At 46.9% G+C, this 125,121-nt stretch overlaps 4 protein-coding genes across 7 annotated transcripts; 1 reads left to right on the top strand and 3 right to left on the bottom strand.

Annotated features, from left to right (window-relative positions):
• The first annotated feature begins 17,878 nt into the window (after nt 1-17,878).
• On the top strand, nt 17,879-36,254 carry LOC114602814 (F-box only protein 6-like). 2 transcript variants are annotated; one of them, XM_028741489.2, is made up of 6 exons: nt 17,879-18,045; nt 22,450-22,733; nt 24,616-24,742; nt 28,958-29,053; nt 31,235-31,370; nt 33,912-36,254. In XM_028741489.2, exons 2-6 carry the CDS (start codon nt 22,475-22,477, stop codon nt 34,056-34,058), a joined length of 765 nt encoding a protein of 254 aa, XP_028597322.2. In that variant the 5' UTR covers nt 17,879-18,045; nt 22,450-22,474; the 3' UTR covers nt 34,059-36,254. The 2 variants fall into 2 exon arrangements, with proteins under 2 accessions (XP_028597322.2, XP_028597323.2); XM_028741490.2 differs by lacking the exon at nt 17,879-18,045 and adding an exon at nt 21,210-21,232.
• A 6,466-nt stretch (nt 36,255-42,720) lies between these two features.
• LOC114602873 (transmembrane and coiled-coil domain-containing protein 4) lies at nt 42,721-79,444 on the bottom strand. Of its 3 annotated transcripts, none has more exons than XM_028741603.2 (10): nt 79,297-79,444; nt 68,637-68,824; nt 66,409-66,583; nt 64,267-64,294; nt 62,395-62,530; nt 60,199-60,296; nt 50,537-50,680; nt 47,341-47,460; nt 45,362-45,427; nt 42,721-43,572 (listed from the first exon to the last, which is right to left on the bottom strand). In XM_028741603.2, exons 2-10 carry the CDS (start codon nt 68,810-68,812, stop codon nt 43,358-43,360), a joined length of 1,158 nt encoding a protein of 385 aa, XP_028597436.2. In that variant the 5' UTR covers nt 68,813-68,824; nt 79,297-79,444; the 3' UTR covers nt 42,721-43,357. The 3 variants fall into 3 exon arrangements, with proteins under 3 accessions (XP_028597436.2, XP_028597435.2, XP_028597434.2); XM_028741602.2 differs by having other exon boundaries at nt 42,725-43,572; nt 45,263-45,427; nt 68,637-68,821; XM_028741601.2 differs by having other exon boundaries at nt 42,727-43,572; nt 45,263-45,427.
• Nucleotides 79,445-84,002: 4,558 nt separating this feature from the next.
• Nucleotides 84,003-88,991, bottom strand: LOC114602875 (E3 ubiquitin-protein ligase RNF186). Its single transcript, XM_028741604.2, has one exon. The coding sequence runs from the start codon at nt 87,789-87,791 to the stop codon at nt 86,733-86,735; it is 1,059 nt and encodes a 352-aa protein (XP_028597437.2). The 5' UTR covers nt 87,792-88,991; the 3' UTR covers nt 84,003-86,732.
• A 2,196-nt stretch (nt 88,992-91,187) lies between these two features.
• TNFRSF8 (TNF receptor superfamily member 8) lies at nt 91,188-119,239 on the bottom strand. The gene is made up of 11 exons (XM_077930927.1): nt 119,211-119,239; nt 117,774-117,978; nt 107,302-107,383; nt 104,552-104,680; nt 103,852-104,007; nt 102,244-102,337; nt 99,669-99,912; nt 98,050-98,326; nt 94,936-94,961; nt 93,693-93,903; nt 91,188-92,264 (listed from the first exon to the last, which is right to left on the bottom strand). The coding sequence occupies exons 1-11, from the start codon at nt 119,237-119,239 to the stop codon at nt 92,017-92,019; spliced, it is 1,701 nt and encodes a 566-aa protein (XP_077787053.1). The 3' UTR covers nt 91,188-92,016.
• Nucleotides 119,240-125,121: the final 5,882 nt, after the last annotated feature.

Here is a 125,121-nt window from a genome sequence, read left to right as displayed (position 1 = left end):
GACAGATTCTTAGTATTGGGTTCTAGCAGTTCTGTTTCTAATTTTGACCTCTCCTTCTGGAATCCTAGTTTCCTGTCCTGCTTAAAAGTCTCGTTAATCTGGTGGTAATGTAACCAATCTCGGACTTTAGGCTTTAACTTCTCAAAGCTCTTTAGTTTCAACTTTTCACCATCGTATTCTATAATTTCACAATATTTTGGCCACACTGAATCCATATTAAGTTTTTTTACCTCCTTGGCTTCCACTGGTGATAACCACCTGGGAGTTTTACTTTCCAACAGATCTTTATACCGATTCCATACATTATACAATGCTTTCCTGACAATATGGTTTTTGAAATTTCTATGAACCTTTACCTTGTCATACCATAGATATGCATGCCAACCGAAGTTGTTATCGTAACCTTCTAGATCTAAGATATCTGTATTCTCAAGAAGTAGCCATTGTTTCAACCAGCAAAAAGCTGCTGCTTCATAGTAGAGTCTGAGGTCCGGCAGGGCAAAACCCCCCCTATCCTTTGCATCAGTCAAGATCTTAAATTTTATTCTGGGTTTTTTGCCCTGCCAGACAAATTTAGATATATCTTTCTGCCACTTCTTGAAACATTCCGTCTTATCTATAATTTGCAATGTCTGAAACAAAAACAACATTCTCGGCAGTACATTCATCTTGATAACAGCAATTCGGCCTAACAAGGAGAGTCTCAGCCTAGACCATATGTCAAGATCTTTCTTTACCTCCAACCAACACTTCTCATAATTATCTTTAAATAGGTTCACATTTTTAGATGTTAAGTTCACCCCCAGGTATTTCACCCTTTTTGCTATTTCCAGCCCAGTTTCCCTTTGAAAACTATCTTTTTCCACCATAGTCAAATTTTTCTCCAGCACCTTTGTCTTATATTTATTTAATTTGAAACCTGCTACTTGCCCAAATATTTCAATTAATTCTAAGACTCTTTTTGTGCTGGCTTCTGGTTCTTGCAATGTCAACACTAGATCGTCTGCAAATGCTCTTAACTTATAATGTTTCGTTCCGACCTGTACTCCTTTAACCAACTGATCCCTTCTGATCATGTTCAGCAAAACCTCCAGTACTGTTATAAACAGTAGAGGGGATATTGGGCACCCCTGTCGTGTCCCTTTCTCAATTGGAATCTCGTCCATAATCACCCCATTCACAATTAGTTTAGCTTTTTGTTCAAAGTATATTGCACCTATACCGTTTTCAAAGTTTCGGCCTACCCCCATCCCTTGAAGATTTTTCTTCATAAAGCTCCAACAAATGTTATCAAAGGCTTTCTCTGCGTCCACAAAAATCAACACCGCTTTTCTGTTTATATCAGTCTCCAACAGTTCCAAGATATCGATAATATTCCTTACATTATCTGCCATATGCCTTCCTGGGAGAAAGCCTGTTTGATCCTTATGGATCTCCTCTAGTAGAACTTTCTTAAATCTTTTTGCCAAAATATCTGCAAAAATTTTATAATCCGTATTCAGGAGTGATATAGGGCGGTAGTTCTTAACTTGATGTTTCTCAGTTTCTGTCTTCGGTATAAGTGAAATAAATGCTTCTTTCCACGATTCGGGAGCCTTTCTCCCCTCCAAAATTTGGTTGCAAACTTCTTTCAATGGTTGTATTAACCATTCTTTCAATGCTTTGTAGTATCTTGCAGTCAAACCATCTGGTCCTGGTGATTTTCCCAGTTGCATGTCCTGAATGGCACGCTCTATTTCTTGCTCTGTGATTTCCTCATTTAGAATTCTTTGGTTTCTTTCAGAAATTTTTGACAATCCATATTTTTTAATGAATTCTTCTATCTCTTGTTCATTTTTTGGCCCCTGTGCATACAGCTTCTTAAAAAAACTTTGAAAGCAATTACTTATCTCATTTGGTTTGTTGATAAGTTTCCCATCTACTTCGAGGGATATCACAGTATTCAATTTTTGTCTCTTTTTCAGCTGCCACGACAGTAGCTTCCCACATTTATCTGCTGATTCAAACGTCTTTTGCCTCATTTGTTTTATTTTCCATTCTATCTCTTGATTCATCAGCTCCATGTATTGTGTTTGGTAGAGCTTTATTTCTCTTAAAATCTCATGGGACTTAGGTTTAAACCTAAGTTTCTTCTCCCCTTCTTTTATTAGGTTCCAAATTTTCTCTTTCTTCTCATTCTGTTTTTTCTTCTTTATAGAATTTTGTTGTATTAGGAAGCCACGCATCACAGCTTTACTTGCGTCCCAAATTATCCTCTTTTCAACATCCGAATTCAAATTTATCTCGAAGTAATCTTTCAGCGTCTTTTGGGCCTTTTTACAAAATGCTTCATCTCCAAATAGAGCGTCATTCATTCTCCATCTAAAGGTTCCAGCTGTTGTCAGTTTCATTTCCATCTTTACTGGATTGTGGTCAGAACAGGTTTTTGGACAGATTTCTATTTTTTTAATCCTTGATGCCAGATTACTGGAAATCCATATTTGATCGATTCGAGTCCATGTCATTTTTGCCTCAGAGAAAAAAGTCCCCTCCCTTTCCAGAGGGTTCCTAGTTCTCCAAATGTCAATCAGGTCCAGGGTATCAGTCAATTCAAAGAAAGTCTTTGGTAATCTCCCATCTTTAGATATTACTTGTCTTTGGGCCTTATCCATGTTTGTAGAAACAACTCCATTCATGTCGCCCATCATTATAATTTTCAGGTCCAGAAAGTCCATTAAAGTCTCATGCAACTTCTTGAAGAACTCGGCCTTCCCCTCATTAGGTGCGTAAACTCCTACAATCAGAATCTTTTCTCCTTGGATTTGAATTTCCACTGCCAGATATCTTCCTTGTTCATCTTTAAAAATCATTTTTGGTTCAAATTTCTCCTTAACATAAATCACTACTCCTCTTTTCTTGACTTTATCTGAGGAAATAAATTCCAGTCCTAATCTTCTGTTTGTTAAAAGCTTCCTGTTTATCCTGGCAATGTGGGTTTCTTGTAGGCAGATTATATCTAATTGTTCTTTCTTCAATATGTGAAACACTTGACCCCTTTTTCGGGGATGGTTCAGACCATTGCAGTTCCAACTCAGAAGTTGCAGAGACATTTTTGTTATTGGGTAGCTTTACCACCAACTGCACCAAGTTCCTGCTCCTCTTCAGTCGGCGCTGGATTCAATCCGAATGATAGATTTGCAATATCTGGTATGTCTGGTATGTCTCTCTCACCTACGTTTCCTTTCTGGAGATCCTCTAAGTTTCTGTCCAGGAATTGTTCTTTGTCCTGGTATGTTTTAATTTTGAATTTCTTCCCTTTAAAGATGAAGGACAACCCTTGTGGAAATTCCCACCTAAATGGGATGTTGTTCTTTTTAAGTAAGTCCACCAATTCTTTAAATTGTGTTCTCACCTCCAAAAAGTGCTTGGGTATGTCCTTAAAGATCTGTATTTGGGAGTTTTTAATGACCAAAGCCTTCTGGAAATGTAGATTTAGTATTTTGTCTCTTTCTTCCTTTGATCTCAGAGTGATTAAACAATCTCTTGGTTTTTTGCCTTGCTTCCTGCCAATCCGGAAGGCAGTGATTATTGCAAATTCGTCCTCCTCTCCTTCTAACTCGTCATTCCAGAACTCTTGAAATTTGTCTGTGAGAAATTCCCCAAGTTTATCCTGTTCCTCCTCTGGTACCAGTCGTAGTTTCAAATTCTTATTTTTCCTCTCCAGCTCCAAAAGGGCCAAAGCTGCATCATGTTCTTGTACTTTCTTGACAATGGGCGCCACTTTTCCTCTAGTTTCCTCGGCAGTGCTCTTCGCGCTCTCCGCAATTTTCCGTGTCTCTGTGCTTTCTTGAATTAATCGGTTTATAGAGTCTGTATTAGATGATATTGTCGTTGTGTTGAGGTCCAATCTTGTTGTCAGTTCTGTTAGTTTCTTAGAGTTCTCTGTAGATTGCTTAGTGAGCTCTGCAGACTGCTTAGTGAGTACTTCTAGAGATTGGTTTATTCTGAGCAGAGCCTGTGTCATAGAATCCATTGATGCTGTCGTTCCTTTTTCCTGTGCAGCTGCTGCTCCTGATAAAGAACCTCTTTTTTGAGTTTGCTTTTGAGCCTGTTTTGTCTTGCTTCTTGTTGATATTTCATCCAGTGGGTTGCTCATAACTCAAGGTCGTTCTCACAGGAAAGCTGCAAGTGGAAAATCCCCCTTTGTCCACCGTAATGCAGTTAGAGTCCTCTAGAGGGAGAAATTGTATCCACACCAGTGTGCCAGGGAAACAAAGAAACAGAAAGTCCCAAATACAAGAGTTCAACCAAAGTCCTTACTTTGTAGCAATTTAAAATATCCCAATTCTTGTCCACCACCGTCCCATTAATTTGTATCAAGTAAGTCTTACTTTGTAGCCACCAGTATTATTTTGACAGCTCATTTGACAGCTCAGTCTCTAGGTAACTGCTGCTCCGGCAGTCTGGCCAGAGTTGTCGACAGTGGAGGGTCCCCCGTTCAAAACTCTATCCTTTTACAGGCAAGGTTAGTTCAATTTTTCTCTCCCCCTTCTCCTGCTCCAGGGGGGGAGACTCTTTCGATGTCAGGTTTAACAAGTTTCCAGAATTAAAAGAACTTTCCCTTTAAATGCAGCTCAGTCTTTTCATTGCTCCGTTAATCATGCAGCTCCGGGAGGCAGACTTCCTTATTTTTTGCCTTTCCCGTTTTCAGCCAAATCTTCTTAAATTTAAAGTCCCCTTTACTTTTCAGTTCTTACTCACGGGGTTTGTAGTCAATCAGTTGTTTCAGGAAGGAATCGGCGCTCTCCGTCAATGGCGACGCGGCTTCACTCCGCAGGCTGGGTAGCGATCCTCAGCACCGCACTCACTCCCGATGCCGCTCCGGAGCCTTTAAAAAGGCTCTTTCGCGATACCGGGGGGTGCAAAGGTGCCCGCCGGATCTCCTTGTCCACAGGCTTCAGCGCCTGTGATTCTAGGGGTCCCCCGCTCGCCGTAGCGGGTCAGACCCGAACCCGCGGAGCAGTCCTGCCTCGGAGCTCGAGGCAAAGGCAGCCATTAGACGCTGGCGCCGACCGGAAGTCCCATTTCCAAAGAATTCTAAAATGTATCGCTCAGCTCATTTCTAAACTGAAGTCACATCTGATCAGGAGTCACACCTTTTGGTCAAACATGACAGAAGTTCAGAAAAAGGAAGTCTTCATTCAGTAGATTTTTAAACAGGAAATATCTTCATTGTTACCCATCTACAGTAGTCCAAACCACTGCAACACAGAAGTGACAGTTAAAGAATCCCTGACTGGTGGCCATCCAACCTCTGCAGAAATCAAGCTTGCTCCATCTTCTACGTGACAGCCCTTAAGATGCCTCTCTCCTCTTTCACAGGATAAACATCCCCAACTCTCTCAAACGTTCCTCATAAGGCTTGGTTTCCAGACCCTTGATAATCTGAGTCACCCTCCTCTGCACACATTCCAACTTGTTAATATCCTTCTTAATTTGTGGCGCCCAGAACAGGACACAGAATTCCAGGTGTGGTCTGACCAAGGCAGAATAGAGCAGTGCTGTTATTTCCCTTGCTCTGGACACTAGACCTCTGTTGACGCAGCCTAGAATCGCATTAGCATTATTTGCTGCTGCGTGGCCTTTTGACTCATGTTAAGCAGGGGCCTACTAAGACCCCTAGATCCTTTTCATCCTTTTCTTTTCTGTTTAATTTATGCCCAACAGGAATGTTTCATTTATTGCCCAATGGGCAAGAAGGAAAGTATCCCTTCTTGCCCATAAGGATGATGACTCTAGTCATCCAAAGGGAAATCAAATGGCAAGTATCTGAGGAGGATGGAATTCTGAGCATATGCAGAGTTGCATACATCTGCGTATGGCTGGGGTTGTAGATCAGACCACCGATTCATTCATTTTCAGCATAAGAATATGAGAAGAGCCCCAGAATAAACTTCATTTATTCTTGAGATTTCGCAAAAAAAAAAAAAAAAAAAAAAAAAAAAAAAAAAAAAAAGCTGAACAACTTTTGTCTCTGGAATTTGTGTGCGGATGAATTTTCATGAGGAAAACAAACACATACTGTATCCTGATCTTGAAATGTGGAGAACTGAACTTTGGTCGTGGATTTCAATGGGTCTACTCTGTGTAGGACCAGTATTGGCTACTACCCAAAGGTTTGCCCATTCTTTTCACCTGCATGCCTCCCAACTGAGCATAATTCAAAAAGTGGACTGACTCTGGCCCACAAAAACTTGTCACACACAGTGAGCTTCATGGCTGTGTGGGGATTTTAGCCCTGGGACTCACCTACATTGGCAAAGAAAAAGCGCTTTATATGCGTTGTTTATAACACTGTGACACCAGATGGCACCGTGGAGTTCCACTTTTCCCATACAAAGTTTAAAAGGTAAAGGTACCCCTGCCCGTACGGGCCAGTCTTGACAGACTCTAGGGTTGTGCGCCCATCTCACTCTATAGGCCGGGGGGCCAGCGCTGTCCGGAGACACTTCCGGGTCACGTGGCCAGCGTGACAAGCTGCATCTGGCGAGCCAGCGCAGCACACGGAACGCCGTTTACCTTCCCGCTAGTAAGCGGTCCCTATTTATCTACTTGCACCCGGGGGTGCTTTCGAACTGCTAGGTTGGCAGGCGCTGGGACCGAGCAGCGGGAGCGCACCCCGCCGCGGGGATTCGAACTGCCGACCTTTCGATCGGCAAGTCCTAGGTGCTGAGGCTTTAACCCACAGCGCCACCCGCGTTCCTGTACAAAGTTTAGAATGCGTTTAACTGAAATGCTTCTTTGGTGTGTCCAGATCCAGCCCTGGTCTCCCAGGTCCTAATCCAACACCAACCAGTCCACCACGCTGTCTCTCAGAATACGGCATATGTGTGTCTGTGTACATATTCATAGTTTTACATAACTTACTTTTCTATGACTGTGGCTTGATGCCTTGACGTCGTAGATAACGGTTAATAGGGGTATGTTATCTAGTCCCATTAAGAGGCTGGCAGCATTGAACCCTTTGCAATATTGATCCCAAAGCAAGGAGACCTTTCTGCTCTCGGGGCATAGACAGGCAGTATTTCCAATGCAGATTTTATTGCCATTCTATTATATTTCCTCTGTGCTTGCATTCTCCTGGTCTTGTGACTCCGGCCCTAAATTGCAAGGCAAATCCATGGGAGATGGGCACGTGTGTGGAGTCTGCCAGCCTCCAGTCCCTGATTAGATGACATCCTCATCTCCATAGATGACTCCATCGTCCTTAGAGCAGGATGCTGGGCAACCCTTGGTCATTTGTCACAGATGCCAACTCTCCTGAGCCAGGGAAAGGCTTGGGATGAGGTGTGTATGGTCCACGCTCGCCACTAACCCTTATCCATTTGCAATGGTTTTGTTTTACTGGATGGAGCCTCCGGCCACGCCGCTCTTGCCTTTGCAAAGCTGGGTTTGAGATGCGCGTTGGCTAGATATTTTTTTAAAAGTAATTTTTATTACGTTTTGCAATTTTCTATTCAACACAATCATCATTATCATGAAAAGAATATATAAATCCCAATCTCTCCCCACCCCCTCCCGTGACTACCCTCAGCCCCCTTTCCTGGTTCTTTAAGTATTTGCTTCTCCTGCCTGTTTTATTCTACCTTAGTTTTGTAATCATTTAGCTAAATATTGTATTCTTATCAATTTTTTACCATATGTTTTCAAATTACCATATTTTTCGCCCCATAGGACGCACCGGTCCATAGGACACACCTAATTTTTTTGGGGGGGGGGAATAAAGGGGGAAAAATTTATTTCCCCCCCAGGTGCGCTGTGCTAAGCCCGAAGCTTGGGGTGTGCAGAGATCAGCGCGCCCCAAGCTTTTGGGTGCTGGCAAGGTCTCCACTAGCCGTGGGAGAGCCGCATGGCTCTCCCTGGGCTAGCGGAGCGCTGCGCTAATCCCGAAGCTTGGGGCGTGCAGAGCTCAGCGCGCCCCAAGCTTCTGGGTGCCAGCAAGGTCTCCGCTAGCCATTGTCGCCTTTCACTGGACTTAACCATCCAGGGGTCCTTTTGCCCACAGCTTTTGGACCAAGTGTTCTAAAAGGCTCAGCAGCTGGCTATTGTGGGCCACCTCCAGCTCCCTGGAAAGAAAGTTTGCCCCCTCCTATGCAGAGGCAATAAATGATGGGCTGCTAGCAACCCATTGTAGGGAAAGCCATTGGGGTGACAGAGACCTGGTTGGATGAAGCAGATGGGCCTGTCCTTGCCGCTGCTTGTCCACCAGGTTTCTCTTATGCACAGCAACCCAGGTCATGTGGGCGGGGAGGGGGGGTTGCAGTGATTTTTAGGAAGTCATTAGTTTGCACCAGGCGTCCTATTGGGAAGACCCAGTTTTCTGAGTGCATGTTCTGGAAGTTGGGTAATAGGGGCAGTACAGGATTCCTACTGGTGTACCGACCTCCCCGGTGCACCAAGGGTTCCCTGCCTGAGTTGCTTCAGGTCATGGCAGATATGCTCCTGGAGACACCCAGTTTGGTTGTCCTGGGGGATTTTAACATCCATGGCGACACAACCTTACAAGGGGCCACTAGGGACTTCGTAGAAAGCATGGCCTCCATGGGGCTGTCCCTGAATAAGTTTGGCCCAACCAATAGCCGCGGACATGCCTTGGACCTGGTGTTTACCTCTACGGATGTTGGTGATCTGACAATAGGTAAAAGTGAAACAAAAGAAGGGCCATGGTCAGATCACTTCCTGGTGCAACTGGACTTCTCCGTGACCCTTCCCCTCTGCAGGGAGGTGGGACCGATTCGGATGGTCCGCCCCCACCACTTAATGGATCCAAATGGTTTCCAGAGAGTGGTAGGGGATGTTTTATTCCAAGTAGATGGCCTTTCAGCTGATTCCTTGGTGGCCCGCTGGAATGCGGAGTTAACACGGCTATTGACTGTCTGGCTCCGAAGTGCCCTCTCCGATTGCATGGAACCTGGACAGCCCCGTGGTTTTCCCCGGACCTGAGGGCGAAGAGGGCCTTCTTCACCATTGCATCTGCAGAAAACAGCAGCAGGAGACTCTTTCAGGTGGTTCGCAATCTATCGGAACCACCTGCGTCACCAGGGCCTGGTAGGGACCCCAAGATCTCCTGCAATGCTTTTGCAAAGCTTTTTGCAGATAAAGTCGCTCAGATTCAGAAGGAGGTAGACTCCACTGTGGGAGCAGGGCCAGGGCGGGAGAGTGCTAGAGTCCTGTCTAGTCTTGTTACATGGGATCAATTCCAGTCCCTTGGTGCTGACCTTTAAAGCCCTAAACGGCCTCCCGGACACTGAGGTCCAGCGCTGAGGGCCTTCTGGCACTTCCCTCATTGTGAGGTTACAGGGAACCAGACAGGGGGCCTTCTCGGTAGTGGCGCCCTCCCTGTGGAACGCCCTCCCTTGAATGTGAAGGAAATAAGCAGCTATCCTATCTTTAAAAGACATCTGAAGGCAGCCCTCTTTAGGGAAGTTTTTAATATTTAATGCTGTATTGTTTTTAACACTCGATTGGGAGCTGCCCAGAGTGGCTGGAAACTCAGCCAGATGGGAGGGGTATAAATAATAAATTATCATCATCATCATCATCATTATTATTATTATCATTATTATTATCATCATCATCATTATTACAGTACTATTCCAAACAAAAATGCCTCCTGCCTTTTTTTGCAAAGTTGTTTTAAACATTTTTTCCATCTCATTGTAAATCATTTCCCAATATTATTGAACTTTTTTGAATGCCCGCCACATACGAAAAAAGGTTCCCTCCATTTCATTTCTTTTCATTTCATTTCCAACACAGATCTCCTTCCTGTGGGGGGGGGAGTGAGGGACCCTGTTGCAACAGTTTAGGAGAAAGCAGAGAACCTACATAAGGACTCTTGTTGTAAACAAAATCTGCCTTTTCCCCTTATGGGGTATCCAAGAGCCCATATAGAGTCCTTACATAGGTTCCCTATTGGTAGGAGAAAATAACAGAGGCCAACCAGAGAATATTGAGAAGCAAAGCAGCTAGTAAGCTTATCTTTATTGATCTCTTGCAACAGGGTACTCCCTCACACGCAGGAGAGGAGGAGGACCCAGAAAGATGGTGTGCCCGTCCTTATATAGACATTTTAAATTGCCCACCCTGGAGTCCAAGACCACCCCCACATACATCACAGAAGGGGTGTAACCTAAGACCACCCCCCAGATACACCATACCTACATCAGAGAAAAGGCAGTCTACAGCAGAAATCTGAGTGTGTTGTGTTGGATACAATAAAGGAACTGGAGGCCCCTCGACTGTCCTCGGGTCCAGTATTGGACCACTTTGACCAGATATCCCCAGCCGATGTGGACAGACTCCTCCGAGCTGGAAAGCCCACCAACTGTCCTCTTGACCCGTGCCCGTCTTGGCTGATTAGAGCGTGTCCAGACAAGGTGCAGGCCCCCCTAGGGGATATCATCAATTTGTCCCTTGGCACCGGGACATTCCCAGGGGAACTGAAGGAGGCAGTGGTGCACCCGCTCTTAAAGAAAACATCATTAGATCCCTTAGATCTATCCAATTACCGCCCGGTTTCGAATCTTCCGTTCCTGGGTAAGGTGATTGAGAGAGCGGTTGCTGAACAGCTTGGTGGGTTTCTGGATGAAACATCAACTCTGGATCCATTCCAGTCCAGCTTCCGCGCTGGTCATGGGACCGAGATGGCTCTGGTCGCCCTAACAGATGATCTCCGCAGGCAACTGGATCGAGGTGGGTGGGGGCTGCTGATTCTTCTAGACCTGTCAGCAGCCTTCGACATGGTCGATCACAAACTCCTGGACCACCGCCTTGCCAACGTGGGGATCCAGGACACAGTCCTTCAATGGCTGTGCTCGTTTTTCTCTGGTCAGGGACAGAGGGTGGCGCTTGGGGGGGAATTGTCATCGTGCCACTCCTTGGTGTGTGGAGTGCCACAGGGTGCGATACTCTCCCCGATGCTTTTCAACATCTTTATGCGCCCCCTCGCCCAGCTTGTCCGGAGTTTTGGGCTGGGCTGCCATCAGCATGCTGATGACACCCAACTCTATCTGTTGATGGATGGCCATCCTGACTCGGCCCCAGACACACTGATCAGGTGTTTGGAAGCTGTGGCTGGATGGTTACGTGGGAGCCGGTTGAAGTTGAATCCTTCGAAGACAGAGGTCCTGTGGCTGGGAAGGGACAATATGGGATTGGGAGGGCAACTCACATCTCTTGCAGGGGCGCAATTAGTGCCAGCACCGTCCATTAAGAGTTTGGGTGTAATCTTTGACACCTCCCTTTCCATGGAGGCGCAGGTTGCAGCTATAACAAAGGCGGCATTTTTTCATCTCCGCCAAGCTAAGCAGTTGGCTCCTTACGTCCAGACTGGATTATTGTAACTCGCTCTATGTGGGGCTGTGGCTCTGATCTGGTGGAACACTCTGTCACAAGAGACTGCAAGACTTGACATCTTTCCGCAGGGCCTGCAAGACAGAGCTGTTCCATCAGGCCTTTGACCAAGGCACAGCCTCACAGAACTCTAGTCCAATGGTTGCCATTAATCTGATTTGAACTGATTTTACAATGAAATGATTTTAGAATGTTGTATCATTTGATTGTTGTTAGCCGCCCTCAGCCCGGCTTCGGCTGGGGAGGGTGGGATATAAATAAATTTTATTATTATTATTATTATTATTATTATTATTATTATTATTATTATTATTATTATTATCTCGTCTGACAGGTTTACCTGTTAATGCTCACTTGATTGGATACCCTGGGGAGCCTGGCCAGTCTTTTGTAATAATAAATACTTACGGTAGTTCCTGAGCCAGGTCACAGGCTCACCCTATTCAAAGACAGACAGACATACCCTTAAGACAGGATTTGTGAAGGAAAAGACAATGGGGAGGCTTTTCCATTTTCCTTTGACCTTGCAGAGAAAACATTTGGTCAGTTTGGGAATCAAAGATGGTTTCAGGTCAGTCTTCCTGTGCTGATCTATGTATGTACTTGGTTGGTACATTTATGAACATTTAATATATAACTAAGACCTTAAAATTCTTATCATACTCTATATGGGCTCTTCAGTACCCCATAAGGGGAAAGGGGCAGATTTTTTCTTAAAACAGTACAGTCGGAAATTCTCAGGTCGCGTTCTGTTAGCCCACAAATTGGAAAGAGAGAGTGGTCCTGAACAAGGAGAATTGGGAACTTAAGCTGGAAATGTAGCCTTATGAGGCTTTGCCCTCGGGTGGGAAAAATATTGCGCCTGGGAAAGGGAAGTGGGAGTCAACAGACACTCAAGGAATAGTTTCGGAGAAAAAGGTTTTATTTCTACCATCCATGAACTGGTAGAAGGAGCAAGTGTGATAAGTCACAAAAAGCATGCACAAGTTCACAATCATGTGCACAAGCATATATACCCTTTCCAGTTCCCTCCTCCTTCTTTCAGAGTCCTGCCCCTGAGTTCCTCTGAGCATGAACAGAAAGCTGTCTTGGGACTATTGTGGACTCTTGGCAGGAAAGGGGGTGAGGGGGTTTTCAGAGTGTTCCCGTTGTTTCCTTCTTGTGCTTTGGCATGGTTCCCGGAGAGAAAGCAAGTTGCAATGTGGTTCTGAGAAAGGCCTGAGAAGACAATGGGCTCTGTTCTCTACCTTGTTGCAATCTTTTTAGTTACAGCAAGCGGAATGTTTCTGATGCTTAGCTGCTGAGAAAATGATTTTGAAAAGCTTTGAGAAGCTTTGAGCCTGCTTTGGGGGGGGGTGACTTCGGGCCTAGGTGAGGTCACCTGTCCTCACCTTCCTTCATTCCCCCCCTCTTAATCTTCGGACAGCCTTTTTCTTAAAAAGGCTCGTCCCAGGAAGGCACAGGCTGCTCGTCCCAAGAAGGTACAGGCTGGTATACTTGGGCCAGCGCTATAATCTGGGGGCGAAGCATGCGTGCAGATACCCCCCCCCCTCTGAAGCCCACATTGCAGCCAGAAAAAGTTCCTGGCGTGGACTCAGGTGTAACGGTTTGGGCTGGGAAGGTACGATTGCAGATTGTCACTGGCGCTCTTTGATTTATTGACACAAAGCCAGCCAGTAATTCGGTGATGGAATGATCGAGGCTGTAACTGATGATTCATTCCAAGGCACAGGGAGGAGCAGCAGTCCCCTCAGAGCATCTACAGGTGCCAGAGTGCAGACGGTGCTAATCTGTGCCATTCGTGCACAGGGTTATTACCAAGTTGGTGCTGTAGTTCAAAGGGGGGCTTCTGGAGGCTCTGGGTGGAGCTCTACCAGGTGGCAAGATAATGAAAGGAGGCTGGGGCATCATTTCCCTGATTGAACAACCCACACAAATACCCTCCTCTGCAGGGGTGGTGTAAGGCTATCCAGGGGCCCTGCAACCTTCTATAAAGTTCAGTTATGCAAAAGGAAAGGAAAGAAAATGTGAAAATGTCCTCTTTTAATCCATGCTGGATTCTGGAGCCGTGCCAAGTGTCAGCGTCCGGAGTGACGTAGGCAGGGCTGTAGTCTGGTGGGCGTCGGGTCATCTGGTGGGTGTTGGGCGTCTTGGGTCTCTTCCAACAAGGCTAGAGCGATGTCTGGGCGTCTGGGTCCTCATCACCTGGTTCATAGGGATGCACAAGGTATTCTGGCAAAAGTCCACCTGTTAAGAGAAGAGAAAACAAAACACGGCAGAACGACTGCATAAATAACAAAAAAATATTCCTTCCAGTAGCACCTTAAAGACCAACTAAGTTAGTTCTTGGTATGAGCTTTCGTGTGCATGCACACTTCTTCAGATACACTGAAACAGAAGTTGCCAGATCCTTCTATATAGTGAGAAGGTGGGGAGGGGTATTACTCAGAAGGGTGGTGGGAATGGGTGATTGGCAGATGGCTGTGATGAGCTTGTTGACGACTCTTAACGACGGCAATAGGTCTTACAGGAAAAAGCAAGGGGTGAGAAGGTGAAAAATGGCTTTGTCATGTATAATGAGATAAGAATCCAATGTCTTTGTTCAGGCCAGGTTTTTCCATGGTTTTAAGTTTTGTAATGAGTTGCAATTCAGCAGCTTCTCTTTCCAGTCTATTTCTGAAATTCCTTTGTAGTAAAACAGCTACTTTGAGATCTTGTATAGAATGTCCTGGGAGATTGAAGTGTTCTCCTACTGGTTTCTCTGTCTTGTGATTCTTGATGTCAGATTTATGTCCGTTTATTCTTTGGCATAAGGTTTGGCCTGTTTGTCCAATATAGAGAGCTGAAGGACACTGTTGGCATTTGATGGCATACACAATGTTAGACGATGAGCAATTAAATAGTCCCGAGAAGAGTCGTCAAGAAGCTCATCACAGCCATCTGCCAATCACCCATTCCCACCACCCTTCTGAGTAATACCCCTCCCCACCTTCTCACTATATAGAAGGATCTGGCAACTTCTGTTTCAGTGTATCTGAAGAAGTGTGCATGCACACGAAAGCTCATACCAAGAACTAACTTAGTTGGTCTTTAAGGTGCTACTGGAAGGAATATTTTTTTGTTTTGACTATGGCAGACCAACATGGCTACCTATCTGTAACTGCATAAATAACATTTGCACATAAGGAATATTAACTCAAAAGGGAATGCTTGGCAGGAAACTTCGCAAGGGGTTAACAGTTCTGTTCCTTGGGTTAAGTTTTGCCAGCTGAGATTTTTAAAAGTCTCATTCGTGTGCTCTAAGTTTCAGAGCTTTAAGCCATATTGCAAATTCCAGTTCATTTGCCAGTGTCTGTAGAAAGAACAATGCGCTCCTTGCTTCTGGCAAAGTTTCAAATTCCTCAAAGTATCAATTCCTATGTTATTCTGCGGCTCCTTTTTCAGAGTAAAATTGCACCTTAAAAAGAAAAATTATTTGACAAAATTCACAGAAAGCATTCACTTGCTTTTTGAAGAAAGTCATTTCTTCAGGTTAGTGCTTGGGGCAAGGGAGGTGGGTAACCTTTGGCCTTCGGGTTTTTGTCGCTTGACTGTAAATCCAGACAGTGTGAGGTTCAGGGTAGCTGGTTGGTGAGAATGCAGCATTTTCCTCTTGGGATAGCAGCCAAGAGATAAGCTACTCCAAGCGCCTGGCACAAGGGTGGGGGAGCTAATGTCCTGTTACTTGCGCGAATGAGAAACAGTCTGTTTACTTGCTTTCCACTGCAACAGTCTTTTAGCAAGAACAGAGATGAGAAGAAATCATTTTTGAGAAATCTTATTGTTCCCAGCCTGTTGGGGTGGGGTATGTCATGGGCATTCCATTTCCCAAGGACCCTCTTGCCTGCAGATGGCGCACTGGCTTCTTCCCTAGGCGTCTTCTGCCCCTCCCGTGGACACCCTCCGGGACTGCATTTTTGGCTTTCTGGCTGTTTGAAGACAAACCCCTAATTATTTTAGCTGGGTCCTCTTCGAAAGAAGGATTCTGATTTAAGGTGCTTGGAGGTCTGTGGTCCTGGGCGTCGGATGACTCCAGGGGGTCGTACACTTGGTGGGGTGGGGCCATCAAAGTGGAGTTTTAGCTGCCTCAATGGCAACATCAGTATTGTCCGCTGCCCTGAGGACATTTATCTTGCAGATTTCCTCAATGGTCAGTATTGTAATCCTAGGGCTCTTTGATCCCTCGGGTTTAATTGTCTCTCTCTCTCTTTTTTTAACAGTTCTGTCCCATGCGGCTCTCAAAGCCTTCCCTTCTGTTTCTTTCTGTCTGCCAATTCACATCCTTGCATTGTGCTGCTTCTAGAACCAAGAAGCCACATCCAGCTCACTCTTTTGGATTGCTTACTGGCTCTATCTCACGCTGCTCTTTAAAATCTTCTGCTCTTTTCTTTCTGCCAATTCACATACTGAAATACTCTTTTGGACTGTCTGCTTGCCCATTTCACCTGACAAATAGATTAAGAGAGCAACGGGAATATACATTTCAAGAGGAGTGGAAAAAATTTGCTGATTATATGGAAAATCAACTGTACACATTTGAAAACACTGGTAGCATTAAGATAAATCCAACAATTTAACTAATAAATGAAATGTAAAATTGGAGAGCTGACAAAAAAGGACATAGCAGAATATGCAGGAAAAATAGTTAAATAAATGAGTCAGGGAAGTGGAAGAAGGGAAATCATGGATTATATGGTAATGTGTAAATGTTTATTTCGAGATGTTAAAATGAAAACTTAAGAAAAAATATTTATTTTAAAAAGACAATTGAACTTTGGAACATGGAATATCCAGACTGTGTGGGTAGCACAGAAAATAAGCATCCTGGACGCAGGATTGCAAGAGAGTTTTGTTTTCCAAATTTCTGTTTCAGAGCTGCCTTGGGTTTGAAAGAAGCGGGGCAACACAGCCCAAGCAGAGAACAATAGTGTTACTGGAATATCAAGTATAGTTTTGTTGTAAATAAAATATGCCCTTTTTCCCTTATGGGGTATCCAAGAGCCCATATAGAGTCCTTACATAGGTTCCCTATTGGTAGGAGAAAATAGCAGAGGCCAACCAGAGAATATTGAGAAGCAAAGCAGCTAGTAAGCCTGATCTTTATTGATCTGTTGCAACAGGGTACTTACTCCCTCACACGCAGGAGGAGGAGGACCCCCACAAAAATGCTGTGCAAGGGCTTATAAAGACTTTTGAAATTCCCATTCTCTAGATCAAGACCACCCCCAGAAACATTATGCATACATCACAGAAGGGGTGTATCCTAAGACCACCCCTCAGATACATCCCACCTACATCACAGAAATTTAAATGTTGTTTTTCTCCTGTCACAGTTTATCTCCTGTCTGGCAAGTTACTTGATTGGATTGCCTGGCCATTCTTTTGTAGTGGTAAAATACTTATTTCCTGGGCCAGGTCACAGGCTCACACCTTATTCAAACAGACATATCCTTGAGACAGGATTTGTGAGGAAAGAGACAATGGGGAGGCTTTTCCAGTTTAACCTTGCAGAGAAAGGATTTGGTCAGTTTAGGAATCAAAATGGTTCCAGGTTGGTCTTCCTGTGTTGATCTATGTATGTGCAGTTATGAACATTACCATATATCTAAGACCATAAAATTCCTCCCAGTAGCACCTTAAAGACCAACTAAGTTAGTTCTTGGTATGAGCTTTCGTGTGCATGCACACTTCTTCAGATACCAAAGGCACCACATTGAGCTGCATGAAATGGAAGTCCGGGTATCTGAAGAAGTGTGCATGCACACGAAAGCTCATACCAAGAACTAACTTAGTTGGTCTTTAAGGTGCTACTGGAAGGATTTTTTTTTGTTTTGACTATGGCAGACCAACACGGCTACCTATCTGTAACATAAAATTCCTATCACAGTTTCAGATTTGCAGGGCTTGTGCTGAGGGCTGTCTCAAAAATGAAGGGGTGCTAATCATATAAAAAAATTCCGTTGGTTCCAGTCCTTGTCGAAACCTCAAATTTCGTTCCTTGGGCTTAGGGTGAAGTAATAGACTAATAGGAATAATAATATTTTCTCAGTTATAACTACATTCCAGAGTGAGTGGAACCAAGCACCCAGTGTCTATAAATTCTCATGATAATAAATCGTTACACAAAGTTTAAAGCATGATTAAAATCTGCCTAAATAGAAACACTGTCAAAATAAAGATCCGTAGCTGAAATGCGCAACGAAGCATTCCTATTTTAAAACGTTAACATAAAGACCACCTTAAAAAATTATTTTAAAATAGCAACGACAGGAGGCTCGGGTTGAGACAGCAAACGGAACTGATGAATGGCTTCCTGGAAGAGAACCTGGAAATCCCCAACTGGTGACTGACGACAGTGGCACTACTCTAGACTTTTCTCAGCTCTGTGTGGCGCCTGGGATTTCCCTTCTTCTGGGAGCAGAAGCAGAGGCCGCCTGGTTGGTGGAGGAGGAGCACCGGGCGGGACTTCCCCCGGCTTGTCATTTTAATATTTCCTCCTGGATACTTTCTGTTTCTCCCTTTCTCCCCGCCCCACATTTTTTGCATTCTCTCCGTTTTGCAACTGGGTGCTGCTCGGGGCAGAGACTCGTTTTCCATTGCTCCGCTGGAAAGGTAAAAATCCAGTTGTTGTTGTTGTTTTTTAAGGGATGGGGACCTCGTGCAAGGCAGACAAGGGGTAGGTTGGTTGTTGTTGCGCGTGTGTGTTTCGCGAGAGTTTTTTGCACGTGAGAACGCAAGAGGGGTCTGTAGGATTGAGTCGGTGGACAACCCCCTCTCCCGGGTGCATTCCGCAAGAAAAAAAAAATCTCCCCTTAAGCCATGCAAAGCTTACCGATACCAGCATAGAGGCAGTGCTACAAGCGGGGGGGGGGGGGGGGATCTTGATGCTTCTGTGTGTAGTTTTGGGGCAGGGGTCGGGGGGGGGGGAATTGTTGCTGCTTTGGGGGGTCTTGCTTTTGAGCAGCCGGTTGGGGCAGCTGGTTGACCACAGTGAGAACAGGATACTGGGCTGATCCCATGTTTTTACATTAAATAACCAAGCGAAATATTATTATTATTGTTTCACTTATGATGTATCTAAAACAGAACAGTTGCAGACGGGTTAAAACAACAAGTCCGGGTAAAGAATATGAGCGTTATCCGATTATAAAGTATACTTCCAGATTTGTGATGATAAGCTTTTTTTTTTTTTTTTTTAAAGTGTTGAATAATAAACAGCGGTGCTGAAAAGTGGCCGTCTTTTGGTTCTCTTCGCCGCGTAAAAAGGTCAGGTCTGCACCGCAAGGCTGTGGCGAGTTTCGTTTGCTCAGAAATCGGAAATGGGAACTGGACCAGGCCTCAAGAGTTGCCCCAAGGCATTCTCTCTCTGGCTTTGCCTTGATTTGATTGCAAAAAGAGATTGGACAAAATGGGCTGGTTTGCTTGCAGGGAGGTGATACAGTGGTACCTCGGGTTACATACACTTCAGGTTACAGACTCCGCTAACCCAGAAATAGTGCTTCAGGTTAAGAACTTTGCTTCAGGATGAGCACAGACATCGTGCTCCGGCGGCACGGCAGCAGGAGGAGGCCCCATTAGCTAAAGTGGTGCTTCAGGTTAAGAACAGTTTCAGGTTAAGAACGGACCTCCGGAATGAATTAAGTGCTTAACCCGAGGTACCACTGTATTGATGTTGCGTCAAAGCAAGTGTTGCGTCCACACATTCAATTTTATTTTCTTATCGCTTTCCTCCTTGAAAAAAAAACCCCGATCTTTTTGGGAAGCGGGTTTGTTGCTCAAGAGACCATTCAAATAATTTAGAATGGCACAAACAGTTGTCATATTTCGAAAAGGACGCTATGATGACTCTCATTTTAAATACCCCCTACTATATGTAGGCTATAAAGGTAAAGGGACCCCTGACCATTAGGTCCAGTCGCGGCCGACTCTGGGGTTGCGGCGCTCATCTCGCTTTTTTGGCCGAGGGAGCCAGCGTTCAGCTTCCGGGTCATGTGGCCAGCATGACTAAGCCGCTTCTGGCGAACCAGAGCAGGACACGGAAATGCCATTTACCTTCCCGCCGGAGTGGTACCTATTTATCTACTTGCACTTTGACGTGCTTTCGAACTGCTAGGCTTGCAGGAGAAGGGACTGAGCAATGGGAGCTCACTCCGTCGCGGGGATTCAAACCGTTGACCTTCTGATCGGCAAGTTCTAGGCTCTGTGGTTTAACCCCCGGGGTTCGAAGTGCAAGTAGATAAATAGGTACCGCTCTGGTGGGAAGGTAAACAGTGTTCCCGTGCGCTGCTCTGGTTCGCCAGAAGCAGCTTAGTCCTGCTGGCCACATGACCCGGAAGCTGTACGCCGGCTCCCTTGGCCATTAAAGCGAGATGAGCCTCAACCCTAGAGTCGGTCACGACTGGACCTAATGGTCAGGGGTCCCTTTACCTTTACATGACAGGGTTGTTGCATAGGCATCTTCATGTTAATAGTGGGGTACACACTACAGGGTTGTTGTATAAACCTGCTCTTCTTCTCTTCTCTCTCTCTCTCTCTGTCGTACACAAACACCAAACGCTGTTGAAGTCTGTAGTTTATTAACAATGAATTAAATTGCTGAACTGGAATAACACTCCCTCTCCCTGCCACCGCCCAAACCGTGTGGCTGTCATGGCATTGGGATGCTTTTAACCTTTAAAGCCACACCCAAAATGAAAAATGAGTTACATAAATCAGGAACTGAAACTCCTGTTGTTAGTCCTTTCTGTTTTGTTGGGGCAGAAGTTATAGGCGCTGCTTTCACAGCTCTGATAACAGTCTTCATATGCATAGAGATAGATAGGTATTAAAACCGCTAAATAAAGACTGGTTTATTCCAACAGGCCTTTGGGAACTGATATTTTTATTTTTAAAGAAAGGGCTTTTGAATACTGCAGGGGTGTATTTATTATCTGTATATTAATATTTTTTAAAATATTGTTTCAATTCTATTAGTGGCTTAATGACTATGATTACCTTTTATATGTTCTCAGCTTTTAGGTTTTTAATCTCTGTTATTATAATTTTTGTAAGCAGCTTTCAGTCCTGGTCTGGAAAGAAGGCAGGTTATAAAATATAACGATAACAATGAATTCATATTACAAATATTGCTGTTATTATTTATATCCCACTTTTCTTCCAAGGTTCCCTGCCAATCCCATCATTTTTTCCTCACAACATCCCTGTGAGGGAGGTTAGGGCTGAGTTTAATGACTGAATTGCGATTTGAACCCTGGTCTCTTCCAGGCCCTCTAACCACTATGCCAGACTTTTTGTGTGAATAGCCATCAGTTTTATCCTTCAAGCAGGTGGTGAGGGTGGCAAAATGGTGTCAAGAACGAACCAGGAAATTCCATTTTTATGCCATGAAATTTTGTCAGAACTGTTGGGGAACTGCCAGGCATAGTAGGAGAGCAGGCACTGCCCCCCCCCCAGCAGATTTCCCACAGATTTTGACACTCAGATAGACACTCTCGGTTTGCGGAGGCTCCAAAAATCCATTTAGCCCATAATTCCGTTTCCAGTGACAACCGGGTAGAAGCTTCTAAGGAAGTTCACAAGAAAGCAGGGCCTTCCCTGCTGTTCCTACTCCACCCCCATATGATCCTCTGAGGTATACTGCCTTGACAAATGGAGGTTCAGATCAGCTATAATAAGAGCCAGTGGGGGACGGGACACTTATCTCTAGTTTCGACAATCTGCTTTCCACAGAAGCCTTCATCAAGGCATGAAGGCATGAAGGAGATGGCCCTGCTTCCCTCTTGACCGAACACAGTGTCAGGTATATTGCCTTGGAGTATGGAGGTTCTGTTCAGGTGCTGAGACCAATACACTTCTGAAACGCCAGGGATGGGGGGAGCAGTCTATAAATTATTTCATGCTAACCCTATGCCAGGATTTACCGTATTTACTTTTTGCAATGTTTTATTGTTTGCTTAAAATTATTATTGTACAATATGGGTTGTATTCAACTCACTTTTACTCATAGAGTAGACCCATTGGACCTCAGGCATATCCAGTAATTTCAATGGGTCTACTCTGAGTAGGGGGGCGTGGGTGGCGCTGTGGGTTAAACCAAGAGCCTAGGACTTGCCGATCAGAAAGTCGGTGGTTCGAATCCCCATGACGGGGTGAGCTCCCATTGCTCAGTCCCTCCTCCTGCCAACCTAGCAGTTCAAAAGCACATCAAAGTGCAAGTAGATAAATAGGTACCAGTCCAGCGGGAAGTTAAATGGCATTTCCGTGCGCTGCTCTGGTTCGCCAGAAGCGGCTTAGTCATGCTGGCCACATGACCCGGAAGCTGTACGCCGGCTCCCTCAGCCAATAAAACGAGATGAGCGCTGCAACCCCAGAGTCTGCCACGACTGGACCTAATGTTCAGGGGTCTCTTTACCTTTACTCTGAGTAGGAGTAGTAGGGGATAGCTGTTTAAATTAACTTTAATTTTTAAAAAGCCAGAGGCTTTTCTATTAGGATTTGTAGGTGCTGATATCCCAAGGGAGCAGAAAATACTCTTTATGTATGCAACGACAGACGCACAGATGCTATCAGCCCAGGGATGGCTAATAGAGAAGAATGGCAAATTAAACTGTTGTTGGACTATGCCGAAATGGCAACGCTTGACCAGAAAGCTCAGGAACCAAGAAGACCAAAACTTCAACAAAGAATGGGGGAAACGTATAATTTATCTTGGAGTCCACTCCAAGCAGGTGAAAACATTAGCAGAATTGCGATAACACTTGTAACCTAGCAAGTACTATGGAGTTCTTTAAAACATGGGACTATTGAAAAAGATGCAGTAGGGAAGGTTTAATAATAGGGCCCATGGAGGTGAAGTCCAGAGATTCAGAGGAATATTTTAATCGTTGATGTGTATGGTTGTATGTGTATGTTATGATTTTATATTCAAAGAAAAATTATTTCAAAAATAAATAAATAAATGTGGCCCTTCCCTCAACAGCCCTTTTACCGATTTATTATTTTTTTCCTTTTTTGCAGACAGCTGAGAACACCCCAGAGTAAGATGGTGAACATCGGAGATTTGCCGGAAGACATCCTGATCGACGTGCTGTGCCTGGTCCCCGCCAGGGAGCTGGTTCTCCGCTGCCGCCTCGTTTGCTTGCTGTGGCGCAACTTGGTGGACCTCCCTTCGCTGTGGAAGCGAAAGTGTCACCTTGAAGGGTTCCACCCCCGTGCGCCGGATAGGAACGTTCCCGACTGGAGGATATTCTACTTCCTCTCCACCCTGCGGAAGAACTTAATTCAGAACCCTTGTGCCGAAGGTTTGTTCTTGTCTTGTCAAGACAGAAGTACTGTTTTGGGGGGACAGGAGGCGGGTGGGTGTGGAGGACTCCCTGGTCCTGAATGGGGTAACTGTGCCCCTGAAGGACCAGGTGCGCAGCCTGGGAGTCATTTTGGACTCACAGCTGTCCATGGAGGCGCAGGTCAATTCTGTGTCCAGGGCAGCTGTTTACCAGCTCCATCCGGTACGCAGGCTGAGACCCTCCCTGTCCACAGACTGTCTCGCCAGAGTAGTGCATGCTCTGTTTATCGCCCACTTGAACTACTGCAATGCGTTCTATGTGGGGCTACATTTGAAGGTGACCCGGAAACTACAACTGCAGAATACGGCAGCAAGACTGGTGACTGGGAGTGGCCACCGGTCTTGAAAGACCTACACTGGCTCCCAGTATGTTTCCGAGCACAATTCAAAGTGTTGGTGCTGACCTTTAAAGCCCTAAACGGCCTCGGTCCAGTATATCTGAAGGAGCGTCTCCACCTCCATCGTTCAGCCCGGACACTGAGGTCCAGCTCTGAGGGCCTTCTGCCGGTTCCCTTACTACAAGAAGCTAAGTTACAGAGAACCAGGCAGAGGGCCTTCTCGGTAGTGGCACCCTCCCTGTGAAACACCCTCCCGCCAGATGTCAAAGAGAAAAAAAACTACCAAACTTTTAGAAGGCATCTGAAGGCAGCCCTGTTTAGGGAAGCTTTTAATGTTTAACAGGTTATTGTATTTTAGTGTTTTGTTGGAAGCCACCCAGAGTGGCTGGGGAAACCCAGCCAGATGGGTGGGGTATAAATAAATTATTATTATTATTATTATTATTATTAGGCGCAGATTTTGAGCTGATTTGGAGCACCCTTCCTTCAAACGTTGGTGGGGTGCGGGTGGCGTTGAGCTGGGCCTCAAAAGTCTGGAGGATGGGATGCGGCCCTCGAGTCCTTTCTGTCTGGCCCTCAGGAATTTTGTGAGCCACGCCCCCTTCTCCACAAGCCACACCCTTCGCCCTCCCTGCTTCCCGACCTGAGCGCTTGTCCCTGGATGGGATGTAAAAAGGAGGCGGGTGGCGCTGTGGTCTAAACCACCGAGCCTCTTGGGCTTGCTGAACAGAAGATCGGCGGTTCGAATCCCCACGACGGAGCGAGCTCCTGTTGCTTTGTTCCAGCTCCTGCCAACCTAGCAGTTCGAAAGCACGCCAGTGCAAGTAGATAAATAGGTACCGCTTTGGTGGGAAGGTAAACAGCGTTTCCGTGCGCTCTGGTTTCTGTCACGGTGTCAGATTGTTGAAAACCTTTGAAACTCAATAAAAAACAATGGGCGAAAAATAAAGAGAAAAGAACAGCCATTGTGATCACTGTCATGGAATCATAGAATGGTAGACTTGGAAGGGACCACGACATAGCTGTCAACATTCCCTTTTTCTGTGGGAAATTCCCTTATTCCAGCGCTGCTTCCCACTGCTATCCCGGATTGTTAGATATCCCATAGACTGTCCCCGGGACACGTGAGGCTGCTGATCCCTTATTTTCAAATCTGAAAGTTGACAGCTATGGACCACAAGGGTTATCTAGTTAAACCCGCTGCAATGAGGGAATCTTTCGCCCCATGTGGGGCTCGAACCCACAACCCTGAGGTTAAAGAGTCTCATGCTCTGCCGACTGAGCTATGGAAGGATCTGGTAAAATGCCAAGAGCCGTCAGAGCAATTCAGAGCCTTGAAAAGCACATCTAGCTGAAAGAGGAAGTAGAAATGAATGCCTCTCTTTCAGTTTCCTCCTTCAGCTCTGTGTACTTGTCAAGGGACTTGGAAAAGGTCACTGCCAATTGGACAGTGACGGTGTCCTCTGCTTTCATTATATCTTCTCTTTCTGCTTTCCCCTACAGCGGGCTTCAACTCCTGGAAAATTGAACAGAATGGAGGGGACGAGTGGAAGATTGAGGACCTTCCTGGAAACCATGGGAGGGAATTTCCTGACCCGCACGTCCGCAAATACTTCGTGACATCTTACGGGTGAGGATTACGTGAAAGATCTTAGCGTTGTACCTGACAAACTTCTTCCTTTTCGGGTATGCCAGTTTGCACCCAGATGCCACCCTTTGGGTTGTCTCCAGCCAAGTCCTACTGAGAGACAGGCCAGCTGAAATTCCTGGACCTAAATCAGTCTTGAGGACTAGTAACTTCCATTTTTTATTTATTTTTAAAATGAAATGAGATTCCTAGGGTGCACCAGTTTTCATCCAGATACCGACAATGTTCCATTCGAGAATTGACCCATTGAGGGGGGAAATGGACCATAGTCAGTCATGTCCCTTGACTGCAGTGGGTCTACTCTGAGTAGGACTAGTATTGGAAGTAACCCATGCTGAAAGGTGAGATCAGATTGGCCTCATTGTCTGGTTGCCAAAGAGAGCAGGAGGTAGGGTCATCGTGGCTGCCTGTCAGATGTTGGTGGGGAATCTGTGGCTTTGAGAAGTTGTTGGGTTTCTAGTAGCCATGCTCCAGGATGATGGGAGTTGGAGTCCAGCAACACCTAGAGGGCCACAGGTCCCTCATCTCTGTGTTATGTAATAAACGAAAATCTGCCCTTATTCCCTTACATAATAGCCCTTATAGAGTCCTTTGTAGGTTCTCCATCGGTCAGAGGAAAGAACAGAGGCCAACCAGAGAATATTGAGAAGCAAAGCGGCTTGTAAGCCTGATCTTTATTGAACATTTGCAACAGGGTGCCCCCCTCTCACGCAGGAAAGGAGGAGGACCCAGAACCAAGGTGTGTCCCCCCTTATATAGACATTTTAAATTGCCAGCCCTGGAGTCCAAGACCACCCCCAGAAACATCATGCATACATCACAGAAGGGGTGTAGCTTAAGACCACACCCCAGATACATCATACCTACATCACAGAAAGGGAGGTCTACAGCAGAAATCTGAGTGCTTTGTTTACCTCCTGTCGTTGTTTATCTCCTGTCTGGCAGATTACCTGTTAATGCTTACTGGATTGATTCCCTGGGGAGCCTGGCCAATCTTTTGTAATGATAAATACTTAGTTCCTGAGCCAGATCACAGGCTCACCCTATTCATATACAGATAAGACAGGATTTGTGAAGGAGAAGACAACGGGGAGGCTTTTCCATTTGACTTTGCAGAAAAAACACCTGGCCAGTTTGGGAGTCAAAATGGCAACATGGCTGTTCTCCTGTGCAGCTTCAGACATGTGGTTTATATATTTATGTACGTGTTTGCTTGGCACATTTATGAACCTTTATTATCTACATAAGACCTTAATTTTTTATTTCAGTTAAAAGAAGGCAGAGTGGTTATTGTCATGGAATTCTACTCAATATTGATCCAGAGCAGAACTCCGACATAGTTAGCAAAGTAAAAACTTAAACGTTGCAAGATTCCCAAAAAATAGACCAGAGGCAATTGTATTTCATCCAGCGGAGCTTTACTGCTACTGAAGGCAAATGAGCATAATGGTCACAACTAAAATACATACAGGATTGGCCCTGTCCATAAGAAATCCAGTTGCAGCAGAAGTAACTTAAACTTACAATAACTTAGAATAAGTCTAAGCCTTAACACTAAGCATACTATGTGCAGAACACCACACCAGAAGGAAAAGAGATAGGAATAGGAAGTGAAACCCAGACTCCTTCTGGCCCTACTTTTATAGACAGCATGACCTTGACTGAAAGTGATAACAGAACCAGTTTAAGCCAGCTGTACTCAGCTTCTCTGAAGGAATAACCCAAAGTTCATGAACCTTCTGCTTGTTTCTGTCACACGGAGAAGCTTGAGGCGTTCCCAAAGCAAAGGAAGGATTGAACTCTGGTTAATAAGAATACACACAGAGGCTTGAACCAGCAAGACGTATAATAATCACTGTCTCCACCCTCTAGCCCAGGTCGTTTTATTCACAAAAGAACTTTTTTCAGAGTGTTCGTAAGAACCAATCAGATATCTTCTGAGCATTTCAACAAACCCCAAGTGGGGACAAAGTTAAACTACCAAAACTAATTAAGCACACATATCTCTGGGGTAAACAAAACAGAACTACAAAGGAGTGCATTTGGCAACCCCTGAGGTCATGAACAAGCAATGCACTTGATAAGAAGGATGGCCAGGAAGACAGCGATCATTATCACCTTCCCTAAGATTAACATCCTAAGATTAACATATCAGAAAAGCTGCATCAAAGAAACTTGCCCACTTTCTTTATGGCCCAGGAGGCATGCCTGGCGAAGCAACTGGCAGGGTATGTGACTGGTCAAGAAAGAGAAATGGAAGAGGGATGCAGAGGTGTGGATTGATCAAGAATCATATCAAAATAGTTTAAACCCAGTCAACGCAATGCTTTCATTGCTGACACAGATGGTTTACTCTATATTTGTTATAATTCCTCATAGCAATCCCACCTGTTCACTACAAAGCTTCCAGAATAAGTAGAATAGGAAAGATCTCTACATATCAGAGCAATGCTTTTTGCACTAAGAAATGCAAACTGACAGTTACGGTGGTAGCCAGGGGCAGTAAAGGCAAGTGATGGAGTTCAGGGATGAGGAACCTGTAGCCATCCAGGACTCCCATCAGCCCCAGTCAGCATGGGATAATGGGAGATGTCATACAACATCTGGAGCTTCTCCAGCTCAGCATTAAAAGGAAGCGGAGTTCTGACGGTGTTAGCTAGGGGCAGCAAAGGCAAGTAACGGTTCAAATATGGTGAACCTGTGGCCTTCAGGATATTTTAGACCTCCCCCCTCAGCCAGCAGAGCCGATGACTGGAGATGATGAGAATTGTGTCCCAGAGCGACGCAGCATCCTCATTCCTCCCGTAAAATTGGGTTGACGCATTCGTTTGCCCCATTAGTCCTTCCGTCCCCCCTTAAATTTAATTTGAATTCAGCCTGATCTTTTATTTCCCTTTTCTTCCCTCCCCCTCCCCTTTTATGAAGATCACCCGCTCTGAGACCCCACAGCTAATTCTCCTCCGGCCTCCTCGCTGGCCCAAGTAGGGCCCAGCTAGCCCTGGGGATTATCTAATGCTTATTTCCCCTAAATTGATTTCTGAATTTGGAATTTTATTGTTATTCATGTTTTTATAGTGTATTTTATGCTGTTTTTACAATTAAGTGTTTTAAATTTGTTGTTAGCTGCCCTGAGCCCGGTTTTTGAACTGGGAAGGGCGGGGCATAAATAAAAAATGTATTATTATTATTAAATTTGCGCGGAGACTTTCCAGCCCCGAAGGCTGTTTCCAGTGCTTCGGCTCAGCTCCGGAAGACACCATGCAGAGAAAATCCTTAGCGGTTTCCTAGAGCTTTTTCTCTGGCGGTGTGCAGTACTGCCACCTTTTGCAGGGGAGACTGGAGGGCTCCAAATTCCTGTCAGAGTATTATGCATACTTCTCCAAGCCTGGGGAAGCGCTTGCCCACCTTGGGGAAGGAAGCAGGGTGCTCTGACAGGATTTTAGAGCCCTGCTGCCTCCTTCCCAAAGCCAGGCAGGGGAGGCCTCTTCACGTGGGCAGGAGCACCAAGCAGCTAACCCGCCCTCACTGTCCAGCTTTGGCGTCAGGCTACGCCCCTCCCCCAGGCTCTGCCCCACTTGCTGGTGAATACCGGCACTTTTCCCCCCTACAAGAAAAGCATTGGCATACGGCCTCAGCCCAGTATACCTGAAGGAGCGTCTCTACCCCCATCGTTCTGCCCAGACACTGAGGGCCTCCTGGCAGTTCCCTCCCTGAGATAAGTGAGGTTACAGGGAACCAGGCAGAGGGTCTTCTCGGTGGTGGCACCCGCCCTGTAGAACGCCCTCCCGTCAGATGTCAAAGAGATACAACTACCTGACATTTAGAAGACACCTGAAGGCAGCCCCGTTCAAGGAAGTTTTTAATGTGTGACATTTTGATGTATTTTTAATCTTTGCTGGAAGCCACCCAGAGTGGCTGGGGAAACCCAGCCAGATGAATAATGAATAATAATGAATAATATCTTTATTGTCATGGGCAGGGTACAAATATTATTATTATTATTATTATGGCCCCATGGAGAAGAGATCAAAATGTCCCAACGGGAATCTCAGTGGTGTGGTCTCCCTCCCTCTCAAGAAAGTGACTCTGAAGGTGTTTGTTTGCTTGTTGCAACCTCTCCTCCCTGCCACACGCACTCCCTGCCCCCCCCCCCTTGAACCACTGGTACTTTTGAACACCTCCAATGTGCCTTTGCAGGCTCTGCCTCAAAAACCAGCTTGTTACCTTAAAGAATCACGGCTACTGGGATGAGCTGATGGACGAGGTCAAGCCAGCTATTGTGGTGAAGGATTGGTAAGTAAATTGGGGTGGGAGAGAACTCAGAGAAAGGAGGGCACAAAAACGGGAGGAAGGGGTAACAGCACTGAAAGCCCACTTTATTTGCTATAGAATGAGGCACACTTAATTCCTTGCAGGGGTAGCTATTTGCAAAGGTACCGGTATGTTCACCATTAATCTCCTCCAATGGGGTAGTGGCCCTGGGTCTAGATACTATTTCTGCAGTGGGGTCTCTGACTCCAGCATCCCAGAGCTGACCAATCTGCACAAAAGTGAAGCTTTTTAGCCAATGAGAAGGAGTCTTCTAATTCTTTGTGCCAACGGGAGTGAAAAGAGGCAAGTCGGCCACTGAGAACGGGCTCCTAGAGTCCCTCTGGAGAAGGCATGTGGAAAGCGAGTTGTTCTGTGTGCTTCAAAGCTATAAACAAGCTATAAACTGTAAACAGGTTGATACAGTGGCAGGGTTTTAAGTGAACACTTGCAACTAATAGAAGATTAGATAAAATTAAGGGAAATAATAATTGGATAAGTGTAAGTATGGAAATGGGATGCGGGTGGCGCTGTAGGTTAAACCACAGAGCCTAGGACTTACTAAACGGGTGAGCTCCCGTTGCTCGGTCCCTGCTCCTGCCCACTTAGCAGTTTGAAAGCACCTCAAAGTGCAAGTAGATAAATAGGTACCGCTCCGGCGGGAAGGTAAACGGCGTTTCCATGCGCTGCTCTGGTTCACCAGAAGCAGCTTAGTCCTGCTGGCCACATGACCCGGAAGCTGTACGCCGGCTCCCTCGGCCAATAAAGCGAGATGAGCGCCGCAACCCCAGATTCGGCCACGACTGGACCTAATGGTCAGGAGTCCCTTTACCTTTACCTAAGTATGGAAATGCAGCAGAATTTTGTTTATAGAAGGAGCCAGAAGAGGGTATGCAGGGAAGTCTAGAGATTCAAAGAATCTCAAAGAGAAGGTTCGTGAAAATGTATCTGTATAAATCCAGATCTGGTAGAAACGTGAGTTAACTTTTGTTTTTAATTGTGGAAATGTAACTGTGGAAAATAAATAAATTTACAAAAGAAAAAAAGCTCAGCATTTAGGAGCACTGAAATGCAAGTTTTCAAGGGTATGGTGTGCAAGCTTTTATTGAGTACAGTGGAACTTCTAAAGTCACCTTGAAAATTGATAGTGCAGCACTCCAAATCATTTGCCCGTGAAAGTAGTAGATCCAGGCAACTTGTGGAGATCTGCACTGATAGTTGCAATGCATCCCTCGTTATTAAAGGTAAAGGTAAAGATAAAGGGACCCCTGACCATTAGGTCCAGTCATGGCCGACTCTGGGGTTGCGGTGCTCATCTCGCTTTATTGGCCGAGGGAGCCGGCGTACAGCTTCTGGGTCATGTGGCCAGCAGGACTAAGCCGCTTCTGGCGAACCAGAGCAGCGCACGGAAACGCCGTTTACCTTCCCGCCGGAGCGGTACCTGTTTATCTACTTGCACCCGGGGGTGCTTTCGAACTGCTAGGTTGGCAGGCGCTGGGACCGAGCGACGGGAGCGCACCCCACCGCGGGGATTCAAACCGCCGGCCTTCTGATCGGCAAGTCTTAGGCTCTGTGGTTTAACCCACAGCGCCACCTGCGTCCCATTCCCTTGTTATTAGTATTATATAATTATAAGATAATTGCAGGTGTGTGGCTGTGAGCAGGTAGGGTGGCCTTGGAGGAAGGGCCCCAGAACTTCCAAATTTGACACCGCACTACCGACCTCCAGTGCCAGATTTACGTATAAGCTAAACAAGCTCTAGCTTAGGACCCCACTCTCTTGGGGGCCCCAAAAAAATTTAAAGGAAAAAAACCTGGATGTACATTTCCAAAATATAAGATAAAAAACAAATAAAATAAAACCTACATACACCAACAGTGTTTTGTGTTGTGTAGGCTCCTATGATGTACATCTTTTGTTATGTGCAAATGGCTTTAGGTCCATAAATTACCATATAGCATATATTCAACACAAAAAAACAGTGGCAATTTGTTGTTGACAAAGGACAGCTGGACATAGAAAGGGCCCCATTACCTTCAGTAGCTTAGGGCCTCATCAAACCTAAATCCGGCTCCGGATGCCGCAAAGACGCAAGGTTAGGGCTGGGGTCTGCGCCCACCTGTCCAGTTGTGACATCCTTTTATTCCTCGTGTTCCGTATCCCAGGTATGCTGCCCGATACGACTGCGGCTGTCGCTACCAGCTCCGGGTGGAGCTTCTTTCCGCAGACTACATCGTCCTGCAAGAATTTCACCCCGAAGACGTGGTCATTGAACCGTGGAGCGATGCAACATGGCACGAGGTGAAGGCATCAGGGTGGGGCGGGGCAGTGGGGTGGGCCTGGCATGGCTCTGCCTTCCCCCAGAGCACAACTGCAAGCTGGGCATTTGTTTTTTTTTCCGGTTTCTGGTCCTCGTGGGGCTCTTGTAGTCCAGCATCCTACAAAGTGGCCAGTTTGAGGGCAGAAACAGCGATCTCAATACCTATGATTTCCATTAACTGATATTCAAGTACACCAGTTGATTTATTTATAGAAATATATTTGTAGACCACTATTCGTTTAAAATAAAAAACCCCACCAGAGTGGCTTACAACATATAGAAAACCATATACAGTGGTACCTCGTGTTGTGTAACCTGCAGATTATGGAATCTTCGGGTTATGGCTGTGGCAAACCTGGAAACACTTCAAGGTTTCGCTGCTCGTGTATGCGTAGAAGCGCTCTATCGCACCACGTGTGTGCACAGAAGCTGTGCCTCTAGTTACGGATTTTTTGGGGTGCGCATGGCACCTTGAAATGAATTACCGTATTTTTCGCTCTATAAGATGCACTCTTTCCCTCCTAAAAAGTAAGGGAAAATGTGGCGAATGCAGGCTGCTCGGCTAAGCCGGAAGCCAGAACAGGGAGAGGGAGCACTGTGCAGCACTCCCACTAGCTGTTCTGGCTTTGGGATAGCCGCGCGAAGCCTCCACAGGGCAGCGGGATGAAGGCTCCCCACTCCCCTGCAGAGGCTTCGCACAGCTCTTGCGGGAAGTGGGGGGAAGGGACAGAGCACGGGGCTCTGTCCCTTCCCCCATCTCCCAGAAGAGCCCCCAAGAGCCGTGCTCCCTTTAAAGAGCGCACGGCTCTTGGCTGGCTTTTGCGGAAGGTGGGGGAAGGGACAAAGGGCAGCTTAGCCACGCACAGCCTCTTCCGGGCAGGGGGAACCTTCATCCCACTGCCCAGGAGAGGCTTCAGCGGGTATCCCAGAAGCCAGATCCCTCTTGCTGTTCTGGCTTCTGGGATTCAGAATATTTTTTCTTGCTTTTCTCCTCCAAAAACTAGGTGCATCTTATCATCTGGTGCGTCTTGTAGAGCGAAAAATACGTTAAATCTGTAACCAGAGGTACCACTGTAGTTAAAATCAGAAACTCTGGGAAAATGTATTCTTAAAAGTCTGCATAGGCCTGGAGGAATAGAAAAGTTCAGCAGGCATTTAAACGTCGGCACAAAAGGCGCACCTGCTGAACCTCTAGTGGCAGAGAGTTCCACAGGACTGGGAACTAAAACACTAAAAGCTTGTTTTCTTGTTGTCAAGTGAGTTGTGAAATAACACTCCTGCAGAGGATGTCAGTGCTTGAGCTGGGAGATAAGGGTTCAGGGGACGCTTGAGGTAGCCTGGACCTAAAGTTGTTCAAGGCTTTGTAAAGTAGTGCAAGGAACTTGAACCTGGCTTGGCAGTAGACAGGCAGGCAGGGGAGACGCTTTAACAATGGTGTCAAGTGGTCTCGACCCATCAGCAATCTGCACTGGCTGGAGTTTCCGAACCACTCCCAAGGGCAACCCCACGTAGAGCGCATTGCAGTAATCTTGCCCATGGACTGCAGTGGTCAGGTAACTTCGGTAGGTCTACTATGAGCAGGTATACAGCCTTAAAAGATCAGCAGAGGGCTGCTGCCTCTGTGCCTCGCGAGGTTCTTGATGTTGCGACATCCGATTGGCTACCTGGAGAACAGGATGCTGGGATGTTCGGACCTTTTGCTTCTTTATCCCGCGAAGGTGGCCTTACGAGGCGATCAGGCCGAGAAACTTCGCAGCATCCAAACCTCTTCCTCTGCACAGCCTGGGAGTCTCTCCATGGAGGGGCAGGTTAATTCTGTGTCCAGGCCGGCTGTCTACCAGCTCCACCTGGTACGCAGGCTAAGACCCTACCTGCCCACAGACTGTCTCGCCAGAGTGGCGCATGCTCTAGTTATCTCCCGCTTGGACTACTGCAATGCGCTCTACGTGGGGCTACCTTTGAAGGTGACCCGGAAACTGCAATTAATCCAGAATGCGGCAGCTAGACTGGTGACTCGGAGTGGCCGCCGGGACCACATAACACCGGTCCTGAAAGACCTACACTGGCTCCCAGTACGTTTCCGAGCACCATTCAAAGTGTTGGTGCTGAGCTTTAAAGCCCTAAACGGTCTCAGTCCAGTATACCTGAAGGAGCGTCTCCACCTCCATCGTTCAGCCCGGACACTGAGGTCCAGCACTGAGGGCCTTCTGGCAGTTCCCTCATGGTGAGGTTACAGGGAACCAGACAGAGGGCCTTCTCGGTAGTGGCGCCCACCCTGTGGAACACCCTCCCTTCAGATGTGAAGGAAATAAGCAGCTATCCTATCTTTAAAAGACATCTGAAGGCAGCCCTGTTTAGGGAAGTTTTTAATATTTAATGCTCTACTGTTTTTAATACTTGATTGGGAGCCGCCCAGAGTGGCTGGGGAAACTCAGCCAGATGGGCGGGGTATAAATAATAAATTATTATTATTATTATTATTATTATTATTATTATTATTATTATTCCATCTCTCTCTCCAGGTCTCGCACACGTTTCACAATTACCCTCGTGGAGTCCGCCACGTCATCCTTCACCACGGAGGCAGTGACACCCAGTATTGGGCAGGCTGGTACGGCATCAGAGTCACCAACAGCAGCATAACCATTGAGCCGGAGGTGGCAGAGTGAAAGCTCATGGCGCTGAGAGGCTTGGCTGGATTTTTTAGGGAGACATATATACATATATCTATAAAACCTCCCTTTTCAGCACTTTCTTTCTTTCGCGTGGTTGATGGGCGAAGCATCAACTTCCTGGCCCCTTTAAATTTGCACAGCCAATAATCCTCTTCCATTGCTGCCCTTGAGAAGGATCCCTTTTTTTGAAGACAACCTGTTTTGCCAGTTTATTTGGAGCAAGCTGGCTCCCTGAAGCGCTGATTGGCTAGCCCTTGTGTCGGTCATGGCTGCGTGCAGCGCTGATTGGCTGGCCTGTGTGTCCGCAGTCAGGACGCCACTTCCTTTACATCTTGAGAGCAGAGTTGGCGTTTATGTCGGTCATAAAGCCAGTTTTTTTATTTTAAAAATATCTCCTAGAGGACCATATAAATGCCCACACTTGAAAAAGAAAGTTATCAGCCAGCTTAAAAGAAAGTTGGGGGCTTTTTAGTGGTGGGGAGAGGAGAGGGGAAACAGCCCCATCAATTTGGAGGCAGGCCTGCAAGGGAGATGCACTAGTTCTATAGGAGCGCACCTGCTCAGGTAAGGCTGGGGGAAACTCCTGCCTGAAGCCCAGAGAGCCACTGCCAGTCAGTGTAGGAAGCACTGACATAGATGGACCAACAGGAAAAGGCACCTTCCTGTTTAAACCAGTTCTTTATTCTAATCATGAGGGACACGGGTGGCGCTGTGGGTTAAACCACAGAGCCTAGGGCTTGCCGATCAGAAGGTCAACAGTTCGAATCCCCACGACAGGGTGAGCTCCCGTTGTTCGTTCCCCGCTCCTGCCAACCTAGCAGTTTGAAAGCACGTCAAAGTGCAAGTAGATAAATAGGTACCGCTCTGGCAGGAAGGTAAACGGCGTTTCCGTGCGCTGCTCTGGCTCATGGCTTAGTCATGCTGGCCACATGACCCAGAAGCTGTACGCCGGCTCCCTCGGCGAATAAAGCGAGATGAGTGCCACAACCCCAGAGTCGTTCGCGACTGGACCTAATGGTCAGGGGTCCCTTTACCTTTACCTTATTCTAATCATGAGGGCTAGCGTCTTCTAATTTTTATGGGGAGGCAGTTGCTCATTGAGGGAGCCCTTGCTCTGTACGCAGAAGGGATCTCTGGTACCTCCGGGTAGAGCTGGGGGCGCTCCCTGCCCGAGACCCTGGAGATCCATTGCCAGCCAGTGTAGATAGCACCAAGCTGCATGGATCTGGTGGTCTGACTCTGCCTAAGGTGATGTCGTCGGTTTGTATTGGTGGCTGGGCGGATGGCAAGCTGGATCCTTCTCTCCATTTCCCTGTATGTCTGTATGCAAACCCAACTTTCAGGTGTTCTCTGCTATTCCTGGCTAGGGTGCAAGCAGCGATGTAGCGGGTTTGTTCGACAAGGTGGCGGGTTGGGCCAGGATTTCCGGATCACTGGTTATTGCAAGGATGTGGTCATGTCCTCTGGCTTTAGAGAGCAAGTCAGACCAACTTTATGGTGGTGGTGAATTCTATGAATGGATGCATCAGCTGCAATGACCAAAAAAAAAAAAAATGGAACCTCCAGCTTTAGACGCAGTCTACCTCCAAATACTTCTGGGCCAAAATAGCAGCAAATGGGAGGAATCTGGTTCCCTGCTGTGGGAAGTTAGAGCTGGATGGACTTTTCATCGGATACCAGGAGTTTTATGCCTTCAGGCTCTGATCGGGCGCCACACAGAGGGAAGAATGGAATCTGGTACCTGAATTGTGCTGGTTTTTGCTTGGAGAACGAATAGTACCCCCAACCTGGGTAGGGGGCAGTTGTGTGGGGAGAGGCCTTAGCTTCAGCCCAACCTAAGACTCCTGCCCTTATGGCTCTATTAAGATCGGCACGTCCCATTGTAAAGCTTTTTCTCCAGGAGGGGCAAACCTGTTTTCAGGGTCTTAACGTCTGTCTGCTAACATTTCTTTTCCACAGGTGTGTGGAGACAGTTAAAATCATGCCCTCCTCCTCACCAGCAGGGGGCAGCCTTTCTCGCCACTTTGCTGCTGAAAGTGCCTGTTCTTGTCTTGTGTTTGCTCCTTTCGCTGGAAAAAGAAATGCAGAGACTGTTTTGGCACATCTCAAAAAGATCTCTGTTTTGCTGCTTTGTGATAGTGGAGGCAGGAGAATGCATATACAAGTAATAAAAAAAACCCTGTTCAAACACCTATTTGCATGATTCCAGAAACCTCCTGCTCGGATTAGCAACGGTGTATCACCCAAACGCAGGGACACAGGTGGCACAGGGACGCGGGTGGCGCTCTGGGTTAAACCACAGAGCCTACGACTTGCCAATCAGAAGGTCGGCGGTTTGAATCCCCGCAACGGGGTGAGCTCCCGTTGCTCAGTCCCTGCTCCTGCCAACCTAGCAGTTCGAAAGCACACCAGTGCAAGTAGATAAACAGGTACCGCTCCGGCGGGAAGGTAAACGGCGTTTCCATGCGCTGCTCTAGTTCACCAGAGGCAGCTTAGTCCTGCTGGCCACATGACCCGGAAGCTGTACGCCGGCTCCCTCGGCCAGTAAAGCGAGATGAATGTCGCAACCCCAGAGTCGGCCACGACTGGACCTAATGGTCAGGGGTCCCTTTACCTTATCACCTAAACATGAAAGGAAAGGAGGCGGAGGCAGCCCAGAAGGAAGGTGTTGGAGGGAGAGCAAGGGAGGTGGAAACAGGGGCTGGGGTTTTTTTATGATGGGGTGGGGGGAGACAGCAGGTGCCTGAGAAAGGGAGTACATACAAACAAGCAGCGGTGGGTGGTCTATGGGTGGAAGTGGGGCACCCCCAACTTCTCAGTGTGCCCGCTTTCTAGCTGTTAAGTGGGCCAGGGGGGTGGAGTTATCTGTCGCCTTCCTCCTCCTTGGTCTAGATGTTTCTCCTAGTAAATCTCATCAGGAAGGATGATGGGAACAAAACTGCAATCGGTCAACTCTGCCTATAGCCGCTTCTGGTGCCACCTACTGCTGACCTCTGTGCCTGTCACCATATCACACTCTCTATGGGCACCAGAAGTCACTGTATATCTTATTGTTATATTGTTATTGTTATAAGAATTGTGTGTGTGTGTGTGTGTGTGTGTGTGTGTGTGTATATGTATATATATATATGTGTGTGTATATATATATATATATATATATATATTTGCTTTCGTATATATATATATATATTCATAACTGTACAAGGCAAACACATATACAGTGGTACCTCAGGTTACAGACGCTTCATGTTACAGACTCCACTAACCCAGAAATAGTACCTCAGGTTAAGAACTTTGCTTCAGGGTGAGAACAGAAATCGTGCTCCGGCGGTGCGGCAGCAGCAGGAGGCCCCATTAGCTAAAGTGGTACTTCAGGTTAAGAACAGTTTCAGGTTAAGAACGGACCTCCAGAACGAATTAAGTACCTAACCCGAGGTACCACTGTACTTAGTTCCTGAGCCAGGTCACAGGCTCACCCTATTCAAACACAGACAGACATACCCTTAAGACAGGATTTGTGAAGGAAAATGCAATGGGGAAGCTTTTCCATTTTCCTTTGACCTTGCAGAGAAAACATTTGGTCAGTTTGGGAATCAAAAATGGTTTCAGGTTGGGTTTCCTGTGCTGATCTATGTAGGTGCTTGGTTGGTACATTTATGAACATTTAAGATATATCCAAGACCTTAAAATTCTTATCACACCAACATCAGGGTCTTTTCCAGGGAGTCTTCTCTTCTCATGAGGTGGCCAAAGTATTGGAGCCTCAGCTTCAGGATCTGTCCTTCCAGTGAGCACTCAGGGCTGATTTCCTTCAGAATGGAGAGGTTTGATCTTCTTGCAGTCCATGGGACTCTCCAGAGTCTCCTCCAGCACCATAATTCAAAAGCATCCATTCTTCGGTGATCAGCATTCTTTATGGTCCAGCTCTCACTTCCATACATACATTTATTCTATATCTGAGGCCTTAAAATTCTTATAACAGAGGCTTCAAATGTGGAGGCCTTTCAAAAATAAAATAAAAGCCCATTATCCACCCCCACCCCCAGCTAAGAACTGCAACTTAAAGAACTTCAGCCCAACAAACTAAGTCCTTTTCATTATTCATGCATTGTACTGGGGCTTCTGTCCCACATCTATCTCACACTTAACATGGCAGTGCTGGTGTTGTAAACAAAATCTGCCCTTTTTCCCTTATGGGGTATCCAAGACCCCAGATAGAGTCCTTACGTAGGTTCCCTATTTGTAGGAGAAAATAACAGAGGCCAACCAGAGAACATTGAGAAGCAAAGCAGCTAGTAAGCCTGATCTTTATCCAACTGTTGCAACAGGGTCCCCACTCACCACACGCAGGAGGGAGGAGGAACCCAGAACAATGGGGTGCAAACCCTTATATAGACTTTTTGAAATTGCCCACCCTGTAAGCTTAAGGCCACCCTGCAATACATCATACATACATCACAGAAGGGGATACAGCAGAATCCTGTCTTGCAGGAAACCTATTAACCTTGCGTCCCGAGTTCGAGTGTCTTCAAAGCCCATGACACTTTTCGTAAAGGCTGATTTCCAAGTGGAGCGCTCGCAGGCTAGGGTTTCCCAATTAAGATGGCATTAGCAGTGTTTACGGAACTGTTCACCTTTGGTTCAACACACAGGGTTAAAATAGGGGGTCTCTTTTTAGATCCATCTTTGCCAGTGTCACTGATGCCATGATCTGCAGAAAAGAAGTTCTGGTTGCCACCCAGCATTGCGATGTGCCCTATCCAATGGGGGTGGGAGAAGAGGACCCCTTGCTATCCCAAAACCATCTCACTTAAAAAATAAAAAATAGAGAGTCAGTTTTCACCAGCCTCCTAGCCAGCCCATTGTGGCGATCACACAGGACCCCTGGACGTCTCACAGTCTACTGACCCTGTGCCACCACTGTGGTTGCTTACTTTCTTGCCGCCACCCGTTTCTCCCAGGGACACATGGAGTCCAGACAGTTGTTAACGTTGTTAACTGGCTTGAGAGCAGTACATGTGAAAAGGATCTAGGAGTCTTGGTTGACCACAAACTTGACATGAGCCAACAGTGTGACGCGGCAGCTAAAAAAGCCAATGCAATTCTGGGCTGCATCAATAGGAGTATAGCATCTAGATCAAGGGAAGTAATAGTGCCACTGTATTCTGCTCTGGTCAGACCTCACCTGGAGTACTGTGTCCAGTTCTGGGCACCACAGTTCAAGAAGGACACTGACAAACTGGAACGTGTCCAGAGGAGGGCAACCAAAATGGTCAAAGGCCTGGAAACGATGCCTTATGAGGAACGGCTAAGGGAGCTGGGCATGTTTAGCCTGGAGAAGAGGAGGTTAAGGGGTGATATGATAGCCATGTTCAAATATATAAAAGGATGTCACATAGAGGAGGGAGAAAGGTTGTTTTCTGCTGCTCCAGAGAAGCGGACACGGAGCAATGGATCCAAACTACAAGAAAGAAGATTCCACCTAAACATTAGGAAGAACTTCCTGACAGTAAGAGCTGTTCGACAGTGGAATTTGCTGCCAAGGAGTGTGGTGGAGTCTCCTTCTTTGGAGGTCTTTAAGCAGAGGCTTGACAGCCATATGTCAGGAGTGCTCTGATGGTGTTTCCTGCTTGGCAGGGGGTTGGACTCGATGGCCCTTGTGGTCTCTTCCAACTCTATGATTCTATGATTCTATGATTCTATGATTCTAAATAATCAAGTTTATTTTTAAATGCAGGAACAAGCGTATGGTTTCAGTTAATTTTTCTTGTCAGTTTATTAATCTTAGTTCCTTTGCTGTCCTATACGTTTCTAACAACTTCAAACTGATTATTCCAACTATCTGACTCCACCTAACAATTCCTCTCACTCTCTCACAATACAATTCAACCAACCCACTGCCTATTCCTCCCTCTTCCTTCTCCGACTCCCAGAACTCAACAGACTTTCAAAACCTCCCACTCTAACTTTTACTCCTCCCCTTGCATTCCCACTGGCCAAACACATCACACTCATTTAACCCTTTCCTTATGTCCCATCCTAGGAGGCAAACGCCACACCCATCTCTTGCCTTGTTTTCATATTCAGACATGCTTCTAGATCACAGATATGTAGAAACAGAGCATCTGCAAAAGATACAGGTTGAGAGAAGCAAAGAGCACCCAAAATCGAAGCTACAACTGGGTGCAAATTTAGCGCAGATGAGAGAAGGGATGATGGCGTTAAGGAGAGGAGCGGTCATCATTGTACCAGTCATAATTGTACCACGAATCACAAACAGACGCACTGTAAAAAAACCCGTAAGGCAATTCGTCACCGCTGGAATGCTCCGATGAATCGGGGTAATCTCTGTAGTGGTAGTCGTAGTAATCGTCATCCACTTCTTCTGCCACTAGTGGTGGGTGAAGTGTGATGCTGCTTTGCAACACCCTCATCCCACCCCAGGATGGCTCCCCGTCTTCACTTGGGCCTTGCTCTGGGAAGAGGTACTTAAGGAGACCGGGAAAATGGGGTTCCGTGTGCACTTCGTGTTCAAAGAGGATATGACGGACACCTTGAGGGCAGTCGTAAATAGTATGTGAAACCTGGAGAGGAGAGAGAAAAGGGAGGAGGCTGCTGGGTCTGGGGGAGAAGTTCCAGGATGCAACCTCTCCCCCTGGAGGGGCGGAAGAGGGGAAGCCAACAGTAGGGGGAGTCAGAGCCAAGGAGAGGCAGAGGCAGACTACTTTGTCCCCATTCTCCTCTTAGTTTTGTCCCCATTCTCCTCTTGCCGGATGTTAAACAAGAGGAGGAAGCTCGCAGGTAGTCAACCAGATGAGCTGCTTGTCAGTAAGACACTTTGAGGTTTTCTACAATCTAGTGGTATATATCTTTTATGAAGTATTTACACAAGAAGGCCTGCACATCGTAGCAGACGGAGGTTGGTGGGACCCCTTTCACCCCAATAGACAACCCTCCACTAGTTTAACAAAGCTTGCATTTTCTACTCAGGCTCAGCTCACCGGAAACCACGTTGACACACAAGGTTCTTTGTATTGATGTTCTTTAAGGACTTCCGAGTCTGCAGACAACAGCTTCACGATCAGTTTATAGCATGAATCATACCCACTTGAAAAGCTGTTTTTGGTGGGGGGGAGAAGGAAGAGAGAGAAATTATATGAGCCTGGGACAAATTGAGGTCCAGCTGGGCACGTCAACCACCACTTTTCTTCCACTACCACATGGTGATTGAGAGAGATCTTGGCAGTGCTTTTTTCCTAAAAAATGTTTAGGAGTACTCTCATTTTGACTCAATAAAATCACCATGTTATAGTTCAAATCAGGGAAATAAATACAGTAAATGGACAAAAGTACAAAGAACATGTATTACATGATACCTCGGGTTACATACGCTTCAAGTTACATACGCTTCAGGTTCATAGCTGTCAAGTGTCCCTTATTCCAGCGCCCTGTCCCGCTGCTGTCCCTTATTGATGGATGTCCCTTAAATGTCCCTTAAATTTCAAAGGAAGCAGCTCCTCTCCCTCCCTCCCTGCCAGCCAGGGAGGAGGGAGGCTCCAACTGTGTTGCTTGGCTGTGTTGCTCCCCCAATAAGAAGTCTAAGAACGACTGGGGGGTGTAGCTTGTATGCCTTTGTGTGGCTAGTTAATGCAAGCTGAGGAGGTTCTTGAATGCTGGATGCCATTTTGTTGCACGTGCTGCTTCAAACTTTGCAGTGCAAAGCCAGGCCGGGGAGCCACCTTAAGTTGAGGCTGCATAGGCCTTGTGGTGCATGTGATTCAGATTCTATTCAGTTGAACCTCTGGTTACAAAGTGAAAAAGGATGATTTTGCCTAGCTGGATCATGTCCTGGAAATTCGGTGAAGCTTGCCTACATGCAGGGGCCTTTGGCATTTGCAGGGATTGATTGACGCAACAGAGAGACTGTGTTTAAACCGTCTTTTTGTTTTAGTGATGTATTTGCCACGCTGAGCTCCTCTGGGAAGAAATTCATTAGCAGCAACGATTTGCAGTGGGCTAGACCAGATGACCAGTGGGTGCCTTCCAACTTGACAGTTCTATGAGTCCGTAGTGGCTGCAACCTAGCCTACCATACAGATGTTAAGAGTCGTAAATCCTCACTCAGCCATGACCTAAGCTACCCCTCTCAGAATAACCTACCTCACAAGGCTGATTTGATGATTTATGGGTTGGTGGAGAACTGTGCATGCGTAGGACTAACACTATCACTGCGATAAATGTTTCCCCCACGATTCTTTCTACATGATCCTTTAAGTGGCGGATTGCTGTGGACTGGACCTGGGCCTTTATTCCTGTTGTTGTTGTTTAGTGGTGTCCGACTCTTCATGACCCCATGGACCAGAGCACACCAGGCACTCCTGTCTTCCACTGCCTCCCGCGGTTTGGTCAAACTCATGCTGGTAGCTTCGAGAACACTGTCCAACCATTTCGTCCTCTGTCGTCCCCTTCTCCTTGTGCCTTCAATCTTTCCCAACATCAGGGTATTTTCCAGGGAGTCTTCTCTTCTCATGAGGTGGCCAAAGTATTGGAGCCTCAGCTTCAGGATCTGTCCTTCCAGTGAGCACTCAGGGCTGATTTCCTTCAGAATGGATAGGTTTGATCTTCTTGCAGTCCATGGGACTCTCAAGAGTCTCCTCCAGCACCATAATTCAAAAGCATCAATTCTTCGACGATCCGCCTTCTTTATGGTCCAGCTCTCACTTCCATACATCACTACTGGGAAAACCATAGCTTTAACTATACGGACCTTTGTTGGCAAGGTGATCTTACGGATAAGCAAATTTACTTACAGTGGCACCTTGGGTTAAGAACTAAATTCATTCTGGAGGTCCGTTCTTAACCTGAAACTGTTCTTAACCTGAGGTACCCCTTTAGCTAATGGGGCCTCCCGCTGCTGCCGCACCGCCACAGCACGATTTCTGTTCTCATCCTGAAGCAAAGTTCTTAACCCGAGGTACTATTTCTGGGTTAGCGGAGTCTGTAATCTGAAGCGTCTGTAACCTGAAGCGTCTGTAACCCGAGGCACCACTGTATTTATTGCGTTCCTATTCCACCTCTCCTTCCCAGGAGCTCAAGGTGGCTTAAATGATTCTCTCGCCTTCTTTCATTCAATCTCCACAACAACCCTGTGAGGTAGGTTAGGCTGGAAGAGTCACCCAGTGAGCTTCATGGGCGAGTGGGGGATTTGAACCCTGATCTCCCAGGTACTAGCAGTTCCAACGCTCTAACCGCTACACCTCACTGCTCTGCCAACTGAGCCAGGACCCCCTCTACTACAGAGATCCCACAGAGATTTTTCCCAGCTCAGGCACACTTGGACTTGGGCTGTGACCGTCAAGCCACCTTCCTACCTGGTGCCGGCTGAGCAGGATTCGAGCCAGATGTTTGCCGACCTCAGACGAGCGGTGGAGGCACACTCCCCAGGGGTTATCAATCATGCTGGCCACCGTGAGCAGGGAGGCGGGTAATGCGAGTGCAGTGACGATGCCTGGGGGTGGGGGTGGGGCACGGGAGAGGAAACAGGACAGCTGGAAATCAGAAAGCTACATACAAATGTAATAGGATTTTTGCCAGAGTCTGCTGTCCCTGGTGAGGGCAGCATCTACACCGATTCTAGTTCTAAACCGCATTGAGGTTTTATTACAACCAAGCGGCATATAAACCTTTTGAAATGAAGAAAATAAAACAGATACAGTAATACCTCGGATTACAGACGCTTCAGGTTGCCAAAACCCGGAAGTACTGGAACAGGTTACTTCCGGGTTTCGGCGGTCACACATGCGCAGAATCGCTAAATCGCGCTTTGCACATGCGCAGAAGCGCTGAATCACAACCCGTGCGTGCGTAGATGCGGCGCAGCAGGTTGCGAACGCTGCGGGTTGTGAACATGCCTCCAGCATGGATCACGTTTGCAACCCGAGCGTCCACTGTACAGTCCTGCAAATTTCTTCCTTTGAATTTGTTGGGGATTATTGGGTTGTCTTTGCTTTTAACTTTATTACGTATTGTCAGGGGTTCAGGGACAGAGGCACAGGTGAGGGAGGAGACGGAGAGCGAGGGGGAAGAATCCCAGGGCAGCGAGAAAGAGGATGACAACGACTTGAGGGATTCCATGAGTCTTTCAAGTGAATCGGAGGATTCCCAGAAGGGGGCGCCTGTGGTCAGGCCAAGGGGAGTCACAGGGGGGACTCGTCAGGAGCAGGGGACCAGCGGGGGAACCCAAAGTGGGAGCTGGGAGTCGGGACCGGCTTCTCCGCCAGAGCGCAGTGAAGGGGGTGGAGATTCCAGAGTGACAGGGGAAGCAGGTCCGAAAGCAGAGAGGGAGGGGAGATCGGAGCAAGACATCCTCCCGGAAAGGGAGGGGAGTAGTGCAGGGAGTAGTGTAACTGTCAAGAGGAAGGTTAGAGGTTGCGAACACGCGCCAAGTTCAAATGTGGAGGCGCGCGGAAGAACAGGGAGCCCGGAGGAGGAGCCAGGTCCCAAAGCACGCAGGAGGGGGGAAGAGCTGTCTGGGGATTCCGCGTCAGGGGAATCCAGGAGGGGCGAAACCGCAGGGGGCAGGAAGACCCTGCGGAAAAGGAAAGAAAGGAAGAGGTGGAGCAGCACAAGCCTCTTAAAGTGGTGCAGAGGAGGGACTGACTCAGAGGGGACTTCAGCGGTCTAAGCGTAACAGACGTGGGGCTGCGCGCCTCGGCTGTGGAGCGTACAATACACTTCAATAAACATCTTTGTATATAAACTGGACTTGGTGTTGGTCTCTTGTGAGCTGGGACCTGAGGCAGCCCTGACACGTATTTTGTGGGGGGATTTGATACTGTAATTTTATGTTGTGAACTGCCCTGAGCAGCAGCAGCAGTAGTAGTAGTAGTAGTATTTATTTATTTATTTATTTATTTATTTATTTATTTATTTATTTATACCCCACCCATCTGGCTGGGTTTCCCAGCCACTCTATACAGGTATGGGACAGCGTACAAATTTTAATAATAATAATAATAATAAGGACTAGGAACTTGATTTTCTTTTTTTAAAAAAGAAACGTTAAGTATATCTGGCTAGCCAAGAGTCATGGGATAATTGAGCGAGAGGGCTTCAAACTGAAGTAACAGGCGGAAGGAGGAGCATAGAATAGTCGTGGGAAAATAACCGCCCAGCGTGGATGACCGCCAACCACTTGCCTGATAAGACCGTGAATTTCAGCGCTTCCTGAGCCACGACGTTGACTAATCCATTCAGCAAAGTGTCAAGCGTGTTGCCCAGTTCCATCAGGTACTTACTCTCCCAGGCTAAGCAATACTGTTCTTTGGACTGCAGCAGGCTGCTCCAGGGAGCTGTGAAACTCCCTAAAAGTAGGGAGAAAAAGTTGCAGACACAAAGAATTAATAAGACACAGATGGGAAGGGGGAGGTGCAGAATCCATGCATAATATACACTTCCTGAAGCAGTAAGCGGGCTGAAAAATGCAGCTGCCTTTGAAATGTCATGCTCTCCTGAATTTTGCAATGCAGCTCTTTAACAAATATTGTGTATACACAGAAAGAAGTGTTATTAGGGAAACATGCACACAGAAATAGGAATCGGGGGGGGGGCATACATAATGCATTATATTATTGGGAGGGGGAACCGGCTTGCAAAAATGAACATATTAGGCAAAATGTGTGTCTTAAAGAAGACTGTTCCCCAAAATGTATGCAGATTTCGGTGCTCTTTAATAAATGCAAACTGATGCAGGAGTGGGATGTGCTGAAATCAAAGACTGGAAAGGTGAGAAACAGGGAGGAAGCAAAATGGGAAGATTCAGCCACCTTCTGATGCAAACAGGCGTTGTATTGTCATGGTCGTGGATAAAATTTTATCTATTTATTTATTATTTAGAGTTCCAGTGCCCTGCTCTTCAATCCCAAAAGCTCCCAGAGCAGCTTAGGTAAAGGTAAAGGGGACCCCTGATCATTAGGTCCAGTCATGGCCGACTCTGGGGTTGCGGCGCTCATCTCTCTTTATTGGCCGAGGGAGCCGGCGTACAGATTCTGGATCATGTGGCCAGCATGACTAAGCCGCTTCTGGCGAACCAGAGCAGCGCACCGAAACAACATTTACCTTCCCGTCGGAGCGGTACTTATTTATCTACTTGCACTTTGAGGTGCTTTCGAACTGCTAGGTTGGCAGGAGCAGGGACCGAGCAACAGGAGCTCACCCCTGGTTCGCGAGATGAGTGCTGCAACCCCAGAGTCGGCCACGACTGGACCTAATGGTCAGGGGTCCCTTTACCTTTATTGAACCAGGTCTTGAAAGATCATGCCTGTGCTGTGCATATTAGTGCTGGGAGCAGATTCCTCCAAGGCCAAGGGCCAGCAACATCGAGTTGTAAAGTACTGTTGGGCTCCTCTGCTAAACTTCGAAACCTCTGCAAGAGCACATTAACACCTTCACCCTTTCACCCAGGAGCTTCTCCCCACGGCTCATGGGACGCCGCTTGTTATTCAGAAAATAAACTGGTGTGAAAGGCAAATGGAAATAGACCGTAAAAAAAACCAACGTCTTTGTTTTATAGAGCAAACAGGTTTAATGAGAACAGCGTCCTTGCGAGACTTAAATAGGAAAGATTCCACACAAGCAGCAAAGCTAGGAACATTTGCTAAGACAAGTATCTATCCCAGGGGGGAGTGTATAGGGATCAGAATGTAAGACAAACAGATTTGGGGGCTGCATGTTTTTCCAAATGAAATCAATCCCATCTGTGTACCCAGGAAAACTTCAAACCTGCCATTGCTACCGTGCCAATCTCACCCACAATTCTGCCCCCTGCCAGGCTTCTGCCCTGCTATTGGCCGTGCTGCTGTGATGTCATGGAATCTCCCCAAACGTTGCTGGTGGTGTTGGGGACACCCTTGATTTCTGAGATTCAGGCCGTTACAGATGTAGCCCAAGTGGTTGAGAGGGAGGCAGGAGCCAGAAGGTTTGGGGAGATCCCCAGTGTTCACAAAAGTACAAATATTTTTAGGAGGGAAAGGGCTAAGTGTGTATGTGTGGACCGGGGGGACGGGACACCAAAGCAGCCCGACGGGGACTGAGCATGCTCAGTAAGCCCCGGAAGTTTGATTTGTTACAGTGGTGATGGTAAGCAAGAAAGCCAGAGGGGAAATGAACATGCTGAAAGAAGGGATGGCTGAATGCCAGGAATGCTGGACTGGGCGGCCCCACCACACGCTGCAACATTTTTGCTGCAGCGCTCCCCTTTTGCTTGCCTCTTCCTTACCGTATTTGCCAGTCGTGAGCCAGCCGGTGATGGCTATGGTGAGATGGAGCTGCCTCCCTTCCGTTAAGGGCAGAAACTCAAACTCTTCAATTGCCCCCACACGCTTTTTCATCTTGTAACCTGAACGGCGGGGAAAAACAAGAGCCCCTCTTATAGCTTGCCCTTTGTCCGCAGGCCTCCAGGGCAGGTTACATGATGGCCAAGCTGCATAAATGGACATCGGGCTCAACCAATAAGATCCGTTGCCTGTCAAACCAACCGCTCCCATCATTACATTGAACGGTGAGCAATGATTTAAGAGGCTGAGCTGCGGAAATAGCCAAACACATCTGAAATAAATAACAGCGAGGAAAAACTTCATGGGGACCCAAAGACAGGGCCTGGGTCACAGATTCCGCGCTGCCTGTTGTATCTTTTATTTGCACAGCGACTGTGGACACAGGATTTCTCTATTTATTTTTAAGTGTGTAAGGCAGGTAGTGCCCCTAGGGGTGGGGATCAAGGACTGGCTTGCCCTCCCCCCAAATTTTTTAAAGCAAGGAGCATGGCTTGCTAATGTCAATTTTGCATGACCTACTTCTTTTTTTAATGAGACACACAGTTTTTATGTACTTTTCGTGTTTTTACATTGTAAACTTCCCTGTGAATCTCGGATGAAGGGCAGTATTGTTTTTTTAATTTTTCTTGGCATGAGCTCAAATCTCCTAGGAACTTAGGAGTCTGGCTACGGGCCAAAGGGAACTCACTGACTCCAGCACCCTGTTCTCACAGTAGCCAACCTGGTAGACTGTCCCTGGGCATGGAGTTTCTGCTAAGGTAAAGGTAAAGGTAAAGGGAGCCCTGACCATTAGGTCCAGTCGTGACCGACTCTGGGGCTGCGGCGCTCATCTCGCTTTACTGGCCGAGGGTCATGTGGCCAGCATGACTAAGCCGCTTCTGGCGAACCAGAGCAGCGCACGGAAACGCCGTTTACCTTCCTGCCGGAGCGGTACCTATTTATCTACTTGCACTTTGACGTGCTTTCGAACTGCTAGGTTGGCAGGAGCAGGGACCGAGCAACAGGAGCTCACCCTGTCGCGGGGATTCGAACCGCCAACCTTCTGATCGGCAAGTCCTAGGCTCTGTGGTTTAACCCACAGCGCCACCCGTGTCCCTTGGAGTTTCTGCTGTCACCCCCCAAAAGAAGAGCCCTGCTGGATCAAGCCAACGTCCCATCTAGTCCAGCATCTTGTACTCACAGCAGCCAAACCAGATGCCCCAATGGAAAGCTCAGAATCAGGACTGGAGTGTAGCTGGCATTCAAAGGTCCCGCCCACTTTGCCCCCCCCCCGCTGCTCTGAAGGTTGCCCAGAAAGGTTCTTTAACCCCTGCTTTACACTGCTTGGCAGCTGTACCAATATATGCTGGAAATGTAAAGAAAAAGAAGGTACCTTTTATCATGTGGTGGAATTGCAATGTAACTAAAAAAAATTCTGGGAAATGATATTTAATGAAATGAAAAAAATGTTTAAAATAACCTTTCTTTTAAAAAATCCAGAAGATTTTTTATTAGGAATTATAGGTACCGAGATTCCAAAAGACCAGAGGAAACTATTTATGTATAATGCAACAGCCGCTCGGATGCTGCTAGACCAGAGATGGAACGAAGGGACAACCCCAACCAAAGAAGAATGGCAAATCAAGTTGATGGACTATGCCGAAATGGAACCAAGAAGACAGAAATTTTAAAAAGAATGAGAAATGTTTATAACATATATACAAAATCCTTGCAAACAGGTCAAAACATTAGCACAATTTTAAACACACTTGTAATGTAACAAAGTGTATAGATAACTTAGGAAGATGAAATGCTGTATGGTGTTGATATGCAGTTGAAAATAGAGCCAAAAGGATCCATGGAAGGAATGGGGGGAAGTCAGGAGATTCAGAGGAATCTCGATATGTGGATTTTGTATGGTGTTTTGGATGTATGTTTATTTTATTTTTTCTCTTTCCTTTCCTTTCTTTATTTTTTAAAAATCAAATAAAAAGATTATAAAAATAAATAAATACACTGCTTGGCAGCAGGTCTCCAAAAATTCAGACAAGGTTCCCCCCACCCCCAGCCCTGCCGGAGATGCTGGAGATTGAATCCGGCCCCTTCTGCATGCAACACTCTCCACCTGAAATCCCGGAGAACTGCTGCCAGTCAGTGCAGACAACACTGAACCAGATAGTTGCAGTTTACACAACCCACTAAGGAAGGCAATAAAATTCAGTAAACAGTAACAGTTAATCAAACATTTGTGAAAAATCCAATTAAAACTTTTCAATTTGATTAATTCAAACTTGATCCGGTGACACCAGTTTTTGGAGCTCTGATAGTTATGGGCACTCAATTGCCTCCTAGTGCCCCCCGCCAGGTAATCCCACCACCCACACCACAGAGGGGGCTACTGCCCACTTAGGGAACCACTGGGTTAGGGTCCTAAAAGTACGTTTCCGAGCACAATTCAAAGTGTCGGTGCTGACCTTTACAGCCCTAAACGGCCTTGGTCCAGTACAGTGGTACCTCAGGTTACATACGCTTCAGGTTACATATGCTTCAGGTTGCAGACTCCGCTAACCCAGAAATATTACCTCGGGTTAAGAACTTTGCTTCAGGATGAGAACAGAAATTGTGCAGCAGCGGTGCAGCAGCAGCAGGAGGCCCCATTAGCTAAAGTGGTGCTTCAGGTTAAGAACAGTTTCAGGTTAAGAACGGACCTCCGGAACGAATTAAGTACTTAACCCGAGGTACCACTGTATACCTGAAGGAGTGTCTCCACCCCCATAATTCTGCCCGGACACTGAGGTTCAGTGCCGGGGGCCTTCTGGTGGTTCCCTCCCTACAAGAAGCAAAGCTACAGGGAACCAGGCAGAGGGCCTTCTCGGTAGTGGCGTCTGCCCTGTGGAACGCCCTCCCATCAGATGTCAAAGAGATAAACAACTAACAGACTTTTAGAACACTTCTGAAGGCAGCCCTGTTTAGGGAAGCTTTTAATGTTTAACAGACCACTATATTTTAATATTTTGTTGGAAGCCCCCCAGAATGGCTGGGGAATAAATAATAATAATAATAATAATAATTACTAAACACACTGTCCCCTGCTTCCCCCTAGAGACCCAGCTGCATAGAAGAAGAAGAGTTTGCTTTGCACCCAAGGAGCAGGCTTACCTGTGAGTCCAGCTCCCGCAGCTCCAAAGAGCGACCCCATGACAGCCATCCCGGCCACCGAACCGAGGGCAGCGGCCCCAGCGCTGCCAATGATCGCCGTCGCTCCCGTTGCCACCAGGGGGGCAGCCAGGCCCCCTGTCAGACCTGAAAACAGAGGGATGCTGTTTCAACTCCTGGCAGAGGGTCAAGGGAAGGGAACCTCAGACCTGGGAGCAAAGTGCAGATCCCCAGGCTCGGTTGGCAGAGAGTGAGATTCTTTAGTCTCTTTTTTTTTAAAATAATTTTTTTATTAATTTTCCAACATAGATTAAAGACAAAACAATACACAATACAAAAACAAACAATACATATAAACACGTTGTCAGAGCTGCCCCAGGTCCCAGCTCACAGAGGACCAACGCCAGTCCATTGTTATATAAAATAGTCTTTATTGAAGTTCAGTTTCTCATTTACAGCCACGTTGCGCAGCTCTCCGTCTGAAACCCTAGACCGCCGAAGCTCCGTCTGAGTCTCCTCCCCCCAGACACCAGTTTAAGACCCTAGCCTTGCTCCACCTCTTCCTCTGCTCCCTCCTCCTCTGGGTCCGCTTGTCCGCCGAGGTCCTGCCCTTCCTAGACTCTTCTGACGCTGAGTCCCCTGAGTCTTCCCCCTCCCTCCGGCGAGCTTTAGGACCTGGTTCCCAATCCGGGTTTTCTGCTGTCCCGCGCGCCTGTACATTTGAACTTGGTGCGCGCGCCCAGCCTGCCACCTTCCTTCTGACCGTTATACTGCTCCTGTCGCTGCTTCCCTCTTCGGGGATGCTAGCTGGGTCTGACTCCTCCTCCCTGCTTGCCGGAGGAGACGCTGACTCTGACCTATGGGGCTCTTCCCCCCCACTACGCTCTGGTGGGGAAGCTGGTCCTGATTTCCAGCTACTGCTTTGGGAGTCTCCGCTGGCCCCCTGCTTCTGGTGTGTCCCCCCTGGGACCCCCCTTGCCCTGGCCATCGGCGCCCCCTTCTGGGAATCTTCTGATTCACTGGAGAGGCTTATGGAATCTCTCGGGTCACTGTCATTCTGCCCTCCGCTGCCCTCAGATTCTTCCCCTTCGCTCTCCATTTCCTCTCTCCCCTGCGCCTCTGCTCCTGAGCCCCTGACATCCATCCCCCCCTCGAAGCCCCCCTTCCCCCTCCCCTTCTTCGGGTGCGGGTTCCGGGTGCTCCAGTGCTGTGGGGGTGAGTGCGGGGTACAGTTCTTCCCCCCTGGTGTGGAGCTCGCCAGCTGGATCCGGCCAGTCCGTGATGGGTTCGTCGACGTCGATCTCCTCTGCTTCTATCTCTCTGCAGCTGTGCTCGAACCCAGGATCCTCCCCCAACACGTCCATGTCCGTCTGTCCCCCTGTTGCCTCGGGCGATGCTGCGTGTAAGAGTCCCCTGCTCCACCCCACCTCCGGTTGATTGTCCCACCAATAAGAGCGGTCTGTGGCAAACCCCGAGAGTGATCCCTCCGGGGATCGTGTGTCTGGCGCCGGCTCCTCATCTGATGAGAACCCGTGGAACGTGCTGGCTGAGAGTGTGGGTGTGAAGAGCCAGTCGTCGAAATAATCTGCCGGCATAGGTCTGTGTGGGAATAGTGCATGGAACTCGTCTTTGAGGTAGTGCTCCTCCAAGGCATAGTCCGGTACCCACCTGTTGGCGCTGGCCGGGGTACCTTCCTCGGCGAGAAGATATTCAACTCCCTCTTCCCCCCATCTCGAGTCTAAAATCTCCATGACCTTGTTGAGTGGTGCCGCCCTCGGTGACCCCTCCCCTGTTGGTGATTTGCTGAGTGGGTCTGGTGCGGCCCTTGGGGTCTGAAACCTGTGGGGTTCCTTGTAGGGTGTGAGCACCGACCTATGAAAGACCGGGTGCATTCTGGAACCCTCCGGGAGTGTCAATCGGAAGGCCACTGGATTGATCTGCGCCTCGACTTGGTAAGGCCCTAGCTGCTTATGTCTAAGCTTCTTCTTAGCTAACGTTCTGGCCGGCACTGCCTGAGCTGCTAACCATACCCAGTCCCCCACCTGGATGTCTTCCCCGACACTCCTGTGCCTGTCTGCCTGCATTTTGTAGGCGTGTTTTGCTAGTTCTAAGTTCCTTCGGAGTTGCTCGTGGACCTCCTGCAACTCTGCTGCCAAGTGCTCTGCCCCCTGTGGCTCCCCCTCCCCCTTCGTCTCTAACCCCGGGAAGGTTCTGGGATGCCGCCCATTGTTGGCGAAGAACGGCGTCACCCCTGTCGACGTGTGCTTCGTGTTGTTGTAGGCAAACTCGGCCAGCGGTAGGTAGTCCACCCAGGTCGAGGGTTGTTGGTTCGCGTAGCATCGCAGGTACTGCTGCATGATGGCGTTGACCCTCTCCGCTTGTCCGTTGGTCTGCGGGTGTCGTGCCGATGCTAAGTTGATCTTGACGTTCAGGATGCCCAGCAGCTTCTGCCAGAAACTCGAGACGAATTGGCGACCTCGGTCGGATAGGATGGATCTCGGCAAGCCGTGAACTCTGAACACGTGGTCTATGAACAGCTTGGCGGTTTGTTCCGCCGTAGCCACCTTCGCGCAACGAATGAAGTGCGCCATCTTGGTGAACAGGTCTACGACCACGAGTACCGCTGTTTTGCCTCTCGAGCTGGGCAGATCTGTGACAAAGTCCAGGGCTACTCTCTCCCACGGTTCAAACAGCGTCTGTAGCGGTTCCAGCAGTCCCGCCGGCGCCCTGTGTACTGGTTTGGCCCTTTGGCATGTGTCACACCGAGCGACGTAATCCTCGACTTCACCCCTCATCTTGGGCCACCAAAAGTCTCTGGCTACTAATTCCGCTGTCTTGTCCTTCCCGAAGTGCCCAGCGCTGGGCGCATCGTGTAACTGCTGCAGGACTTTCGCGCGGAGGTCGTCCCCCGGCACGTAGAGAGCCCCTTTGCGGAGGAGTAGTCCGTCGCGTATCTGGAACTCTACGTCCTTCGCTGTGCCTCTTTGCACCTCCTCCATCTTGGATCATGCGAACGAGTCCGTCTGCAGCGCGCGACGCACTGCGTCCAGGTCCACTGTGGCTGAAGCGTACGCCCACGCTTTCGGTGCGAAAATGTGCTTGGCCGCCACCGGTGCCGCTTCCTCGAGATACTGCGGTTTCCTGGATAGTGCATCCGCCATGACGTTGCTGTCTCCCGGGATGTATTCTATCCGGAAGTCGAAATCCGCAAAGAACTCCGCCCAGCGGATGTGTCTCTGGTTCAGGAACCGCGCCGTGCGCCAGTACTCCAGGTTCTTATGGTCCGTGCGGACCTGCACTGTGTGTCTGGCTCCGATGAGGAAGTGCCGCCACGCTTTGAAGGCTGCATGAATGGCCAGCAACTCCCTGTCCCAGATGGTGTAGTTCTGTTCCGACTTGCTAAGTTTCCTGGAGTAGAATGCGCACGGCCTCCAATCCCCTTGTGGGTCTTGCCCTGGCCATCGGCGCCCCCTTCTGGGAATCTTCTGATTCACTGGAGAGGCTTATGGAATCTCTCGGGTCACTGTCATTCTGCCCTCCGCTGCCCTCAGATTCTTCCCCTTCGCTCTCCATTTCCTCTCCCCTGCGCCTCTGCTCCTGAGCCCCTGACACACGTATAATTTCAAAACCTCTTTTTCATAAACCCTACTTCCCTGACTTCCCCATGCCTCCCCTTTTCTGCATCCCTGTTTTAAAATTTCTTCAGCAACCCCTCGCATCAATTAACTGATTACTCATGTTCTTTTTGCCCTTCTTCTCTTACTTAATCAATTACAGCTGTAATTCTGCTTTTTTCCTTTCCCTTGACATTTTAGCACTCATTAATTTTACAACAGTTCTTAAGATATACTTTAAATTTCTTCCAATCTTCTTCCACCGTCTCTTTTCCTTGGTCACGGATTCTGCCAGTCATCTCCGCCAGTCCCATATAATCGATCACCTTCGTCTGCCATTCTTCCAGCGTGGGTAGTTCTTGTGTCTTCCAATACTTTGCTAAGAGAATCCTTGCTGCTGTAGTAGCATACATAAAAAACGTCCTATCCTTCCTTGACACCAATTGGCCGACCATGCCCAGGAGAAAAGCCTCTGGTTTCTTATGAAAGGTACATTTAAGGACCTTCTTAATTTCATTATAGATCATTTCCCAGAAGGCCTTAATCCTCGGGCACAAGACATCGGTCATGACATTATGTTTGCCGACTGGGAACAGTTATGGACCACCGGTGTTAAGTTCACGGCATGTAATGCCTTAAGAGAAACATGACCCCAGTCAAGCTTGCAAAAATTTATCATTTGCCCAATAATAAATGTTGGAAATGTAATGTGGCTGAAGGTACCTTTTACCACCTCTGGTGGACCTGCCCGAAGATTAAAGCCTTTTGGGAAATGATCTATAATGAAATTAAGAAAGTCCTTAAAAGGACCTTTCCTAAGAAACCTGAGGCTTTTCTCTTGGGCATGGTGGGCCAATTGGTGTTAAAGAAGGATAGGACGTTTTTTATGTATGCCACTACAGCAGCAAGGATCCTTTTAGCAAAGTATTGGAAGACACAAGAACTACCCACGCTGGAAGAATGGCAGACGAAGGTGATTGAGGAGTGTTAAGATGTCAAGGAGTTGGCAAATAGAGAATTGCAGCTGTAATCAATAAGTTAAAGAAGAACTTAAAAGAAATTGAATTGAATAATTAGTTAATTGGAGGAGTTGCTGAAGAAATGTAAAACAAGGATGCAGAAAAGGGGAGGTATGGGGAAGTCCGGGAAGTAAGGTGTATGAAAATAAGATTATGAAGTTATACATGTTTATATGTTTGTATGTCTGTGTATTGTTTGTTTTTATTTTGTGTTTGGAAAACCAATAAAAATTTATTAAAAAAATAATAATAATCCTCGGGCACGTCCACCAAAGGTGGTAGAAAGTTCCTTCAGTCTCATTACATTTCCAGCATTTATTATTGGGCAAGTGATAAATTTTTGCAAGCTTGACTGGGGTCATGTACCACCTATAAATCATTTTCATAATATTCTCTCTTAAGGCATTACATGACGTGAACTTTATACCGGTGGTCCATAACTGTTCCCAGTCAGCAAACATAATATCACGACCAAGGTCTTGTGCCCACTTAATCATTGCTGATTTGACTGTTTCATCTTGTGTATAGATAGATAAATTTATTGTCATTGTCCGTATATACACAGTATACACAACAACGAAAATCAAACACCCACCCAAAGACCGGGTTCACATACACATTTGCACGTATCTCCAACACTCTCATCCTATTCAGACATAATCTATAAAAACATAACATAATCCAGAATATAACATAACCTATTAAAGGCATAACATAACCTAAAACCTATCTCATTCCTTCCTACTCCCTGCTTGCTATTTCTTGCAACTGGCCCTGAGATCATTATTTAGTGCAGTCAGAGCTCTTGGATAGAAACTATTCAGAAGGCGTGTGGTTCGTGTTTTCATTGTCCTATATCTTCTGCCCGAAGGCAACAGTTCAAAGAAGTTGTGAGCAGGATGGGTGGGATCTCTCAGGATATTGTGTGACTTCTTCAAAGTGCGAGACGTGAAGATCTCATCCAGGGTTGGTAGTTGGAGCCCAATAACATTCTGGGCAATTTTAATTATTCTCTGTAAAGCTTTTTTATCCGTTTCAGAGCTGCTCCCATACCACGATAATATACTATAGGTTAAGACACTCTCGATGGTACTGTGATAATAGGACAGAAGTAGGTGCTGAGATAGATTCAGTCCCCTGAGCATTCTCAGGAAATACAACCTCCCCTGCACCTTCCTCACAACCATATTAATATTTGCAGTCCATGAGAGGTCCTCAGAGATATAAATGCCCAGGTATTTAAAACTACCAACCCTCTCCACCTCCTCGCCATTTATGTGCAATGGTAAAAATACACTTTTCTTTCTCCTAAAGTCAATTATGAGTTCTTTGGTTTTTTTGGTGTTAAGCATAAGATTGTTTTCTTTACACCATTGAATTAACCCCTGTACTTCTTTCCTATAAGCAGTCTCATCGTTCTCACTAATGAGCCCCACCACTGTTGTATCATCCGCAAATTTGATGATTGTGTTGGACTTATACAGTGGGGTGCAATCAAATGTGTACAGGGAATAGAGAAAGGGACTTAGCACACATCCCTGAGGGGCTCCTGTGCTTAATACTAGAGTAGAAGAATAGTAAGGTCCCATTCTCACTGTCTGCGGCCTATCAGTCAGGAAATTCCTTACCCACAGACAGATCTTCTGATGTATACCCAAATTGGTCATTTTAAGAAATAACCTGTCTGGCAGAATTGTATTGAAGGCAGAACTGTAGTCCACAAACAACAGCCTTGCGTAGGTTCCCTGTCGTTCTAGATCAGTGTTTCCCAACCTTTTTTGGGCAAAGGCACACTTGATTGATGAAAAAAATCTCGAGGCACACCACCATTACAGCCCCGTGACGTCAGCGCGCAGCGTCACGCCGGGAGGGACGCACGAAAGTGTAAGTTTCAATTTTTTCCCCTCCCCCTTGCCGGGGAACCTCCAAGCTTTGGGGGTGGGGGGGGGAGGAGGCAGCAAAGCGAGGGACTGAGGGACTCCTCCAACTCCTCCTCCTGCTCGTCCACGGCCGCTTGAGCTCCTTCTCCTGCTCGTTCAGGGCCGGGTCGCCGCCGTGAGGGAAGGGCGCCGGGGCGCTGCTGCTGCTGCTGCCGCCGCCGCTCCCGGCAGACATGGGCCCAGCTGAGGCGGCGGCGGCTGTTGTGGTGGTGGCGGCGATAGCGGGTGGAGGAGGGGGCGGCGGTGGGGCCGAGGTGGCCGGCGGCGGCGGGGGAGGCGGCGGCGGGTGGAGCAGGAGGGCGGCCGAGGCCGGTGAGGGAGTAGGGTTGCCCGGGGCTTGAGGAGCCGTCGCCGGGAGTTGCTGCTGCTGTTGTTGCTGCTGCTGCCCGGACATGCTGGCCTCCTCCTCGTCCGCTGTCTCGCGCTCCTCCCTTTTGCGCGCGCTGCCCCGCCGCCGCCCCATTGGCCGGGTCCTGTCAGCTGATCCTGTGTTATTTCCTGTGTGTGTGTGTGAGGGGAGAATGGAGAGAGAAACCTCGGCACCGCCACCGCGGAGCCGCCCCCGGCTCGACGCGGATCCTCGCCGCCGCCGCCCCGCCTCTCACCGCCCGACTCGCCCGCCTCCCTCCCACGGCACACCAGGCAAGGTCTCGCGGCACACTAGTGTGCCGCGGAACACCGGTTGGGAAACACTGTTCTAGATGACTCAGTACAGTATGGACAGCGATGGAAATAGCATCATCAGTAGATCTGTTTCTTCTGTATGCAAACTGGAACGGGTCTAGAGTGGATGGAAGACCAGCCTTAATATGATCTAGCACCAATCTCTCAAAACATTTCATAACGACAGATGTTAGGGCTATTGGTCTATAGTCATTGAGAGATACCACCACTGACTGCTTGGGGACTGGCACTATAATCGATGTCTTCAGGCAGGTAGGGACAGAACCCTGCAACAGGGATAGGTTAAAAATGTCCGTAAATACACCAGCTAATTCTGCAGCGCAGTCCCTAATAACCCGTCCCATGATTCTATCCGGTCCAGCTGCCTTCCTAATGTTAATGCTCCGAAAGGCACGTTGTACGTCACAGGTCTGTAATAAAAGTGGTTGTCTATCAGTAGTAGTTTCTGATGATGTGCTGGTAGCCAATGCTGTAGTGACGGTAGTTCCAGTTCCCTCCTCAAAGCGACTAAAAAATTGATTCAGTTGATCAGCCAGGTGCGCACTGCTGCTAGCCAGTTCGTTTTTAATATTTTGCCCTGTAATTTGTCGCAGGCCTTGCCATACTCGGCGAGGGTCGGAGCTCTCAAAATGTTTTTCGATCCTCCGGCAGTACATAGCTTTGGCGTTCCTAATGCCCTTTTTCAATTTGGCTCTGGCTTCTCTATACTGTTGCGCATCACCAGAGTGAAAAGCAGCATTTCTTGCCTTTAACAGAAGATACACATCCCTGTTTAGCCAGGGCTTGTTGTGTATTCCACTTCAACAGCAGGTTATACATTCTTGACAAATTCTTAGTATTGGGTTCTAACAATTCAGTTTCTAGCTTTGACCTCTCCATCTGGAAGCCAATTTTCCTGTCTTGTTTAAACATCTTTAGTCTCAGGGTCGTGGGTTTGAGCCACACTTTGGGTAAAAGGGTCCTACACTGCAGGGGGGTTGGACCACATGATTCTCGTGGTCCCTTCCAACTCTAAAATTTAGGATCCTATGATTCTCCGGCCCTTGGGAGTCTCTCATTCCCAGTCTGCACACCCTCTCTCCTAAACCGCTGAAGTCATTAATGCTGCACACCAAAGCTCACAGTTCGAAAAAGAATTTCTACAAAAAAGAAACTTTTGTCCAAACTTTTGTTATTAGACTGGGAAACAAAAGACAAGCTTTTTATAGCCTCAATGACACACTGGGCAATAGATATAGGACACAATATACCGTATTTTTCGCCCTATAGGACGCACTTTTTCCCCTCCAAAAATGAGGGGGAAATGTGTGTGCGTCCTATGGGGCGAATGCAGGCTGCGCACCGACCCCTCTCACTCTCCAGGCTTCAGGAAGCTATCCGCAAGCCGTGGGAGCCCGGCGCAAAGTTACGCAGTTCTCCCATGGCTTGTGGAGAGCTGCCTGCATCCGCAAGCCGTGGGAGAGTTGCGCGACTTCGGGCAGATATCCACAAGCCTGGGGAGACCGGCGAGACTTCCCGCGGGCTCCCTAGGCTTGCGGATAGCAGCCAGTTCTGGGGGCTGGGGTCAGGGGAAGCTCGGGCTTCCCCAGCCCCGCGCCTGGGGGGGAAATAAAAATGTTTTTCTTTATTTCCCCCCCAAAAAAACTAGGTGCGCCCTATGGGCGAAAAATACGGTAGATTTTAACCACTGGGAAAACTCTGACTTGAAGTTTACAGCATGTTATTCTTTGAAGGAGAACTACTTGAAAATGATTTGCAGATGGTATTTAACTCCGAGTAGACTTGCTAAGATGTATAAGACTGAATCAGATAAGTGCTGGAGATGCAAAGTGTTTGAGAGAACGTTCTTCATATGTGGTGGGGGAAAGAGTATTGGGAAATGATCCATAATGAATTGAAAAAAGGTGTGATTTCATGTTGTAACCGCCCTGAAACCTGTGGGCATAGGCCAGGGCAATGTATATATTTAATAAATAGTAACTCCATCGTAAAGGGATGCAGGTGGCACTGTGGGTTAAACCACAGAGCCGAGGACTTGCCGATCCAAAGGTCGGCGGTTCGAATCCCCGCGATGGGGTGAGCTCCCGTTGCTCGGTCCCTGCTCCTGCTAACCTAGCAGTTCGAAAGCACGTCAAAGTTAACTTTACTAACTCCATCGTAACTCTGCCTTCTTTCAATGAGGGGGGGGGACCTTTGGCCCAGGCATGCTGCTGAGCGACGGTTCCCATCATCCCTAACCGTTAGCCATGCTGGCCAAAAGGTGACTGGTTGGAGCTGGGGTCCATCAATATCTAGAGGGCCACAGGTTAACTAGACTGGGTCTGGAGGAGCAAGTGGGTCACAAGAAGGTTAGAAGCCAGCTGCCCCTAGCTGGCGCGGACAACAGATGGGGGCGCAGTGTCACTCACCTATTACTGTCCCCCCACCAACAGTCGCCAAGCCGATCAACAGGTACCTCTTCAACCTCCTGTTTTTCTCTTTCTTCTTCCGCGCAGCTGCTGCTGTCCTAGCGGTGGCAGAAGAGATGGGCGTGAGAGTCTCAACAGGACCTATACTTCGGAACTCCCTGCCTATTGATATCAGGCAGGCCCCTTCATTGAACACTTTTTGGCACCTTAGCAAACTGGTCCCCTGCCTTCTTTTAAGAAAAGGGCTTTAATAGTGCTGCACTGCTTTTGACCTCTGTATTTCAACACACTTGGCTTTTTTAAATATTATTTCAATTCTATTAGAACTGGATTGCTTTTTAACTATTATCTATTATGTTGTTGTTGTTTTTCCCGGGATGCAGGTGGTACTGTGGGTTAAACCACAGAACCTAGGGCTTGCCGATCAGAAGGTCGGTGGTTCGAATCCCTGCAATGGGGTGAGCTCCCGTTGCTCGGTCCTTGCTCCTGCCAACCTAGCAGTTCGAAAGCACGTCAAAGTGCAAGTAGATAAATAGGTACCGCTCCGGCGGGAAGGTAAATGGCGTTTCCATGCGCTGCTCTGGTTCGCCAGTAGCGGCTTAGTCATGCTGGCCACATGACCCGGAAGCTGTACGCCGGCTCCCTCGGCCAATAAAACAAGACGAGCGCCGCAACCCCAGAGTCGGCCACGACTGGACCTAATGGTCAGGCGTCCCTTTACCTTTATTATGTATTTTTAGCAACCTGAGTTTTATCTGTGTGGCTTTAACTTGTGTAATCTGGGGTGAAAGATAGGGTATAATAATAATAATAATGCTTACTTTTTATGGCTGAAAACAGAACCAGAAATCATAATGGTAATAAAAGAACAGTACTGGCAACACTTACCTTGAAAATCCTTCCTAGCGATTTGGCAGCTTGTGTAGTGAAAACAGAAGCTATTAAAATATGTACACAGGCAATTTCCCAGAAGACCAATAACAGCAGATTAAAAGTATTTGTTTAAGGGAACAACCCTGCACCCCTGGCTGGCAGCTGATTTTTCATAGGGACCAGACTTGCAATTGCGCAAGGTTTCAAGGACACCTGTGGCAAAGGGGTTCTTAAAACCCTTCCCAGCATGAGGATGTAAACGTTGTGGTTTGTTTGTTTTTAATGGCTACTAGCCACAATGGCCATGCTCTGCCTCTACACAGCTGGAGGCAGCAATGCTTCTGAATACAAGTTGATGGAAGCCGCAGGAGGGGAGAGGGTTCTTGGGGCGTGATCCCTACTTGTGGGCTTTCCAACTGGGGCATTTGCTTGGCCACTGGGAGAAGAGGATGCTGGACTAGATGGGCCACTGGCCTGATTCCTTGCAGGGCTCTTCTTACAAAAGAAGTCTCCTTCCTCGGAGGTCTTTAAGGAGAGGTTGGATAAAGAGAGGAGATGTCATGGATGCTTTAGTTGAGAGTCCTGCATTGCAGGGGTGGTTGGACTCTAACCCATGGGGTCCCTTCCAGCTCTACCATTCTATGGTTCTAGGAAAGCATCTAGAAGGGGAAGAAATGGAGGCAGTGAGAGATTTTACTTTCTTGGGCTCCATAATCACTGCAGATGGTGACAGTAGTCACGAAATTAAAAGACGCCTGCTTCTTGGGAGAAAAGCGATGGCAAACCTAGACAGCATCTTAAAAAGCAGAGACATCACCTTGCCAACAAAGACCAGTATAGTAAAAGCTATGGTTTTCCCAGTAGTGATGTATGGTAGTGAGAGCTGGACCATAAAGAAGGCTGAGCGCCGAAGAATTGATGCTTTTGAATTCTGGTGCTGGAGGAGACTCTTGAGAGTCCCATGGACTGCAAGAAGATCAAACCTCTCCATTCTGAAGGAAATCAGCCCTGAGTGCTCACTGGAAGGACAGATCCTGAAGCTGAGGCTCCAATACTTTGTCCACCTCATGAGAAGAGAAGACTCCCTGGAAAAGACCTTGATGTTGGGAAAGATTGAGGGCACAAGGAGAAGGGGACGACAGAGGACGAGATGGTTGGACGGTGTTCTTGAAGCTACCAGCATGAGTCTGACCAAACTGCGGGAGGCAGTGGAAGATAGGAGTGCCTGGCGTGCTCTGGTCCATGGGGTCACGAAGAGTCGGACACAACTAAACGACTAAACAACAACAACAACATGAAAGCATCTCGGGGAAACAGCCTTACTCAGATTCATCCTCCTCTTCCTCCTCTTTCAGGCACTCAAGCAGACGCTCCTCCGAAGCTTCCAGTTCTGCCGGGGGAATCCTCAGCAGCCAGGTGATGTGGGAGAGGAGCACCCTTGCCCGGGCATCGTAGCCACCTGGAAGGCAAGGAAAGAGCCAAAGGCCATCAAATGTGGCCGGTCAGTGTCTCCCCCCCCCCTTAAATTTCATTTATGCTTTTCAGATTTTTCACTAATTTTACAATCATTACAACATTTCAAAACTTGACTTCCTTCCCCCTCTTTCTGCGGTTCCTTAGATTTGTTTTTAATATCTTCTGCATATCCAAATTAACGTAATTTGCTCATTTATTCATCTTCTTTAAATATATACTCTTATAAAACTGCAGGTTATTACAATAATCCTGCCAGTGCTCTTATCTCTTTACAATTTATCTGTAAATATTCAATAAACCATTTCCATTCTTTTATAAAACAAATTGTTATCTTGAATTCTTATTATTTTGGTAAGTTTCGCCATTTCTCCATATTCCATAAGTTTTTGTATCCATTCTTCCTTTGCTGGGACTTCTGCTTCTTTCCATTTTGGGGCAAGTAACATTCTGGCCGCTGTGGTAGCAGACGTGAATAAGTTTCTATACAGTTTAGGTAGTTCTGTCCCTATAATGCCCATCACTTTCTGTTTGATGGGACGGCATGATGAAATTTCCCCAATGAACTGTTACCAGAACGCCAAATCCCCCATACTTACACAGGTTTAGCCCACCCAGTCTTTTGTCTAAGGCAGTAGTGGGCAGCCTTCGGCCCCTGGGGCAAACCAGGTCCTGTTTGTTCCTGGACATTTAAGCTAGGACCAAGAACCAGTGGAGAGCCAGTGATTTTTGGGCCACCACCCACTTGGTTCCATAAACTCATCCCCAGTGCCCCCCACCCCATCCAGCACTTTGCACAAGCCACTGAGGAAGAAATTCAAAACAATAACAATTCATTGCACATTGATTCAAATCCAGTTGAAACTATTTAAGGCAGAGGGTCTTCTCAGTAGGCACACCCACCCTGTGGAACACCCTCCCATCAGATGTCAAGAAAATAAACAACCACCTGACTTTTAGAAAACATCTGAAGGTAGCCCTGTATAGGGCAGTTTTTAATGTTTGATTTCTTATTGTGTTTTAATTTGCTGGAAGCCACCCAGAATGGCTGGGGTAACCCAGCCAGCTGGGCGGCATATTAACGATAATAATAATAGATTAATTCAGCAAAACTGATTGACTTGACGCCAAATACTCAAAGTTGATAGTCATTTACACCTCCAGTGCCCCCTTGCAGCTCCCTTGCCTCTTATTGTCTGCTGAGGTAATACTTATTGCCCCCTAGTTAATCCCCACTTTGGGAACCATTGGTTTAGAGCACGCATAGGCAAACTCTGCCCTCCATATGTTTTGGGACTACAACTCCCATCATCCCTAGCTAACAGGACCAGTAGTCAGGGATGATGGGAATTGTAGTCCCAAAACATCTGGAGGGCCGAGTTTGCCTATGCCTGGTTTAGAATGTTGGACTACGGCCTGGGAGAGGCCAGGGTTCAAATCCCTCCCACCTGGCTATGAAGCTCACTGGGTGACCTTGGGCCAGTCACTGCCTTTCAGCTTAACCTACCTCCCAGGGGTGTTTTGAGGATTAAATGAGGAGGGGAGGAACCACGTATGCCAGTTTTGAGCTCCTTGGTGGAAAAGGTGGGATAGAAACGCAATAAGCCACAAGAAATCACACAACATTTCCATGAAATCATTTCCAAGACGGTTGTCCGCTTAACAGTTTTTTATTTTTGATAACAACTCAGAGGAGAAAGGGGGCCCTCAAATCTCACTTACCGTCCTTGAGAGAGAAGGACACAAGATCCTAGAACAGAAGAGGGGGGGGGAAAGGATGATGAGAACATATTAAAAATGGAAGCCCTTTAAGTGCAGGCTTCTGAACGTGCACAGAAGTCTCAATTTAAAATGTACTTGATCTTTGGCATTGATGTGCCACATAGTGAGCCATAACCCCTGCAACCAACAGCTAATCCCTTCTCTGAGAAAGTGGGGGCACGCAAAATAAAATGAAAAAAGAAGGTTGTGCGCAATTTTATTCTCGTTCAGGCTAGGCTAACTTAGGGTCGGCGGATGCTAAAGTCCTTCTTTGCAGAGTTAAAACTTGCTTCCGTAGGAGGTGGCGATAGCCACCAATTTCCATGGTTTTAAAAGAGGACTGGGCAAATTTATGGAAGAGAAGGCCACTAGCCACAATGGCAATATCCTGCCTCTGAATGCGAGTTGCTGAGAACCACATGTGCTATGTTCGGGTCCTGCTGTGGGGCTTCCTGTTGGGGCATCTGATTAGCCACTGTGAGAACAGGATGCTGGCCTGAACGGGTCATTGGCCTGATCCAACTTCCTTGGCATATCAGTGGATACCGAAAGGATCCATTGAAGGTGGAAAATATGAAATCTGTGGTAGCTCAGGACAGAACTGCTGCTCAATGGTGCATGCACTAGTTATCTCCAGCTTGGACCACTGCAATGCGCTCTACGTGGGACTACCTTTGAAGGTGACTCAAAACTGCAATTAATCCAGAATGCGGCAGCTAGACTGGTAGAGGAAGGGATATGCGGACTACGTGGGGCTACCTTTGAAGGTGACCCAGAAACTGCAATTAATCCAGAATGCGGCAGCTAGACTGGTAACTGGGAGCGGCCGCCGGGACCACATAACACCGGTCCTGAGAGATCTGCATTGGCTCCCAGTCCGTTTCCAAGCACAACTCAAAGTGTTGGTGCTGACCTTTAAAGCCCTAAATAGCCTCGGTCCAGTATTCCTGAAGGAGCGTCTCCACCTCCATCATTCTGCCCAGACACTGAGGTCCAGCTCTGAGGGCTTTCTGGTGGTTCCCACACTGTGAGAAGTGAGGTTACAGGGAACCAGGCAGAGGGCCTTCTCAGTAGTGGCACCCACCCTGTGGAACACCCTCCCAGCAGATGTCAAGGAAATAAGCAACTATCTGACTTTTAGAAGACATCTGAAGGCAGCCCTGTTTAGGAAAGTTTTTAATGTTTAATGCTGTACTGTTTTTAATATTTGGTTTCGCCCAGAGTGCCTGGGGAAACCAAGCCAGGTGGGCGGGGTATAAATAAATCACCATCATCATCATCATCATCATCATCAGGGACCATTCAGAGTAGTTCAGAAACAAGCTAAGCAACCACTTGGCTTATGCGTTGTTAGTCTTAAGTTATTTTGGGGAAAAGCCAGCTTTTTCTAACAAGAGGTCAAAAGCTACATTACTAAAAGTTCGCAGAGGTCCATCTTGAATAAAATCAACTGCGTATAGCTGGAAAACTAAATATTTTTTCCTTCTCACTTTCTTTCTATTTAAGAAGCATAGCAACTTGTCTGCAGATTACTAAAGCGCAAATAGGTGGAGGAACTGCCCGGAGATCCTTCTGGTTAAGTCAGGCTCAGCAGCAGCAAATTTTTGCCAAAGCATTATAACCTTTTCTCGACTTCTTCACAGTGGTGCTAAGCAGAGAATGTGGAGATGGAGTCGAACCTGTTAGGATATAGTTCCGTTCCACCTTAAGAGGAACAGGCATGACTGTTGTGTGTCACATGCCTGTTTACTTCCAGCACAGGCTTGCTGGGAACTTCCGTTTGTATATTCCTTTTGCTTTATCTGCTGTTTGCTTGGACACAAAGAGAAGCAGACATGTTTTTCCTTTGTTCCTGAACTATGCTGAATAAACGCCTGTAAATAATGCTTACACATGTCTCTGTCCGCCACTTCCGTTGTGAGAAGATTTATTTACTCTGCTGATAGAGCGTGCCAAGTCTCTAAAGGTATCTGAGGATTGTATCGCTGTTTGATGCTGTTCCAAGGGAGACCGGAGTTCGCCCGGCTGCCGGCCGATGGCTGGAGCCAGCTGGGGGCCTGCCTGATGCTCCCGTCTCCCCGGCAGTATCCCAACAGAACCTACCTGTGTGATGATGCTGGGGTCGTCTTTCATGAGCGGCTCCTTCAAGAGGATCTGAGCAAAAGTCTCCGTCCCTTCACCCCCCAGACCACCGACAAACGCCAACATAGCAGGCAGGACGGCGTCTGAAAGCTGCAGCCATTCCACCAGGCTCTCCACAAAACCTGTCCTGTATGGCCTTCAAAACATACACAACAAAAATGGTTAAGCAAGCAGGGCCCAAGCACAAAAGCAACTCTCCCCTCCTGCCCTTTCCAACAGCTGGTATTCAGAGGCAGGGCTGTCTCTGACTGCGGAGCAGAGCAAAAGCCATCCTGGCTAGTAACCATTGATAGACCTCTCCTCCTCCATTAATCTTCTTTTGAACCTTGTTTTCCCCTGCTCTGGAGGGTAGGACTCGAACCAACGGCTTCAAGTTACAAGAAAGGAGATTCCGGCTAAACATCAGGAAGGACTTTCCGACAGCAGGAGCTGTTTGTCAAGTGAAACGGACTCCCTCGGGAGATGGACCCTCCTTCCTTGGAGGTTTTTAAGCAGAGCTTGGACGGCCATCTGTCAGGGATCTTTCAGTCAAGGTTCCTGCACTCCAAGGATCCCTTCCAACTCTACAATTCTATGATTCTATGATTCATCCAAGCTGGTGGCCATCCCTGCCTCCTGTGGCAGGGAGTTCCACAGTTTAACTCTCTGCTGCGTGAGGAAGGGCTTTATTTCATCTGTCCTGAATCTCCCAACACTGAGCTTCATTGGACAGCCCCCAGTTCTTGTCATACGAGAGAGAGGCAGAAAAGCTTCTCTCTATCCAGTGCTTCTGTGATGCGTATAATTTTACAAATTTCATATATATGTGTGTGTGTGTGTGTGTGTGTAAGTGTATATATATACATATATATATATATATGTATATATATATGTGTGTGTGTATGTGTATATATATATATATGTGTGTGTGTGTGTGTGTGTATGTATATGTGTATATATATGTGTGTATATATGTATGTATATATATGTATGTGTATATATATGTATATATATATGTATGTGTGTGTGTGTGTGTATATATATATATATATATATAATTATATATATATAATTATTAGTTTTTTAACAGACCATTTTCAACAGTAATTAAACATACTTTTAGAACTTATTCAATTTTTTGACTTCCATCAATTCTGTCTGAAAATTTTCCAATCTAATCTCTCAGTATACATTTCTTATCTTCCCTGTTACAATTAAAACTCAAAACCAATATTTCTATTCTTTATCTCTTTGTAACACTTCATATATTTCACCTTATAAAACTTCTTGTAGTCCTACTAGTGTAATTTGTTGAATACAATTGCTCTTCAAATAGTTCATATACTTCTTCCAATCTTCTGTAAATCTCTGGTCCCGCAGGTTTCGAATCCTTCCTGTCATTTTGTCCAATTCTGCATAGTCCATTAATTTTGTCTGCCATTCTTCTTTCATAATTTTACAAACTTCTATCATGTCGCCTTTTCCCTGCCTTTTCACTAAACTAGAAAGCCGCAAGCGACTTTGAGGAAACAACCTTTCCTCAAAGGAGTCGCTCCATCTCCTCGATCATTTGAGTTCTCCTTCTCTGAAGCTCCTTCTCCCCTCATTATTTTCACAACCCTGCAAAAAAGGTTAGGTGCGGAGATAACAACGGCATCAAGTTCACCTTGGGGAGCTTCCTGGCGGAGTGGGGATTCTCCCCAGCCTATGGCATGGGCAACCAATGCGGTGCCCTCCATTAAGTTGTAGACTACAACTCCCATCAGGGATGCGGGTGGCGCTGTGGGTTAAACCACAGAGCCTAGAGCTTGCCGATCAGAAGGTTGACAATTCGAATCCCTGTGACGGGGTGAGCTCCCGTTGCTCGGTCCCTGCTCCTGCCAACCTAGCAGTTCGAAAGCACGTCAAAGTGCAAGTAGATAAACAGGTACTGCTCTGACGGGAAGGTAAACGGCGTTACTGTGCGCTTCTCTGGTTCGCCAGAAGTGGCTTAGTCCTGCTGGCCACATGACCTGGAAGCTGTACGCCAGCTCCCTCGGCCAATAAAGCAAGATGAGCGCCGCAACCCCAGAGTCGGCCACGACTGGACCATTGTCAGGGGTCCCTTTACCCTTTACTTTACAACTCCCATCATCCCCCTTCATGCAGTCAGGAGGAACAAGTACAGAACAGAGCAGAACCTGCATTCTCTCCTTCGCTTGAGCACCTACCTTTCCTCTTCCTCGGGAAACAATGATGCCAAAGAGACAGCGCAGAGGGCCGCGTAGGCAAACTTCCCCGGATCGCCCAGCTGCCGGCCCACGCATTCAGACACCTCCTCCTTTTCTGGCTGTGGCTGCGCCAATCTTCCCCAGGGCCTCCACCGCTGCTGGCGGTTGGCTGCCATTTTCACCAGCTGCTGCAAAAACCAGAGATATGTACAGGGAATAAACATGCAAGAGAATATATATATACACACGAATATACAGTCGTACCTTGGTTCTCGAATGTAATTCGTTCCACAAGTCCGTTCGACTTCCGAAAACGTTCGAAAACCAAGGTGTGGCTTCTAATTGGCTGGAGGAACTTCCTGCACTCAAGCAGAAGCCACGTCAGACGTTTGGCTTCCAAAAAATGTTCAAAAACCGGAACACTTACTTCCGGGTTTTCTGACCTTCGGGAGCCAAAATGTATGAGTACCAAGGTGTTCAAGAACCAAGGTACGACTGTATCTAAAACTTTTCTCTATCCATGCCATGGGTAGAGTCCTGGAGGTGAGCCAACCCTAATACATAGAGAGACCTCTACTGGGTCGATGCATTTGAGAAGTTGTGGGCCCCCTTTATGAATGCTAATATTACTGGGATAAAGGTGCTGTCCATCTGTACATGAGATTCATTTTTCAGGGTCTTGCTGGTGGAACTGGAATCTGCCTCAACATAAACCCAATGTGCTGTCCGCACTGGGCTGCAGAAGTCTCAAAAAGCGCACCCATGCTCCAGAACTGCCATGGGATTACAGAGCCTGTTTTGTACTACGTTGATTGCTTTAAAGCTGTCAATAAACTTTCTTCCATATAGCTGCAATGGAGAAAACTACGCATTGTCTGACATTTCGATAAGGACATGCCTTTATTACACATATAGTGGAACTGTCAATTCCAAGACAGCCATCGTCACGAGCCTAGCAAATCTGACAATCAAATCACACTAATATTCTTTCTTTATGTGAAGACGACTTTAAATCTCACTGTTTTTCCTTTCATGACCTGGACTTTCTTACTTGATCCAGATGTAACTGTACTTATTTTAGCTCTTTGTTTTCATAGAATCATAGAATCATAGAGTTGGAAGAGACCACAAGGGCCATCGAGTCCAACCCCCTGCCAAGCAGGAAACACCATCAGAGCACTCCTGACATATGGCTGTCAAGCCTCTGCTTAAAGACCTCCAAAGAAGGAGACTCCACCACACTCCTTGGCAGCAAATTCCACTGTCGAACAGCTCTTACTGTCAGGAGGTTCTTCCTAATGTTTAGGTGGAATCTTCTTTCTTGTAGTTTGGATCCATTGCTCCGTGTCCGCTTCTCTGGAGCAGCAGAAAACAACCTTTCTCCCTCCTCTATGTGACATCCTTTTATATATTTGAACATGGCTATCATATCACCCCTTAACCTCCTCTTCTCCAGACTAAACATGCCCAGCTCCCTTAGCCGTTCCTCATAAGGCATCGTTTCCAGGCCTTTGACCATTTTGGTTGCCCTCCTCTGGACACGTTCCAGTTTGTCAGTGTCCTTCTTGAACTGTGGTGCCCAGAACTGGACACAGTACTCCAGGTGAGGTCTGACCAGAGCAGAATACAGTGGCACTATTACTTCCCTTGATCTAGATGCTATATTCCTATTGATGAGGCCCAGAATTGCATTGGCTTTTTTAGCTGCCGCGTCACACTGTTGGCTCATGTCAAGTTTGTGGTCAACCAAGACTCCTAGATCCTTTTCACATGTACTGCTCTCAAGCCAGGTGTCACCCATCTTGTATTTGTGCCTCTCATTTTTTTTGCCCAAGTGCAATACTTTACATTTCTCCCTGTTAAAATTCATCTTGTTTGTTTTGGCCCAGTTCTCTAATCTGTCAAGGTCGTTTTGAAGTGTGATCCTGTCCTCTGGGGTGTTAGCCACCCCTCCCAGTTTGGTGTCATCTGCAAATTTGATCAGGATGCCCTTGAGTCCATCATCCAAGTCGTTGATAAAGATGTTGAATAAGACCGGGCCCAAGACAGAACCCTGTGGCACCCCACTAGTCACTCTTCTCCAGGATGAAGAGGAACCATTGATGAGCACCCTTTGGGTTCAGTCAGTCAGCCAGTTACAAATCCACTGAGTGGTAGCATAGAAAAGACCGCATTTTACCAGCTTCTTTACAAGAATATCATGGGGCACCTTGTCAAATGCCTTGCTGAAATCAAGGTAGGCTACATCCACTGCGTTCCCTTCATCTACCAGGGTTGTAATTCTGTCAAAAAACGAGATCAGGTTAGTCTGACATGACTTATTTTTCAGAAATCCATGCTGACTATTGGTGATCACAGCATTCCTTTCTAGGTGCTCACAGACTGTTTGCTTAATGATCTGCTCCAGAATCTTCCCTGGTATTGATGTCAGACTGACTGGGCGGTAATTATTTGGGTCCTCTCTTTTCCCCTTTTTGAAAATAGGTACATTTGCCCTCCTCCAGTCTGCCGGGACTTCGCCTGTTCTCCAGGAATTCTCAAAGATGACTGCCAGTGGTTCTGAGATCACATCTGCCAGTTCTTTTAATACTCCAGGAATTCTCAAAGATGATTGCCAGTGGTTCTGAGATCACATCTGCCAGTTTTGTATGTGTTCATTTCCATCTGTTGTCATAATTGTTCTCTGTTTTATATACGTTATAAAATGAAATTTTAAAAACTCTTCACCTCCCCCAAAAAACAATTTTCCTTAAAAAAAAAGGCTTGTTCTAGGTGAGACCATAGATCACATAATTATAGCAGAGCAGATTTTTGACTGAATGTTGGCAGGGGTTTCTTGATGGCTCGAGTGTTTTGATGGAACCAGTAACTTTACAGTTTGTCTCATCCTTGGTGGCGGTCTCTGAGCAGAGCGGCCAGACGGATGTGGCACAGGTTCGTGATCCAATAAATGAAGACTGCAGTGATGTTGGCCCCCTCCCAATCTATGAATTCCAGACAAGATGCTCAGAGGGGTCTTGGCTGACAAGGAAGCATGCAAGCAAAGCATTTTAAAACTGACAGAATGGAACCTACATAGCCCAGCTCAGTCTATCTTCTCCTCTTAACAGGGAGTAAGGTTGTTGTTGTTATTAAAGATTATTATTTCTTAGAAATTATACACCACACAGTTGCAAAAAAAAAAAAAAAAAAGGTTTACAAAAACGATAAAACAATAACATTATCAGCAAGTAAGGTAAAAGGTAAAGGGACCCCTGACCATTAGGTCCAGTCGTGGCCGACTCTGGGGTTGCTGCGCTCACCTCGCTTTATTGGCCAAGGGAGCCGGCGTACAACTTCCGGGTCATGTGGCCAGCATGACAAAGCTGCTTCTGGTGAACCAGAGCAGCGCATGGAAACGCCGTTTACTTTCCTGCTGGAGTGGTACCTATTTATCTACTTGCACTTTGACGTGCTTTCGAATTGCTAGGTTGGAAGGAGCTGGGACCAAGCAACGGGAGCTCACCCTGTCACGGGGATTCGAACTGCCGACCTTCTGATCGGCAAGTCCTAGGCTCTGTGGTTTAACCCACAGCGCCACCCGCTTCCCAAAAGTAACTGTAGGCTAAAAACTAGCATCAACTTTTTAAACATCTAAAACTCTGGAGAGCCGCTGCCAGCCAGTGTAGGCAGTACTGAGCTAGATGGAGCAAAAGTCTGCTCAGTATAAGACAGCATCCTATGTCTTGAGAGAAGGGGCACAGAATAATGCAGAAGCTCCCAGGTTCCGTCTCCAGGTAAGGCTGGGAGAAACTCCTGCCTGAGAGTCTTGAGAGCTGCTACCAGTCAGTGGAGACCGTACTGTGCTATATGGACCGATGGTCTGAGTCTGCATAAGACATCTTCCTAAGTCCACTTCCTCTGCCCAGGTATGCCTCCTTTTACAGACCAACCTTCCTGCTTCCTGGAGAGAGGCGACCTTGAGCATCCTGCAAGCTCCTATTTCGTTTATTTTCATTCTCCTCTTTTCTTTTTTAACGACCTCCCAGTTCTTGACATTAGCCTGAAAGACAGCTTTGCGTCCTGATAACGCAAACGTCGCCCACAGTAAAAATTAAAAGGTGTGCCGCAATCTCGCCTGTGTGTACACACACACACACACACACACACACACCCCTTTACGGCATCAAATCCAAACAGAGGATTGTGCAAGGACTTGAGACTGACTTTAAGAACCTGCAAAACTCTGTTCCTCCCCTGCTCTACATTTCTCTCCTCCCATTGAAATATTTCCAGCGGTATCTGAATCCCAGCGGGTGCAGACAATGCTGAGATGGACCAATGGTCTAGCTCCTATGCTCCTACGAAATTTGGGGGCTAGGTTGCAGAGTTGCCCCCCTGCCTTTTAACCAAGCAAATTATAAACCCTTCGGCCTGTTCATCACATCACCAGAGGGAAATATGTGCAATATCAAAGAGCTTCCTTGCAGCTGCACTACCGATTACTAGGGACTAGTCGCATCATTTCGATTTTTTAATTTGGAGTTGCGGAGGAGGCAAACGCCAAGTGGCGGCTGGTGCCCACTGGGCAGGTGGCAGGGAGGCCGGAGTTGGCGCCAGAGCCAATGGCAGGTAGAGCAAAAAAAAATCTAGTTCTGTCCCCTTCCTCCAGGCGAACATTGTAAGGGCAATACTGAGATTAAGGGCCCTTTTAAAATCCTAAATAAAATTTTATTTATGTTAAGTGATGGATTAATATGTTTAATTCCATAAGGTGAAGATCTAAGGATGTTAATGTTTAAGTTAAATTTCATAAAAATTGGGATTTGGAAAACCGTTAAAAGGACATGCAATGAAATTCAACCAAGGGGAAGCGAGGAAGGCACTTAACAAAGTCAATAACTGTAATTTTCAATAAGGCTATGATTTTTGTTTGTTTGTTTTGTGTGTTTGTTTGTTTATAATATTGTGAAAACTAATGAATTTTTTGAGGGGGGGAAAAGGAGATTAAGGGCCCTTTTAACCCCCAGGGAGCGGGCAAATAAAAGTTCCCTGCCACTATTTAGCTGACCCTAGCAACACAGAAATAACATCGAAAGCTGCCTTATATAGAATACGAACATTGGTCCATCTAGTTCAGTACTGCCTACACTGACTGGCAGCAGCTCTCCAGGGTTTTAAGTAGGGAACATTAACAGACTACAGTGGTACCTCAGGTTAAGTACTTAATTCATTCCGGAGGTCCGTTCTTAACCTGAAACTGTTCTTAACCTGAAGCACCACTTTAGCTAATGGGGCCTCCTGCTGCTGCCGCCACGCCACCACCGCACGATTTCTGTTCTCATCCTGAAGCAAAGTTCTTAACCCAAGGTAATATTTCTGGGTTAGGGGAGTCTGTAACCTGAAGCATATGTAACCTGAAGCGTATGTAACCCGAGGTACCACTGTACTGGGAGATGCTGCCCTACCAACTAAGCTAACAGCCTTTCCAAGTTTGTCTTGGAGGGAGTTTTTTGATCACCTGCTTTTGAGGCACGAGGGAGGCTATGAGCAATTGTTGTTGTTGTTGTTTAGGCTGCTCATGTGATTTTGAATCAGGATCGGGGCCAGGAGGAAGAGAAGTGAAAGAGGAATGTAGCGATACTGCAAAAGGGGGGAGGAAATCATATAACCTCGTGAAAAATGTCCCATGGCTGCTCGTGATTAGCTGTAATAAATCTGTTCCCATCCTTTAAGGCAGGGGTGCCCAAACTTTTTTCAAAGAGGGCCAGATTTGATGAAGTGAACATGCGTGAGGGCCGACCAAAGTTTTAACCCAAACTTTTTTTTAGGATTTTACCCCAGGACGTATCCTGCCACAGGGGCCGGATAAAATCGGATTAGGCCCCCGAAACAGACTTTGGAAATGCCTGCTTTAAGATTAGCCTCTGAAACTCACTCCCACAGGAGGCAGGGGTGGGCACCAACTTGGAGCACTTTGAAGGGTACTGGACAATTTCACAAACTAGAAGCCACCAGTGGCTACTAGCTGCAATGGCTATGCTCTGCCTCCACGGTCAGAGGCAGCAATGCTAATAATAATAATAATAATAATAATAATAATAATAATAATAATAAATTTTTATTTATACCCCACCCTTCCCAGTTCAAAAACCGGGCTCAGGGCAGCTAACAACAAATTTAAAACACTTTAAAACACTTAATTATAAAAGCAGCCTAAAATACAGTATAAAAACATAGAATCATAGAATCATAGAGTTGGAAGAGACCACAAGGGCCATCGAGTCCAACCCCCTGCCAAGCAGGAAACACCATCAGAGCACTCCTGACATATGGTTGTCAAGCCTCTGCTTAAAGACCTCCAAAGAAGGAGACTCCACCACACTCCTTGGCAGCAAATTCCACTGTCGAACAGCTCTTACTGTCAGGAAGTTCTTCCTAATGTTTAGGTGGAATCTTCTTTCTTGTAGTTTGGATCCATTGCTCCGTGTCCGCTTCTCTGGAGCAGCAGAAAACAGCCTTTCTCCCTCCTCTATGTGACATCCTTTTATATATTTGAACATGGCTATCATATCACCCCTTAACCTCCTCTTCTCCAGGCTAAACATGCCCAGCTCCCTTAGCCGTTCCTCATAAGGCATCATTTCCAGGCCTTTGACCATTTTTGTTGCCCTCCTCTGGACACGTTCCAGTTTGTCAGTGTCCTTCTTGAACTGTGGTGCCCAGAACTGGACACAGTACTCCAGGTGAGGTCTGACCAGAGCAGAATACAGTGGCACTATTACTTCCCTTGATCTAGATGCTATACTCCTATTGATGAGGCCCAGAATTGCATTGGCTTTTTTAGCTGCCGCGTCACACTGTTGGCTCATGTCAAGTTTGTGGTCAACCAAGACTCCTAGATCCTTTTCACATGTACTGCTCTCAAGCCAGGTGTCACCCATCTTGTATTTGTGCCTCTCATTTTTTTTGCCCAAGTGCAATACTTTACATTTCTCCCTGTTAAAATTCATCTTGTTTGTTTTGGCCCAGTTCTCTAATCTGTCAAGGTCGTTTTGAAGTGTGATCTTGTCCTCTGGGGTGTTAGCCACCCCTCCCAGTTTGGTGTCATCTGCAAATTTGATCAGGATGCCCTTGAGTCCATCATCCAAGTCGTTGATAAAGATGTTGAATAAGACCGGGCCCAGGACAGAACCCTGTGGCACCCCACTAGTCACTCTTCTCCAGGATGAAGAGGAACCATTGATGAGCACCCTTTGGGTTCGGTCAGTCAGCCAGTTACAAATCCACTGAGTGGTAGCATAGTCAAGACCGCATTTTACCAGCTTCTTTACAAGAATATCATGAATAACAATAACATGAATAACAATAAAATTCAAAAATCAATTAGATAATCCACAGGGCTAGCTGGTTGAATTGGTCCTACTTGGGCCAGCAAGGAGGTCAGGGGAGAATTAGCTGTGGGGTCTCAGAGTGGGTGATCTTCATAAAAGGGAAGGGGGAGGGGAAAGAAGGGAAATAAAAGGCTGAATTCAAATTAAAGGCCAGGCGGAATAGCTCTGTCTTACAGGCCCGACGGAAGGAGGTTAAATCCTGAAGGGCCCTAAATTCTGAACACCAGTTGCTGGAAACCACAGGATGGGGGGGAGCTCTTGCATCTGGTTGGTCACCATGAGAACAAGATGCTGGACCAGATGGGCCATTGGCCTGATCCAGCAGGATCTTCTTATGTTCAGGCACAGCAGAAACTGACAATGCTTTCCTTTCACCTTCAAACGAAATGGAAAAGATACGGTGGGGTTAAGGTGCCTAGACATAAGAAGAAAAGGGGTCAGGATGGGATTGTGCCTGTGGCCCATTGCAAAGTGTGGACCAACATCTAGGGCAGACCCTCCAAGCGCCCCTATTTTCCAGGGACATCCCTGATTTAGAGAAGCCATCCCAGGGAGAAGAGTCGGTGGAAGAAGATTGGAAGAAATTTAAAGACTATTTACAGAAATACTGCAAAATTAATGAATGATGTTGGATTGAAGTTAAGAGGTTTTCAACAGTAATGTTAAAAAGATGTGCAAAAATGGATTGTTAACAGGTGATAATTTAAAGTTATAATATATTAAGACTAAAGATTAGGATAAAAACAAAGAGGGAAAGGATTTGCTGAACCAACTAATTGAATTGGATACAAAAAAGGGAGGTGTGAGGAGGTCCGGGGAACAGGCAAATGAAAGATTGAATTGTTTTTAACTGTTTTTACTTTGTATTTTTTCTTTTTCTTTTTGTAATATTTTGAAAACCTTAATAATTTTTTTTTTAAAAAAGAGAAGCCATCCCAGTTTCTGATTTGATCCTGGAATGTCCCACTTTTCCTTAGGATGTCCCTATTTTCATTGGAGGAATGTTGGAGGGTATGGAGTTATCCGACCCCATAGCCGTCTGAAGGCAATCCTGTATAGGGAAGTTTTTTTTAATATATATTTTAATGTTTTTATATGTGTTGGAAGCTGCCCAGTGTGTCGGGTATAAATAGTAAAATTATTATTTTCATTGAAGAAATGTTGGAGGGTATGCTAAGGCAGGAAGAGTGGCTGGGGTAACCCAGCCAGATAGGTGCGGTATAAATAATAAAATTATTATTATTATTATTATTATTAAGATTGTCTTCTCTGGGGTGCAGCGGTGACGTTCAGAGTAGAGTGGGAGAAACTTACAATTCCCCAAAGGGTGGAACACATCTTAGCTGAAGTTCTAATTACAGGGCTTTAAAATTGTACGTGGGATTTCAGTTATATAGCAGGTAAAAAGGGGTTAGGGGGTGGGGGCTTCTGAGGAATTTATTCTTCATGGGACAATAGCAGTGACTGAAAGCACGCTCCTATTTTCAGCGGTGAAAAGTGTGCCAATACCACCCCCCGCCCCCAGTCCATGAATCATCCTGTCCTATCCATGCCTTTGTTTTATTTTTAAAAAGATTTAAGAGGGGCATTGTGTCTGGATCCATCCATCTGTCCATCATGTCCGCAGCAGAAAATGGAAGGGTGGAAATTGAAGGCTCTTTCTTGCCGCAGACACCATATAGTGATCAATAGGGAGTAGTCACATCATATTGCTTTTGTTTAATATACAGTGGTACCTTGGGTTAAGTACTTAATTCGTTCTGGAGGTCCGTTCTTAACCTGAAACTGTTCTTAACCTGAAGCACCACTTTAGCTAATGGGGCCTCCTGCTGGTGCCGCGCCGCCAAAGCACGATTTCTGTTCTCATCCTGAAGCAAAGTTCTTAACCTGAAGCACTATTTTTGGGTTAGCGGAGTCTGTAACCTGAAGCATATGTAACCCAAGGTACCACTGTATATATCAATCAATCAATCTTTATTACGGTCCAGAGGGTCCAGAGACCCAACAAATCATTACAAAGCAATGCACAATTCATACAGCCTACCTCCAGGTTAAACAAGCATTTTGTTCAAAAGATAGGAATCATTGGTTCTTGCAACCACTGATAAAAACTTTGCCACTGCTAATTTTCTAGCATTTGTCCGGTCTTCCAATAGAAACCTGACATAGTGAGCCTATGATTTTCCCAGGAAAGGTACCAGCAAGGGTAGTATCAGATCAGCCATGGCTTGCTCATATTTTGCACAGTGCAGCAAAATATGTTTTATGGAATCGATGTCTTGAGCACACGCGCAAAGTCTGTCCTGGTAGGGAACTCCTCTCAACCTGCCATCCAACACTGCAGAAGAAAAGACGTTTAGTCTGGCTTTGGTGAAAAGCCTTCAATAATTTGGTACTGTCAGGTTTTTAATATAAGATGTTAACTTAAAGACATGCCCATATTGTAGTCCTACTGCCAGCGGACTACAGACTGCGTGTGATCGAGATCGCAAGTCACTGTGTGCATTATCCCATAATCTTTGCTTTAACGTCTTTAGGGCGCCTTCATAACCCAGGTAATACAGTTGGGGGGGGGGGTGACAGACCGATAGAGGTGGCTTTTCTAGCCATGGTTTTCTGCCATTTGCTGACAAACTCCTCATTGGTCAGGTGTTGGTACAAACCCTTCCCTAGATCAAACACTGAAATCCTGAGCCAATGTTTATATATATATATATATATATATATATATATATATATATATATATATATGGGGGGCGTTGGAAAGAGAAGCTCACAGAGCAACCTGCTGACTTTTGGAGCCTCTTACTATTTATTTATTTTTATTTATTTACTGAATTTATATACCGCCCTACACCCAGGGGTCTCAGGGCGGTCCACAGAATAAAATCTAGATACAAATCTACGAAACACATAATAATAATAATAATAATAATAATGATAATATAAAAAAACCAACAACCCAATAGCCCTGTCAGTGGGAACAGGAATGCCTTTGCATTTACACCAGAATGTCCTGAAATTGATGCAAAAGGGGAGGAGCAAAATTATTGTATTTTTTGTTTCTTAAGCCCCACCAAATGCAATTGGTAAATACCATTTGAAACCCACCACCACTCCCCTTCTTTATCCCTCCTAATATTGGGGGGATAGAAAGTCTCCTACAGTCCAACTTATTTGGGGGGGCAGCAGAAAGCCACGCCCCCACCCCTCAATATTTTTTACAGGAAGTTTTCCCCCACTCCACCCCGCGTCTAAATCCTCTCCCCTCTGCCTCGAAACCCCACCTGGCCGCCCTCGAGGTGGAAAACGGCCGCATCCAGACTCCCGACTCGTCCCCGCCTTCCCCGCGACGTCCGCCGGCCGAGCGATCACTCCAGTCCGAGGCTTGTAAAAGCCGGCTTAGGCCCCTCGTATGCCGACAGCTGCGCCAGAGCGCTACTCTGAGAGGGCACTTCCGGCAGGAGGCTGGCGTAAGCGGCACGCGAGGGAGCGGGAGGCTGCGCAAACTTCGTAGCAGCGAACGGAAGGAGACAGGCTCTCAAATCTGGACGCCAGACTTGGAAGCGCTGACTTTGCCTTCCGATAGTTTCATTTTTGGGTGGGCGGAGCATGCAAAAAGGGCAAAAAGCTGCCTCTTATTTCGGGGAAGGGAATTCTCAGAGGGGGTTGCCCAAGATTGCAAGAGTTTGGAAAAGCTTTTTGAAAAATATATTTTAATTGGAAAAATTAAAAAACATATTTTAATAACAATGAATATATATTTTAAAAATAAATATACCGGTATATAAAAAAATCATAATAAATTTTTTACATTTTTTTCCATATGTATTTTAATCCGTTATCTGCAGATTAAGACGTTGCACAGTGCTCCTTATTGAATGTTTATTTAAGGTAATAGCATGTTTTTCAAAAGTATAAGCTGCACGGTGAAAATATGCCTTTTCAACGATGCATCACTAAAGATTACTTAATAGTCCCTATACATGTTTAATGTGCTTACGGAAATTGCCGTTACGTTTCCATAACTCATTAATAAATATAAATATTGCTGTGTAAGTGTTAAATCACAACCTAATCGCTCTTCAGTGTAAGAAAGACTTCTATATTATTTTCCCTTTCTCTCTTCCTTATTTTTTAATTTAAGAAACAAATAATCTATCCTTTTCCTGGGATTTCTTTTTCAATTTATTGTATTAACCGTATTCCAAGTAAAAGGTAAAAATACTTAGATGACCTCCCCCACATGATAATAAATAGATAAACAGGGCTCCCTCTTTAAAAACAGCAGTGAGGAACCTTTTTCAATCTGAGCCACATTCTCTTCATGGGAAGCTTCCGGGGGCCACATGTCAGCAGAGGGAGGGGTAATAATAATAATAATAATAATAATAATGATGATGATGATGATGTATTATTTATACACCAAGCATCTGGCAAAAGCAGGCCCAGTAAGACAGGCTTGAGGGGCCTCCATTTGTTTTCTGGCCTTGAAGTTTGGCACAGGATGGTGATGTTAATCTAGGGGGGTTTGTGATGTGCCCATATAATAACTATATAGAGATATCTCAGGAATAACCCACACAGGTCTGTCTGTCCTAGCCAGCATTGCTCTTCTCTGGCAGACAGATTTCTTTTTAAAAAAATTATCATCCTACCATGGTGAGATATTTCGCATGCATTTCTATTTAAATCACAACCATTATTTTAAATTGTTCACCTGCAAATAAATGAGCGTGTGGGACTTTGTGCAAATCTGCCGCCCCACCCCCCATGATGCAATTCCTCATTTTCCCAATGCAGAAACAGTCACATTGCCTATATACCGTATTTTTCTCGCCATAAGACACACCTGACCATAAGACACACGTAGTTTTTAGAGGAGGAAAACAAGAAAAAAAAATAATCTGAACGAAACAATGGATGTATGACTTTTGTGGTTCATGCTGTGGCCACAGACATGTGATCTTATGGTGAATTTGGGGTGACCCAATGCAAAAATCCTGAGGATCCATGTGGATCCGTGCTTTGTAACCACATTTTTGCACCATTGCAGCCCCACGCAACAGTGGATGTGTGATTTTTTTGGTGCAGGCTGTAGCCATGGACATGCTATGTGATCTGATGGTGAATTTGGGGTGACCCAATGTAAAAATCCTGAGGATCCATGTGCTTTTACCTCCCCCCTCCCAGGCAGCCTCCGCTAGCCTCCCTTATCTCTCTTCCAATCCCACCAATCAGCTGTTTCCTTTCAACACTCCCATCCCTCTTGTTTGCCTTAGTGTCTTTTCCTTAGCTGGAGCAGTTTTTTTTGCTCCTCCTTTTCTTCTAATTTCTCTCCTTATTGCTTTAGTCTTCCTGTTTCCCCCCTTTGCAAGTTTGCTGTCTTTACCTCCCCTCTCCCAGGCAGCATCCTTTATCTCTAGCATCCCTTATTTCTCTCCCCAATCAGCAAACGATCAGCGGCTTTGTTTCAACACCCACTTCCCTCTTTTTTTTTTTTTTTTTAAAAAAAGCATGATCTGCTTTTCGCCCCTGGGCAATTCAACTCCAGGGACCATGCATTTGCTTCATAAGACGCACAGACATTTCCCCTTACTTTTTAGGAAGAAAAAGGTGCGTCTTATGGAGCGAAAAATATGGTATGTGGCCCTTCACAGACTCTTCTGTCGATGGACCTCACCAAAATCCAAACCAGAAAGGTTTGGGGTTTTATTTTGCATGTAGAAAGTCTCAGGTTCAGTTCCTGGCATCGCCATCTGAAACCCTGGAGAGCTGTTGCTAGTCAGTTGCAGGGCGAACCTCATGCGTAGGTGCTGAATGTGGCCCTCTGCGCTTCTTCATTTGGCCCTCAGAGCTTTCCCAAGCCACACCCTCCACCCTCACAGGCCATGCCCCTTTCCAGCCCTGCTCTGCACCCTTCTTGAGCATTTATGCCTGGCTGAAAAGTATGTCCTTGAACTCTGACCGTGCCTCTCGCTTCCCTGGAGGATAAGAGAAGTGTGTGTCAAAACTAAGCTACTGTAAAAAGATAAAGGGACCCCTGACCATTAGGTCCAGTCGTGGCCGACTCTGGGGTTGCGTCGCTCATCTCGCTTTATTGGCCGAGGGAACCGGCGTACAGCTTCCGGGTCATGTGGCCAGCAGGACTAAGCCGCTTCTGGCGAACCAGAGCAGAGCACGGAAACACTGTTTACCTTCCTGCCAGAGCGGTACCTATTTATCTATTTGCACTTTGACGTGCTTTCGAACTGCTAGGTTGGCAGGAGCAGGGACCGAGCAACGGGAGCTCACCCCGTCCCAGGGATTCGAACTGCCGACCTTCTGATCGGCAAGCCCTAGGCTCTGTAGTTTAACCCACAGCGCCACCCGCGTCCCTTTAAGCTACTGTATAGAGGCCAAATTTCGCCTACTGTTGGCTATGGCCAGGGCCGTCTTTAGCAGATGTGGCATCGGGGTGCAAATATCCGCCCAGCGCTCCCAAATTACCACGAATAGTGGGGAGGTGGGCGAAGCTGCACACTGCCAGCCATGGGCAAGGGGCGCAACTCTCCCCCATGCTGCTGCAGGAGAGCATTCCCCGCGGAGGCTTGGGAAGGAAGCTGCCTGCCTGCCAGCCATATAGTTGGGGGGGTGCAGCTTCCATCCTAAGCCTCTGCAGGGATCACTCTCCTCCTGCCAGCCATATGGTTGATGGGGCGCAGCTGGCAGGTGTGCAGGTAAAGGGGAGGCCGCCGGCAAAGCCGCGCAGCTCCCCCACTCGCTAGGGCACCCCTGAGAGGCCGGCGCCCTAGCGCAACGCACCACTAAACCCTATGGGAAAGATGGCTCTGGCTGTGGCTCTGCCCATTGCTGGCATGCAGCTTCTACAAAGTTAAGCCAGCTTTCTGAATCGCTCCTCGTTTTATGATGCTTTGTCCTAGGTGCTTAGCTGATGGTTAGCCCTGTCCCTTTTTTTTTTTTTTTTTTTTTTTGATGGAGTAACAGGTCCTTCCTCCTTTGAAGCCTGCAAAGCTCTGTGAAAATGGACCCCCTATTGTTCTTCAGATAAACCCATCTTCGCCCACCGGCTGCCAGTCTTCCCTGCCTCCTCAGAAGCTAAAGCTCTCTGCTGTCTTCCTATTATTATTATTTTTAGTAAGCTTTGCATTGTGACATATTCCGATTCTTTTTTCTGCAGGCATGTGGGAGGGAGGGATGGACTGGCCTGTCAATCCCAATTTTCTCTGTTTCTCATTTCCAGGGCCTTATATTCAGCTCCCCACATCCCTAGAGCAATCCTCAATTTAAAAAATAAAAATAAAAAAGGAAAAACCTCATGAAAATTTGTCAGCACGAGTGTAATTTCCCCCTGATGCAATACTGCTTAATCTACAGCAGCGGTTCCCAAACTTTTCCAGGTCTGTCTGACCCCTCTGTTCCATAAACTTATCCCCAGTCCTTCTTGCCCTACCCTATAAAAAGCATTATTTATAATAATGGTTGACTAAGGAAGATAACAAATGTCCGTATAGTTAAAGCCATGGTTTTCCCAGTAGTGATGTATGGAAGTGAGAGCTGGACCATAAAGAAGGCTGATCGCTGAAGAATTGATGCTTTTGAATTATGGTGCTGGAGGAGACTCTTGAGAGTCCCATGGACTGCAAGAAGACCAAACCTCTCCATTCTGAAGGAAATCAGCCCTGAGTGCTCACTGGAAGGACAGATCCTGAAGCTGAGGCTCCAGTACTTTGGCCACCTCATGAGAAGAGAAGACTCCCTGGAAAAGACCCTGATGTTGGGAAAGATGGAGGGCACAAGGAGAAGGGGATGACAGAGGACGAGATGGTTGGAGAGTGTTCTCGAAGCTACCAGCATGAGTTTGACCAAACTGTGGGAGGCAGTGGAAGACAGGAATGCCTGGCGTGCTCTGATCCAGGGGGTCTCGAAGAGGCGGACACAACTAAACGACTAAACAACAAGGAAGATAACGGCACCATAAAATTCAAAACAGTGACAATTAATTGCACATTTATTCAAAATCCAATAAAAATTATTGAGTTTAATTCATCATTCAATAGAACGAGTGAACTTCATCCAGGGATACCAGCTTTTCAAAGTCTGATGGTCATTTACACCTCCAGTGCCCCCCCCCCGCCATCTCCTCGCCTCTTAGCACCCCCCCCCCTTAATTCCCCCACCGAGGAGACAGTGTTGCCTAGTTTGGGAACTATTGATCTACACCTTTTTGCTATGCAATTCCCCTTAATACAGTGCATTGTGTGTGTTGTTTTCAGTTAAATATGCATTTTTATGCACGCTTTACACCAACACCTGTGGTTTTTGTACAAATTACTTGAGGGGAGAACTGCATTGCAAAAAATCAGAGAAGTGCTAATTTCAAAGGTTGGTTGTGTTTCATTCTTTCGGAATGTGCAGATTTGGGAGGTTCCCCTCTAAAAGTGACCGAGAAACGCATTGGAAAGATGAGCGAAGGATTAATAGGAAGGCTTACAGCCTCTCCACAAGCAAAGGGAAACAAATGCAATCTAATCTCCACATAAGCTTTGGTGTAAGCAAATCAGGATGATCTGAATAAGCAGCTCACCTGGAGGAGCCTGACAACACCTGTCTTTGTCCCTGGGGCAGATGGGAGTTGTAGTCCAATATTTGGGGAGGGCGCACGTAAAGGAAGGATATTATTAGGTGGGCTGTGATAGCTAATGGGAATGCATTGCCCATAGCTGATGAGCAATCAGGGAGCTCCCCACACTACTGAACCTTCACTCAGTAGCACGGCAGTTTATATAAGGCCTCTGGCCAATCAGAGGTTCCCACGACTCAGCCAATCAGGTTTCTGGAAATTGTGACAAAGAGTTAGCTACAAATCCTGAACAGTAGGCAGTTGAGGACCACTGAACGCAGTTGATTTAAGTGCACCAGATTGCGCTGTTAAGTGTAATGGACTCAGCAGAGAAAATGTGCCTTTGAACCTTGATGTAAGGTTGCCAACTGACCAGAAATAAAAGCTGCTCTGGAGTGCTCTTGTGCCTCTAACAGCAGCTTAGCCTGCAGGAATCAGGTGGTAATGTTCATTGCAGCGTGGGAATTAAGCAATTGTGGGTTAGGTTGAGGATCATGCTGCAGTTAGAGGCATGAGAGCAGTGATAAGCTGTTCCAACAAATCTTGTATGCTCTGCCTCTTCTCCCTTCAACAATGTCTGTGTCACAGCCAGAGATCAACACAGATAAAGTGCTTTCCTTCCATACAGAATGGGCCAGTTAGGTTTCTACTAACTAGTCACTGGGGAGTAACAGCATATCTTGTTGGTGATGGCAGGTACTTTGTCACATTTGGAGCAGGGAGAAAGAAACAAAAGGACAGAGAGACAAACTCACAAGACAAATTGTCTATTTATACATATGAAAACCTATTAAATATATACACTATTTTGTAAAAATGAAAACACAGTACATTTTGATAATACTGAGTGTTTCAACTGCCCTTATTTGCAGAGATACCCGAGTTGTGTTTGTGCTGTATTTACCATCACAGATCTTTAGTTCATCGACATTTTGCAGAAATAACAGGCACAGAGGAACAAGCCCTTTTGCATTTTGCATTAAATGATGCCCATAAAGATCCACCCTTACTTTGCGTTAAATGATACCTGGAGGACTGAGCCTTTTCTGGCTACTTAATCCGTGGATGGGGAACTCCAGCTCCCTTCATCATCCCTGACCACTGGGGCTTGGTGGCCGCTGGAGCTCCCTGCTATAGTCAACCCTTTTCACACAGAAAGGTAGAGGAATCTCAATTTCATCTTGATGGAAAAAACACTCTTTAAAAACAACGCCCAACTGCAAGGACAATCAGGGGAATTAAACAGCAGGTAATCTGCATTAAGGGGATCCTAAGAGAAGTCCTGATGGATCCGTCCAAGCCAGGGGTGGCTAACCCATGACCCTCCTGCTTTTGTTGGGCTCTATCTCCCATCATCTGCAGTCAACATGGCCAATGGTCAGGGGGTGGTGTGAATTTGTGGTCCAGCAATATCCAGAAGACCACAGATGCTCCCCCAACCCTGATCTAGGCCCATCTAGTCCAGCATCCTGTGGTCACAGCAGCCCGTCAGATGCCCCTGGAGAAGCAGAACGTGAAAGCAGCAGCCTTTGCTATTGGCCTTTCAGCATTCACAGGTAGACTGCATGTGCACGTGGAGGTTCTACTTAGTTGACATGCTTAACAGCCACTGACCACGCTCTACGGAGAGGTCCGACCCCGCTTTCTTCAAGCCAGAAGTTCGGTTGCCTTGCAGCGAAACAGAGCCAGACATTCTCCGGCAACAACAAATCATTCAGCGAGGCAGGCGATCTTTGGGTGAAACCACCCAAAACTCAACAGGGAGCTGTGTTTGTGTCTCTCTGTAGGCTCCCGCTGTGGGGCATGCGGGGCTGTGCCTCAACGGGAACAGGCATCAGGGGTTGTGTTAGCAAACTCTCCACCCTCCTCACCCTCTGGTCCAGTGACAGGACGGGCCTCTGCCTGATCTGTACGATGACCCAAAGAAGGAAGGCCTCTGTCGGTCCTTCTCCCAGCAGCGGACGACAGATGCCCTGGCACAAGGGCCCCGAGTGAGAAACCTCAACCGCTACGACGTTCCCCAAACGCACGGGATCCGTAGATGGGGCCCATGCAATGCTCCTGACCCGCGAATAAGGAAACCACAGCATGGCGGTCTTCTCAAGCCTCCTGTCTCTCCTTCCACCTCCAGGGAGACCGCAAGAGATCTGGGCAGCTCCAGCTGGGGTTGCAGCAGAGCAGCACCGACATGATGAGCCCCAGGACCACCACAGAGCACAGCATCCACTTCAACATCCCCGTGTACATGAAGGGGAGGACCAGGACGATAAGGACAGCCACGAGCAGCAGGAGCAGCACCAGCCTCTTAGCCGCTGCCCGGCTTGGTTCCCTGATGGCATCATTCTCAGAGGCGGGGTGGCCATCAGTGAGGCTGGTGCCAGAAGGGTCTGGCGGACAGGGGACCTCGGTGTCCAGGCCAGGGCTGCCCAGCCGGCCCACCACGTCCTCCTTGTCATGAAGGCTGCAGATCAGGCCTCCGAAAACGACGGTGGCCTTCCGGCAGAGCGGGCAGCTGACGACCCAGGTGTGGTCTTCGTTCCGCAGGATGAGCTTCAAACAGACGGCACAGAAGACGTGCTGGCAGGCCAGGACTTTGGGCAGGCGGCAGGCGCTGTACTGGTTGAAGCAGATGAGGCAATCCATCTCGGCCAGTGAGACTTTGGAGGGGCGCGGATGGCACAGGTCGGCCACTGGCGGCACAGAAGTCTCCGTCAAAGCGGGCGGCTCCAAGGGTGCTGAGGGCACCGGTTCTGGAGTGCCTAACTGGGCAGCATCTGGATCGGGGCCTTCCGCGGCAGGGGAACAGCAACCCTTGCCCTCTTCTGTAGGATCAGCCTCATCTAATGGATCACCCTCCTCTTGGTGTATCGGCCCTTTGGATGTCTCTGCCACGTCCATTTCCACAGCGTCTTCACCTTCTGCCATCCCCAGCTGCCCTGTCTCCCTGCCTGGAGAGACAGTTTCGCTCTCAGTATGTAAGTGATCCCCGGAGCCTTCCATAGGAGACAATGGCGGCCTCAGCGACAGCACAGCATGTGTGCATTTGGAAGCTCCTTTTATAAAGGCGCTTTGTCCGGCCAACACAGAGCGAAGGCTTTGTTTGCTCTCCGAACATCCCGCTTGCTCCGGGAAAGGCAGTGACGTCGTGGTGGTTGTCATTTTAAAAAAAAACCAAAAAACCCAAGGCAGGGATAGGCGTTAATCAGTAACTCCAACGGTCACAGGGTTTTATGATGCCCGATAACATAAGCTGGGGAATTCTTGCCCTAAAGAGCAAAAGTTTTTTGTTTGTTTTTTAAACTGAGATCCAAAACATAAGGAGGATGCTTGAGGTTTTTTGTTTTTTTCAGAGAAGGTGTAGCCAGCATTCAGAATCACACAAGTACAGAGTTGAAAGGTAGCGGGTGGCGCTGTGGTCTAAAACACTGAGCCTCTTGGGCTTGCTGATCGGAAGGTTGGCAGTTCGAATCCCCGTGACGGGGTGAGCTCCTGTTGCTCTGTCCCAGCTCCTGCCAACCTAGCAGTTCGAAAGCACGGAGTGCAAGTAGATAAATAGGTACTGCTGCGGCGGGAAGGTAAACGGTGTTTCCCTGCACTCTGGTTTCCATCATGGTGTTCCATTGCGCCAAAAGCGGTTTATTCCTGCTGGCCACATGGCCCAGAAAGCTTTCTGTGGACAAACGCCAGCTCCCTCAGCCTAAAAGCGAGATGAGCGCTGCAACCCCATAGTCGTCTTTGACTGGACTTAACCACCCTTTACCTTTACATTTACCTAGTCCAACTCTAAGCTGCAGTGCAGTGATTACAGATAAAGAATCCCTGGCCGACGGGCATCCAAACTTTGTTGAAAAGCACCCATTGAAGGGGGGGTCCACCACCTTCTGAAGGAGTCTGTTCCACTGTCAAACAGCTTGTACTGCCAGAAATGTATTCCTAATGTTTAGTCGGAATCTCTTGTCACATGAGTCAATTGGTTCAAGTCCCAGCCTCTGGAGCAGCAGAAAACAAGCTTGCTCCATCTTCCATGTGATGGCCCTTTAGATATTTGAAGATGGCTATCATATCTTCTCTCGTTCTCCTCTTCTTTCTCCAGGCTAAACATATCCAGCTCCCTCATCTGTTCCTCATAAGGCTTAGTTTCCAGACCCTTGATCCTCTTGGTAGCATATTCCAGCTTGTCGATATTCTTCTTAAATTGTGGCACCTACAACTGGACACAGTATTCCAGGTGTGGTCTGACAAAGGCAGAATACAGTGGTCCTCTTACTTCCCTAAATGTTGTTGTTGTTTAGTCGTTTAGTCGTGTCCGACTCTTCGTGACCCCATGGACCAGAGCACGCCGGGCACTTCTGTCTTCCACTGCCTCCCACAGTTTGGTCAAACTCATGCTGGTAGCTTCGAGAACACTGTCCAACCATCTCGTCTTCTGTCGTCCCCTTCTCCTTGTGCCCTCCATCTTTCCCAACATCAGGGTCTTTTCCAGGGAGTCTTCTCTTCTCCTGAGGTGGCCAAAGTATTGGAGCCTCAGCTTCAGGATCTGTCCTTCCAGTGAGCACTCAGGGCTGATTCCTTCAGAATGGATAGGTTTGATCTTCTTGCAGTCCAGGGGACTCTCAAGAGTCTCCTCCAGCACCATAATTCAAAAGCATCAATTCTTTGGCGATCAGCCTTCTTTATGGTCCAGCTCTCACTTCCATACATCACTACTGGGAAAACCATAGCTTTAACTATACGGACCTTTCCCTAAATGTATCCAGACACTAAACTTCTGTTGATGCAGCCTAGGATTTCATCACCTTTTTTTTGTTGCTGCATCACACTGTTGACTCCTGTTAAGCTTCTGGTCTACCTAGAAAATAAAATAACTCCAGGCAAACAAGAAGCAATTTCAGAGACTCATGAGTGTTTTGAGGGACCCATCACACACAAGCACAAACAAGCAGAGCTGAAAATTCCACACAGACTCCAAATTTGACCCGAAATGACCAGTTCCCTCCGGATATTCCAAACATCTGCATATTTTAGTTGTGCATTCCAGCGTTTAGGGATGCTTTAAGGAAATCATCAAGTCTTGCCAATGATTTGAAGGCAATGTCTAAAAGTAACCCAAAGTTTCACAGAAACACCTTTGTGTGGGCGTGTTTTGTTTTCGATTAAAAGAAAAGGCCTTGCGGCGTTCTAAATTGGGGGTGGTTGGGAAAACAAAAATCAAAGATATGGGGGGTGGGGATACAGGGTGTGGAGGGGATTGTATTCAAAGGCCAATACAGTGGTACCTCGGGTTACATACGCTTCAGGTTACATACGCTTCAGGTTACATACGCTTCAGGTTACAGACTCCGCTAACCCAGAAATAGTACCTCGGGTTAAGAACTTTGCTTCAGGCTGAGAACAGAAATCGTGCTCTGGCAGCGCGACGGCAGCAGGAGGCCCCATTAGCTAAAGTGGTGCTTCAGGTTAAGAACAGTTTCAGGTTAAGAATGGACCTCCGGACTGATATGGAAGGGGGGGCATGTCTTCTTCACCTTCTTCTTCGCTACAATATATCCATTTATTTCCAATTGTCAATGTCAAAAGGGACTAAAATCTATAAAATTCATAGAAAATCAACGTGCCAATTTGCTCAATTTCTCTAGGACTCCATGACACCTCCCCTGTCCTCCATAATCCCTCAAGCAAGGTGTCAAGACCCTAATCCTGTCAAATCACTCTGCCAAGCCTTTCCTCCGGGCAATGCCAGGTGGCAGACTATGCATACATGGACCATTGTGCTTATCTGCGCATATCTCCAGCTCTGCATATTCCCCCCTCCCTCCTCCATATGTTAATCCCGTGTAACCCAACCACTTCTTAATGTATTCATGATGTAACTGGGATGTATTTTGCACTGTATTCTGGGACATGGAGGGAAGTTTCAAAAGTTCATGTCACCCCTTTCTCGCTGTTCAATCTCGCCTTGAACCTGTTGCGCAATAAACTTGGATCTTCTGCAGCTTGCTCCTGTCTCCGGCTGAGCTCATTTTCCTCGCAGGGACCCGCGGACTTAGTCCGATGAGCTGGGTGGCAGAGTAGCCCCGCACCCAGATTTTACCGTAACAGGAACAAATTAAGTACGTTACCAGAGGTACCACTGTAGAAGACAGCTTCGGGTTTCTTTGCAAACTACTTTAGGCTGAGAGAATCTGCGCGGGGAAACTTTACCACCAGATTTCTGTTTGTCCGTCAGTTCCGCAGTTCCAAACCAGCGGCAGGAAAAGAAACCCTGCCTAATAAAACTTCTCCCACCTGGTGCCCTCTAGATTTTGGGGGCTGCAATTCCCATCATCACCCCTGAGCATCGGCCATGTTGACTGGGGCTGCTGGGAGAAGGGCCAATGTCATCCCCAAAGCAGACAGTCGCTTGCCATTACACCCCCCAGCTAACGCCATCATAACTCTGTCATCCTTCAATGCAGGGATCATAGAACTGAGAACTTGTGGCCCTCTAGATAATAATAATAATAATAATAATAATAATAATAATAATAATAATAATAATAAATGTTTATTTATATCCCGCCCTCCCCAGCCGAAGCTGGGCTCAGGGCGGCTAACAACAATCAAAATAATCCGACATTCTAAAACATTCATTATAAAATTAATTAAATCAAATTAAATTAAAATCAAATTATGTTGTGGGGCTCCCATCATCATCCCTAACCATTGGCCCTGGTGGCTGGGGCTGATGGGGGTCAGATTCTGACATCATCCAGGGGACACTAGGATAGGGAAGGCTGGCTTAAGGTATCAAAGAATCATAGAGTCTTAGAAAGGACCCCAAGAATCATCTATTCCAGCTCCCTGAAATGCAGGAATCTCAGCTAAAAAAATCATTGTCGATGGATTCCCACAAAGAAAAGGCGGGTGCAAAGCTGATCAGTTCATTTTCCATTTCCAAATCTGGAGCAATTTCGCCTGCAAATTCACCCACAACGGGACCACGCGAGACCAAGACTCAAATCGTTGTGCATTCGTACATTGGTTTTTCGAACAGAATTTGTTCCGGAAGTCCATTTTACTTCCGAAACGTTCGGAAACCAAGGGGTGGCTTCTGATTGGCTGCAGGAGTGTCCTGCAGCCAATCAGAAGCTACGGAAGCCATGCTGGACGTTCAGCTTCTGAGGCAAAGTTCGCAAACCGGGAACACCTACTTCCGGGTTTGCGACGTTCGAGTTCCGAGTTGTTCATGAACCAAGCTGTTCGGAAACCAAGGTACGACTGTAGAGCACTTCCTATGCTAAAAACAGTTCAGTAAGAGTGGCTGGGGGAAAACCAGCCAGATGGGTAGGGCATAAATAATAAAATTATTATTTATTATTATAAGCGTGCACCCGTCATTTTCTAGCTAGATGGCCAAAGTCTTTCCACAGGAATTGTGGAATTCCCACTCTTCCTCCACGGGAGTTGTGATGTCACTTCCTGGGTGGAATTCCGTTTCCTGTTCCGGATAGCGCATGGCCAGTTCCTTCCCCTCTACGTCCTCCTGGGTCTCAGAACCTCCATCTTCCTCCTTGGTGAGGCACATCTTCCCGGAAGGCACTTCCGAAACGGACCCCACGATCACCGTGTCAGCTCTCATGATGTATATTTTTTCTGGGGGGGGGGGGGAGAAACAGGAAACAGTATTACTTCCCCCTCCCTCAGTCACACATAAAGCATAGCTTCAGGTGGGGAAAACAGTTGGGGGTTCAAAACGTTCCTCACTTCATTTTTTAAAAAATGTTCTTTTTGCAAAAAATGGATATGCAGTGGTACCCTGGTTGTCGAACTTTTTTTTTAATAGTTTTTATTAAGAATTTCAACATAACAAATTATCAAAACGTATCATCTTCATTCCCCCCCCTCAATTTTTCCCCTCCCCAAGAAAAACCCTCCCTCCCCCCCAAGTCTTCCCTCAGCTCCTCTCTGATTTTTCAACACATGTTATTCTCTGCATATTGTAAAATTGTAAAGATCCTTCAATTATGTGTCTATTATGCTAACAGTCTATAAATTTGTGTATGTTTATTCAAAACCTGCCAAGGAGTCCAATTCATTTTGTTGTTTTTTTAAGTAGTTTGTAAAAAGTTCCCATTCTTCTTTAAAGTCACAGTTGTCCTTGTCTCGCAGTTTGTATGTCAATTTCGCCAATACAGTGGTAAAGTAAAGTAAAGGTAAAGGGACCCCTGACCATTAGGTCCAGTCGTTGTCGCCTCTGGGGTTGCGGCGCTCATCTTGCTTTATTGGCTGAGGGAGCTGGCGTACAGCTTCCGGGTCATGTGGCCGGCATGACTAAGCTGCTTCTAGCGAACCAGAGCAGCGCACGGAAATGCCGTTTACTTTCCTGCCAGAGGTACCTATTTATCTACTTGCACTTTGACGTGCTTTTGAACTGCTAAGTTGGCAGGAGCAGGGACCGAGCAACAGGAGCTCACCCCGTCGCGGGGATTCGAACCGCCGACCTTCTGATCGGCAAGTCCTAGGCTCTGTGGTTTAACCCACAGCACCACCCTCGTCCCTTAATACAGTGGTACCTTGAGTTAAGTACTTAATTCGTTCCGGAGGTCCTTTAGCTAATGGGGCCTCCTGCTGCCGCCGCGCTGCTGGAGCCCGATTTTTGTTCGTATCCTGAAGCAAAGTTCTTAACCTGAAGCACTTTTTTCTGGGTTAGCAGTGTGTGTAACCTTAAGTGTATGTAACCCGAAGCGTATGTAACCCGAGGTACCACTGTACCTTGGTTGTCAAACTTAAACCATTCTGGGAGTCGACTACCGGAACCGTTCGAAAACCAAGGTACAGCTTCTGATTGGCTGCAGGAGCTTTCTGCACTCAATCAGAAGCTGTGGAAGTCGTGTTGGCAGTTCGGCTTCCAAAAAAAAATTTGCAAACCAGAACGCTTCCGGGTTTGCGGTGTTCAGGAACCAATTTGCTCAGGAGCCAAGCCATTCGACAACCAAGGTACCACTGTCTTATACGATCCGTAATGGAGCACTCACTCCAGCAGGAGGCAGTGAGGGCCACTGAACTCAACGGCTGACTCACCGATGTGGTTACTCGTGTGGTTGTGCAGGGGGGGCTCCACAAATGTCCCTCCGTCCATCTGAAACAGCTCATCACCTTTGGGACCAAGGACAGGAGTGTTTTCCATTTCCAAGACGGAGACGCCGTCAGGGGCTTCTGCAAGGGGTTCGGGATTCAGCTGGTCCCCCTCTGCTAAGCCATGCTCTTCAGAGTCCGGCCCATCGATCCTCTCCTTGCAAAGACAGAAAACCAGGAGATCAACGGATGAAGGGTCTATCCTGCGCAGGAAGGCAAGCCATCCATTCTCACTGCCCAGTTCTCCCTCTCTGGCTTTCCCCACCGTCAAGATTTAGGCTGCATAAAAGGTAAAAGGACCCCTGACCATTAGGTCCAGTCGCGGAGGACTCTGGGGTTGTGGCACTCATCTCGCTCTATAGGCCGAGGGAGCCGGCGTACAGCTTCTGGGTCATGTGGCCAGCAGGACTAAGCCGCCTCTGGCGAACCAGAGCAGCGCACGGAAACGCTGATGCGGTGGCAGCGGGAGGCCCCATTAGCTAAAGTGGTGCTTCAGGTTAAGAACAGTTTCAAGTTAAGAACAGACCTCCAGAACGAATTAAGTTCTTAACCCGAGGTGCCACTGTACCGCTCGTCACCTGTAACCAGTAAAGTTGTGGCCTTTTTTAGCCCATTAACCTTAATAATTGTGATGTGTCATTATTTCCACCTGGGGGGTGGGGCGGGAACTCGCCACACAATATAAATCACAAGTAAAATGTAGTAAAATTGCACATTGCAGTGGACGCTCGGGTTGCAAACGTGATCCGTGCGGGAAGCATATCCGCAACCCGCAACGCTGCGTCTGCGCACGTGTGGGTTGCAATTCGGTGCTTCTGCGAAGGCGCAAAGCACGATTTAGTGCTTCTGTGCATGCGCAAGCGCCAAAACCTGTAAGTAACTTGTTCCAGTACTTGCCAGTGACTTTAAATTTTTACAGTGATCTTTTAAACAAAGTAAGAATTTATTCCAGTCCTTTTCAAATACTTGATCTTCCTGGTTTCGGATCATTTCTGTCAATTTCGCCATCTCCGCATAGTCCATCAGTTTAGCCTGCCATTCCTCTTTCTACGGTATTTCTTCTTGCCCTCCCCTTCTTTTCTTAGCTCCAGTGGTTCCTGAACAGTTTTTTAAATAGCAACAGCTGGAAACAGAAAGCTTTATTTCACCCCTCGATATGCTGAATTGCAAGGCAAGGGATCATACTTACTTCGCAAATCTTCGCCGGGTTAGAGGCTGCAAAAGAGAGAGAAAATGAGAGGAGGGATTAAATCTCTCGCCATTCAACGTTTCTGCATTAATTTCTGGAGATGGCAATCCCAAAAGGTTTCCCTCTCCCTACACAAACAAAGCATGCCATTCTTTAATTAGGAAAGGTTTCTGCCAAAGAAGATAATTGATGGCCTCAGACTTTCAAATTATTTTTAAAGAAGGAGAGATTGTTTTTTATTTATTTCATAAAATTTATATGCATTTATATTTCATGAAATGTGTACATGATTGTAAAACAACAACAAAAAAAGCAAAATCCCATCAGTGGTTTACAAAAAGAATAAAAGCATGAAACTATCAGTTAAAAGCAGGTAAAAAAAACTATTCAAAATTAATTAAAATAAGTGGCAGGCAGATTAAAACACCTGCCGGCGTTCTACATGATATAGGCTTTCACCAAAACAAAATGTTTCTAGCAGATGATGTTTTTAGTGACATCAAGTACGATCCATCACTGTACTCTTTTTGGCACCGGCCAAAAACAGTATGGTTTAGGCAAGCCTACCCAGATGCGGGTGGCGCTGTGGGTTAAACCACAGAGCCTAGGTCTTGCCGATAAGAAGGCTGGCGGTTCGAATCCCCGCGACGGGGTGAGCTCCCGTTGCTCGGTCCCTGCTCCTGCCAACCTAGCAGTTTGAAAGCACGTCAAAGTGCAAGTAAATAAATACCGTATTTTTTGCTCTATAAGACTCACTTTTTCCCTCCTAAAAAGTATGGGGAATTGTGTGTGCGTCTTATGGAGCGAATGCAGGCTGTGCAGCTATCCCAGAAGCCAGAACAGCAAGAGGGATTGCTGCTTTCACTGCACAGCGATCCCTCTTGCTGTTCTGGCTTCTGAGATTCAGAATATTTTTTTTCTTGTTTTCCTCCTCCAAAAACTAGGTGCGTCTTGTGGTCTGGTGCGTCTTATAGAGCGAAAAATACGGTAGGTGCCGCTCCGGCGGGAAGGTAAACGGCGTTTCCGTGCGCTGCTCTGGTTCGCCACAAGCGGCTTAGTCATGCTGGCCACATGACCCGGAAGCTGTATGCCGGCTCCCTCAGCCAATAAAGCAAGATGAGCGCTGCAACCCCAGAGTCGGTCACGACTAGACCTAATGGTCAGGGGTCCTTTACCTTTACCCAGACATGTAGAAGGCTGATGTGTCCTTTAATCTGTTTTTCATTTATTGCTGTGTTTTTTATAAAAAAAAGTAGTAGTATAATTTTTATGAACTCTACAGATAAAAATAATAAAAATGGATTAGGAAAACCCATAGAGAACATTTGTCAACGGCTCTGAGCTTAAACAGAGCCTCTGGACTCAGCACCCCCAGGTAGGGCCGGCGATGGTCCTTGCCAGAAATCCTGGAGAGCAGCTGCCAGCCCGTGCAGGCAATACTGAGCTAGATGGACCTATGGCGTCCTATGTTCCTCCGATATTCACGCAAAGCAATGCATGATGGGCTACACTGAGCTCCTAGGACAGGGGGCACCTGAAAGTACTCAAAATATTATAAGTTGCATCATGGTGCCCAAAACAAAGGGAACTGTGCCACCTACTGTTGCAATGAAGTCATGACAAGAGCCCAACTCGACCAGAGCTCTTCCGTCATTTACTGAATTTGTGGGCAGGCAACATGAACTCTTGTCTCTCTAAAGAGCTTTTGACATGGACATTAGCTTCCCCCGGGATTTCAAGAGCTCAGCAATGGAAAACCTCAATAAATATGCTTTTGGCTGTGTCAGTCAGTCAGTTTTATTGCACATAGCCAAAGGCTGCCGCAATGTACACAGAATCATTCAACAATTGAAAGACAATATACTGGATTGATACAAAAAACTTGAAACATTTATATTATCAAGACATTACCTACTCTAAACAGAGCTATAAAAGTACCTTAATATACAGGTTAAAGCATTAAACAATAAAATTTATAGGTTAAAATTGTCACATGGCCACTAATATATTAAGAAATAAAGTTAATTAATAAAATGTGCAATTATATTCAGAGTTTGGTGATAAAGATAGAATATAGCTTGATGTAGATAGGGTCAAATAAATTCATCTCCATTACAGTTGGTGGCTGTCTTGGCTATATAATTAGCTCTAATTTTCCTAGCGGCAGCTGCAAAGCATGCTACACGCCAGGTCACATACTTATCTGTGTCTGCGAGGAGATATAAAATAATGTCAGAGGGGTTCTGGCTAGGGGACCTTGTCATTACAAGTGCTAAAAATTGTTCTCTTGCTTCATTATATAAGGGGCAGCACAAGATATAATGCATAAGGTCATCTACTTCAGGACATCCCCTAATGCAAACACGTTCATTTGTTGGTATGCCTCTGTGTCTCTCATTTCTATAAGCAGAGTTTATTGTATTTAATCTTTTAGCAGTGCGGCATAAGAACTTCTGGACTTTGGCCGCTGCGGCAAAAACTACACGTAAACTGCATGTTTCCCGGGGGGGGGGGGGGTGTTTGAAGGATCCAGAACACTTTTTTGACATCTGGTGGGATTTTATTTCCTATGTTTCTGACTTGGATGCTCATCATGTCTCAGTTATAAATTGGAATGTTTACTGTTCTTTCTTTCCTATTTACTGGGTGTTTGGTTTGTATATAGTATGACGTAATACCCTGTCAAGGGACGCGGGTGGCGCTGTGGGTTAAACCACAGAGCCGAGGACTTGCCGATCCGAAGGTTGGCGGTTTGAATCCCCGCAACGGGGTGAGCTTCCATTGCTCGGTCCCTGCTCCTGCCAACCTAGCAGTTCGAAAGCACACCAAAGTGCAAGTAGATAAATAGGTTCCACTCTGGCGGAAAGGTAAACGGCGTTTCCGTGCGCTGCTCTGGTTCACCAGAAGCGGCTTAGTCCTGCTGGCCACATGACCCGGAAGCTGTACGCCGGCTCCCTCGGCCAATAAAGCGAGATGAGCGCCGCAACCCCAGAGTCGTCCAAGACTGTACCTAATGGTCAGGGGTCCCTTTACCTTTACACTGTCACTGCACGTCTGGGTTGTTAACAATGTGATATGTTATTATATATATCTCTCTCTTATAATAACCAGCACCTTGAAGATTGAGCATAGATTTCCTGTGGAAGAAGGTCAGCTCACTCTTCGCTGCATGGGGGACGATCCACGCCTTGCAAAACCTCCTCCACCAGAACATCACCAAGCCGGCAAACAGGACCAACACGGAAAGGAGGACAGCAACCAAGAGGGCGAAATCAGTCTCCCCTGAAAAGCCAAAGACACACAGAGGAATGGGCAAGGGATGAGAGGAAAGGGTGAGGAAGAAATATACAGTGGTACCTCGGGTTAAGAACTTAATTCGTTCTGAAGGTCCGTTCTTAAGCTGAAACTGTTCTTAACCTGAAGCACCACTTTAGCTAATGGGGCCTCCTGCTGCCGCCACGCCACCGGAGCACGATTTCTGTTCTCATCCTGAAGCAAAGTTCTTAACCCAAGGTATTATTTCTGGGTTAGCGGAGTCTGTAACCTGTGCTCCGGCGAAATCGTGCTCCGGCGGTGCGGTAGCAGCAGGAGGCCCCATTAGCTAAAGTGGTGCTTCAGGTTAAGAACAGTTTCAGGTTAAGTACGGACCTCCGGAACGAATTAAGTACTTAACCCGAGGTACCACTGCAGTTGTTCATCTCTTTGATAACTCTATAGATATAGATTTGGGGGATTTTTAGTTGAGGCAATTGGCTGTTCCAGGCCCTTGACTCCTCAACACTAGACTACTGTAATGCATTGTGGGCTGCCCTGGGAGACAGTCAGGAAAACTTTACTTGATCCAGAACGCGGGCACTAGGGTTTTCCCTGGGAGCCAGGGGATCAGATCAGATCACACTGATCTTCCTTGCCAACTGTTTTTAAATATTGTGTCTCTGAAATTACTGTGACTCGCCCTGGTACTTCACAGGAGGGAAGGGTGACTGGGCAGCGCTTTTCTTGACCCAGCGACTGGATCTACTCAGTGCAGAAGTTCAGCTTTTCGAAACACAAAAACACAGTTCTAAACAAAGTCACAGAAAAGAGAAAAGCAGCCGACGTTTTTGCAGTTTGCTTTCGGGAAAGAGTGGACAGTGCTTTGAAGACGCAGACCCCATTGGCACTTTAATTTTAAAGCTGCATTGTACCACTTTAAACAGGATTTCCCAGGATTCTTTGGGTGGAAGCCATGAATAATAATAATAATTTATTATTTATACCCCGCCCATCTGGCTGGGTTTCCCCCAGCCACTCTGGGCGGCTTCCAGCAGAATATTAAAATACAATGATTCATCAAATATTAAAAGCTCCCCTAAACAGGGCTGACTTCAGATGTCTTCTAAAAGTCCAATACAGTGGTACCTCGGGTTAAGTACTTAATTCGTTCCAGAGGTCCGTTCTTAACCTGAAACTGTTCTGAACCTGAAGCACCACTTTAGCTAATAGGGCCTCCTGCTGCCGCTGCGCTGCCGGAACACAATTTCTGTTCTCATCCTGAAGCGAAGTTCTTAACCTGAAGCACTGTTTCTGGGTTAGCGGAGTCTGTAACCTGAAGCGTATGTAACCTGAGGTACCACTGTAGTTGTTTATTTCTTTGACATCTGATGGGAGGGTGCCATGACTGCTTAAAGAGGTACGATACAGCTTTAAATTTACAGCACAGACGAGGCCTAACTCTTGATTTGTCCCCGTACCTGCCTGCCAACCAACACCATTTGCAAACCTCTGTTTGGTTTCTTCACAGGCAAGATGTGGGTGGAGTTGAATCCGCCTCTGCCTTCGCTGACCGTTGTGCTGAGGACGCTGTCCAGCGAGGGGTCCAGGTGAATGGCAGTTGTGCCCTCCAGCGGTGTTGACTGCCCAGACGAGTGGTCCAGGCAGCTTTCGTCCTGTGTGGTTGCCCCTTGGCCCTGAGGGACCTTGTTTAACTTGGCACAACTGGGGGCGGATGAGAAGGAGGGAGAGAAAAAAACACTTTTATCACATGTGGTGGACCTGTCCCAAGGTGAAGGACTTCTGGGAAATGATATATAATGAGATGAAAAGAATGTTGAAATATACATTTATAAAGAAACCAGAAGCATTTTTACTGGGCATTGTAGGAAGTGATATAAACAGGAAAGAATGTAAGCTGTTTTTATCATAGCTGACAGATTTGAAAATAAGGGACCAGCAGCCTCAAAAATAAGGGATCAGCAGCCAAAATAAGGGATTTTCCAGGCACAGGTATGTTCAGCTTCTGAGCCCCTCCGAGCCAAAGGCAGAAAGCCCAGCCAGCAGCCAAACGAAGCCTCAAGCGTTGGTTCCCACAGCGCAGGAACCCGGCAAAGGGGATGCAGCAAGGAAAACCACCGCTGGGAAGCGCTGAGCAAAGGCGAGTCCCCAGGAATGCATAAGAAGTGGTCAAAATGGTGGATCATCAGAGGTGCTGATGGAACTCCCCCCCCAAAAAAAGATTGTATAAGTGGTGAGGTTTTGTGGTATGTATTATAATTTATATGTTAAAATTAATAAAAATTATTATTTTTAAAAAAGGAATATTAGGTCTTGAATTACCCAAGAAAGATGTAAAGGTATTTTTGTATGCCACAACTGCTGCTTGAATTTTAATAGCCACGAAGTGGAAAACACAAGGATTACCAACTGTGGAAGAATGGCAGATGAAGATGATGGACTTTATGCAGCTAGCTGACCTCACTGGAAGAATCCACGACCAGAAAGAAGGGGAATATCAAGAAGATTGGAAGAAATTTAAAGACTATTTGAATAAATATTGTAACATTAAAAATTAGAAGTTACCTGAAAGCACTAAATAGGCCTAGGATTAAATTATGATTTAATTAAATAAATGAGACTTAGAATGTTAAGAAAAGTTAAGAAATTTGACTATAATTGGAAAATTGTTTTTGAAGAATGATATTGGAAAACTGCTACATTCAGTTACAAGGAAATTCAGATGGGAGGGACTAGAGGAATCATAGAATCAAGAGGTGGTAAATATGAAACAATTTTATTATGTTAACTTTAAATGTACAAAGTTGGGATATAATATTGTGAAATTAGAAACATAATAACTGAAAGATACAGTAAGTTAAGAAACAAGGTAACAAATTGCTGAAACTTTTATGGCAAAGAACGCAGAGTCGTGAGGATGTGGGGAAGTCCATTTGGAATATTGGAAAAACTGTTGAAAGTTGGATTGTAATAATCTTTTTATCATTTTTCTTTGTTTTTGTTTCTAGTATTTTCTTGCTTCGATCTTGTGTCTATGACCCTAAGAAAAGAAACTCAATAAAAAATATTTAAAAAAAATAAAATAAAAAAAAATAGAGGAATCATAGAATCATAGAGTTGGAAGAGACCACAAGGGCCATCGAGTCCAACCCCCTGCCAAGCAGGAAACACCATCAGAGCACTCCTGACATATGGTTGTCAAGCCTCTGCTTAAAGACCTCCAAAGAAGGAGACTCCACCACACTCCTTGGCAGCAAATTCCACTGTCGAACAGCTCTTACTGTCAGGAAGTTCTTCCTAATGTTTAGGTGGAATCTTCTTTCTTGTAGTTTGGATCCATTGCTCCGTGTCCGCTTCTCTGGAGCAGCAGAAAACATCCTTTCTCCCTCCTCTATGTGACATCCTTTTATATATTTGAACATGGCTATCATATCACCCCTTAACCTCCTCTTCTCCAGGCTAAACAGGCCCAGCTCCCTTAGCCGTTCCTCATAAGGCATCGTTTCCAGGCCTTTGACCATTTTGGTTGCCCTCCTCTGGACACGTTCCAGTTTGTCAGTGTCAAGCAATATGTTTATGAGCTTGGAAGTTTAATTAATTAATTAATTTGTATTGTTTATGTGTTTGTTGTTACATCTTTTGTTGTTACTCGTATTATTCGTTTTATTTCTTTTTTGATTTTTGTTTCATTTGTTTTACAGTATGTGTTATATTTCTTTGAAACTCAATAAATATTATTGTAAAAAAAAGAGAGAGAGAGAGAAACCCCAATACAACAAGAGAAGTGTTACAAACGACCCTGTAAGGTAGTCCACTAGGTTTTAGTTTTTATCCACAGGATTGGACCCTCTATAACAGGCACCCCCAAACTCGGCCCTCCAGCTGTTTTGGGACTACAATTCCCACCATCCCTGACCACTGTTAGCTAGGGATGATGGGAGTTGTAGTCCCAAAACAGCTGGAGGGCCAAGTTTGGGGATGCCTGCTCTATAAGTACACACTAGATACAGTATTGCAGAGGAAGTTATCACTCACTCGGTGTCAGGCTTGCAGGTTTGGGTGCTGGAATCTTCATCAGAGAAAGTACCCGCAGGGCATTCTTCACAGATGGTATCTGTGTCAGGGGTGCCTGATGAAAATAATGATAAAAGACGACTGTAATTTAGGGATGCGGGTGGCACTGTGCGTTAAACCACAGAGCCTAGGACTTGCCGATCAGAAGGTCAGCGGTTTGAATCCCCATGACGGGGTGAGCTCCCGTTGCTCGGTCCCTGCTCCTGCCAACCTAGCAGTTCGAAAGCACATCAAAGCGCAAGTAGATAAATAGCTACCGCTCCGGTGGGAAGGTAAACGGCATTTCCGTGCACTGCTCTGGTTCGCCAGAAGTGGCTTAGTCATGCTGGCCACATGACCCAGAAGCTGTACGCCGGCTCCCTCGGCCAATAAAGCGAGATGAGCGCCGCAACCCCAGAGTGGAGGTCCGTTCTTAACCTGAAACTGTTCTTAACCTGAAGCACCACTTTAGCTAATGGGGCCTCCTGCTGCTGCCACCGCGCCGCCGGAGCACGATTTCTGTTCTCATCTTGAAGCAAAGTTCTTAACCTGAAGCACTATTTCTGGGTTAGCAGAGTCTGTAACCTGAAGCGTATGTAACCTGAGGTACCACTGTACTAAGGTCCCTCTGAAGAAGGACAGCAAGGAGCAGCTGTTGTTTAGGAACACTGGAACACACACATTGCAAGGAAATAGTGTGCAGGCTCTGTTACGTAACATTCATGGAAAACACAAATTAGGTCACCCTGAAAGGAGATACTGGAGCACCCCAAATCATTTACCCATAGAGGAGAGAACTATTGATGGCTACTAGCCACAAAGGCTATGCTCTACCTCTGGGTTTCCCTTTGTGCCACTTGCCTAGAAAATAGCAGATCTTGCTGAAAGGAGATTGGCACTGATTGTTGAAATGCATCCCTAATTTTTATTATTGCATAATGAGGGTTATTGCCCCCATAAGTAGGAAAATTTCACCCAAGGGCTCATAACATGAGAATAAATATGGCAGGATCTCCCCTTCCGCCCAATGGCAGAACACGTTTCCTCCCGAAAGCAAAATCCTGACAGGGTCTCAAGTGCTTTACGATACGATAATCTTTATTGTCATTGTCCGATACAGAACAACGAAATTGAAAAAATCTACATCAGACATTCGAAAACCAACAAGCCTGCTATCCCAGCTATCCCAGCCTGGTTAACCCCCTAAAAACTCTGATACCCCATAATTAAATACTCCCACAGAGACTACCTTATACTGCGTTTAAAACCAAAATCGCATTTGGATAAAAACTGTTTCTCAGGCGGCTAGTCCTAGTCTTTATAACCCTGTACCTTCTTCAAGAAGGTAGAAGCTGAAAGAGATCATTTCCGGGGTGCGCACTATCCTGCACTATCTCTGCAGCTTTCTTATGGCACCTGGAAGCATAGATTTGATCCAAGGTGGGAAGAGTGCAGCCAATTATTCTCTCCGCAGTCTTTACAACCCTGGACAGCCTTGTTTTTCCCCTGACTGTGCAGCTCCCAAGACACACACACAGACCATAAGTTAATACACCCTCAACAGCACAATACACTCTGAACAGTACCTACCTTTGGTCTTGACCCCAGAGCCCGGCTTGCAAGTGGTCAGCGGGACGCAGGTAATACAGGTGCCCGTTGATGGCTCCTTACAGTACCATCCAGGCTGGCATTGGCACTCCCGGTTGGTATGGTTGGTGCAAGGACGTTTTTCTACTAGGTGGCGGTCTGTTGGAGAGGACCCAAACAGATGCTGTTTTAGTCCACAACGCCCCTGCAAAGTAGGTTAGGCTGAGAGGAAGCGACTGAACGAGGCCTGCCCAGCGAGCTTTGTGGCCAAATGGGGTTTTGGACCCAGATTCTAGATCAGGGTGGTCTAACCTCAGGAAAAACTTTCTGGGCATCAGAAAAAAACAACAACCTATCTGACAGTAAGAGCTGTTTGACCGTGGAACGGTCCCTCTCTGGAGGTTGTGGACTCTATTGCAACAGATCAATAAAGATTAGGCTTACTAGCTGCTTTGCTTCTCAATATTCCCTGGTTGGCCTCTGTTGTTTTCTCCTACCAATAGAGAACCTACTTAAGGACTCTATATGGGCTCTTAGGTACCCCATAAGGGAAAGGGAGCAGTATTTTTCTTATACCATGCTGAAGTCTTTACCATGGACTTTGACACTTGAGGGACTGGGCTGGTGCAGGAGGAGGTGAGCCCAGGCGCCAATCGAAAAGGCAGTGTGCTGCAAAGGGCAGCGGGTGTCCGGGGGCAAATACCTGGCAGGCACTGCTTACAAGCCTCGCAACGGGGCGTGACGTGTGCATCGTTCAGGTAGTGGTCAGCTCGGCACAGGTTCTTTTTGCAGTCCGTGAGATTTGCAGGGCAAGTCACAGTCTGGGTGTATCCTAAAAATAAAATTAAAATTGAGAGGAAGCCACTCTTAACCCAGTCCCAGGGCCTTGCAGATCCCACTGTCAGAGGGTTGGAGAGGACTCTTTAGTTTTCTCCAAACGTTGCTTTTCTGTGCATTTAAAATCTGGTTTATTGTCTTGTGAGGATGATGTTGCGGTAAGACAGGCCAGCTGCCTGTTAAAGCCCCTGGTAAATACATCTCTGCTGGCACATATTTTTGATCAGAATATAGTGGTACCTCTGGTTACAAACTTAATTCGTTATGGAGGTCTGTTCTTAACCAGAAACTGTTCTTAACCTGAAGCACCACTTTAGCTAATGGGGCCTCCCGCTGCTGGCGCACAATTTCTGTTCTCATCCTGAGGTAAAGTTCTTAACCCGAGGTACTACTTCCGGGTTAGCGGAGTCTGTAACCCAAAGTGTTTGTGACTCGAGGTGTTTGCAACCCAAGGTGTCACTGTAAAAGGAGAGGTTTTTAATTAAAAGTTTGCTTGCCGTGCAGCAAGTTTCAAAATTGTAGATCCTGCGAGATTCAGGATCCTGAACTTTATTAACCCATCGGGGGGCTCCTTTAAGAGTTGATGACACCCAGATCTATCTCTCTTTTAAATCAGAACCAGTGAAGGTAGTGAAGGTCCTGTGTGAGAGTCTGAAGGTGGTTGGAGGATGGATGCCGGACAACAGATTGAGGTTGAATCCTGACAAGAAAGAAGTACTGTTTTGGGGGGACAGTACTCTAGTTATCTCCCGCTTGGACTACTGCAATGTGCTCTATGTGGGGCTACCTTTGAAGGTGACCCGGAAACTACAACTAATCCAGAATTCAGCAGCCAGACTGGTGACTGGGAGCGGCCGGCGAGACCATATAACACCAGTCTTGAAAGACCTACATTGGCTCCCAGTACGTTTCCGAGCACAATTCAAAGTGTTGGTGCTGACCTTTAAAGCCCTAAACCGCCTCAGTCCTGTATACCTGAAGGAGCGTCTCCACCTCCATCATCCAGCCCGGACACTGAAGTCCAGCGCCGAGGGCCTTCTGGCGGTTCCCTCATTGCGAGAAGCAAAGCTACAGGGAACCAGGCAGAGGGCCTTCTCGGTAGTGGCTCCCGCCCTGTGGAACGTCCTCCCTTCAGATGTGAAGGAAATAAGTAGCTATCATATCTTTAAAAGACATCTGAAGGCAGCCCTGTTTAGGGAAGTTTTTAACATTAAAAAACAATACAGCATTAAACATTTGATTGGAAGCTGCCCAGAGTGGCTGGGGAAACTCAGCCAGATGGGTGGGGTATAAATAATACATTATTATTATTATTATTATTATTATTATTATTATTATTATTATTATTCCCTCCCTCCACTGACATGACTCAGAAATCTCCTTCCCAGCCTTATAGGGGGCAGTGTTAGGTCCTGCAAAGCCTGTACCTGCTGCTTGCAGTGACATAGCCCAGGCTGAAACTGACCAACTGCAGGAAAAACAAAGCCTTAAAAGGGGTCCTGACCGGATTATACATCTCTATTTCAGCACCCAGGACTAGAAGGGGAACACCCTTCTATTTAACACCAGCCCCTGACAGCGCGCCGTTCAAACCCAACAGAAAAAAGAACCGTCAGAAGGAGAAAATGTCAGAAATTTCCTCTAGAAAGACAGTAAAAACACCCCCCACCCACAGAGTTCTCTTAAGTTCCTCGAGGGGAGTTTTGGGGCTTGGCTTCCAAGGCCGCAGAGTTTGCAAACTTTGGTGAGTCACCCAGCTCACCTCAGACAGCCCCCCAAAAGCACCATATTTCCGGAGGGAGGGAAGCTCCCCCTTCTGGCGTGACAGACCACATCTCTCTGGTTTTAATGAAGAAACCACAACTAAGACTGCTCACGTCGGTTTCTGAGAGTTCAATAACTAAAGCACAGCAAAATCTCCTTGCCCACATCTGTGCACCCGACCACTTCGATCCACGGATCCGGCCCTGTTACAACTGCTGCATAGCAGTTCCTTCCACATTTGCAAGAACTTCATTTTTAGTGTGGCAGAAGCCGCACTTTGGAACTCCCTGCCACTTGACATCAGGCAGCCGTCTTCGCTGTGCTTTTCTCGGCACCTGCTAAAAATATCCTTGTTCAGACGAGCGTGCCCAGATGTTTAGAACGTGTGTTTTTAATTCATTGCTGGTTTTAATTCCGCTCTCCCAGCGATCTAATTGCTTCTGCTAATCATCTTACTGCGTTATTCTTCTTCTCAACCACCTTGAAGTTCTCTACAACCAAGCGGTATGTAAGTTTTATGAAATAAATCTGAGAGAATAAATAAGGAGGAATAATGATATTTAAACTCATTTCCAATGTTGCACTTTTACAGTGTTATGAGCTGACCTGGGAACAGGTGCTGAGAGGGGGATAGAAAGACAGTCAGCAAAGGGTTAAGGACCTCTGGCCAGAAAGACATGTGTGGCCCTCCAGGATTCTCTCCCTGGCCCTCAGGACTCTCCGCAGGCCACACCCTCTTCTATCCAAGCCACACCCTCTCATTGATACTGCTTCCTGCCCCAATAGATTTTGCCAGACTGGAATGTGCCCTTTGCAGATCCCCTTAATCTCTATGATTCCAGAGGTACTGACCTGAGGGACATTGGTAGCAGCACCGTAGGGGTTCTTTGTTGGACCCGATGACCAGCCCCAAGCAAGGCAAGTGACCCGATCCCTAGAAAGGCAGAAAGACAAAAGCCATAATTAAAAGCTGAGAGGCTGCATGTTTCTCCTGCATTGAGCAGGGCGGAGTCTGTGTTTCTAAATACATCCAAAATAATGCACAAGACATTGAAATATGGTGGAACTCTCCACATAATGACCAGGACTTGAGTGTTGTTTCTCAAAAGAAAGGGGAAATAGTTTCAGGCGCGGTTTTAGGAGGGGGAGATGACTGGTGGTTTTGTCGTGGTTTCTATTTTGATTCCATCTGAGGCCTTAAAAAGAATGAGGTGGTCGGGGGGGGGCAAAACAGCTGATGGAACTCCCTGCCACAAGATCTGGCAAAACCCATGTGCTTTAGAAAGGGTTAGACAAATTCTTTAGCCCCTAAGAAAAGCCTGGTTGCTGGATCAGGCCAGGCAGTGACCCCTCTAGTCCAGCATCCTGTTCCCCTCAGTGCTCATTCCTGACCATCAGCTCTGTTTGCTAGCGCTGATGGGATTTGCAGTTCAGCAACATCTTGCGGGCCAAAGCTTCCCCACTCTATCATGTCGCTCGCCTTTTCTCTAAGCTAAAAAGCCTCAGACCCTGCAAACTTTCCTTGCAGGGGATGAAAGGAACATTCTGGAACCGGTGTAAACAGAAAGGCGTACAAAGCCTTAGTCACAAACTCGTGCAGTGTGCAGCAGCGTTTACTCTCAGGGAAGCAAGCGTAGGATTTCAGCCACTGTGAAGCATCTATTTCTTTTTTAAACCAAAATTATTTTATTAAACTTCAAGAAATTCCACATACAATTCCAATACGTATTTTTAAAAAAATCTTTATATATTATTGACTTCCCACCCCATTTTCCATGATGCTTTTCTTATCCCCTCTTTGCTGCATCCCGTCTTCTCCCCTCATTTTACATCATAACAACACAATAGTCTCTCATTCTTTCTGTTGCTCATAATTCAAATCCTGCTCGACGATTCTTCAAACCATAATATTCCGTGAAGCATTTATTTCTGAGACGTCTCATCTCCTTCTGAGGCCCTCCGAGAGCCCTGATTCTGGCTCACCCGTAAGAGAAAAGGTAGGACGTTTCTCTAGATTCGTCTCTGAATTAAAGACGCTGAGTTTGATTTTTCTGGATGACTGGAAAAGTTGAGACTTGAGTCAAAACAAGACATACTATCAAGAGATGAAAGGGTTTGGTAGCAACAGACGTGACATTTCAATCCCTCAAAAAAAAAAAAATGAGGTCAGTTTGGCAGAGATTGTTAAATAATGACACAATTGTAGACATATGTGTGCATCTTGAAGACTTGGGCAAGTTTATCTGCTTCTCTGCTGTTCCTCAGAACCAAAGAAGAGTCTGGCTGTCAGATCAGACTGACACATAGCTGTCAACTTACAGATTTGAAAATAAGGGATCAGCAGCCAAAATAAGGGATTTTAGTCAACCAGCAGCCAAACGAAGCATCAAGCGGTGGTTCCGTATCAACCCGGCAAAGGGATGCAGCAAGGAAAACCACCGGCACCTCTCCGCTGGGAAGCGCTGAGCAAAGGCAAGTCCCCAGGCAACGCGGCCAATTTGATCGGCACAAGGCATGCAAGCTCCACCCCCCAGTTGTTCTTAGACTCCTTATTGGGTGAGCAACGCTGCCAAGCAGCACAGTTGGAGCCTCCCTCCTCCCTGGCTGGCAGGGAGAGAAGGAGAGGAGCTGCTTCCTTTGAAACCCGGGAAATTTAAGGGACATCATGAATAAGGGACAGCAGCGGGACATGGTGCTGGGATAAGGGACTGTCCTGCCAAATAAGGGATACTTGACAGCTATGGACTGACAACAGCCCTTCAAGTCAAGCAAAGGTGCCAGCTAGATTGCCTAGCTGCCTCGCCTCAAAAGGGATATTGCTGAATTGGAAAAGGATCAAAATCATTGAGGAGGGATGGAGCAATTCCCCTATGAAGAAAACTTGCAGCGCTCGGGCCTTTTTAGTTCAGAGCAGTTTGTTTCCGCAGTGTGGGTCCCCAGCTGTTTTTGGAGTACAACTCCCATCATCCCTAGCTAACAGGTCAGGGATGATGGGAATTGTAGTCCAAAACCAGTCGGAGACCCAAGTTTGGGAAACCCTGGTTTAGAGAAAGGGCAAGAAAGAGGTGATATGATAGGCAGGAGATCCCTGCCACCAATGTGGACTGTTTTAAATTGTTGTTGTTGTTTAGTCGTTTAGTCATGTCCGACTCTTCGTGACCCCATGGACCAGAGCACGCCAGGCACTCCTGTCTTCCACTGCCTCCCGCAGTTTGGTGAAACTCATGCTGGTACCTTCGAGAACATTGTCCAACCATCTCGTCCTCTGTCGTCCCCTTCTCCTTGTGCCCTCCATCTTTCCCAACATCAGGGTCTTTTCCAAGGAGTCTTCTCTTCTCATGAGGTGGCCAAAGTATTGGAGCCTCAGCTTCAGGATCTGTCCTTCCAGTGAGCACTCAGGGCTGATTTCCATAAGAATGGAGTGGTTTGATCTTCTTGCAGTCCATGGGACTCTCAAGAGTCTCCTCCAGCACCATAATTCAAAAGCACAGGATTAGCCAAATTCATGGATGAGGCGAGGGCTATTGAGGGATGCTTCTGCTCTGCCTCCACAAACGGGAATGTTGTAAACAAAAATCTGCCCTTTTTTTTCCTTATGGGGTATCCAAGAGCCCATATAGAGTCCTTATGTAGGTTCCCTATTGGTAAGAGAAAATAACAGAGGCCAACCAGAGAATATTGAGAAGCAAAGCAGCTAGTAAGCCTAATCTTTATTGATCTGTTGCAATAGAGTCCTCACTCACCACACTCAGGAGGGAGGAGGGACCCAGAACAATGGTGTGCAAGCCCTTATATAAAGGTAAAGGTACCCCTGCCCGTACGGGCCAGTCTTGACAGACTCTAGGGTTGTGCGCTCATCTCACTCTAGAGGCCGGGGGCCAGCGCTGTCCGGAGACACTTCCGGGTCACGTGGCCCGCGTGACAAGCTGCATCTGGCGAGCCAAAGCCGCACACGGAAACGCCGTTTACCTTCCCGCTTGTAAGCGGTCCCTATTTATCTACTTGCACCCGGGAGTGCTTTCGAACTGCTAGGTTGGCAGGCGCTGGGACCGAACAACGGGAGCGCACCCCGCCGCGGGGATTCGAACCGCCGACCTTTCGATCGGCAAGCCCTAGGCGCTGAGGCTTTTACCCACAGCGCCACCCACGTCCCTTAAGCCCTTATATAGACTTTTGAAATTGCCACCCTGTAGATCAAGACCACCCCCAGAAACATCATACGTACATCACAGAAAGGGCGGTCTACAGCAGAAATCTTAGTGCTTTGTTTACCTCCTGTCTGCCAGGTTACCTGTTTAATGGTCACTTGATTGGATTGCCTGGGGAGCCTGGCCAGTTTTTTGTAATGATAAACACTTAGTTCCTGGGCCAGGTCAGGGTCACACCTTATTCCTTTCTTAAATGTGCCCTTAAGAGGAAAGAGACAATGGGGAGGTTTCCCACTTTGACCATGCAGAGAAATAACTGAGGTCAGTTTCGGAATAAAAAACGGTTCCAGGTCGGTCTTCCTATGCTGATCTATGTACGTGCTTGGTTGGTACATTTATGAACATTTAACATATATCTGAATTATGGTGCTGGAGGAGACTCTTGAGAGTCCCATGGACTGCAAGAAGATCAAACCTCTCCATTCTGAAGGAAATCAGCCCTGAGTGCTCACTGGAAGGACAGATCCTGAAGCTGAGGCTCCAATACTTTGGCCACTTCATGAGAAGAGAAGACTCCCTGGAAAAGACCCTGATGTTGGGAAAGATGGAGGGCACAAGGAGAAGGGGACAACAGAGGACAAGATGGTTGGATAGTGTTCTCGAAGCTACCAGCATGAGTTTGACCAAACTGTGGGAGGCAGTGGAAGACAGGAATGCCTGGCGTGCTCTGGTCCATGGGGTCACGAAGAGTCGGACACGACTAAACGACTAAACAACAACAAGACCTCAAAATTCCTATCACAGGAGGCAGCAATGCTACTGAAGACCACTTGCTGGAAACCACAGAAAAGGAGAATTGCTCTTGTGCTCAGATCCTGCTTGCGGGTTTTCCACAGGCATCTGGTTTGCCACTAGGAAAACAGGAAGCTGGACTAGGTGGGTCCTGATCCAGCAGGCTCTACTTATGCCCTTATGTTCTCTGTGGGAAAACAGCAAGCAGGACTTGAGGACCGCTGTGCTCTCCCCGTTTGCAACTACCAACAACTGGAATTGAAGGTCAGGCTGCTGGTCCAACCTGCGGAGATTTGGTTGTCAAATCCGACAGCTCTTCATGCCATCAGGTGGTGTTTTCTGCATGGCCTTGATGTCTGAGAGAAACCCTCTTCTGCCCCAGGGCCATGTTCCCTCCAGGGAAGCCTCCCAGGGGCTGCCTGACAACAGTGGGTGTGACAAGACATTCGTCGTTTTATAATAATAATACCATGGTACCTCGGGTTAAGTACTTAATTCATTCCGGAGGTCCTGAAACTGTTCTTAACCGGAAGCACGACTTTAGCTAATGGGGCCTCCAGCTGCTGCCGCTCAATTTCTGTTCTCATCCTGAAGCAAAGTTCTTAACCCAAGGTAATATTTCTGGGTTAGTGGAGTCTGTAACCTGAAGCATATGTAACCTGAAGCGTCTGTAACCCGAGGTACCACTGTAATTTATTACTTATACCCCGCCCATCTGGCAGGGTTTCCCCAGCCACTCTGGGCGGCTCCCAACAGAATATTAAAAGCACGATAAAACATCAAACATTAAAAACCTCCCTAAACAGGATTGTCATTGGATGGCTTCTAAAAGTCAGGTAGTTGCTTATTTCCTTGACATCTGACGGGAGGGCATTTCACAGGGCGGGCGCCACCACCGAGAAGGCCCTCTGCCTGGTTCCCTGTAACTTGGCTTCTCATAGCGAGGGAACCGCCAGAAGGCCCTCGGCGCTGGACCTCGGTGTCCAGGCAGAATAATGGAGGTGGAGACGTTCCTTCAGGTATACTGGGCCAAGGCTGTTTAGGGCTTTAAAGGTCAGCACCAACACTTTGAATTGTGCTTGGAAATGTACTGGGAGCCAATGTAGGTCTTTCAAGACCGGTGTTATGTGGTCTTGGCGGCCGCTCCCAGTCGCGAGTTTTCCCTCCTCCATCCATCCCTGCACACATCAAGGCTTGTAAAATCTCCAGGGGAAATGTGCAGTGGGTGGTTGGTGGCGGGCCAGATTTGGGCTCTTGGTCCTTCGGTGAAGATGCCAGGAAATCTTCCACATGCCAAGCTCGTGGCCTCTCACCAAGCCACGGGTCTTCCCTGCGGGACTTTTCTGCGCTCTTTTTACCTCCTCATTTCAAGAGCTACGAATGAGGCTACTTCGGTTCAGTTTTGACCTGGTGTTTACAGTCAACAAGTGTTTTTATTAATTAGGCACAATCTGCATTTGAACACACAGCTGCTTATTAGCTCTATTAATAGCCCTGCCTGTGCATCGGCTGGTGGCAAAAAATAATAATAAAAATGAGCAAAGCCCACCCACTTGTTCCTTGATGTTTCCTGTTAAGGCAGGGGTGGGAAGTCCGAGGGGTTTCCATCTGGGCCATTTTGAGGAAACCACTGCCTAAAATCCAGATGCAGACTGTTTGAATGTACAAAATATAGAGTTGGAAGGGACCCTGAGGATCTTCTAGTCCGACCCCCTGCAATGCAGGACTATATAGCTGTTCTTTTACAAGCTTTATAAACCCCAGTAAGATTTACTCCTTGCCTTTTTAATTAGAGATATGTGAGCCAAGCAAAAGAACTTGGGAGATTCATTACTGTTCCTAGATTGATCAGTGGGAGGAAGCAGCTAGGAAGAGGATTCCGGCTAAACACCAGACCATCCGGTAATTCCGAAGACGCAGGATATCCACCCTGAAGTGTTTGATGCTAAGAACGGGGACTCGTGGAGAGTTACGACAGGCAGCTCTCACTAAAGAGGGAGTTGCCTGTCGCAACTCTGTACAGGTCCCTGTTCTGGGCATCGATGGGAAGGATGTGTAGGTTTAGCTGGTGGACCAAAATGAACCATGTGTTTGTTATCGTGAGCTTGGAGGTGTGTGTGCTTTTCTGCAGTTCTCCCAGAAAGCGCTATTCAATTAACAAGGGTGGGGAGGGCTCACCTCTGCATCCCATTCCACTCATAGACCCAATCCAGTCCAGTCTCCTCCCGAAACAGTTAGATTCCCTCATGCTCTCCGCTGTCTGGAGTCGCCACATGTGGTTAAGCAGGACGTTGAGGTCAGAGAGGAACGGGGCTGAATCGACTGGGGTCTTGACTTGCTGGCTGTTGCCTGCAACCTTGGCACTGTCACCACCACATTCTAGCCAGCTGAACTATCCAACCTCTAGCGCTCCAGGGTTGCAGGCAGGGTTAGGTTGAACCCGGGACCATCTGCCTGCAAGGCAAGTGCTCTGCCACCGCGCTGCGGCATTTCCTCAAAAGGACTAGCAAGATTTTGGCCTCATGGTTGCAAATAAAGGGCTGGTACAACCGGAATGCGAAGGGACGCGGGTGGCGCTGTGGGTTAAACCACAGAGCCTAGGGCTTCTTGATCAGAAGGTCAGCGGTTCGAATCCCCACAACGGGGTGAGCTCCCATTGCTCAGTCCCTGCTCCTGCCAACCTAGCAGTTTGAAAGCACGCCAGTGCAAGTAGATAAATAGGTACCGCTCTGGCGGGAAGGTAAACGGCGTTTCAGTGCGCTGCTCTGGTTGGCCAGAAGCGGCTTAGTCATTCTGGCCACATGACCCGGAAGCTGTACGCCGGCTCCCTCGGCCAATAAAGAGATGAGCGCCGCAACCCCAGAGTCGGCCACGACTGGCCCTAATGGTCAGGGGTCCCTTTACCTTTACAGTCGGAATGCAGGAAGCTGCCTTATACTGAGTCAGGTCATTGGCCTACACTGGCTGGCAGGAGTGCCGTTCCCAGCCTTATCTGGTGATGCTGCCATGGGGGGGGGGGGTCAAACCTGGAGCCTTCTGCACACAATGTAGATCAGAGGTCAGCAAACCTTTTCAGCAGGGGGCTGGTCCACTGTCCCTCAGACCTTGTGGGGGCCAGACTATATATATATATCCTGAAGCAAAGTTTTTAACCCAAGGTAATATTTCTGGGTTGACAGAGTCTGTAACCTGAAGCGTATGTAACCCGAGGTACCACTGTACTCATGTAAAAACACCAGGCAGGCCCCACAAATAACCCAGAGGTGCATTTTAAATAAAAGGACACATTTGACTCACGTAAAAACAAGCTGATTCCCGGACCGTCCGTGGGCCGGATTTAGAAGGCGATTGGGCCAGATCCGGCCCCCAGGCCTTAGTTTGCCTACCCATGATGTAGATGCTCTCCCATTTGAACAGCAGCCCTTTCTCAGCTCTAAACCGCTGTGTCAAAGGTAGCTGGAGGGTTATTGCAAATTTCTCAGATGTGGTCGGGTGGTTTTTGCAAAGAGCGTGCTTGGGGAGGGGACTGGGGAAAGCCGATTCAGAAAAGTGAGGGGTGCAGTTTTCTGCCTGCCGGCCAAGTCAATTCCCAAATGAGGACAGGAGTTGTTGTCACCCCGCCAGTTTCCTGGTCTCGCCACTCATCTCTTGCAAACTGAAATTTTCTGAATCAGCCTTCTGGTTTCAGTGGCCTCAGAAAAATATTAGTGAATGAGTCATTTTCGGGCTGGCTTAGCCAGTAAGGGAGCCAAAGATGGCTGGGTTTCCTGGCCCCAGGAGAAAGAGCTGCTGGGTTGAACAAGATCCACAGCAACAGCTGCACGTGCGAGGTTTTGCTGTTATGCACACATGCCAGGAGGCGGAAGGACACCGGCCCGTTCCTCTCCACATTAAAGCACTCGCTTGCAGCTCCGTCCACAGCAAAACCGCAAGAGGCAGTGCGGCATAGTGGTTAGGGTGCAAACGTGCTAGGACGTGGGAGAGACCCAGGTTCAAATCTGCCATTCAGTCCTGAAGCTCATCGGGGTGACCTTGGGGCTGTGATAGGAATTTTGAGGTCTTAGATATATGTTAAATGTTCATAAGTGTACCAACCAAGCACGTACATAGATCAGCACAGGAAGACCAACCTGGAACCATTTTGATTCCTAAACTGACCAAATGTTTTCTCTGCAAGGTCAAAGTGGTCAAATTGTCTCTTTCCTCACAAATCCTGTCTTAAGGGTATGTCTGTGTTTGAATAGGGTGTGAGCCTGTGACCTGGCCCAGGAACTAAGTATTTATCATTACAAAAGATTGGCCAGGCTCCCCAGGCAGTCCAATCAAGTAAAATGGGGCAAAATGTTCCCCATACCCAACATGGGAAGCTGCCTTCAATAATGATGATGGTGGTGGTGGTGATGATGGAACCACAGTACTGGTCCTCCTCGCTCATTCCTATCCTAGATCCGTAGAATTGTAGTTTGAAGGGATCCCAATGGTCATTGAATGGCAATGCATTGGAAGCCCATCTCCAGTGGCTTTTAAGCACATCCAGTGCATGATCTTTCCCTCAAAGGATTCTGGGCACACACACACACACACACACACACACACACACACACACCGCTCTTCAAAAAGTGACAGGTCCAAGCAAACCTTCCCAAACTACAGTGCTCAGAATTCTTCGGAGGGGTGGGGAGGAAATGCGCTTTGAAAGTACAGTGGTACCTCGGGTTACATACGCTTCAGGATACAGACTCCGCTAATCCAGAAATAGTGCTTCAGGTTAAGAACTTTGCTTCAGGATAAGAACAGAAATCGGGCTCCGGCGGCAGCAGGAGGCCCCATTAGCTAAAGTGGTGCTTCAGGTTAAGAACAGTTTCAGGTTAAGAACGGACCTCCGTAACGAATTAAGTTCTTAACCTGAGGTACCACTGTACAAGTACCTCACATCCACCCTCTCACCAGCAGCAGTTCTTGAGTTTTTCCAAACATCGTTCTCCTCCCACCCTACCTAGAGACACCAGGGATCAAAGCTGGGGCGTTCTGCATGCCAAACAGCTGCAGGCTCATTCCTCACCCTGATACTTTGTTGGCTTCCCAGAGGCACCAGCGCTGGACCGGCAGTCCCCTGATCTGACCCAAGAGGGTCTTTCTTACATTTTTGGGTGCCTGCCAGCCAAGAGGACACCCATCTCTCAGTTCCCCCCTGCCCAAAAAAACCTGGGCAAGATTTTTTGGAATAAAGTCAGGAGAAGGGGCTTAAGTTTTAGAGTGAGTTGGGCCACTGGCCATCTAGCCCATTGCTGCCAACACAGACTGGCAGCAGCTGTCCAGGATCTCAGGCAGGGGAGATTTCAAGCCCTAACTGAAGACGGAGCCTGGGACCTTCTGCATGCAAAGCAGGTGCTCTACCACTCAGCAAAGAACGTGAGGTGAGCCCACTGGGTCAGGATCAGGCCAATGGCCCATCATCTTGTCCTCACAGCCATATGCCCCAAAGGGAAAGCAGGATTCAAGCGCAATCGCCCTCCTGTGATTTCCAGCAACTGGTCTTCAGAAGCAACCAACTTTTAGAAGACATCTGAAGGCAGCCCTGTTTAGGGAAGCTTTTAATGTTTAACAGACCACTGTACAGTGGTACTTCGGGTTACATACGCTTCAGGTTACATACGCTTCAGGTTACAGACTGCACTAACCCAGAAATAGCGCTTCAGGTTAAGAACTTTGCTTCAGGATGAGAACAGAAATCGTGCTCTGGCGGCAGCAGGAGGCCCCATTAGCTAAAGTGGTGCTTCAGGTTAAGAATAGTTTCAGGTTAAGAATGGACCTCCGGAACGAATTAAGTACTTAACCTGAGTATTTTAATACTTTGTTGGAAGCTGCCCAGGGTGGCTGGAGAAACCCAGCCAGATGGGTGGGCTAATAATAATAATAATAATAATAATAATAATAATAATAATAATAAAATCATCACTGTCTCCGACAGTGGAAGGAGAACATGGCCATCGAGCATAGCCACGAGCCATCGCTAGCCCCCCCCCCACGCATTTGTCACTGCCTCCTGCAGCAGCGAGTTCCACAGATTAACCACGCGCTGCGTGTCCTTCCCCTAAAAAGTGATCCAAAATCCCAGTCCCCATTGCTCAGAAAAGGGAGTCTACCACCTAGTAGTGCTCAAAAACCGTGCGATGGTTCTTCCCCTTCTCAGAAGCATAGAATTGTAGGGATCCCCAGCAGTCATCTAGCCCAACCCCCCCCCCCGCGCGCCATGCAGGAATCTCAGCTAAAGCACCCATGGCACGTGGCCATCCAGCCTCTGCTCAAAAACCTCCAAGGAAGGAACTTAAACCCACGACTGATTCCCCCATTCCCCGATCTTAAGCCGCGCGGATGCCTCACCTGGGAAGGCGGCGCCGCGACCCTCTGCAGAACCAAGAGGAGGAACAGCAGCCACGTAGGGCGACTCCAAGCACCCATGGCGACTCCGGGTCTCTCTGCCCTCTTCTTCAGAAATGGGAGGTGGGCAGAGCGCAGGCTGCCCTTCTGCCCGCCCGCCCGGCGAGGAGAGCGCAGGGCGCAGGGACCTCTCCAAAGCGCGCGGGATCTGCGCCGGGCGAAAGAAAAGAATAAAATCAACCACGGGGTTGGGGGGGGGGCATTGGGGCTGCGGTCAACCTCAGGACTCCGCCCCGAGGGGCCTACATGCAATTAACTTTTTTAAAATTAAAAAAAAAACCCTAGGTCTGCGGCCATCCTTGCCTGAGAACGTGGTTTCCAAATCACACATCACAGGCGCTTACCGGTAGCTTATCTCCCGCCTTTCCCGTTATCTGCCTCAGTTTGCCTCCTGTGAAATGGGGACAAGCCTATCCAGGGTTGACCGGTCAGGTGTTTTTTGGGGTTGTTTTTTTTTAACGCCCTTTGTTTTTGCACTCTTTTAAACCAAGAAGTGTGCGCGCGTGCGAGGGAGGGAATCTTTGGCCCTCGCAGATGCAGTTGGATTTCAACTCCCAGCAAGCCAGCATGAGCAATGGTTAGAGCGCGGAGTGTGTGTGATGGTAGGTGAAATCCGGCATCATTTAGAGAGGGTCATCAGTGTTTCCCCTGCCTCGGCTTAAAAGGCAGCTGAGGTCTGCCGGCTGCCTGCGGCTTGCAGAGTTTTCACCTGCTATTATTTTTTCCAGATAAGGTTGCGCTTAAAGAAACAGAAAAGTGCTATTTAGGAGCCCTCTTTAGTAGAGGAAGGGCTGTGGCTCAGTGGTGGAGCACCCGCTCTGCATGCAGAATGTCCCAGATTCAAACCCCCCCCCCCCCAGCACCTGCCGAATAACACCCTGGAGAGGTGCTGCCAGTCCGTGCAGACACCACTAAGCTAGATGGGACCAAGGGTCTCATTCCGTGCGAGGCAGCTGCTTTGTTCTCTCTCGTCCCCCCCCCCCCCCCCCCGCAGCAAGTAATCTCATGGCAGGCAGCGTGTGGCAAGGCTGGACTGAGAAAATAACTATTTGGGTGTTATTTTCATTTCTTAAAGGGTTTTTTTAGGGGGGGAGAAAGTCACACCTTTTTTTTAAAAAAGCGTGGTTATTAAATGACTCTGCCTTTTGTAATGTGTAAGATCACACACACCCAGAGAACATTTATGCTTAAGCGATACGCTTGTAATGAATAGCAAGGGTTGAGGGCTGGTCTGGAGCAGTCTCATAATTGGCTGTGGGTTCATTTATTTAGTAATGCAAGATTGAGGGGGGGGGGCTTTCCCTGCTGGGTCAGACTGAAAGGGTCCAGCGTCTTGGTCACACAGTGGCCAACCAGGACCCGAGCTTTAAGACCACTTACCTGCAGCCGTTCACCGCCAAAACTGTCATTTGGAGTGTGATAGGAATTTTGAGGTCTTAGATATATGGCAATGTTCATAAGTGTACCAACCAAGCACGTACATAGATCAGCACAGGAAGAGCGACCTGAGGCCATTTTGATTCCTAAACTGAGCAAATGTTTTCTCTGCAAGGTCAAAATAGAAAAGCCTCCCCATTGCCTTTTCCTTCACAAATCCTGTCTTAAGAGTATGTCTGTGTTTGAATGGGGTGTGAGCCTGTGACCTGGCCCAGGAACTAAGTATTTATCACTACAAATGAATAGCCAGGCTCCCCAGGCAATCCAATCAAGTAACCTGCCAGACAGGAGATAAACAATGACAGGAGAAAAACAACATTCAAATTTCTGTTTTAGACCGCCTTTTTTGTGATGTAGGTGTGATGTATCTGAGGGGTGGTCTTAGGTTACACCCCTTCTGTGATGTATGTATGATGTTTCTGGGGGTGGTCTTGATCTACAGGGTAGCAATTTCAAAAGTCTTTATAAGGCCTTGCATGCCATTTTTCTGGGTCCCTCCTCTCTCCTGTGTGGAGGGGAGCACCCTGTTGCAACAGAGCAATAAAGATCAAGCTTACTAGCTGCTTTGCTTCTCAATATTCTCTGGTTGGCCTCTGTTATTCTCTCCTACCAATAGGGAACCTATGTAAGGACTCTATATGGGCTCTTGGATACCCCATAAGAGAAAAGGGCAATTTTTGTTTACAACAGGGGGTAAACTGCCTCTAAATATGAAGGCTCCATCAATTGGTTGTGGCTGGCCGACTGCTGGGACCAGTGACCCTGCCTTAAGAACAAAAAAGCCTGAGGTTAGAATCAAAGAATTATAGAGTTGGAATAGGATCTTTTGACCAACACGAGGTTTGAACCCACAACCCAAAAGCAGGACATGAGTGCAGCGCTCTCCAGACATGTGATTCCCAGCTGTTGGTATATCCAGATTTTGCCCTTGTTCTTCAGGAGATTTCAGGAATTACCGTATTTTTCACCCTATAGGACGCACTTTTCCCCCTCCAAAAGTGAAGGGGAAATGTGTGTGCGTCCTATGGGGCGAATGCAGGCTTTCGCTGAAGCCTGGAGTGCAAGAGGAGTTGGTGCGCACCGACCCCTCTCGCTCTCCAGACTTCAGGAGAGCCCCAGCCCCGCAAACTCGGGGGACAGCGGGAGGCGCAGCGCGCCTTTCCCGCTGTCCCCCGACTTGGCTAGAAGGCTGGCGGAGGGCTTTCCCCTCCTCCAGCCCCGCAAGCTCCCAGAGCGATGCCAAAGCTGCACGCAGCTTCGGCATCGCTCTGGGTCCCATTCTGGGGGGGGGGGGAGGGGGAAGCCCGAGCTTCCCCCGCCCCAGTCCCGCGCCTGGGGGGGGGGAAATAATTTTTTTCCCTTTATTCCCCCCCCCCCCAAAATCTAGGTGCGTCCTATGGGCCGGTGCGTCCTATAGGGCGAAAAATACGGTATATCTCTGGGATGGGGGCAGGATAAGGGATCTGCTAATGGCACAGCAATAAAACTGCTAGCCCATTTGCCAAGCTAAGCAGGGTCTGGCTTGGTTTCAAATGGGATGTTGAGATCCCTGCATTGCAAGGGGGTTGGACTAGATGACTACAACAGTCTTACGATTCTATGAACTCTCAGCATCCTTAGCAAACAGCAGGTCCCATGATTCTTTGAGGGAAGCCATGGCTGTTCATGAAGGGGCATCATGGTGCCTTGAATGTGATCGATGCCTTACCTACGTCCTTCGTCAAAAAGCCCATTGCGATCCATGCTTTGCAGAGGGAGGGAGAGGCACTGTGGCCTAATGGTTAGAGTGTTGTGCATCTGATCAAGGGAAATCTAAAAAATGTAGTACAGTGGTACCTCGGGTTACATATGCTTCAGGTTACAGACGCTTCAGGTTACAGACTCCGCTAACCCAGAAATAGTACCTCACGTCAAGAACTTTGCTTCAGGATGAGAACAGAAATTGTGCTCCGGCGGTGCGACAGCAGCAGGAGGCCCCATTAGCTAAAGTGGTGCTTTAGGTTAAGAACAGTTTCAGGTTAAGTATAGACCTCCAGAACGAATTAAGTACTTAACCTGAGGTACCACTGTATAAGCAACCAACAACTGGGAAACACTGGCCTATGAGCGTTCCAGTTGGAGAACAGCCTTTACCAAAGGTGTCATGGGCTTTGAAGACACTCAAACTCAGGACGCAAGGGAGAAACGTGCAAAGAGGAAGGCATGCTTGGCAAACCCCCGCCATGATCAGCTCCTGTCTGGAAACCAATGTCCTCACTGTGGAAGGGCGTGCGGATCCAGAATTGGCCTCCGCAGTCGCTTACAGACTCACTGTTAAAACCGTGTTTATGGAAGACAATCTTACTTGGCTATAAGGGATTGCGGAAGAAGTACAGTGGTACCTCGGGTTACAGACGCTCCAGGTTACAGACTCCGCTAACCCAGAAATAGTACCTCAGGTTAAGAACTTTGCTTCAGGATGAGAACAGAAATCGCATGGTGGTGGCGCAGCAGCAGTGGGAGGCCCCATTAGCTAAAGTGGTACCTCAGGTTAAGAACAGTTTCAGGACCTCCAGAACGAATTAAGTTCTTAACCCGAGGTACCACTGTAGTTGTTTTGATAAGGAAAGCTGAAAGAGGGTGATACAAGAGCATAGGACCAAACTCCTTGGAGCCAAGGTCCCTTCAGGACACCCCCCCCCATAAAATATTTGAGGAAGCCACACAACCCCAGTTGATGGGCATTGTCATTCAAATGGTGTTTGTGCACCATGTCTTGTGATTGATTATGCGGAGTGGGGTTTACCTGCAGCCCCCCCCCAATATTTTTTTCAAGTTGGCATCCCCTGACAAGAGTCTTGCTGCCCGATTAATCCAGCATCCTGTTTTCGCACTGGCCAACCAGATTCCTGTGGAAAACCCGTATGCAGGACCACAGCCCAACAGCAACTTTCCCCTCCTACGGTTTCCAGCAATTCAGAAGTATTATTGCCTTTGACAGTGGAGGCAGAGCATAGCTTTCACGGCTAGTAACTATCAATAGCCTTATTCTCCTCCATGAATTTGCCCACCTCTCCCTCTTTCTTTCTTTTTTATAATAATTTTTATTGCATTTTCGACTTTATCATAGTTACAATTTCCATACATAATTCAATAAACTCAAATATTGCTCTATCCGAGCATCGACCTCCTCTCGCTCCTCTTTCTGACTTCCATACATATTTATTCTTAGCATTTCTATAACCACTTTTTTACCTTCTCTCATTTTTTTTAAAATTCCCCTCATTAAAGGTAAATCAGTTCCTTATAATCACATGACAAAACATTTCAACTCAAAGCTACAAACGTTTTCAGGTGTTTACAACGTTCTTTCATATATAATATAAATTTGCTCCAGTCCTTTTGAAACAGTTCGTCGCGCTGATTACGGATCTTCCCCGTCAGCTTTGCTAACTCCACATATTCCACCATCTTACTCCGCCATTCTTCCACTGTTGGAAGCTCCTGTGATTTCCATTTCTGAGTCAGAAGTATCCTTGCGGCCCTTGTGGCATACATAAACAAATTCACATCTTTTTTGGGAATTTCATCTCCAATTAAACCTAACAGAAACACCTCTGGTTTTTTAAATTGAAATTGTATTTAAAGATCTTTTTAAATTCATTGTAAATTAGATCCCAATAGGCTTTCACCCTGGTACACGTCCACCACATATGATGGAAGTTCCCCTCCTTCTTACATGTCCAACAATTCTTATCCTGATTTCTATACATTTTTGCCCATCTTTCAAGGCCATCCAAGTTGCTGGCCTCCTGCAGCGGCGAGTTCCACAGTTTAATGGTGACGGGCTGCCAATGCAGGACTTCCTTCCATCCGCCATGAATCATCCGTCGCTGAAGATTGCAACGAAAGAAAAGTTCGAAATTGCAACTGAAGGTTGCAAGCAAAGGAAAGGTAACAAAAAGAAGTCTAAGCATCTTAGTGCCAAGTCATGAATTCATGGAGGACAAATTCTGATGAAGGGATGCAGGTGGCGCTGTGGGTTAAACCACAGAGCCTAGGACTTGCCAATCAGAAGGTTGGCGGTTCGAATCCCTGTGACGGGGTGAGCTCCCTTTGCTAGGTCCCTGCTCCTGCCAACCTAGCAGTTCAAAAGCATATCAAAGTGCAAGTAGATAAATAGGTACCGCTCCGGCGGGAAGGTAAATGGCGTTTCCGTGTCCTGCTCTGGTTCGCCAGAAGCGGCTTAGTCATGCTGGCCACATGACCCGGAAGCTGTACGCCAGCTCCCTCAGCCAATAAAGCGAGATGAGCGCCGCAACCCCAGAGTCATCCGCGACTGGACCTAATGGTCAGGGGTCCCTTTACCATTACAATTCTGATGAAGAGTAAAATTAATCAGAGGTGTGGCCAGAGAGAACCAATCAGAGGTGCGGCTGGAGATTTGATGTGAGAATGGGGTTTCATGTTCAGGAAAACACAAAAAGAGCAAGAATTCTGGTGGGGTCTTCCTCTCTGTGTGATTTCTTGCAACTTTTAGCTGATGTACATTTTCGTCTTTCCCCCAACAGTGGCTTCTACGAAGGCACGCTTGCTTAATGTTTTTGAGATTTCACATTTCCTTGTGTGGTTGATAATAGGCCAGACAGATACTAGATTTTCTGTGGGTCCGCCCCCCCCCTTTATCAATTTTGTAACAGAAGGTGCCTACAAATCATAAATGGCAAACAATAGAAGAGAAATCCCCAGAACAAGAATAAAGGTAAGTTAAAAACTAAACAAGATCTAAAGGGAAGGTTGACATTTAGTCCAATTATTTCTGTCTCTCTTCACGAGTTCCTGCATAGGAATACCAAAATAGCAGAACCTGGGACAGTCAATTTCAAATCTGGCAGTGTAAGTTTTTCCCAATTACTCGTTCTTCCAGTCTTAAATTCAGTTCTCCACTAAGATAGGGCATATAAGATCAAGGGCACCATTCGTCAGTTAATTTTAAATAAATTTAAATTTTACATAGCACTTTCTTTTTTCTGTTCTTTCCCCCTTCTGTAAGCTGGTTTGAGAGAGAGGAGTGTGGTATAAATTCCTTAAACCAAAAAGTAAAATAAATAGATGAAAACCCACATGTCTAAAGGATACCATGTTCTGATTCAAAGTGAGAATGTGATGAAGTGGGAAGAGAAAAACTATTAAGAATTATTCAGTTGGCAACATTTGTTGAAATGCAGCCAGGAATTAACAGTAGAAAAATGAACTTTTTGTTTGACATCTCCTGACCTTTCTGTTTTCAATCATCCCTTTTCAAGGAACCCACAGGGCAGTGAGTTCAGACCTTATCCACAGTTCCTATCAAAAGAAAGACAGAAATCAACCCAGTACTAAGAATCTGTCAAGAATGTATAGCTTGTTGTTGGAATGGAATACACAAGATGAAGTGGTTAAGTCTGCAATGATTAAATGGGCACAGGACATTGGTCATAACATTTTGTTTGCTGACTGGGAAAGGTTGTGGACCACAGGTATGAAATTTACGGCGTGTAATGCCTTAAGAGAGAATATTATGAAAATGATATACAGGTGGTACATGACCCCAGTCAAGCTCGCAAAAAATTATCACTTGCCCGATAATAAATGTTGGAAATGTAAAGAAATTGAAGGAACATTCTTTCACCTTTGGTGGACGTGCCCAAAGATTAAGGTCTTCTGGGAAATGATCTATAATGAACTGAAAAAAGTACTCAGGTACACTTTCCCTAAGAAACCAGAGGCCTTTCTCCTGGGCATTGTCGGGAAATCGGTGCTAAAGAAAGACAGAACATTCTTTATGTATGCTACAACAGCAGCAAGAATACTCATCGCAAAGTACTGGAAGATG

The sequence above is a fragment of the Podarcis muralis genome, chromosome 7, assembly GCF_964188315.1.
Source record: "Podarcis muralis chromosome 7, rPodMur119.hap1.1, whole genome shotgun sequence".
NCBI lineage: Eukaryota > Metazoa > Chordata > Lepidosauria > Squamata > Lacertidae > Podarcis > Podarcis muralis.
The sequence above is the reverse complement of the archived record's forward strand: the minus strand, read 5'-3'. Positions and strand labels throughout refer to the sequence as shown.

Coding starts and splice junctions, on each gene's coding strand:
- LOC114602814 (XM_028741489.2), top strand. CDS start 22,475: ATGGTGAACATCGGAGATTTGCCGGAAGACATCCTGATCGACGTGCTG. Junction 22,734..24,615: donor TCAGAACCCTTGTGCCGAAG/GTTTGTTCTTGT, acceptor TTTCCCCTACAG/CGGGCTTCAACTCCTGGAAA. Junction 24,743..28,957: donor TACTTCGTGACATCTTACGG/GTGAGGATTACG, acceptor GTGCCTTTGCAG/GCTCTGCCTCAAAAACCAGC.
- LOC114602873 (XM_028741602.2), bottom strand. CDS start 68,812: ATGGCAGCCAACCGCCAGCAGCGGTGGAGGCCCTGGGGAAGATTGGCG. Junction 60,297..62,394: donor GAAGAGGAGGATGAATCTGA/GTAAGGCTGTTT, acceptor TGCCACCGCTAG/GACAGCAGCAGCTGCGCGGA. Junction 50,681..60,198: donor TGGTGGGGGGACAGTAATAG/GTGAGTGACACT, acceptor CTCTGTTTTCAG/GTCTGACAGGGGGCCTGGCT.
- LOC114602875 (XM_028741604.2), bottom strand. CDS start 87,791: ATGACAACCACCACGACGTCACTGCCTTTCCCGGAGCAAGCGGGATGT.
- TNFRSF8 (XM_077930927.1), bottom strand. CDS start 119,239: ATGACAGTTTTGGCGGTGAACGGCTGCAG. Junction 117,979..119,210: donor TTGGCGGTGAACGGCTGCAG/GTAAGTGGTCTT, acceptor CGCCCGGCGCAG/ATCCCGCGCGCTTTGGAGAG. Junction 102,338..103,851: donor CTCTGGGGTCAAGACCAAAG/GTAGGTACTGTT, acceptor TATTTTCATCAG/GCACCCCTGACACAGATACC.